This window comes from Gossypium arboreum, chromosome 13 (genome assembly GCF_025698485.1).
Source record: "Gossypium arboreum isolate Shixiya-1 chromosome 13, ASM2569848v2, whole genome shotgun sequence".
Lineage (NCBI taxonomy): Eukaryota > Viridiplantae > Streptophyta > Magnoliopsida > Malvales > Malvaceae > Gossypium > Gossypium arboreum.
The window spans coordinates 18,052,954-18,197,132 of record NC_069082.1 but is presented as its reverse complement, the minus strand read 5'-3'; the positions used below and the strand labels follow the sequence as shown (position 1 = coordinate 18,197,132).

Below are 144,179 nucleotides of genomic sequence, written 5' to 3'. Positions count from 1 at the left end.
GTTGTGCCACGAGATTCATGCATGTTCTTAGTTGCTAGCTTGAGTTCTAATTAGTCCATGGTTCAAAAATTTGCTATATCATGGGGATGATATTTGGCCAAGGTAGATTTTGTGTTAATGTCATTGCATGCTAAATATGAAGCTTGTTAATGATACATGTGATGGTGGATTGATGACTCTTGGATTTTCTTTTTAGCATTTTTGAGTAAGACATTAAGTTTTGGAATTGATGGAATGGAGAGTATGCTCAAGTTGTGTTATGAACAACTATGTGTTAAATCGAGGTTTGCTAAGCTAGCTATTAAGGTGAAGTGCAATGTTAGTGATTGATTAATAGTGTATATACATGTATGGATATTCGCCATCAAATTAAGAGCATAGGTGATGATGAGTCTATGCTTTGTACATTCGACCATATATATATATATGCATGTGTGATTGGATTATTGATAGTAGGGCTATAGCATATGGTTATGAGCCGAATAGCTAAGAGCATGAGGTAGCAAGATAAAATTTTTACCATGCCGCTTCAGTATGTCATAAAATCATTAAAGTGTGAATATCAATATGTGTAGCAAAGCGGTTGAATGAGTTAATTTATTTGTTTAAGCTCAAGATCCTAAAGGAGAGGCGTCCAACAAGGGAAATCAAGGTCATCGAGTAGCCGACTTGGAATTATTTTACACCACACAAGGTAGGTCACTAAGCATATATTTTGTATTGATTTAAATAGACATAATGTCTATGTAATTATGCCGAAAGGAATAATAAATTTATATACATGTATGTATGTGGTGATGAAAGTATTGAATGAAAAGAAAAGAGGTGAGATGTATTGAGTTGTTGATTTCGGCACTAAGTGTGCGGGTATAAACATTTGTGATCATGAGAATGACAAAAAGTGTGCGGGTTTAAAATTTGTACAGCACTAAGTGTGCGAGTTTGATCATATAGCACTAAGTGTGCGAGTTGATTATATAGCACTAAGTGTGCGGACTCACTATATGCTTTTGAATCACTATTGACACCGAGTGTGCGACATTATTGAGTCGATCACGGACAGCGGATCGGGTAAGTACCTTGAGTTCATGGCTAATAGGCGCTATGTTTATATTTGGAGTTGAGCTTGGTAAGTTTCAACCTATGTGACAATTTAAATTGAAGTCACGTACATAAGAATTATCGTGGAATAAGTGAAAAGCCATGAAGATGTATGAATGTAACGAAAACAAAATGGTGTATAAAATGCTTCAAATATCCTATTGATTAGTATATGGAATGTGAATGTGTAACTTGGCATGAGATTGAATCGAAGGTCTAAGGAACTATGGTATAGTTCGGTTTGAATGGAGTAATTAGCCTCGCTCCATTTTGTTTCCTCTTGCAATAATGTTATTAATGGTTGGTAGTGCATTGCTTATGACTTCTCGAGTTATATACTCATTCGGTGTTTGCTTGTCACCTATTTTAGGTTTCTTGGACTCGACTTTTTGCGTATTCGGGACCGTCATCAAGTCATCACACCGCTAACAACTTTTGGTATTTTCTTCGTAGTTGGTCTAGGAGTACATTTCGGCATGTATAGGCTGTTATGCTTTGTTGAAATTTGGTATGTAAACTTTTAGCCATGCGAAAATGGCGTAAATGTTCGGTTGGAATTGGTTTTGTGATGTTTGGACACAAATCATGGTTATAATTTGGGACATGCATGATGAATTATTAGTTAAATTAAAGGAAAGTCATGAAATAGGCATGGTTTGTTTTAGTAATAGATGCTGACAGCAGCAGTGGTGTGGATGTGAAAAATCACTAAAAATAGCAGGAGTGGAATTAAATAGTGAATAAATTATTTAAATGAGCCTTGATGAATCTACTTTCATATGGAAGAAACGAAACGGTCATATGAGTTGTATATTGAGAGATATTTAAGTATTCGTGAAACAGGGCCAGAACGGTTTCTGGATTCCCTGTTCCGACTTTGGAAATTCATTACAAATTAACCAGAGATAATTAGGAGTCATACCATATATGTATAGATTCCTCTTTGAGTCTAGTTTCTATAAAAATAAACGAAATCAGTATTGAAGCTCTTCACAGGGAGATATTTAAGTTGAAACGTACGAAGGTCAGTGTAGTCGACCCCTGTAACATGGGAGACTTTAACTAATAGAATGTACTAATTGGCTTGACCAAAAATTCTAGAAAAAAATATGTAGATGGAAATATGAGTCTAGTTTCAGGGAAAAATTACGAAACTGATTTTAGAGTTTTGAAACTCCAGATATGATTTTTAAGGCGACAGTGACGTAGTAACCAGCTTGTCTGGAAAATTTTTTTTATGGATTGTGAAAACAATTAAGTTAAGTCTGTGTGCACCTTGTATTCGACTCCCAGAACGGACTCGGCACGGGGTGTTACAATTTTATTGGTATCAGAGCTATGGTTTAGTCGGTTCTAGGACTACCATAGCACGTATGAGTCTAGCTATACATGCCTTAATGTTAATGTTTAAATGTGTGATGACTTCGACGGTTAAAATTTTTGTTTTGATTAGTAAATGGATCCCGTGTAGAGAACCTTGGCGGATGACGTTGAAAGTGTAGAGGCTGCTCTGCACAAGGGACGCCACTGTTGAACCTCACCATCTGCGAATAATCAAGGTGAGGGGCTAAACAAGCCTTCTTTACCATGATGAATGAGTGGGTCGCATAATATGCCCGAACCAATCCGGCTGTCCAACAATTCCAATTTGAATAATCCACCCCAAGAGCCGTAATGCCATCGCCATCGACCACGTGAGGCCGAGTAAGCCACCAGAGACTTGATTAGGAAGCGGGCTGAGGAGTTCAGGCCATAGTTACCGATGATGCCGAAAGGGCCAAGTTCGCTTGATAACACCATTCGGTGTTTGATGAACTATCATGCACACCGATGAATGTCTAAAGTGTGCTATATCCTTGTTATGGGACTCACCTACTATTGGTGGAGGACCTTGATTTCCATAGTCCCAAACGAACGAGTTACTTGGGATTTCTTTCAAACGAATTTCAAAGAAGTATATTAGTCAATGGTTCATCGATCAAAAACGTATTCTTGGAACTCAAGCAAGGCCGTATGACAAGATCTCAATATGAACATGAGTTCGTAAGACTCGGTCGGTATGCTCGGAGTGTGTGGTCGATGAGGTTGCTATGTGCAAAAGATTTGAAGAAGGATTGAATGAAGATTTAAAGCTACTAGTGGGTATTTTGGAGATAAAGGAGTTCGTAACACTAGTCGAACGAGCTCGCAAGGTCAAGAACTTGGAAAGGAGAAGAAGAAGGTGAATTTGAAGCTAAAGACTATCGTAAGATATCGACGGGTAAAGCTCCGTTCTCTACCGTAAAGAAGTTCGTGGAGGACACTAATAAATCGAGGATGATCAAGGAATTTCCATTAGAGCACGACCATCGATGGACTCGAGCTACTTCGGTAGCTAGTGTGGGCAATAACCGCCAAGAGAAACTGAATGCCCCCAATGTGGAAGAAGACACATAGGTGAATGTTGGGGTAAGTCTACTAACAGGGCTCATTACGGATGCGGTTCAAGGACCACTTCATTAGAGATTGCACGGAGCTTGAAGAGAAGAATAGGATGTAAGGTGCAAGACCTAGTGGAATGACAACTAGAGGTAGACCAACGAGAATTTCGGGAGGTAGGGTAGTAGTCGAGAGGGGCCACCGATCACTACTGTTCAATCTGAGACCCGTACTCGCTAGGGCATATGCCATCCGTGTACGAGAGGAAGCATCCTCCCCTGATGTTATCACTGGTACTTTCACTCTTTTTGATACTAATGTAATTGCATTAATCGACCCTTGCTCTACTCATTCTTATGTATGTGAGACTTTAGCATCCAAGAAGACTCGCCTATTGAGTCTCATCGAGTTCGAATTCGAGTGTCAAATCCTTGGGTCAATATGCGCTTGTTGACAAAGTGTGTAAGAGATGCCCTCCGATGATCCGAGAATCCTATTTTCCGGCCGATTTGATGCTTTTACCATTTGATGAATTCGATGTTATTCTTGGTATGGACTGGTTGACCGTATATGACGCAGTGGTGAGTTGCAAAAGAAAAACCATTGATTTGAGGTGCGCAAATAACGAGATAATCCGAGTTGAGTCTACGGACTTAAAGGGTTGCCACCGTAATATCGTCAATGTTGGCTCGAAAATATGTAAGAAAGGGTGCGAAGCATACCTTGCGTATGTACTTGGTGACAAAGAGTTAGAAAAGAAACCCGAATCTGCTTGGTGGTTAGCGAATACCAGACGCTTTTCCCAAGAATTACCGGTTTGCCACCTGCTCGGAGATAGAGTTTGGTATTGAGCTTGTACCGGGACTACGCCAATTTCGATAGCTCCGTGTCGTATGGCACCAACCGAGTTAAAGGAGTTGAAAGCTCGGTTGCAAGAATTGACGGATAGAGGTTTCGCCGACCAAGTTTCTCACCTTGGGGTGCACCAAGATTGTTTGTGAAAAAGAAGGACGGAACTATGAGATTGTGTATTGACTATCGTCAACTGAACAAAGTGACGATAAAGAATAAATATCCATTACCGCGTATTGATGATTTGTTTGATCAACTAAAGGGAGCCTCAAGTGTTTTCAAGATAGATTTGAGATCGGGTTATTATCGCTTCTGGATTCGAGATTCGGACGCACCCAAAACCGCTTTCGAACGAGGTACGGTCACTACGAGTTCTTAGTGATGCCGTTCGGGCTCACTAATGCCCTACGGTATTTATGGATTTGATGAATCGGATCTTCGACATATTTGGACCGGTTCAGTAGTTGTGTTCGTTGATGACATCTTGGTCTATTCAAGAAATGAGACCAACATGCTGAACACCGAGACTAGTGTTGCAAATTTTACGGGATAAGCGCTTATATGCTAAGTTCAGAAGTGTGAATTCGGTTAAGAGAGGTTAGCTTCTTGGGTCATGTGGTATCGGCATCGGTATTCGAGTCGACCGAGCAAAATTTCAGCCATACTTAACTGGAAGCCTCCGAGAAATATTACCGAGGTTCAAAGCTTTTTGGGACTTGCTTACACTACCGACGGTTTGTGAAAGGTTTCTCGATGATAGCCACACCCATGACGGCTTACTTCAAAAGATGTTAAGTTCAAATGGACGGAAAAATGTCGAAAAGTTTTGATCAACTGAAAACTTATTTGACTAAGCTCTAATTTTAGTGCACCCGAATCGTGCAAAGAGTTTGTCATCTATAGTGACGCCTCCCTACTTGGGTTGGGTTGCGTATTGATGCAAGAAGGTCGAGTTGTGGCCTATGCGTCCGAGACAATTAAAGCCACATGAGAAAAATTATCCGACCCATGATCTCGAATTAGTCGCCATCGTATTCGCCTTGAAAATATGGCGACATTACTTATTTGGTGAAAAGTGCCATGTGTATTCGGATCACAAAAGTCTCAAATATTTGATGACTCAAAGAGACTTAAATCTGCGACAAAGACGTCGGCTCGAGTTGTTAAAAGATTATGAGCTTGTCATTGATTATCACCCGGGAAAGGCTAATATGGTTGCGAACGCCTTAAGCCGAAATCACCGCTTTGCTTTTTGAGCGATGAATGTACACTTGTCTATTCTACCCGACAATGTGTTAGTAGCCGAATTAAAGGCCAAACCATCATTGATTCATCAGATTCGTGAAACTCAAAAGGTCGACGATGAGTTGGTTGCAAGACGGACTGAATGTGTACCGAATGTGGAATCAAAATTTCAAGTTGATGATGACGATTGTTTGAGGTTCAGAAATCATTTGTGCATTCCAAGAAATTCAGAACTTATTTCGATAATTCTGAACGAAGCTCATTGTAGCCGAATGTCACCCACCCGGGAGTACGAAAATGTACAACGACCTAAGACGTCAGTTTTGGTGGTATGGTATGAAACGAGACATTTCCGATTTTGTTCCGAAGTGTTTAATATGTCAGCAAGTGAAGGTGGAACATCAAGTGCCTACGGGTCTACTCCAACCGATCATGATACCTGAATGGAAATGGGATCGAGTAACGATGGATTTTGTATCGGGTTGCCAGTGTCGGCAAGTAAGAAAGATGCGATTTGGGTCGTTGTTGATAGATTGACTAAGTCGGCTCACTTTATCCCCGTGCGTACGGATTTTTCAATGGATAAATTAGCTGAATTGTATGTTTCTCAGATTGTGAGATTACACGGGGTACCTATTTCTATCGTGTCGGATAGAGATCCGAGATTCACCTCACGATTTTGAAAGAAATTGCAAGAAGCTTTGGGTACCAAGTTGCATTTCAACACCGCCTTTCACCCCCAAACCGATGGTCAATCCGAGCGGATAATTCAGATACTTGAGGATATGTTGAGATGTTGTATCCTCGAGTTTAGTGGTTCATGGGAATGGTATTTACCTTTGATTGAATTCGCTTACAACAATAGTTTTCAATCAAGTATTAAGATGGCGCCTTACGAGGCCTTGTACGGCGTAAATGTCGTACACCATTGTTTTGGACCGAGCTCGCGAAAGCAAAATTTTCGAGGTGGATTTGATTAAAGATGCTGAATGAAAGTAAAGGTAATCCGTGAAAATCAAGATAGCCTCCGATCGTCGAGAAGTCGACGCGGATCTGAAACGAAAAGACATTGAGTATCGTGGGAGACAAAGTGTTTCTTAAAGTTTCACCTTGGAAAAAGATACTCGATTTGGCCGTAAGGCAAATTGAGTCCGAGGTTCATCGGGCCATATGAGATATCCGAACGAGTCGGTCCAGCTTGTGATCGTTTGATTTTGCCCCGAACTTGAAAAGATTCACAACGTCTTCCATGTTTCGATGCTTCGACGTTATAGATCTGATCCGTCACACGTAATTAGTCCATCAGAGGTTGAAATTCAAGCCGATATGAGTTATGAAGAAGAACCGATTCGTATCCTAGTTCGTGAAGTGAAGGAGTTGCGAAACAAAAGGGTTCCGTTAGTAAAAGTGTTATGGCTCAAACACGGGATGGAAGAAGCTACTTGGGAACCCGAGAACTCTATGAAAGAGCGATACCCAAACCTATTTACCGGTAAGATTTTCGAGGACGAAAATTTCTTAAGTGGGGGAGAGTTGTGACAGCCCAAAATTGACCCTAGTCGGAAAGTGGTTTCGGGACCGCTAAACCGAGTCACCGAAATGTTTGAACGTAATATTTATTGTCTAGAATATGTATTTATGAATGTGTGAAAATTTCAAGCTTCGATTTAGTCGATTGCATGTGAATTCAGTTATTAGGACTTGTGTGACACTTTTGAAATGTGATAGGCTAATCTATAAGGACCTAATAGTGCATGTAAACAAAAGGGGGGACTTGCATGTCAAATTTCCCCTAATAGCTAGTGGCCGCCATGACAAGGATTATGGGTAAAAACATGTCATAAAACATGTTGGGACAATGGTGTATGTAAGAAAAAAATAAAATAATGAGCATAGGAATTTAATAATGAAAGGGAACAAAAAAAAGAGAATGGTGAGTGTCCCCCCTCTTTTGCCGTGAGTTGAAGAAAAGAGAAGAAAAAAATTTGTTGTTCATCTTTTTTTTCATTTCTTTGAGCTGAAATTCTAAGGAAGAAGGAAGGGGTTCTTGCTTCATGCTTGGTTTGGAAGAGGATTAGGAGGAGGTTTGGCCATACTTGTGTCTAGATTAAGGTATGTTTGAGGTTGTGCCATGAGATTCATGCATGTTCTTAGTTGCTAGCTTGAGTTCTAATTAGTCCATGGTTCAAAACTTTGCTATATCATGGGGATGATATTCGCCAAGGTAGATTTTGTGTTAATGTCATTGCATGCTAAATATGAAGCTTGTTAATGATACATGTGATGGTGGATTGATGACTCTCGGATTTTCTTTTTAGCATTTTTGAGTAAGACATTAAGTTTTGGAATTGATGGAATGGAGAGTATGCTCAAGTTGTGTTATGAACAACTATGTGTTAAATCGAGGTTTGCTAAGCTAGCTATTAAGGTGAAGTGCAATGTTAGTGATTGATTAATAGTGTATATACATGTATGGATATTCGGCCATCAAATTAAGAGCATAGGTGATGATGAGTCTATGCTTTGTACATTCAGCCATATATATATATATGCATGTGTGATTGGATTATTGATAGTAGGGCTATAGCATATGGTTATGAGCCGAATAGCTAAGAGCATGAGGTAGCAAGATAAAAATTTTTACCATGCCGTTCCGTATGTCATAAAATCATTAAAGTGTGAATATCAATATGTGTAGCAAAGCGGTTGAATGAGTTAATTTATTTGTTTAAGCTCAAGATCCTAAAGGAGAGGCGTCCAACAAGGGGAAATCGAAGGTCATCGAGTAGCCGACTTGGAATTATTTTACACCACACAAGGTAGGTCACTAAGCATATATTTTGTATTGATTTAAATAGACATAATGTCTATGTAATTATGCCGAAAGGAATGATAAATTTATATACATGTATGTATGTGGTGATGAAAGTATTGAATGAAAAGAAAAGAGGTGAGATGTATTGAGTTGTTGATTTCGGCACTAAGTGTGCGGGTATAAACATTTGTGATCATGAGAATGACAGTAAGTGTGCGGGTTTAAAATTTGTACAGCACTAAGTGTGCGAGTTTGATCATATAGCACTAAGTGTGCGAGTTGATTATATAGCTCTAAGTGTGCGGACTCACTATATGCTTTTGAATCACTATTGACACTGAGTGTGCGACATTATTGAGTCGATCACGGACAACGGATCGGGTAAGTACCTTGAGTTCATGGCTAATAGGCGCTATGTTTATATTTGGAGTTGAGCTTGGTAAGTTTCGAACCTATGTGACAATTGAAGTCACGTACATAAGAATTATCGTGGAATAAGTGAAAAGCCATGAAGATGTATGAATGTAACGAAAACAAAATGGTGTATAAAAATGCTTCAAATATCCTATTGATTAGTATATGGAATGCGAATGTGTAACTTGGTATGAGATTGAATCGAAAGGTCTAAGGAACTATGGTATAGTTCGGTTTGAATGGAGTAATTAGCCTCGTTCCATTTTGTTTCCTCTTGCGATAATGTTATTAATGGTTGGTAGTGCATTGCTTATGACTTACTGAGTTATATACTCATTCGGTGTTTGCTTGTCACCTATTTTAGGTTTCTTGGACTTGACTTTTTGCGTATTCGGGACCGTCATCAAGTCATCACACCGCTAACAACTTTTGGTATTTTCTTCGTAGTTGGTCTAGGAGTACATTTCGGCATGTATAGGCTGTTATGCTTTGTTGAAATTTGGTATGTAAACTTTTAGCCATGCGAAAATGGCGTAAATGTTCGGTTGGAATTGGTTTTGTGATGTTTGGACACAAATCATGGTTATAATTTGGGACATGCATGATGAATTATTAGTTAAATTAAGGGAAAGTCATGAAATAGGCATGGTTTGTTTTAGTAATAGATGCTGACAGCAGCAGTGGTGTGGATGTGAAAAATCACTAAAAATAGCAGGAGTGGAATTAAATAGTTAATAAATTATGTAAATGAGCCTTGATGAATCTACTTTCATATGGAAGAAACTAAACGGTCATATGAGTTGTATATTGAGAGATATTTAAGTATTCGTGAAACAGGGCCAGAACGGTTTCTGGATTCCCTATTCCGACTTTGGAAATTCATTATAAATTAACCAGAGATAATTAGGATTCATACCATATATGCATAGATTCCTCTTTAAGTCTAGTTTCTATAGAAATAAACGACATCAGTATTGAAGCCCTGCACAGGGAGATATTAAAGTTGTAACGCACGAAGGTCAGTGTAGTCGACCCCTGTAACATGGGAGACTTTAACTAATAGACTGTACTAATTGGCTTGACCAAAAATTCTAGAAACAAATATGTAGATGGATATATGAGTCTAGTTTCAGGGAAAAATTACGAAACTGATTTTTGAGTTTTGAAACTCCATATATGATTTTTAAGGCGACAGTGATGCAGTAACCAGCTTGTCTGGAATTTTTTTTTATGGACTGTGAAAACAATTAAGTTAAGTCTGTGTGCACCTTGTATTCGACTCCGGTAACGGACTCGGGTACGGGGTGTTACATTCGACATGCTCGGATTCATCACACAAATAAATCAATATGTCATTAATGAATACGACAACAAATCGATCTAAATATGGTCTGAAAATTTTGTTCATCAAATCCATAAAGATAGCAGGTGCATTCGTTAATCCGAAAGGCATAACTAAAACTTCATAGTGGCCATACCTCATTCTGAATGTAGTTTTCAAAATGTCTGAATCTTTTACTCGCAACTGATAATAGCCCGATCTCAGATCTATCTTTCAAAACACAGTAGCTCCTTTGAACTGATCAAACAAATCTTTAATTTGAGACAGAGGGTATTTGTTCTTGATAGTCACTTTATTCAACTGACGATAATCTATGCACATTCTCATTGTACCGTCTTTCTTTTTCACAAACAGAGCAGGAGCACTCCAAGGTGAGAAACTCGGTCTAGCAAACCCTCTATCGGTCAACTCTTGAAACTGAGACTTTAATTCTTTTAACTCGGTCGGAGCCATTCTATACGGAGCTATCGAAATCGGAGTAGTTCTCGGTACTAACTCAAAGGCCAAATTCAATTTCTCTGATCAGAGGTAATCCCGGAAGTTCTTCAGGAAACACATCAAGGAATTCACAGACAACAGGCACTGATTCAACTTTTTTTCTGACACTTTCGAATCGATCACATAGGCAAAGTAAGCTTCACAACCTTTTCTCACAATACTCAAAGCTTTCATCGAAGATATAACAGCAGGCAATCCATTCAAATCATTAGATTCAATTCAAACTATTTCATCATTCTTGCATCTCAAATCAATAGTTTTCCGTTTGCAATTCACAATAGCATCATGCAAAGTTAACTAATCCATACCCAGAATTATCTAAAACTCATCAAAGGTAATAACATCAGATCGGCCGGAAAACAAATGTCTCAAGATGTTAACGGGCATTTCTTGCAGACTTTATCAACCAAAACACATCTGTCTAGGAGGTTCGATAATCTAATCACAAATTCAGTAGACTCTACAGGCAAATTCCTACTATTCACTAAGTTCATGCATATATGAGAATGCATTGATCCTGGATCTATCAAAGCAATCATAGAAGTATCATAAAGTGTGAAAGTACCAATTATAACATCTAGAGGAAAAGCTTCTTCATGAGCTCGGATGGCATAGGCTCTGGAAGGTGCACGAGCCTCGAATCTAACAATAGTGTCTTTTGTTCCCCTCTGACTGCCACTCACATTACCCGTATTTCTGGGAGGTCTACCACAAGATGCGTTGCCACTTGGCTTCGAATTTTGTACAATTTCTTGCTCGACAGATTCAGGGCAATCACGAATGAAATGGTCTAATGATCCACATTTAAAACAAGCCCGATCATACAATCTACAGTTGCCAGGATGTCTTTTACTATAGTGTTTACACTCAGGTCGATCAGATCGAACATTTCCAACACTACAATAGATGTAGCTGGAGCTCTAAAGCTCGAATGTGATCTAACACGATCTCTACTCGAATGTCCCACATTAGCCTTTGAACGGCTATAATCATATCGAAATTTCTTTGACATAGTCTGAAATGGCTTGTTCGATGATCTCTTTCGCACTTCTCTATCTTCTGAATCAGCTTTTCTTTTCTCTTTTCTGAGTTCTTCTGCTTTACATGCTCGTTCAACAAGCACAACAAATTCTTTGATCTCAAGAATCCCAAATAACAAACGGATATTCTCATTCAATCCATCCTCGAATCTCTTGCACATTATAGCTTTAGTCGAAACACATTCTCAAGCATATTGACTCAGTCTTACAAATTCTCACTCATATTCTGTAACAGACATAGGACCTTGCTTCAATTCAAGATGTTTTTGATTTATGAATATCTGACTAATGTATTTCTTTCGGAATTTAGCTCGAAAGAAATCCTAGGTGACTCGCTCTCTTGGAACCCTTGATATCAAAGTCTTCCACCAGTGATATGCCGTATCTCTCAGAAGTGGAACGGCACATTTTATGCATTCATCCAGAGTTAGAGACAATTCATCAAACACTCTTATCGTATTCTATAACCAGAACTCAGCTTTTTTAGCATCATCATTAGTTATAGCACGAAATTCTTCTGCCTCATATTTTCTAATCTTATCAACCGGAGGCTTAATCAACTGATTTGGATTAGCTTTTGACATAACAGGGACTTGTGGAGGATTAGCCAGGGTTGGGGGTTGTTGAACAACCGGATTAGTTCTAATGTACTAACTAAACCAATCATTCATCATTTGATAGAAGACTTGTCTAGCCTCTCCATCATGGCTACTCATAGCCGGTCTAGAATCGGATGGCGCTCTCCCTTGCACGGGAGCAGGCGCATTGCTCTTGATATAGTCAGCTACGGCTCGTTTGGGATCCATTTGCTATATAAAAACACATTTTCATTCTCAGGATTCATCACACTATCACAGTTCATAAATATGGTATGTATAGCTAGACTCACATACACTACGTTAGTCCTAGAATCTACTAAACTGTAGCTCTGATACCAACCAATTTTAACACCCCTAACCCATATCCGTCCCCGAACTATCGTTAAAGGCGTTACCGGATAAATCAGAAAACTTAACATTCATTTCACAATAATCATAACATCATAGACATACATCAATACAGAGTCTCTTACATAGGTCAACGAGACCTTAAACATGCTTTAGAAAGGGGTCGAGACTAAACTAAGCTTCTACAAATTTTTTTGAAAATTAAACATTTTTTCAAATTTATACAGGTGACACTCCTATGTGAACAGGGCGTGTGCCTCACACAGCTTCAAACACGCCCGTGTGTCTAGGTCGTGTTAAAACAGGGCACACATACTGACTTGTCCACACGGCCAGTCACACGCCTGTGTGTCTAGCTCGTGGTCGAAACTGACTTGGCCACATGGCCTAGCACACGCCCGTATGCGTGACTGTGTGGTCTGCCTAGGCTCATTTTGAAATGGCAATTGAGCAACACGGCTGAGACACACGCACATATCCCTGCCCGTGTGGGCAAAAATAGGCCATTTACAAGGCCAAATTGCCACCCATTAAGGGTCCTCCCTACAATCAACAAATAGGCATCTAAAGCATCATATTTTCAAAAAAATTCAAATCCAATTCATACATCGTTCATACCATATAATAACCAATCTATTTCATACTCAAAATGTAAATCAAAACATGCCAAATCATAAGCTCTTATCATGCCAAACATATACTTCATAATCTCAATTCACTTTATTCATTCTCATGCCATGAAATTACCAATTTCTCACATAAGCACTTACCACAACTTACCGTTATGACCTATTCACTTGGCCATTCATGAACACATAATATTGATATATTGTATCACATATTTCATATCAAATACTTTTTCATATACACAACCTTAATCAAGCCAAATCAGATGGCTAGATATATACATTACCAAAGCATATGCAATTACTTCTATCCTATACATGCCATACTCCAATATATACATTTTCAAGAGGTACCAAAATATAGTTCGATAGTGTGGTGATGATCCTCGACGATCTCCAAGCTCCCGATAGCTATGATATCTATAAAACAATGCAAACACACACAAAGTAAGCTTACAAAAGCTTAGTATGCCATATACAAATAAACTTATCATCTAAATCATATATGTGTAATAACCCAAATTTACCCGGGCCTTAAAACCAAGAATAAAAAATAAATAAAAAAATGTTTATTTATGAGACAGTCCATTAATAAAGTCTTTTTACAAAAGCCCAAAGTTCGGGTATCTTTGAAGCCCTCAATCCCTACACCTGGTTACAACCCAGTAAGCCTACCACTACCCAGTATCCGTTACACCCAAGCCCAAATACACAAGTAGACCCAAAACTCATGAAGGCCCAAGAGGCCCAAAACTTAAAATTTCTAGCTAGGGTTTCCAACCCTAGCTCTTTCTCCTCGCATCGCAACAGATTCTGGAAAGTTCGGGGAGCGTCTGTCTAGTTCCCGAATTAAGGCCCCTTCAATGTTGTACCAGTGACGTTGCAACTCCCGAAATCGAGGCCACCATTCAATGCACTATCTCAGGGCCTTTCAATGCCCCATCAGTGCCTCACCATCTCAACGACTCTCCAGCCACCAATCGTGCCCCCATCAACGTCTCTCCAGTGACCTTTCAGCGCACCATCCCAACCACCGATCGTTCCACTGCCGACGCTGAGATCTTCGCATTCCCAGTGGAGATCGTACTGTGGTTAGGCCATAACCAGTGCACGAACAGGCATATAGGCATATTCGCATCAACAGTAATCTTCGCCAGATTTTTTGATACCTGCAAGCAAAAAAGGAAACCAGCAGAAAAAGGCAAGAAACAAACAGCAGAAAATAGAAACAAAAATGGAAAGAAATCTTTGATTTCTTTCCTAAATTTGTAAAATTCTGAGGCTATAAAGCCTCTCTTCAACTTGTAAACTGGGGGAACGCTTACTCATACTGAAAAAGAAAGAAAGATACACAAAGTACACTAAAAAGGCTTACATACAGAAACAGAGAGAAACAAAAAAAAAAAGAGATACATAGATTTACACACTCAGAAAGAAAAACACAAAAAGTTGTATTCATTTGAAATAGAGAAATAAAAGGCAGTTTCCTGTTTTTGAGGTAATCGAATCATTTTTTGCTTTATTTTTTACTCACCTATTCATCTTCTTGCATGTATATACAGATTTTTTTTTAAAAAAATAACTAAGGAAAACAAAAGGAGGAAGAGATTACCTGACGATTGGCGAAGGAAAGGAGGTTTTTTTTTAAACCCTAGCCATCGTGTACGGTGGCCCCGACGGTGGCGCGTGGAGGCGCGTACGAGCAAAGCACGGTGGAGCCTAGGGAAGAGCCAGGACTGCCCTATGGCCAGAGCTCTGAGGGCCAGAGGTTTTCTCAGAGAAATTTTTTGTTTGTTTTTGAAATGCAGGTTGCAAAATTGAATCGAGGGTGTGAAATTAGGCTTATATAGCCTAATCAATGTGACGTCGTTTTGGCTTAGTCTGATAAGCCTAAAACGACGACGTGTCAACCCTCTAAGGTCCACGTGTTGACCCGAAAACTCAAAAAAGATCCGCGAGTTTTTAAGTTTTGGGTTAATTGTTTAATTGGTCCTCTGCATTTTTAAAATTCATAAATTCATTTTATTTTTATTATAATTTGGCACTAATATTTTATTTCAGTTTTAATTTAATCCCAACAAAGGGCCACTTTAAGGCTGTATTGAAACAGTGCCGTTTTGGGGATAAGGAAAATTTCCCAATGAGTCCTTAGGATTTTAATGGGCATCTCGATTAGGCCCAAATTCCTTTTTAATTAACCTCGATTTTTATTTAAATTTAATTTTAGTCCTTTTATTTCTTCTTTTTTAATTTATTTATTTTAAAAATTAATATATATTACTTTTATTTTAATATAAATATTATTTTTATATACATATAAACCTTATTTATTATATTATTATTTTCCTATATTATTTCATATTTATATATATTATTATATTATTTTCAATTACTTATTATATAATTTTTAAAATTGGCAAATTATTATTAAATATTTTTAACTTGTATACTTTTATATTATATGCTATAAAAAAATTATCTTTTATTACATATACTATTTATATTGTATTATTATACATGACTTATTTTGAAATTTATTATTAAATATTGTTCTTTAATTTATATTTTAGGTATGTTTTATCAATAATTACTCACTTTATATTCCATTTTTAATATAGACTGATTCTTTTATATATGTTGAACATATCATTTATATATTAAATGTTTGTTTTATAATTATTATTAAAGGTCATATTTTAGAATTGACATGTATGTTGGTATTATTTTAGGCATGTTTATGTTAAATTGTATGCCATGCATCATTTTTTGTCTATTGATTTATTAAAATGTATGTTGAATTATACCTTATATGTTTATATGCTTACTTATTCATTTTTAATGTCGGTCGATATTTCTTGTATGTATGTTTTACATGTTTTAAATTTGCCATGTTTGTTGTTTAAAATTTGTTTAAATGCATGTTTTAGCTACTTATTATTGTAATATGCTATCTTACATGTTATAATGTATATATATGGTTCTTCATGCATTAATTAAAAATGAGATTCAAAGGTTTTCAAAAATAAAAAGGCAATGCTTGGTATTTGGAAACTTCGAGAAAGGTAGTGCCCTAACTTACTGGATTGCGACTTTTCTCGTTGATTTTGAATAGTCAAGCACCCTTCTAAGTTCTTAAGGTTTTCAAAATATTAGCAACTGTCTTGGAATTTCAAAGCGTTGTGTCCTAACTTACTGGATATGGCGTTTTGTCGTTTTGAGATAGGGATTTTCAAAAAGGGCTAGCTTAGCTTCGAATGTTTTAAAAATATTGCTTCCTAACTTATTGGATGTAATATTTTGATTCATTTGATACAAGTGAACCCTAATTTTCAAAATTAAAATATCCTAAAGAGGATTGCATCTTAAAAATTTTAAACTTCCGACATTAAAGACATTTGATAATCGATTAGGTACCAATATTTGGGCGTTACGAGGGTGCTAACCCTTCCTTGTACGTAACCGACTCTCGAATCCATTTTCTCGACTTTCGTAGACCAAAATTAATGTTTTAAAACAAAACATTTTATAAGGTGATCCAATCACACCTAAAAAGATTGGTGGCGACTCCTGTTTTGTTTTTCTTAAAGTAGATTCCCATTTTCCAAAACTCGATTTAAAAAAAGGGTCTCAACAGCTTGGTGACTCCGCTGGGGACTAATAAGGGAGTCAAGTCGTGTAATTGATTATTTCTTGTTTTAATGTCGAAAATTTGAAAAATTTTAAAATTCAATCCTCTTTGCATTACATGTGTTTGTATTATTACATATGTTGCTATATTCTGATATGCATTGCATTTGCACGACCATTGTGGTCACACCCTTAAGTGGGAGTGAGAAACTACACCTTCGTGAGGTTTTCGCCTCCGTGCAGGATAGTGGATCACTTTCGGGATACATCCGTACCTATTGTTTCGTGAGATTTTCATCTCCATGTAGCCATAGGGAAATGTATTCCCCTGAACTGAACTTGATTCAAATGAGCCTATAATGGGTGAGGATCGAGGAATCTACTGGTTCGGGTACCTTAAACTTTAGAACTAAAACCTCATATAAAAAAATCGTAAGAGCTCAATTTGGATAGTGGTACTCTAAGATTATTACCCTTATAAGTTATTTATCATATGACACTGACAATTTGTTTTTTGTTTCGTTGCATGTCATATTACATCTAAAAGGTATCGATTCACGGTCGGTTTCTAAGTTAGGAAATTTTATTATGGAAAACGGACTTCTTGATAGAGTGGAGGGCAACGCTAACGTCCATAGATGGTCGGAGCAAACTCAGCTAGGAAAAGGGGATAGCATAACTCTAGGATATATGTCAGAGCTATCAGACTACACTCGTATCAGTGTCACAGAATAATCTGCAGGAGCTTAAGGCGATTTGGGATCAGTGGGGCAATGAGACCAAGCAATCATTCTACGGTAATTATGGAGATTTGCCCTATTTGTTTGATATTCAGGTTGATGAGAACTTGTTTCGAGCTCTTGCTCATTTTGGAACCCAGCATATAGTTGTTTTACCTTTGGGGAGGTAGATTTAGTGCCTACTGTGGAGGAGTACACAACCTTACTTCGGTGTCCTAGATTTCAGTGTGATAGGATTTATTCTCGAGCGGCTTGTGTCCCAACCTTTGGTAAGAAGCTGATGACCATTACGGAGATGAGCGAGCAGTGGATCATGGCTAGAATTAAAGAAAAGGGTGAGAGTAAATGCATTCCATGGGGAGCTTTAAAGGATCTGATCCAGACACATCCAGATGAGGCGAAGAAGGTAGACATTTTTGCCTTAAGCTTGTATGGACTAATGGTTTTCCCTAGGGCCTTGGGATATGTAGACGAGGCAACCACGGATCTCTTCCATCGACTTAGTAAACGGGTCACTTTTGTTCCTGCGATTTTGGTGGAGACATTCAGGTCCTTAAATACATGTAAAAAGGCTAGTGCGGGTAGGTTTGTTGGTTGTGCTCAGTTACTTTTAGCTTGGTTTTACAGTCACTTACGATTGATAGATAGGGTTGTTTGTCGAGTCTTCTTTGAGGATTACTCCCCGTTAAAGGACATAGCAGCTTCAACTAGGAGAGTTGATGTTCCAGAAGAGAATTGGATAGCGCTACTTCAGAACCTTCAGTCGAAGGATGTTGAGTGGAGGGCTCCGTGGATGATTCCTAGTGAGATTCTTTATCGATGCGGCAGTTTTGGTTGGGTCCCTCTGTTGGGAATTTGGGGTGCCATCGGTTATGCCCCTTTGCTGGTGTTGAGGCAGCATAGATTAAGGCAGTTCGTACCAGCAACTCATGGACTGGCTCAAAATGAGTTCTTGTATAGAGGAGCTGATTACAAGAAGAAGGTTAGTGAGATCTCTAGTGCTTGGAACCAGACTTGTAGATTGAAAGGAGTAGCTATTAACCCTGCTACGACCCCTGAGTACATTGAGTGGAAGAGTAGAAGGATTAATGACAATATCCCTAGGCCAAGCATGGAAGGAGCACAACCGATGGAGGAATACTTGCAAGTGATGCCCTCGGAGTTAGAGATCTTGAAGCAAGTGTTCGAGAGAAAGAACTTAGAGCTCGAAAAGAAGATAGAAAGGCTTGAGGAAGAGAAGATCTACCTGAGCCTCGATGTCGATGTTCAAAAGATGGAGGTCGAGAAAGAGAGAAGGAGAAAAGGAAGATTGAAGAAGATCGAGATGATTTAAAGGAGCATTACAAAAGGGCACAAGTATCCTTGAAGAGAGCGAGAATAGGAGGATCTTCAGATCAGTTGCAGAAAGAGGTCCGAGAGGAAAAGTCCAAAGCCGAATATTGGGAGAGGAAGTTTCAAGAGATGCAATTACGGAATTTGACCTTAGAGAAAGAAAATCAAGGGTTAAAAACTAACGTGACTGAGCTTGGGCGATCCCTTCATCTGCAGCGAAGTCGTGATTCCACAGTAGAGGTAAGGAAGTTAAAAGGCAAAGTTGAGGAGTTGGAATCAGCATTTCAAGATAGTAAGTTTTTTATCGAGCAGTTTGAGGCACGAGAGGATTATTTAAAGGGAGAACTGTGCCAGTCTAAAGAACAAGTCAGAGATAAAGATTACCTTATTAGAGAAGCCATAATTCAGATCCGAGAGGTAGCTAAACACGTTCGAGACTTGGCAGTACGAGCTGATGTATTGAGTATGATGCATGAGTCATCGTCGGATGTAGGTCCAGAGTTAGTCCTTTTATTAGATAGAGTTAAAACTTTGGGCATTAGGGCGAAAGTGTATTTGTAATCCTCTTATATGTAAAGATATTCTTTTTCTAAATAAAGTTTTCTAAATGAGATTGAATCAAAATCGATGTCCTTTTTGCATTCATGCATTTGCATCTCATAGCATTTCATCGCATCGTTTGCATTCAAAGTTATAGAAAGACCCTAATTAGTTAAAATTACCAGAGAAGTAGAAAAGAAAATCTAAAAACCACGCATCAGTACGGAACTCATGCAAAATCTAGGAATATGAATCAAAGGTTTGAACAGCTACAAAAGGACATGCAGGACCAATTGTAAGAGCAATTAGCCAAGATACAAAACGACATGAGGGAGCAAATGCTAGAGGCTTAGAGGAATATGATGACTGAGATGGCTCAGTTGCTGAGGGCCACTGATAAGGGAAAAGCCCCTATGGCAATCACTGGTGAGAAGGAAGAGGATCATCCTCTAGGCTTTACTCCACCCCATGGGCCTACACAAATCGAGGCACTTCGTAGGAGGCCGTCTGTCACTATAAGGCCTCAACATGGACCGGTTGATGCTGGGATCCACATGATAACCTAACTGGTTCAGGATTCAATTTGGGTGACAACCCTACCAATCCTCTCATTCCTGACTTGGACGTGGCTAAAAAGGAAGATTTGAGACCGAAGCTGTAAAACATGTGGAGAAACATTGTAGATGGTTGGAGGAGAAATTTAAGGCTCTAGAGAGTGTTGATGGGCATTATGGAGTTGATGCCAAAGGCTTGAGTTTGGTCCCAGGTGCTTCCCCATAAATTCAAAATGCCGAAGTTTGAAAAGTACAACGGGACTACTTGCCCAGAGGCCCACATTACGATGTTCTGTAGGAGGATGACCGGATATGTGAACAATGATCAACTGTTGATTCATTGTTTCCAAGATAGCTTAGTGGGAGCAGCACCAAGGTGGTACAATCAGTTGAGCCGGGCCAGAATAAATTCATGGAGGGATCTTGCACAAGCCTTCATGTAATAGTACAATCATGTGACTGACATGACGCCGGATAGGATCACGCTGCAAAACATGGAGAAAAAGCCTAATGAGAATTTTAGGCAATATGTGTAACATCCCGAAATAAGGCCTAAACGAAACAGTGGTTGCAAAACCACAAATTCGAGGTAGAAAAATTTATTTTATTATTATTATGAGGTCTATGATATGTTTGCATGATTGTGTGAAAATTTCGTGAAGAAATTCTATGCATAAAGTGCTTAATTTGAAATTAGGGACTAAATTGAATAAATTGCAAAACTTGTGTTCTAGAAGTATTTTGCATAAAATTGAATTAGATTATTAATTAGAGGTACTTAAAGAGTAAGTTTACCAATTTCTAAGTCTATGGACAAAAATTGGACATGGATGGAATTTTTGGAAAGTTTAGTAGTAAGGGCATTTTGGTCATTTAGGGGTAAAATGAATTAAAATATAAAATTAAAAGCCAATTTTGCTCATCTTCAACCCCATGGCCGAATATAGCAAGGAGAAACCATGGCTAGGGTTTTTCAAGCTTCCAAGCTCGATTGTAAGTCTGTTCTAGCCTCGTTTTTAATGATTTTTACGTTTTTAGAGTCCCGGTACTCGATTAAGCTTATGCTAGCAATAATTCAACCTAGGGTTCATATTTGGAAAAATACCCATAGGTGAAATTTGTGTATTTTGGTGTTTTATGATAGAATATGAGGTTTTAAATTATGTTAGACAACTTGTACTACTCGGTTTTAAGCAAAAACGAGTAAAAGTACTTAATCGGTAAAAATACCTAATAGTCATAAGTGCATGTTAGAGTGTGAATTTGATGCTGCCATAAAAGAGAAAAATGATCAGCATGTCATAAAACATAAGAAAATAGGCTGAAGTTTAATTTACGAGCTTTGGGGAAAAAGTGTAAATATGCGAAAGTTTAGGGGCAAAACTGTAATTTTGAAAAAATATGATTTTGGGTCAATTTGAATAATGTGAGTCCTAATTAGACTATATTTTAAATGATAGAGCAAGGAAAACTGAAATTTGGGCTAAAATGAGGAAAATACCAAGTTGTGGACGAAATGGTAAAAGTAGCTATTTTTGCATACGAGGTAAGTTTACAGTAGATAAATGCAATATTCTTTTATTTTACATTATTATTGTCAATTTCCAGTATTTATATACTTATTTTTCTTGAGAATATTTAAAGTCGAATTAAAGGCGAAGTGATAGAGAAAAAGCATTAGGAAGCCCCGTTTGAACCTTAGGAATGTTAGAATATTGGGGTTGATAGGACAGGACAGGACAGAAATGAGCCATGTAAGTCCATATCAAATATATGGCTTTGGAGACAGGAATGAGCCATGTAAGCCCATAATATATATATATGGCATTGGAGACAGGAATAATTCATGTAAGTCCATGTCAAAGACATGGCATTGGCAGGATATTGATAGACAGGAACGACCCTAGTATCCTTAGTATTCTGAGTGGTTCAACGGGTCATTGTACACATTAAATTACAGTGAATCATCAGCAAAAGGGAAGGTAGATTATATTTATGAATAGTGAAATGTCAGGTAAGAAAGAAGGTAAATGAGTAAAGAAGAAGGTAGAAAATGAGAAGTAAAGAAAGTTTATGAGGCTAGGTGACATTATGTATAATTATTCATTATGTTGAATGTTGTAATTTATTTGCTTGTAAGCTTACTAAGCCTAGTGCTTACTCTCTTCATTTTCTTTTTCTTATAGTTCTTATCAAGCCACTCGGGGATCAAAGGAAACGTCGGAGACCGATCACACTATCGAAGAAATCACATTGGTATAGTTAGACGTTTCGTTTTGTGTATGACATGTATAGGAACTTGGTTTCTTTTGATATGATATGATCAATGAATGATGTGTAAATACTTGCTAGTGATTAACTAATAGAAGGGTTGATGATATACATGTTTAATAATATGTATGAATAAGTAGTAACTATCACATGAAAACTAAGAAAAATGTGAAAGTAACTTAAAAACAGATTCAAGTATCAGAAATAACGTGATTTTGAAAAATCACAAGGAATTGTAGAGACATGGGTTGATGGTGAATAATATATGAAATTAAAGCTCATTGTGTCTATTTTCATATGGATTAAGTAAAACAGGTAAAGGTTTTGTATTTTATAAGATATCTGAGTTTTAGTGAAATAGGGCCAGAACGATTTCTAGATCCCTTATTTCAACTTTAGAAATTCACCATAAATTGTACAAAAATAATTAGGTGGTGTACTTTATATGGCTAGAATCATATTTTGAATCTAGTTTTAATAGAAACAAACGGTATAGTCATATGATTTTTGTACAGAGATAAAAGTGGTTCGTAGTAAGTAGAGGCCAGTGCAGTCGAATTCTAAAATAGGGGTAACTTTAACTAATAAACTGTACTAATTGGCTAATTCAAAAATTCTAGAAAACAATTATTAGATAGATATATGAGTCTAGTTTCATGAAAAATTTACGGATCTTAATTTCGAGTTTTGAAACTCGAGAAATGAATTTTTAAGTAACCATGATGCAAAAAAATAGTTTATTCCGAAAATTAAAATAACTGGTTTAGAGTTGTTTAAAAGGTAAGATAAGTTTAGTAACACCTCGAGCTTGACTTCGGTGACGGTTTTGGCATAGGGGCGTTACATTTATTGGTATCAGAGCAGGTTTAGTCGATTCTCTGAACAGTTAGTGTGAGTAAAAGTCTAGCTATACATGCCATACCTGTATTTTGATAGTGTGACGGCTCCTGACGATTTTTAAATATTTTGTTTTATTGTAATGGATCCCGAGCGAGCTGGTGATGATGATGTAGAAAGTAAAGCGCTTGCTCCCGTGGAAGGGGTAGCGCCATCTGAGCATAGGCCAGTAACAGTTAATCAGTGAGGAGTGACTCGAGAAGCTCTCTTCCAAGCTTTGAATGATTTGTTTGCCGAGTTCTGATCGCATGCGAATCCGGCAGCTTAGACCTCCACCCCTCATGATTCTTAGGCTACCCATGTAGCTCAAGCTCCCCGATCCACAGTGCAGTGATAAGAGAAAAGCCACCATTGATAGAATCAGAAACAAGGCGAAGAGTTCCGAGCAACAAAAGATGATGATGCGAAAGAGAGCGAATTTTGGTTAGAAAATACTATCGAGTCTTTGATGAATTATCTTGTACACCCGAGGAATGTATGAAATGTGTAGTATCACTTCTTAGAGACTTAGCCTACTACTGGTGGAAGACACTTGTATCAGTTGTACCAAAGGAGAGGGTCACTTGGGATTTCTTTCAGAGGAATTTCGTAAAAAGTACATCATCGAGGTTTATTGACCGTAAGAGAAAGGAATTCTGGAATTGAAACAAGGTAATATGATGATCGATGAGATTGTGCATAAATTATCGGCAACTTAACAAGGTAACAGTAAAGAACAAGTATCCATTGCCTAGAATTGATGATCTGTTTGATCAATTGAAGGGAGCTACTGTGCTTTTTTTAAGATAGATTTGAGATCCGGATACTATCAGTTGCGAGTTAAAGAGTCAGATGTCTTGAAGACTGCTTTCTGGACTAGGTATGGTCATTATGAGTTCCTTGTGATGCCATTTGGCTTGACTAATGCTCCTGCCATTTTCATGGACTTAATGAACCAAATTTTCAGACCGTACTTGGATAAGTTTGTAGTTGTGTTCATTGATGATATCTTGATTTATTCTCATGATGGGACTGAGCATGTAGAGCATTTGAGAAAGTTTTACAGATTCTGAAAGATAATCAGTTGTATGCCAAGTTCAGCAAAAGTGAGTTCTGGTTACGAGAAGTTGGTTTTCTTGGACATATTGTTTCAGGTGAAGGTATTAAAGTTGATCCGAGAAGATTTCAGCCATTGTTGATTGGAAGCCTCCTAGAAATGTATCAGAAGTTAGAAGTTTTCTTGGTCTTGCTGGATATTATAGGCGATTTGTAGAGGGATTTTCCATGATAGCTACGCCGCTGACAAGATTGCTGCGAAAGGATGTCAAGTTTGAATGGACTGAGAAGTGTCAACAGAGTTTTGACAAGTTAAAAGCATTGTTGACTAAAGCTCCTGTTTTAGTGCAACTAGAACCAGGTAAGGAGTTTGTGATTTACAGTGATGCGTCCATGAATGGACTTGGTTATGTACTTATACAGGAAGGGAAGGTAATTACTTATGCTTCTAGACAACTAAAGCCACATGAGAAGAACTATCCGACACATGATTTAGAGCTAGCTGCCATTGTTTTTGCGCTGAAGATTTAGAGACATTATTTGTACAGTGAGAAGTGCCACATATTCACTGATCACAAAAGTTTGAAATATTTGATTACTCAAAAAGATTTGAATTTAAGGCAAAGAAGATGGTTAGAGTTGATTAAAGATTATGAGTTAGTGCTCGATTATCACCCAGGTAAGGCAAACGTTGTTGCTGATGCTTTGAGTAGGAAATCTTTATTTGCATTAAGAGCTTTGAACACTAGTCTAGCCTTATTAGATGATGGTTTTATCTTAGCTGAGTTGAGAGCTAAACCGATGTTTCTTGAAGAAATTTGTGAAGCTCAAAAAAATGACAGTGAGTTGTTAGCCAAAAGAGATCGGTGTAAGTCGGATATAGAGTCAGACTTTCAGATCAGTTCTGGCGGTTGTTTGATGTTCCGAGATAGGGTATGTGTACCGAAGAATGATGAGCTTATTCGAAAGATCTTACAGGAAGCACATAGTAGTTCTTTGTCTATTCATCCAGGTAGTACAAAGATGTATAATGATTTAAAGAAAATGTACTGGTGGAGTGGAATGAAAAGAGATATTTTCGAGTTTGTATCAAAGTGCTTAGTTTGTCAACAAGTGGAAGCTGAACACCAAGTACCTTCGGGATTACTCCAGCCTATCATGGTTCCTGAATGGAAATGGGATCGGATTACTATGGTTTTATATCAGGGTTGCCGTTAACTCCGGGGAAGAAAAATGCCATCTGGGTAATAGTTGACAGATTGACTAAATCGGCTCATTTTATTCCGGTACGTATGGATTATTCTCTTAATAAGTTGGCTGAATTGTATATCCGTGACATTGTTAGACTTCATGGAATACCTTTGTCAATCATTTCGGATAGAGATCTGAGATTTACTTCACGGTTTTGGCAAAAGTTACAAGAGGCATTAGGTACAAAGTTAAATTTTAGCACTGCCTTTCATCCACAAACTTATGGACAATCAGAGAGAGTAATTTAGATTCTTGAAGACGTGCTCAGATGTTGCATAGTGGAATTTCAAGGTAGTTGGGAAAGGTACTTATCGTTGGTAGAATTTGCTTATAATAATAGTTATCAGACGAGTTTGAAGATGGCACCTTATGAAGCATTGTATGGTCGTAAATGTCGGACGCCATTGTATTGGACTGAACTCAAGAAAAATTAGATTTATGGAGTTGATCTAATAAAAGAAACCGAAGAAAAGGTGAAAGTGATTCGAGATTGTTTAAAAGCTGCTTCAGATAGACAGAAATCTTATGCGAATTTGAAACGAAGGGAAATCGAGTTTCAAGTTGGTGATAAGGTATTTTTGAAAGTGTCTCCATGGAAGAAAGTCCTTAGATTTGGACGAAAGGGCAAGTTAAGTCCGCGTTTTATTGGACCATATGAAATAATTGGAAAAGTTGGACCGGTAGCATATCGGCTAGCATTACCACCTGAATTAGAGAAGATTCATGATGTGTTCCACGTATCTATGCTACGTCGGTATCTTTCGGATCCTTCACATATAATTTCACCGACAGAAATTGAACTACGACCGGATATGACTTACGGTGAAGAATCGGTAGAGATTCTAGCTCGAGAGGTAAAGCAATTAAGGAACAAAAGTATTGCACTTGTGAAAGTACTATGGAATAGACATGGGGTAGACGAGGCTATATGGGAACTCGAAGAGGCTATGCGAAAACAGTACCCAAATCTCTTCACAGGTAAGATTTTCGGGGGCGAAAATCCCTAAAGGGGGGAGAAATGTAACATCCCGAAATAAGGTCTAAACGGAACAGTGGTTGTGAAACCACAAATCCAAGGTAGAAAAATTTATTTTATTATTATTTTGAGGTCTATGATATGTTTGCATGATTTTGTGAAAATTTCGTGAAGAAATTCTATACATAAAGTGCTTAATTTGAAATTAGGGACTAAATTGAATAAATTGCAAAACTTGTGTTCTAGAAGTATTTTGCATAAAATTGAATTAGATTACTAATTAGAGGTCCTTAAAGAGTAAGTTTACCAATTTCTAAGTCTATGGACAAAAATTGGACATGGATGGAATTTTTGGAAAGTTTAGTAGTAAGGGCATTTTGGTCATTTAGGGGTAAAATGAATTAAAATATAAAATTAAAAGCCAATTTTGCTCATCTTCAACCCCATGGCCAAATATAGCAAGGAGAAACCATGGCTAGGGTTTTTCAAGCTTCCAAGCTCGATTGTAAGTCCGTTCTAGCCTCGTTTTTAATGATTTTTACGTTTTTAGAGTCCAGGTACTCGATTAAGCTTATGCTAGCAATAATTCAACCTAGGGTTCATATTTGGAAAAATACCCATAGGTGAAATTTGTGTATTTTGGTGTTTTATGATAGAATATGAGGTTTTAAATTATGTTAGACAACTTGTACTACTCGGTTTTAAGCAAAAACAAGTAAAAGGACTTAATCGGTAAAAATACCTAATAGTCATAAGTGCATGTTAGAGTGTGAATTTGATGCTGCCATAGAAGGTAAAAATGATCAGCATGTCATAAAACCTAAGAAAATAGGCTGAAGTTTAATTTACGAGCTTTGGGGCAAAAGTGTAAATATGCGAAAGTTTAGGGGCAAAATTGTAATTTTTCCAAAATATGATTTTGGGTCAATTTTAATAATGTGAGTCCTAATTAGACTATATTTTAAATGATAGAGCAAGGAAAACTGAAATTCGGGCTAAAATGGGAAAAAGACCAAGTTGTGGACGAAATGGTAAAAGTAACTATTTTTGCATACGACGTAAGTTTACAGTAAATAAATGCAATATTCTTTTATTTTACATTATTATTGTCAAGTTCCAGCATTTATATACTTATTTTTCTTAAGAATATTTAAAGTCGAATTAAAGGCGAAGTGATAGAGAAAAAGCATTAGGAAGCCCCGTTTGAACCTTAAGAATGTTAGGATATTGGGGTTGACAAGACAGGACAGGACAGAAATAAGCCATGTAAGTCCATATCAAATATATGGCTTTGGAGAAAGGAATGAGCCATGTAAGCCCATAATATATATATATATATATGGCATTGGAGACAAGAATAATTCATGTAAGTCCATGTCGAAGACATGGCATTGGCAGGATCTTGACAGACAGGAACGACCCTAGTATCCTTAGTATTCTGAGTGGTTCAACAGGTCATTGTACACGTTAAATTTCAGTGAATTATCAGCAAAAGGGAAGGTAGATTATATTTATGAATAGTGAAAGGTCAGGTAAGAAAGAAGGTAAATGAGTAAAGAAGAAGGTAGAAAATGAGAAGTAAAGAAAGTTTATGAGGCTAGGTGACATTATGTATAATTATTCATTATGTTGAATGTTGTAATTTATTTGCTTGTAAGTTTACTAAGCCTAGTGCTTACTCTCTTCATTTTCTTTTTCTTATAGTTCTTATCAAGCCACTCGGGGATCAAAGGAAACGTCGGAGACCGATCACACTATCGAAGAAATCACATTGGTATAGTTAGACGTTTCGTTTTGTGTATGGCATGTATAGGAACTTGGTTTCTTTTGATATGATATGATCAATGAATGATGTGTAAATACTTGCTAGTGATTAACTAATAGAAGGGCTGATGATATACATGTTTAATAGTATGTATGAATAAGTAGTAACTATCACATGAAAACTAAGAAAAATGTGAAAGTAACTTAAAAATAGATTCAAGTATCAGAAATAACGTGATTTTGAAAAATCACAAGGAATTGTAGAGACATGGGTTGATGGTGAATAATATATGAAATTAAAGCTCATTGTGTCTATTTTCATATGGATTAAGTAAAATAGGTAAAGGTTTTGTATTTTATAAGATATCTGAGTTTTAGTGAAATAGGGCCAGAGCGATTTCTGGATCCCCTGTTTCAACTTTAGAAATTCACCATAAATTTTACAAAAATAATTAGGTGGTGTACTTTATATGGTTAGAATCCTATTTTGAATCTAGTTTTAATAGAAACAAACGGTATAGTCATATGATTTTTGTACAGAGATAAAAGTGGTTCGTAGTAAGTAGAGGCCAGTGCAGTCGAATTCTAAAACAGGGGTAACTTTAACTAATAAACTGTACTAATTGGCTAATTTAAAAATTCTAGAAAAAAATTATTAGATAGATATATGAGTCTAGTTTCATGAAAAATTTACGGATCTTAATTTCGAATTTTGAAACTCGAGAAATGAATTTTTAAGTAACCATGATGCAAAAAAACAGTTTATTCCAAAAATTAAAATAAGTGGTTTAAAGTTGTTTAAAAGGTAAGATAAGTTTAGTAACACCTCGAGCTTGACTTCGGTGACGGTTTCGGGCGTGGGGGCGTTACAATAAGCTCAAAGATGGAGATAGGTTGCCATGCAAGTTCAACCACCATTGTTGGAGAAGGAGATCACCATGTTGTTCATCAACACTCTGAAGGCTCCATTCATTACTCACATGATTGGAAGTACTACCAAAAGTTTTGCGGACATAATCATGGCGGGAGAGATGATCGAGAATGCCATAAAAGGTGGCAAAATTTAGGGGGAAGCGGCCAAAAGATCAGCCCTAAGGAGAAAAGACAATGAGGTGAATAACACAAGTAGCTTCAACTCGAAGGCAGTCACAGTTTGTCAACCCAAAGTAGCTGCGGTTGGGCAACAGGGTTCTCAAAGGCAGGAATCGGGCACAAGGCACGAGAGGATGCAATTTACACCTATCCCTGTGACGTATCGTGAGCTTTATCAAAGATTATACGATGCACATGCTATTGCTCCTTTCCACTTGAAACCATTACAGCCTCCATATCCTAAATGGTATGATGCAAACGCCAGATGCGAGTACCACACTGGAATATCGGAGCACTCAATTGAAAATTGTACCGGATTCAAGAAGGCCGTGGAGAGGTTGATCAAGATGGGGGTTGTAAAATTTGATAGTACCCCAAATACTGAAAACCCTTTGCCAAATCACGACGATCAAGAAGTGAATGCCATCGGCGAAGCTAGTGAGAGAAGGATGAAGGAAAATGTTGCTGAGGTGAGGATGCCTATGAAGGTGATTTGGGAGGAGATGATGAAGAGAGGGATGATAACCTCTAGGAAAGAAATAGAAAAAAGGAGGAACTACTGTGTGTTCCATGGAGAAGAGGGTCATGAGACCCAAAATTGTGAAGAATTCAGAGCATTGGTGTAAGGCTTTATAGATAATGAAGAGCTACAAATTTTTGAATATAGCTCTTATAAAAGAGAAATAAGTGTGCTGAAAGATGAACAAAAAGGAACCAGCCAGCCAAGGATTATTATCTCCCTGCCAGGGAATAACGAAGTGGGGACACCAGCAGTGCCCAAGGTCATTATCCATAAGCCTACTCCTTTCCCTTACAAGGATAGCAAGAGAGTACCATGGGGTTATGACTGTAGTGTGACAGTGCCGGAGGAAGAAAATATAACTAGCGCATCTAAAGACGTGCAAGTTGAATGTTCCCACACGTGGAGTGGGAAGCATTATGATACGTGGGGCGTCAGAGAGAGGCCCACAAAAGCAAAAGGTGTTAGTACGAAGAAAGAGAAAGGGGCTGAAATGCCTGTTAAGGAGCCAGTAAAGGAAGAGGAGGCTAAGGAATTTCTAAAGTTTCTTAAGTATAGCGAGTATAGCATGGTCAAACAGTTGCGTAAGTAGCCGGCTCGCATATCAGTACTGGCTCTACTTTTAAGTTCTGAGGCGCATAGGGAGGCATTGATGAAGGTGCTTAATGAAACATATGTCACCCATGACATATCCGTTAATAAGCTGGACCTATTGGTGAACAATATTAGCGCGGATAATTTCATCTACTTTAATGATGATGAAATCCCACTGGGGGGCAGAGGGTCAACTAAGGCCTTGCACATTACCACTCGTCGCAAGGGGTACACACTCCCAAGCGTGCTCGTTGATAATGGATCGGCTTTGAATGTTTTACCGTTGTCTACATTAAACAGATTACCCGTTGACGATTCTCACATGAAGACATGTCAAAATGTGGTAAGAGCCTTCGACGGTACAGAAAGGAAGGTGATAGGAAGAATTGACATTCCCTTGGAAATTGGGCCGAACATGTATGAAGTAGACTTCTTGGTAATGGATATCAAGCCTTCCTACAATTTCTTATTAGGTAGGCCATGGATACACTTGGCGAGAGTGGTGTCCTCGTCGTTGCACCAGAAATTGAAATTAGTGACCGATGGACGGTTAATAACCATCAATACGGAGGAGGACATTATAGCCGCAGTCATTAGCAAGGCCCCTTATGTCGAGACGAATGAAGAGTATATTGAGTACTCCTTCCGCTCTTTAGAATTTGTGAATGCGACTTTCATTTCGGAAGGGAGCGAGCTACCGGTGCCAAGAATAGCAAGAGCTACGAGGATGGCTCTACATATGATGGTAGGAAAGGAAGCCTTACCAGGAAAAGGATTAGGGAAATACCTACAAGGAGGGACTCAAATCCCAGAACTTAAAGAGAAGAGAGATCGCTTTGGTCTAGGTTTTAAACTAGATTATAAGCAAAGGAGGAAGGAAATTGAGAAGTGCCAAGAAGGAAGAAGGGCACGCCTTAATAGAAGAAAAGTGGAGTGGGAACCCATGAAATTCCCTCCAATATCCCAAACCTTCCTATCGAGAAGGTTCCTCATAGAAGGAAGTCATCAAGTTAATGCTATACAAGATGAAGAATCAAAGCAAGGAAACCTTGAGGGCATTCGCCCTTACGAATCGAGAAGATCTCTGAACAATTGGACTGCGGAGGAACTTCCTATAGTCTTTAGGAATTTTTCAGGGTAATTCTCCAAACATTCTTGTTACTCTAGAACCTAGGAGTAATAGAATTATATTTGTGAAATAGGCTTATGATCATTTATTATCTTTTTAATAAAACATAACTTTTATCAATTCAACGAGTATTGTTTCATTTTTATCAACCAATATTTCGTTAAAATTTTGACAATTCTTATTCTTTCATTCATAGTACATAAATAATCGTTCTTAAATTCATTCATTCTTTGTATATTCTTTTATACCTCACAGGTCCCTAGATATCAATAACATGAGCATTGATATTACAAATCCTGATTTCTCTCGCAAGCAAGACATGTGTTTAGAGGAACCTCAGGATTTTGAATATTTCCAGGATAGTGATGTGTCTCCAGATCTATTGAGAATGGTAAAACAGGAGGAGAAACAAATTATGCCCCATGAGAAAGAGGCAATAGAGAATGTAGCCCTTGAGGAAGGGAAAGAGGTGAAAATTGGGGCACTTATTGCCAAGGACACAAGGCAAGGACTGATTGAGTTGTTACGTGAACTCAAGGATATCTTCACATGGTCCTATTAAGATATGCCAGGGTTGAGTACAAATATTGTAGTGCATCGTCTTCCAATAAGACAGGATTGCAAGCCAGTCCACAAAAGTTGCAAAGAATGAGGCCAGATATTGTACTGAAAATAAAGGTCGAGGTTAAGAAGCAGTTCAATGCAGGATTCTTACAACAGGTCAAGTATTCTGAATGGGTAGCTAATATTGTACCAGTCCCTAAGAAGGATGGGAAGGTACGAATGTGCGTTGATTACAAAGATCTGAACAAAGCTAACCTGAAGGATAATTTTCCTTTGCCACACATCGACACCTTGGTGGACAACATCGCAGGATATTCGTTGTTCTCTTTCATGGATGGTTACTCAGGGTACAACCAGATAAAGATGCATCCTGAGGACATGGATAAAACTACTTTCATAACTTTGTGGGGCACCTTCTGCTACAAAGTAATGCCGTTTGGATTGAAGAATGCAGGGGCAACATACCAACAGGCCATGGTGAACTTATTCCACGATATGATGCACAAGGAAATTGAGGTGTATGTTGATGATATGATTGCCAAATCTTGATCAGAGGAGGAACATATTGAAGTTTTAAGGAAACTATTCTTGAGATTAAGGAAGTTTCAGTTAAAACTTAATCCGGTAAAGTGTACTTTCAGAACTAGGTCAGGGAAATTACTAGGCTTTGTGGTCAGTGAAAAGGGAATAGAAGTTGACTCAGACAAAGTTAGAGCCATACGAGATTTGCCTTCGCCATGCACTCAGAAAGAAGTTCGAGGTTTTCTTGGAAGGTTAAATTATATTGCTCGGTTTATTTCACAATTAACTGAGAAATGTTACCCTATATTTCGCCTCCTTAGAAAACACAACCAAGGTACTTGGAATGAGGAGTGCCAGAATGCCTTCGATAAAGTCAAGCAATACTTGTTAAACGCTCTAGTACTATCTCGACCTAGTCCAGATAAACCATTAATTCTGTACTTGTCGGTGTTTAGTAATGCCATGGGATGTGTGCTTGGACAACATGACGAATCGAGAAGAAAGGAGAAGGCGATATACTACCTCAGTAAGAAATTTATAGAGTGTGAGATGAGATATTCGCCAATTGAGAAATTTTGTTGTGCTTTAATCTGGACGACTCGAAGGTTAAGACAGTACATGCTATATCATACTACTTGGCTTATTTCAAAACTTGACCCTTTGAAGTATATGATGGAGTCAACAGCGTTGAATAGGAGAATGGCGAGATGGCAAATTTTGCTTTCAGAGTTTGGCATAGTCTATATGAGCCAGAAGGATATAAAAGGAAGCGCGATAGCAGAATTTCTACCTAGTAGAGCTCTAGAGGACTATGAGCCGTTGAATTTTGATTTCCCAAATTAGGAGTTGATGTTTGTAGCAGCTACAGAGGATCATCCTTGGAAGTTGAGCTTTGATGGGGCATCCAATGCAGTGGGAAATAGAATTAGGGCAGTCCTCATATCCCCAAATGGCAATTATTATCCATTCACATGCAAGTTGGATTTTGATTGCACAAACAATATGGCTGAGTATGAAGCATGCATCATGGGACTCCGAGCGGCTATAGAGCGAGGAATAAGAACCTTAGAAGTATATGGAGACTCTGCATTGGTAATTTACCAGCTTAGAGGAGAATGGGAGACAAGGGATCCTAAATTGATTAATTATCGAAAGGTAGTTTTGGAGTTACTTGAGGAGTTCGATGACATCACTTTCAACTATATCCCACGAGATGAAAACCAAATGGCAGATGCTCTAGCAACCTTGGCTTCAATGATTAAAGTGAATAAAGAGGAAGAGATGAGACCTATTTAGATGAGTATCTTTGAGGCTCCAGCTCACTGTTGTAACATTGAGGAAAAAGAAAATGATGATAACCCTTGGTATCAAGATATATTGCGATATGTGAGAGATCGTAAATACCCAGAACAAGCAACTAAAAATGATAAACGAACTTTAAGGAGATTAGCTTGCGATTATGTTTTGGACGGGGACATCTTGTGTAAAAGAAGAAAGGCCCAAGTACTGTTGAGATGTGTTGACGCCATAGAAGCTAAATTAATCTTGGAAGAAGTTCACGAGGGTGTTTGTGGGACGCACACCAACGGTTTCACAATGGCTAGACAAATCATGAGGTTTGGATATTATTGGTCTACTGTGAAAGGGGATTGTATCAATTATGCCAAGAAATGCCATAAATGTCAGATTTATGGAGACAAGATTCATGTACCACCTTCACCTCTACATGTTATGACTTCTCCATGGCCTTTTTCTATGTGGGGCATGGATGTCATTGGGCCAATGTCACCAAAAACTTCAAATGTACATCGCTTTATTTTTGTGGTCATTGATTACTTCACAAAGTGGGTAGAGGCTGCTTCTTATGCAAATGTTACTTAGTCAGCTGTAAGTCAATTTTTGAAGAAAGAGATCATTTGTCGGTATGGGATGCCTGAAAGGATCATATCAGACAATGCATTGAACTTAAACAACAAAAAGATAGTAGAAGTTTGTAGTTAGTTCAAGATTAAGCATCATAATTCCTCTCCATATCGCCCAAAGATGAATGGGGCAGTAGAAGCTGCTAAAAAAAACATCAAGAAGATAGTGGGGAAAATGACTGAAACCTACAGAGATTGGCATGAGAAGTTACCATTTGTACTATTAGCTTATCGAACTTCCATCAGAACTTCTACTGGGGCAACCCCTTTCTCGTTGGTATATGGAATGGAGGCAGTGTTACCCATCGAAGTTGAAATACCTTCTCTTCGAATTTTATCGGAGATAAAGTTGGATGAAGCAGAGTGGATTCAATCGCGATATGACCAGTTGAACTTGATTGAGGAAAAGAGGCCAAGGGCCATTCGTCATGGTCAGATGTATCAGAAGCGAATGATGCGGACTTACGACAAGAAAGTATGACCAAGAGAATTCCATGAGGGGGATCTTGTGTTGAAAAAGATCTTTCCCATTCAGAATGACTTTAGAGGAAAATGGATGCCGAATTGGGAAAAGTCGTATGTCATGAAAAAGGCCTTCTCTGGGGGTGCATTGATCTTGACAGAAATGGATGGGAAGAGTTTACCCAACCCAGTGAATTCAGACTCAATCAAAAAGTACTTTGTCTAAAGGAAAGGAGAATCCAAGGTGAAAACCCGCAAAGGGCGCCTTGAATTTTCAAAAAAAAAAAGGAGAGGCCAAAGTGAAAACCCGCAAAGGGCGTCTTGTGACTAAAAGGGTTTTTGAGTTGAAAACCCGAAAGGGCAGCTCAAATTTTGAAGAGCACACTGTAATCTTGCTATATCTGATTCAATAAAAAGTGAAGCGCATTGCATATCGGGGCATCGACAAAGTACTTTGGGTCTTTTAAACACATGTTGAACTCAAGAAAGTCTTCATGGAGCTGGCATATAAACGCTCAAGTAGTGATATCTAGGGCATCTAACTTTTGTCCTGTTTGCTATCTTTAGATTCTTATTCTTCTCAAATATAGGCTTTCAGATCAATTTCCTTTGTGTTTTTGACAAATTTATTCAAATCTAATTATTCTCAAGATTAAATTCATCTTCCATTATTCTTAAAGTGTGTTGCATTAAATATTGATAGATGAACTAAATAATTTTCACAAATGAAGTTTGCGCATTACTCTGGAAATTTCTAGATGATACAAGAAACTAAAACAGGACAATTGTTCGAGAAATTCACGTAAGTGAGGGTTGAAAGAACTTGAGGAATTTCTTTCTTCCGGTCCGAAATGATGATTGGACAAATCAAACGATTTGATTCTAAGAAAAGATCATCTTACAGATATTCTTAGTGAAGAATGATACGAGCCTACAGGCTAAGCAGGAATAATACTTTGAGAGAAGTAAGATAAACGAAGGAATGAGTGGTGATGTCTGGAATAGGAGTCATATTCATAACATTTTGCATCATAACATGTCTAATTAGGAGCATTTGACTCACTTCGATTATAGCATCCTAATCATTAGGCATGAGCACATATGTATTCTACAGGTTATGTAGATCAAAGATGATGCGCCTTAACTCCCTAAGCAGTAGGGTAACAGACCAAAGCATAGCAGATCTGGCCTTCACGTGTTTACACTGAAGCAGATCCAAGATAACAAGATTTGGCTTCACTATCTTCGACGGAGAGCAAATCGAAGACATAACAGATCTGACTTTTAGATGTTTTCACATTAAAGCAGATCCAAGATAACAGATCTGGCGTCTCCATATTCGACGGAGAGCAGACACATAGTAGATCTAACCTTCAGGTGTTTATACTGAAGCAGATCCAAGATGATTTGGCATTCTTTTGTTTACAAGAAGCAAATCAAAGACATAGCAGGTCTGTTCTTCAGATGTTTATACTAAAACAGATCCAAGATGATTTGGCATCCTTGTGTTTACAAGGAGCAAATCAAAGATTTGGCTTTCACGTGTTTACACTGAAGCAAATCTAAGATGATTTGGCATATCTATATTGTCAGGGAACAAATCAAAGAAGCAGGTTTGGCGTCTCTGTGTTCGATGAAGAGCAGATCAAAGATATCAACATGACAGTCATGAGTTTGCAAGGAGCAGATTGAGGAATCCTGATCTGATAAAGCCGGGCAAATTTGGCCTTTTATAGTCTTTACTCGATTCCTATTATATAAAAATGAGCAAAGAGGGGCAGCTGTAATAACCCAAATTTACCCAGGCCTTAAAACCAAGAATAAAAAATAAATAAATAAATGTTTATTTATGAAACAGTTTATTAATAAAGTCCGTTTACAAAAGCCCAAAGTTCGGGTATCTTTGAAGCCCTCAATCCCTACACCTGGTTACAACCCAGTAACCCTACCACTACCTAGTATCTGTTACACCCAAGCCCAAATACACAAGTAGACCCAAAACTCATGAAGGCCCGAGAGGCCCAAAACTTAAAATTTCTAGCTAGGGTTTCCAACCCTAGCTCTTTCTCCTCGGGTCGCAACAAATTCTGGAAAGTTCGGGGAGCGTTTGTCCAGCTGCCAAATTAAGGCCCCTTCAATGTTGTACCAGTGACGTTGCAACTCCCGAAATCGAGGCCACCATTCAATGTACTATCTCAGGGCCTTTCAATGCCCCATTAGTGCCTCACCGTCTCAACGACTCCTCAGCCGCTGATCGTGGCCCCATCAACTCTTCTCCAACGACCTTTCAGCTCACCATCCCAGCCACCAATCGTTCCGCTGCCGACGCTGAGATCTTCGCATTCACAGTGGAGACCGTACTGTGGTTAGGCCATAACCAGTGCACGAACAGGCATACAGGCAGATTCGCATCAACAGTAATCTATGCCAGATTTTTTGATACCTGCAAGCAAAAAAGGAAACCAACAGAAAAAGGCAAGAAACAAACAACAGAAAATAGAAACAAAAATGGAAAGAAATCTTCGATTTCTTTCCTAAAATTGTAAAAGTCTGAGGCTATAAAGCCTCTCTTCAACTTGTAAACTGGAGGGACGCTTATTCATGCTGAAAAAGAGAGAAAGATACACAAAGTACACTAAAAAGGCTTACATACAGAAACAGAGAGAAACAAAAAAAAAAGAGATACATAGATTTACACACTCAAAAAGAAAAACACAAAAAGTTGTATTTATTTGAAACAGAGAAATAAAAGGCAGTTTCCTGTTTTTGAGTTAATCGAATCGTTTTTTTGCTTTATTTTTTACTCACCTATTCATCTTCTTGTATGTATATACAGATTTTAAAAAAAAAAACTAAGGAAAACAAAAGGAGGAAGAGATTACCTGACGATTGGCGAAGGAAAGGAGGTTTTTTTTTAAACCCTAGCCACCGTGTACAGTGGCCCCGACGGTGGCGCGTGGAGGTGTGTACGAGCAAAACACGGTGGAGCCTAGGGAAGAGCCAGGACTGCCCTATGGCCAGAGCTCCGAGGGCCAGAGGTTTTCTCAGAGAAATTTTTTGTTTGTTTTTGAAATGCATGTTGCAAAAATGAATCGGGGGTGTGAAATTAGGCTTATATAGCCTAATCAATGTGACGTCATTTTGGCTTAGTCTGATAAGCCTAAAACGACGACGTGTCAACCCTCTAAGGTCCACGTGTTGACCCGAAAACTCGAAAAAAGATCCGCGAGTTTTTAAGTTTTGAGTTAATTGTTTAATTGGTCCCTCTGTATTTTTAAAATTCGTAAATTCATTTTATTTTTATTATAATTTGGCACTAATATTTTATTTCAGTTTTAATTTAATCCCAACAGTGGCCACTTTAAGGCCTGTATTGAAACGGTGACGTTTTGGGGATAAGGGAAAATTTCCCAATGAGTCCCTAGGATTTTAATGGACATCTCGATTAGGCCCAAATTCCTTTTTTAATTAACCTCTGATTTTTATTTAAATTTAATTTTAGTCCTTTTATTTCTTTTTTTTAATTTATTTATTTTAAAAAATTAATATATATTACTTTTATTTTAATATAAATATTATTTTTATATACATATAAACCTTATTTATTATATTATTATTTTCCTATATTATTTCATATTTATATATATTATTATATTATTTTCAATTACTTATTATATAATTTTTAAAAATTGGCAAATTATTATTAAATATTTTTAACTTGTATACTTTTATATTATATGCTATAAAAAAATTATCTTTTATTACATATACTATTTATATTGTATTATTATACATGACTTATTTTGAAATTTATTATTAAATATTGTTCTTTAATTTATATTTTAGGTATGTTTTATCAATAATTACTCACTTTATATTCCATTTTTAATATACACTGATTCTTTTATATATGTTGAACATATCATTTATATATTAAATGTTGTTTTATAATTATTATTAAAGGTCGTATTTTAGAATTGACATGTATGTTGGTATTATTTTAGGCATGTTTATGTTAAATTGTATGCCATGCATCATTTTTGTCTATCGATTTATTAAAATGTATGTTGAATTATACCTTATATGTTTATATGCTTACTTATTCATTTTTAATGTCATCATATATTTCTTGTATGTATGTTTTACATGTTTTAAATTTGCCATGTTTGTTGTTTAAAATTTGTTTAAATGCATGTTTTAGCTACTTATTATTGTAATATGCTATCTTACATGTTATAATGTATATATATGGTTCTTCATGCATTAATTAAAAACGAGATTCAAAAGTTTTCAAAAATAAAAAGCCAATGCTTGGTATTTGGAAACTTCAAGAAAGGTAGTGCCCTAACTTACTGGGTTGCGACTTTTCTCGTTTAGTTTGAATAGTCAAGCACCCTTCTAAGTTCTTAAGGTTTTCAAAATACGAGCAACTGTCTTGGAATTTCAAAGCATTGTGTCCTAACTTACTGGATATGGCGTTTTGTCGTTTTGAGATAGGGATTTTCAAAAAGGGCTAGCTTAGCTTCGAATGTCTTAAAAATATTGCTTCCTAACTTATTGGATGTAATATTTTGATTCATTTGATACAAGTGAACCCTAATTTTCAAAATTAAAATATCCTAAAGAGGATTGCATCTTAAAAATTTTAAACTTCCGACACTAAAGACGTTTAATAATCAATTAGGTACCAATTTTTGGGCGTTACGAGGGTGCTAAACCGACTCCCAAATCCGTTTTCTCGACTTTCGTAGACCAAAATTAATGTTTTAAAACAAAACATTTTATAAGGTGATCCAATCACACCTAAAAAGATTAGTGGCGACTCCCGTTTTCGTTTTTCTTAAAGTCGATTCTCATTTTCCAAAACTCGATTTAAAAAAAGGGTCTCGACAATAAGCATCATCAATTTACATATAATCCATAACTAAATACTAATCGTCAACCATATGATTCATATATATATCACATATTTCCTATTCATTTGCACATATTGCATATTTTCTCATACATTTTCCAAATATCATCACTTGTTCACTAAGGTACATATTCTTACCTTTCAACATCAAATATGATATACATATCAAACATACCTGAATTAAATACATGTTCACATAACATTTCATTTTCTCAGAATGCCTGTTGAACCGTTCAGAATCATAAGGTACACGGATAGCTCGGAAAGCTTGTACAATGCCAACGTCCCATATGTGGTCTTACATGTAATCAAATATCAATGTCACAGTCCCAGATAGCGTCTTACACGAAATCAAATATGATGCCAATGTCCCATACGTTGTCTTACACGTAAATCATAAGTCCATGCCAACATCCCAGACGTGGTCTTACACGATAACACATATCGGATCCTATCTCATGACATATGTATCCTCTCTATTCCTAAGGTTCATACGGGGCTTTTCAAACGTCGAAACTTTGTCAATACTTTATCGGATATCATATTTAGCTCTCATATTAGCACTCATCACAATACAATGACATATATACATGAATAAATCAATTCAAACACATTTATTTGTATATCAACTTACCTCGTACGGATTCAGATAGACAGAATTGGCTACTTGACAACTTTCGACTTTCCCCGATCTAATTCTGTTTTCTTTAATTCTTGAGCTATATAAATTAAAATTTAACTCTTTTATTCACTAGATCATTCAAATCAATCCAAAAACACATATCCAGGGTATTTTTCAAATTAACCTTCGTATTTTCATATTTTGACAATTTAGTCCCTACACATAATTTGCATATACTTATGCATAGCCGAATGTTCATAGCACTCATATAAGACCATATATTTCATTGATTTCACATTTTAGTCTCTCAAAATTTTATTTTTACAATTTATCCCAAATTACTCAAATTCATCAAAAATTCAAAGACAAAATATACTAACCCAATACGTATCTTTCATTTTTCATCCTTTAACATCACAAAACTCATAGTTTCATCAATGGCTCAACTCAAAATCATTAACAAAATCAGAAATTAGGGCATAGGCTTGATAGAATACAGTGCAACGATTACAAAAATGTAGGAATTATTAGAAACAGAACAAAATTCATACCTCAATTGAGCTTTAGCATAGCCAAACCCTAGATGGTTCTTTTTCTTTTATTTTCTTTGTATTTTTGGTGCATGAACACTAAAAATGAGCTAATTTTAGCGTTTGGTTTTATTAAATTATACTTATTAATCCAATTAGCAAACTTACTAAAAACATTATAACATCATATATATCAAGTCCATAACCATCCACTAACCTTAATAGTAGCCAAAGTTCATGTTCAGGACTTTACAATTAATCAATCATAGCAAATAAGCGCTTTTAACATATGGCAAGCAACTTTTACATTTTACGTGATTAAGTCCTTTTTCAAAATTAAGCACATAATCGATCAATTTTCATACAAAACTTTTACACATACTAATTCACATATAATAAGCATAGAAAATATTATTAAAATAATTTTTTGACTCGGATTTGTGGTCCCAAAACCACTATTTCGACTAGGGTCTAAACCGAACTGTTACAGGCTCTGAAAAATTAAAAGAATTGAAAGCTCAGTTGCAAGAATTAATCGACAGAGGGTTTGCAAGATCGCATTTCTTGCCTTGGGGCACTCCCGTGTTGTTTGTGAAAAAGAAAGATGGTACGATGAGAATGTGTATTGACTTCAAACAGTTGAATAAAGTGAATATAAAGAATAAATATCATTTTCCTAGAATAGATGAGTTGTTTGATCAGTTAAAAGGAGCTACAGTATTTTCAAAGATAGATTTGAGATTGGGTTATTACTAGTTGTGAGTTAGAGACTCTGATGTGCCAAAGACAGCTTTCCGAACAAGGTACGGACATTATGAATTTTTAGTTATGCCTTTCGGACTAAAGAATGCTCCTGCAATTTTTATGGATTTAATGAACCAAATTTTCAGACCGTACCTAGATCGATATGTTGTTGTGTTCATTGATGACATTGATATATTCACGAAACGAATCCGAGCATGCTGAGCATTTGAGAATTGTATTGCAGACTCTGCATGATAAATAATTATATGCAAAGTTCAGTAAATGTGAATTATGGTTGCATGAAGTTGGTTTTCTGGGACATATTGGTATCTGAGTAGATCCGAGTAAGATTTCTGTAAAAATAGATTGGAACCTCTGAGAAGTGTATCCGAAGTTCACAGTTTTCTAGGACTCTGCAGTTATTATAGACGATTTGTGAAAGGATTTTCAATGATTGCGACTCTATTGATGAGATTGCTATTGAAAGATGTAAAGTTTGAATAGTCCGAGAAATGTTAGAAAGGTTTTGACCAGTTGAAAGCTCTTTTGACTGAAGCTCCAGTGTTAATATAGCCAGAATCGGGTAAAGAATTTGTGATCTATAGTGATGCATCGTTAAATGGTCTAGGCTGTATTTTGATGTAGGAAGGCAAATTCATAGCTTATACCTTGAGACAGTTGAAGCTGCATGAAAAGAATTACCCGACGCACGATTTAGAATTAGCAGCCATTGTGTTTGTGTTAAAGATTTGGCGCATTTATCTATTTGGTGAGAAATGCCATGTTTATTTAGATCATAAGAGTTTGAAATATCCGATAACTTAGAAAGATTTGAATTTACGACAGCAGAGCTGACTAGAATTGCTAAAAGATTACGAGCTAGTGATTGATTATCATCTGGGAAAGGTTAAGGTCATTATTGATGCTTTGAGCCGAAAATCCCTATTTGCTCTACGTGCGATGAACACTCAAATAGCTTTATGTAATGATGGTTCAATTGTAACTGAGATGAAACCAAGACTGTTGTTTTTACAGCAGATTTGTGAGACTCAAAAGTTTGATAATGAAATGTTAGCAAAATGAGTTCAATGTGATTCAAACCCTGATTCAGAGTTTCAAGTTAATTTCGATGATTGTTTGAGATTCAGAGACCGAATATGTGTTCCGAAAAATTCAGAGTTGATCCAAATGATTTTGAAAGAAGCACATAGTAGTTGTTTATCTATTCATCTGGAAAGCACGAATTGGTGGCATGGCATGAAACGTGATATTTCAAAATTTGTCTCTAAATGTTTGATTTATCAACAAGTTAAAGCTGAGCATCAAGTATCGTCTGGTTTATTACAGCCGATTGTGATTCCCAAGTGGAAATGAGAGAAAGTGACTATGGATTTTGTGTCAGGATTACCCCTATCTTCAAGAAAGAAAGATATGATTGAGGTTATAGTTGACAGATTGACAAAATCAGCTCATTTCATTCCAGTACAAGTGGACTATTCACTTGAAAAGTTAGATGAATTGTATTTCTCCAAGGTTGTGAGATTACAAGAAGTACCTGTTTCTATTGTTTCAGATAGAGATCCGAGATTCACATCAAGGGTTTGGAAGAAACTGCAAGATGCACTGGGTACAAAACTATATTTTAGTACTGTATTTCACCCACAAACGGATGGTCAATCCTAGCAAGTTATTCAGATACTTGAAGATATGTTGAGATGTTGTATTCTTGAGTTCGAAAGTACATGGTAAAAGTATTTTCCGTTGATTGAATTCGCGTATAACAACAATTTTCAATCGAGTATTAAAATGGCACCGTATGAAGCTCTATACGGTCGTAAATGCCGAACACTGTTGTACTAGACTAAGCTAAGTGAGAATAAGATTCACGGGGTCGATTTGATTAAAGAGACAAAACAGAGAGTGAAAGTAATTCGTGATAGTTTGAAAGCAACATCATATTGTTAGAAATCATATGTAGACTTTAAACGGAAAGATATTGAGTTTCAGATCAAGGATAGAGTGTTTCTAAAAGTGTCACCATGGAAAAAGATATTATAATTTGGAAGAAAAGGAAAGTTAAGTCCGAGATTCATCGAGTCATATGAGATCATTGAAAGAATAGGTCCAGTGGCATATCGGTTAGCATTACCATCTGAGTTAGAAAAGATTCACAATGTATTTCATGTATCGATGCTACGAAGATATAGATCTAATCCCTAGCATGTTATTTCCCCGACCGAAGTTGAGATTCAGTCAGATTTATCGTACAGTGAAGAATCGATTCAAATTCTAGATCGTGAGATCAAAGAGTGGAGATATAAGAAAATTACATTAGTGAAAGTATTATGGCATCGAAATGGGGTTGAAGAAGCTACATGAGAACCAGATGATGCTATGAAAAAGCAATACCCTAACCTATTCACTAGTAAGATTTTCAAGGATGAAAATCCCTAAAATAGGAGAGTTGTAACAGCTCGGTTTTAACTAAAATGGAATAGTGGTTTTGAAACCACAAATTTGAGGTCAAAAAATTATTTTAATATTGTTTTTGGTGTTTACAGCATGTAAATATATATATGTGTGTGAAAATTTCGTGAGTTAATTTTATCGTTTAATAGCTTAATTTGAGAAAAAGAACTTAATAGTGTAAAATGCAAAAGTTGCATTCTACTTGTTTAAAATGTTTAATTGCCATGGTTTATTAAATGAAATAATGTAATTAGACCATTGATAGTAGAATTTGACATAAATGGGCATTAAATGGATGATATTAAATGTTTTATAATAAGGTTATAATAAATACAACTAAGTTAAAATAAGCTTCAATTATCATCACCTTCACCGAAATTAGAAGCAAAAGAAACCATGGGAGAGCTTTTAGGGTTCAGAAAGTATTGGGTTTGGTTAAGGTATGATTCTAGCTTGATTTTTGATAATTTCTATGCTTTTGTGATCGTTGTATCGAGTACAAGCTAGCCAGGGGCTAATTTCCAAAACTACTTAATGTTTTGAAAGTTTTCATTGAAGAATTCATGTGTTTTTGAGTGTTTGATGATGGATTGTGAAAGCTTAGTGATAGATATCTATGTTTTGTAAAGTAATTTTGAGTAAAAATGTATATTAGGGATTAAATTGAGAAATTTGTAAATTGAGGGGTTGAAATGTGAATTAAATGAAAAATATAGGCTGCTAGGGATCTATATGAATTTTGGCTAGGCTTGGGTTTAAAGAAATTTCATGAATTTTGTGTATTTGTGAAATAAAGACTAAATTGTAAAAATGTGGAACTTTAGAGGCTAAAGTGTAAAAAATGCCCAAATAGGTATTTTTGAATGAAATTGAATGAATAGGTGATTAAATGAATTAATTTTGAATTTATATAGATTGGGGAAAATCGGATTTAGATCGGGGAAAATCGAAGGTTATTGAGTAATCGATCCGATTCGTCAATTTCGAGTATGAGGTAAGTTCGTATGTGGTAATTTCATTATAAATGCATGTTAAATGCTTTAATATCCCATAAACTATGAATATGAGATTACGGATAATGTTGAATAATGAAGACGACTCTACGAATGCAATCAATGATAGAAATTAGAGGTGTGAAAGCTCAGTTGAACCATGGGAATAGAATTGGATATTTGTGAGGAATAGAATTGGATATTTGTGAAATGTTATAAGTTGATATACCAATTTGACTTCGGGCCATGCATATCAGATGAGTTAGCTTCGGGCCACGATATCGGCACTTCGGGTGCAAATAATACCTTGATTTGTCTACGGGCCATGGTATAGGTACTTATCGATTGAGATCTTGAGCATCCAACTTCTATTCCAAATGGTTCAATGTGTAAAGAATGACGTAGTTGAGAAAGAGGTTATTACGAGGTGGTACAGCTACGTATGAAACCTATTCAAGTATTACATTAAGAAAGTTCGATGAGATGGTATTTGATCATGTTTTGAGACATAATAAAGGTTTTTGGTTAATGTGATTTTGATTGGTAATGTGAAAATGGTTAAATTACATTTATTTGATGAATTGAGATATTCACTTACGAACTTACTAAGCTATGAAGCTTACTGTGTGTTATTTTTCTATGTTTTATAGATAATCAAAGCTAGCTCAGACTCGGGGATCGTTAGGAATCGTCATTACACTATCAATCCTTTTGTTGGTACTTTTGAAGCCTTATATATATGGTATATGGCATGTATAGGCTAGCGTCATTATGGTACATTTTGTGCTATGAAATTATAGCCATGTGATTTGGCTTGTATTTGGTAAAGTTGTGGGATGTGAATTTAACTTATTGAATGTGTATATATATGCTATGTAATGTGAATGGTATGCCTTGTGAATTTGGCTTGGTATGGTATAAGAATAAGGTATTGAATTGTTGTTATTTTGAGATTTGAATTAGATGATAAGATGATGAATAAATGCATTTGGAACTTATGTAAGTTTTGATGATTTTGGCATAATGATTTGGTATGTTTTGAATATGAAATTTAGTAGTTGAAATGGCTAATGATAGTTGGCATGAATTGTATCTGAATTGACATGTTTTGGCTGCCTATAAATGTATTGAAATAGTACCATTTTGGTTGCTAGGTGTTCAGAAGAAAAGGGTGGCAAATTAGCTTAGCAAATGACCTATTTTTGTCCACACCGGCAGAGACACAGGGCGTGTGTCTCAGCCGTGTGCTACACACGGTCATGTTACATGGCCATGTGTCCTCTGGGGTACCCTTTCAGATTAAGCCAGTTTACCCTACAGTTTGACATGGCCTAGACACACAGGCGTGTCTACTGACTATGTGTGACACATGGGCTAGCACATGGGCGTGTGGCCGGCCGTGTGACCCAAGTCAATAACCCCTCCAGTTTTCCCACGGCCATGGCACACGAGCATGTCCTCGGCTGTGTGGTATAAGTCAATATGTATGCCCTGTTTTCACACAGCCTGTGACATAGACCCTTTAATGTTGAAAAATTTTCTAAGTTTCTCAAAGTTTGCAAATGTTATTGGTTTAGTCCCAAACCACTTCTAAGCATATTTTAAGGTCTCATAGAGCTTTATAAGGGACAATGTGAATGATTTGAATGGGTTTTATATATGAATGCATAAATGTATATGTTATGTATGTGAACGATGTGTATTGATCGGTAATGCTTCATAACCTTATTCCGACGACGGATACCGGTTAGGGGTGTTACATGAACTATCAAGATTAAGTTGCATGTGCAAAAAGAATCTCTATACCTTTAATATTTGACAATCATGTCTTTAGTAGTAATAAAATCCAAGGGATGTCTTCTTATTACATGCTATGTGCTTAGAATTAGTTTGCTTGAGGACAAGCGAAAAGTTAAGTGTAAAGGAGTTTAGGTGTGAGGTTCTCCATCTTCACTAACTCTAGCTTGTCTAAAGAAAGAAACCAAGTCAATTTTTTTATTCTTCTTTTTTGTTTATTTTTATTTTAGTTTAGTTTATTATTTTTGGTTATTTTTATTTGCAATGTAACACCCCAAACCCGGCCTGGACGTTATGACCGGATCTGATGCGCCACATTGATGCGTTCAAAACATTCCGTATTACTTAGTTTGGAAAAGCTGAGTTGGTGTTGTAAAAGACACTTTTAAAGGTAGGTTAAAGTGAATAGAAGCTGTGCACCAGGTAGGAAACCAGAAAAAAGAGGAGGTGAGTCCGTCGGACTGCTTAAGTACCAAGCTCTTCCCGGATCCAATCCTAGACATGCACACCACCATTGCCACACTCTAACATCTCGTATAATTTTGAGAAAATCGTTTGATTATGTCCGTCTTAAGAAAATGTTTAAGTTGAAAACGTTTGTTTAAAATATTTATTTCCTTGGAAAAACATTTACTTTGCGGAAACTTTGCGCGTCATCGTGATCTTTTAAAAATCAAGTAGTTTTTATAAAACGAACCCTAGTGCTAACCAGTTTAATAATCCTCAAAATAAAAATAATTAAAAAGAGCGGCCTTATTACAACTTTAAACATAATAAAATAAAATAATCCAAATTAAATGCTAAACTTATTTAAGATTGGCAATCCATCTTCATGGCCACTCTGAATCCCGCCTCCTCAAGTCCACCAACTAGGGCTCACCCGCAAGGAGGGAAGAGGAAGGGGTGAGTTTGGAAAACTCGGTGTATCTGAAACCCATCCAAAGCCCAATTCAGCTCGAGCCCATTGGGCCTAAGCCCTATTCAGATAACAAGACACAGAGGTAGGAGCCCTTTTCGAATCTGATAGCAAGGCCTTAGCCCTTTTACATAACAAAGGTGGCCCATAGGCCCGATTCGATAGCATGAGTAACAACAAGTAATAATGAATGCAAGCCCATCTAGGAGACTACTCAACCCACCAACCTGCTACATTGCCTGTACCAACCCTACACACCATGTGGGAATATCTCAACCCACCCACCCTACACACCACAGTTAAACAGCACGCCACTCAAATTCAGTCGGTTGAGGCAAAGCCTCCAAGACGTGGATGAACCACTTTCATTACTTCCTCCATTAATACCCCAATCCCATGCAATGATATTAATAAATGCATATCATGCAAAATACAGAGTAATCAATCAAGCGTTCACCAATTTAAAACCCTAGAGGTATATCGGTAATTTTGCTCTTTAGGGGTAATTTGGTAATTTTGCTCTTTAGGGTAATTTCGTGATCTACGCTCTTGCACAAGCTAATTCAGTAATTTTTATCGGTTTTATGCAATTTGATTCCACCATCTACCTAACGAGCTAATTTGCCCATCTCTTACCCATATTGGTCCAGTAAGCCCATTGGGCCCGCTTTTGGCCCATCGAGCCCTTTTTTCAAATACGCTAAAACGTCACGCGAATGTGCTTACCACCTTGCGGTGCCAGATCTAACAATTACTCTATGACTTGAGAGCATTCGCATACCCACATGACCATGAAATGCCGGATTTGGTATTTGACTTTTCTTGAATTGAACTAAAGAAGGGTGTTAGGTACACACTGCTTCGTGACGATCGCTCATGAGATCCCTTACGATGTCCTACAATTATTCATCACCATTTTAGCATACAAGTTATGCTTAACAAACTCAAAATCCACCCTACCTTATTCTACCAAAGAACCCTTATTGACCATAAGTTGCTTACCTTCACAGGGTCCAATAATACGATTCAAGCTTATCCAAGTCGATACTCCAAGCCTCATTGCTCCTCCAAAGTTGTCTATATCACAGTCCAAGTCAGTCACTTGCCCACAAGGGCAAAATAGTCATTAACACCCTAGGGCAAAATGGTAATTTTACCCATGAGGGTATTCGATAATTTTACCCTACTGGGGTATTTTAGTAATTTTTCAAACCATGGGTATTTTGGTAATTTTATAAACAAAGGGTATTTTAGTAATTTTACAAACCGGGGTATTTTGGTGATTTTATAAACCAAGGGTATTTTGGTAATTACGTAAATTGAGGGTAAAAGCAGTAATTACAGAAATCGGAGTACTTTGGTAATTTTACAAGTCGAGGGCATTTCAAGAATTGGTAAACTAAAGTATTCTAAACATGGATAACAATACGAATGGGCCTAAAGCCTATTCTCGGCCCAAATGGGCCCACACGCTCGTGTGGCCCTTTTAGCCCAAACCTAGCCACAGATATTCGATTCACCTAGCCTAGTCCAATATTTACTACACAATCAAACAACTTATCCAATTGGGCTCAGAAGCCCATTGGGCCCACATATGGCCCTTTCGCCCATCGCACCAAGTAGCAATCCAACAACAAGAGTAGTGATAAATACACACCGATAGGAGATCGGAGTTAATCCGCGCTCCAAGCACTTCTAGCCGATGCCCAACCCAAACGAGCTCGCCATAATGCGAAAGGGATCACCAAGAAAGGTACCTTTGCTCTCCTCATAGTTCTCTCTATTTAAAGCCGACCGCATCCACTCCTATGTTAGCTTACCGATGTGGGATCCCTCCATCATCGAGTTTAAATTCAACACCAACTCTTGCCATCCCAACATAGCAAAATAATCAACCTTTGCATGCCAAGGATTCAACCAAAGTCCTCCTATATGCCAACTCACGCCATCACCACTAGGCCACCAACTCATTTGTGTCATAAATCCAACACATTAAACTTTAAAGCGCACCTACTTGCTTCTAGATTTATTGAAAAGAAAACCAAAATATATTGCAAGAGCCAAGACTTGAACCTTGGACCCTTGCTTCCTCTATGGCGTCACTTCCTTGTCCCTAAGTGGCGTCACCTTGCCACTACACCACACTCCTTTTTGTGTCACAATTTCTCCAACAATATTCTTAAGGCCTACCTACTACACCTGTGGTTTGATCTACCTTAAATTTTTACTAGAGTCCGTGTTTGAACCCAAGACTTCTCCAACACTTCTCAAGACACTTAACCACTAAAATAAGCCTTCATTAACAAAATTTACATGCACAACAAAATATTAAAAGCTGCCTTCAACCGCTCCCATGCTCAAGGCCCAAAACTTCTAGGCCCAAATTCAGGGTGTTACATGCAACTAATTTTTTCTTTTTGTCTTCATGTTTACTTTCCTATTTTATCCCTTTTTGTTTACTTTTAATTTATATGTTTACATTGCTCGAGGACAAGCAATGACTTAAGTGTAGGGGAGTTTGATCTGGCACAGTTTGTTGTAGCAAATTAGGCCCAATTCTATACTTAACAAACTGGTCTTATAACTAATTAATATAGTTTTTATTAAGTTTCCCTTCTTAGGACTTAGTGAATAAAAGGAGCATTTTTATGTGCTCTATGACCTTCTAGGCTGATTTGGGCCTAAGGGAATACTAACATGTTGATTAAGTGTGTAGGATATCATTCGAGAGCAAAAAGACAATAGATTTCTCCCGATGTTGCAACACGGAGTTGGGATGTCATAACACAGCAAGCACAATACCCAAGGAGCAGTCTCCTAAATATGTTGTGACACAACCTTGAAGACACCAAGAATAAAGCAAAATGCCTTCGTTGTCGTGACACACCTGCGACAAGGCCAATTTAATGAGCAATGGTGTTTTCATCTACAACACCTAAATTAACATGCTTAATTGTCTTTACTTGACCTAATTAGATTATAATACATGTAATCTATAAATACTTGCTCAGAACAACACATTAGGGGAGGAGGATTCTTAGGTTTTTATTCTCATTCTTAGTTTTACCTAGTTTACATTATGTTCTTGTAAGCATAAGATCCTATTTCAAAGTGGGACATTCATGAGCGAAAATTATTCTAAAGCCATGCTTTCATCGAAAAATCCACGAGCATCTCTTTCCTTTATTCTATTATTTATATTTCTTCCTTTAACATTGTTAATTGAATGTTTGTGTAAAGATTAGAATCAATTTATCTGTTATCCATATTTCGCATGTTTCAATTGTACTAATCTAATTAATTGATTGACAGGTAGAGTTGGATTGGTTAGATCTGGTTGAGTGCAATTAAAACCTAGGATTGGCGACCTTAGGAAGTCATTTAGGTAATGAACCCGAAATCAGTATTGCCTACCAAGCATCACTCAGCAGATCAGTGGTTAGGGATGGAAAAACTTAAAACCTAGGCTTAACAACCCTAGGAAGTCATATAGGTGGGAATTAACCCAAAATCAGTATTTCCTATTCGTGAAAACCTTACCCTGCCCCAATCTGAATTGTGTCATCGAGAGGTCAGTAGACCTTGTTGACTAGTAGCTTAGTTGAAGGCTAAGAAGCCCTACTAGGTTCATTAGTAATCAACTATTTAGAACCCTAAATCAATAATTAATCAAGTAAAATAATTGGCTTAATAGCAGTTTTTCCCAAATTGCAATCCCTAGGGTACGATCCTCGCAATACTCACCAAGTGTTTCATTGTAAACAAACTACATTACAACTTGACCCGTATACTTGTAGACACCTCTTTATTTTTATATTTAGTTGCAGTATTCTCACTTCTGACATTGGTACATTGACAGGCGATCATTTAAGCTTGCAAAAATACAAGATATTGGTTAGGAGCATGTTAATAGGATTTTTTGAATAAATGTAAATTTTGCTTGATAATAATTGATTTTGAACTATCTAATTTTAGACTAATTAGTTCAATTTATTGCACTGTGAATAATTTTAAGATGTTAATTATACCAAATGATAAATGGATATATACATGGCATGCATATTTACTTGAATTATAGGTTGTAGAAATTGATAGATTTGGCTGAATTAATCCATGTATGAAATTACCTAGGGACGACCTAAGGTATTGTTTGGTAGACATTTCTGAGCCAAAAAGCTATCCTGCTAATATTTTCCCTAGTACCTAGTTTGAAGTCGTAATCCATTTTCTTGATGAACCAATAGTGAAAACATGAGCCTAATAAATAATTTATTTGATCCTTTTTTCTTGGTCCTTGCACGAATTTAGACATCCGACCATTGATACTGAAAGATTAGGTAGATACATCACGATTGTTTCAAAAGAAAAAAAATGAGTGAAGCTAAGAAATTGTATGGTATAATAAGTATAAGATTTTTGAGCTTGTATAAAAAAAAAGTAAAATGTCAATCGAGAAAATCTCGAACAAAAAAAAAGCAAAATGAGTTGGAAAAAAAGTACGCTCACATTTGTTTGAAAAAATAAAATAAAATCAAACTTGGATGATTATACTCATGAATACTATACTAGGCTTTGGTGATGGAAAAATAAGGAATATGAGAGAAGTGGATATAAGGTTGTGAGAATATTCGAAATTGGGGGAATATTGGGGATAATATAATGCGCCAAACTACTTTCATGCTTAGCTATTTTGTTCGAGTTTGTTCTTGATATCCAAACCAACCTAAGTTGCGGAACATTACAAGCCAAAAAGTCCTATCTGACCTAGGTAGTACTTTATATGGATGACATTGCACCAAATTTTGATATTTTTACCAGTTATATTCATTTGAACATAATTGTATATTTATATATTTATTTTGATGGATACTTATATTTAATATTCTTTTATTTGTTTGTTTTGTAATTTAATGAACTAACTCGTCTAATTTTAGAAATTGTGAGTCAATTGTGTATCATGCTAGACTTATATGTTTATTTACATTATCTTGTTAATATATTTCTGTCCAATTTCTTGTATCAAGCTAGCTCAAGTACATTTTCTTTTCTTTTATGTTTATTTCCTTTTTTGTTTTGTTTTATTTTTTTAGTTTGCTTGAGGGCAAGCTAAAACTTAAGTATGGGGGTATTCTATCTTCCGTCAAATGTAGTAGTCATTTTGGTATATTCCTACACTTAAGTTGCTTGTTTTCTAGCTATTTTAGTATTTAATATTACATTTTTTTTGTATTTAGTAGTTAGTATTAAATATAAGTAATATAAGTGTTTTTAACACATTTGTGAGTGTTAGTAACCTATTAGGCCGACACAAGCCTTAGGTAGTTTTAATTTATGTAATTGAGTGTGCAAGATGCTAAATTTAGGGCCCAATGGAATGGACGTAGGATCAAGGGTGAGTGTGGCATAAGCTTCCCGAGCCACTAAATTACAACACAGACCCAATAACCCATGCATGTCGTGTTGCACCATAACTTGTGTATGGCGTGACATAGGACCGATGTGGAGCCCAAGCATTTTGAGGCTATTTTTCATCCATACAATTAAGCTTATACGAAGACCTAGGACATGTTGAAGACCTAATTCGAGCTGCTAAAACTTCTATAAATAAAACCTTAGGGGTTTTATGTAACTAAGTCATCTTAGACGTATCCAAAAACCCTCATAATTTAAGAGTAGGATTTAGATTAAGTTTTCTTTTATTTTTCTTAAAACATTTTGTTCTTTTCAATTACAATCCAAGATTTCTTTTAAACAAAATCAAATTTATTCAGTTTATTTTCTTTTTCAATCAACAAGATTTAGTTTTCCAATCCAGAGATTCACAATTTCGCTCTTAATCGATACAAATCAGGATTGTTCTATATCTCTTTTTTCTTTTGGTTTATTCATGTTATCTATATGTTTATATCAATTGAGTTTGAGATTATGAATGCCATGAGTAGCTAATTCCCTTAGGGGGGATTAACGAGTGGATAGGGAAGTGATTAACAAAGGATTAAAGGTTTGGCAATAGGATTACTTCGTATAAATCACGCATTCTTAAACCCTAGGCTTGACAATCCTAGGAAGTAAGCAAAGGTTAAATGAGGTCGAGAGATAAGTTTGTTGGAAAAATCATAATTCATCTTGGTTGAAAAAGTGAGGTCGAAAGATAAACAGGTATCAACCAATTAATTAATCAGTTAGAGGCCGAGAGGTAATAATTGGTTAGTTAATAACTAATCCACCCTAAAACCTGATAACTCTTGAAAAGAGTTATATACCTCTAGATGGAATTAATTATTTGAAATTAAGTGAATACATCTACATTTTTAGGATATTTTTAGAACATTGCATAACGAAGCTTCTTGCTTTCATCACTTGGGGAGGAAAGGTGTGGTTTTGTGTGAATAGGAAGAGCAAGCAGATGAAGAGGAAAATAAAGGAAATGAAACATTACCGTGGCAATTGGCAAGATTGATTGCCAACAGAATTTCCATCGCAATTCTATGAAAATGACTCAACACTCTATCCACATCGCTCTCAGCCAGTTGGACGTGTACCAAAAAAACCAATCTGAAAAGAGGAATGAAAATTGTGTGCTGAGGTGGGATGGATCTACCCAATAAAAGAAGGAGATAGAAGAAGAAAAATAGAGGAGAATTTGTGTGAGAAAGAGACTGGTGATAGCAATCCTCTCTATGCACAAAGAAAAAAACTCCATTGGAGAATTTTAGAGAAAGAAATGGTAGCAGCTAAAAAGAGCAGAATATAGACGTGAAGAAGGGGAAGAGACAACTGTCCTGGATTCATTAACAAACAAAAAATAAAAGAGAAGCTAGAGTGTGGTGAGAAATCCTGCAGTTCTGCCTTTAGATTTCTTGATTTTTGTGATTCAAACTTCTTTAAATGTTGATGAATGATTTGAATTCGGTGTTTACTTTTCCACCCATGAACTAAATCTTTTCTGGGTTAAAATCATTTGGATGGATGTTTATCATCTTTAATGTTCATGTTTTGAAATTTCCTATATCACTGTTTCATTGGATTTATGTCTATTTTAAATACATGCATGCAAGCTCTAGACATTGTTGATTGAATGTTGTGTTCATAGATGTAATTTTTAATTCTAAAAAGGTTAAATATACTGGATCTAGAATCGTGTGGTGCATGTGAATATTCAATAGAATACTTGTAGCACTCTAGACATAGATGTTACGAATTGTGTAGAGAAGATCGTTCATTACAGTTATTAATCCAGAGTTCTGTAGACATACAGTAACTTAGATTTCTAGCTTAAATCTAGCAATCAAAAGAGGGAGGTTACAGTAGTAATTCTCTGAGCAGTTGATTAGAGAATATTTTCTTATGACATTATTTTGATATGAGCATTTCATTTAAATAATTCCAGCCCTGTTCATTCAACAACAGAATTACTCTTGCTTTTCTCTGTAGTTTGTCACTATATTTATTTTACCATATCAATTTTTTTTAACATTAAATTACATTAATTCATTATACCAACTTCTTATTCAGTTTAAAAGTATTTTCTGCTATTTAGCATAGTTAATAGGATTATAATAACTTAATTAATTTCTAACCAATTTTCGATCCTTGTGGAGACGATACTTACTTATCACTTTATTACTTGAATGATGTGTACACTTTCACAATTGCATTAGTTATTTACATGCAACAAAACTCGAATCTAAAGTTAATTACAACCCCTAAAATTAATCTTCCTGACTGGTTTAATCGGTTTAGCTGTTTATTTTATTGTTTATTTATTTTAGTTATTTAATTTTTTATATTCATCTTTTTTTTATAATTTATCATAATATATAATTTAATTATTACTATTTATGCTTATTATTGTAAAGAGGTTTTCAATAGATTTAATTCATCCTCCCTTGGGTAAGATCCTCGGAATATTTTTGTGTTCCATTGTAACACATTACTATATTACAATTTGACCCGTATACTTATAGACACCACTGCTTTATTTCGTATCTTTTTGGTGTTGTAACACCCCTAACCCCTATCCATCACCGAAACAGGGTTACGGAGCATTGCCAGAGTTTACAAATCAATTACAAAAAGTTTCATATTGTTTACTATTCATATCCAAAATCAATCATATCGTCCCTTAATTGGGTCCTCCAGGCCCAAAGTACACATTAGAATCAAATCGGGACTAAACCAGAAACTTAAATTTTTTTTTTGCAAAATTTCAAAATTTTTCATAGATGCAGGGGACACACGCCCGTGAACCCCAATCTTAGGCCGTGTGTTCATTCGATGTGAGGCACACGGGCGTATCCCAGCCCGTGTTCAAATTAAGGTAGCTACTAACTTGTGTCACACGGCCAGCTACACACTCGTGTGCTAGGCCATGTAGACAATTTAATTTTCGAAAATTAGGTGCAGGATTCACACGGCCAAGACACAAGCCTATGTGTTGGGCCTTGTGTTTCACACGGCTAAGACACACGCTCGTGTCTCTGCCCGTGTGACCGATTATGAGCATTATATTTTCTCAACTTTTAAGATACAGGGAACACTCGACCAAACCACACGCCCATACGTTTGGCCGTGTGTTACACACGGCTGAGCCACACGCCCGTGTGTCTACCCGTGTGGACAAAATAAGGTCATTTTCAAGCCTTATTTCTCACCCAAATTTTTCCTTGTACCTACATTAAAACTTGTATACATATATCAACCAATTCAAGACATTAAAACTAAGCTAATATTAACATTATATAAGATATATCATCATATGTATTCAAACTTACCTATTGTGAGACATATATGCATTCCATAATTCAACCTAACCATAACAAGCACTCATATATTAACCATATTATAACCTCATATATATATTCACTAAACATACCATCATTAGTTATTCCAATAACTAGATTACAAATAACCATTTATATGCCAACATTGGCCAAGCTAGCTTATACATTCTATTATACCAAAATAAGTTTTCTATTTATACCAAAACAAGCTGAAGGATAGTGTGATGGTTGATAAACCATAATTTATACATATTTTTATCCCATGCTTAGCACATTTATGGATGATTTCTCCTTAGATGTGGTGAATTCGATGCTCCTAATCCTTAAATTTCATGTTTTATAATTAGGTGAGCATAAGAGAGTAAAAAAAGAGAGAAACGGGCCAAAAACGGAGAAAACGGGCCAACATAGGAAATCAACACGGCCTGGACTTCCTCACACGGGTAGGCTACATGGCTATGTCCATTTGGTAGAATCGAAGCATGACTCACACGGGTAGACCACACGCCCGTGCCTATTTAACAGCCTTAACCACGGTCTGAAGCAATCGCACATGGGCGTGTCACATGGGCGTGTCCCTGTCGAGCCTAAGTATAGTCCTATTTGGAAAAGGCCACTTTTAAGGGCTCTTAGGCATTCTAAAGCCTATTTAAACACCTAAGGAGGCACTTAGAGGGCGACAGGGAGTAGGAGGCAGAAATTACTCAAGGAAAGCCGATTGATCCATCTTAGAAGCCGGATTCATCGTCAAAACTGAAGATCTCCCTTTAATTTCCTTTAGCAGTTTTGGGTTTTCTTTATGTTTTGTTATCTTTATTCTTTTGAGATGTTTTCTTTTATAATTATGAACTAAACCCCCTAAATACCTAGGGGGAATGAAACCTAAGATGGATCTTGTTATTATTATCTGAGTTGTATGATAAATATTTGACTTGTTCTTAATTATGTGTTCTTAATTCTTGTTTTAATATTCCAGGATATTGATTCAAGTTAATGCGCTTATTCAGAGAAGCAAAAGCCCTTGTCTAAGAGTAAATTTGTCGTAATTAAGCGGAGTTGATTGCACGCCTAGAGATAGGGTGACAAAATTTTTCCAGATTAGGGTGAAACCTAATAAAGGAGTCCATAAATCAAGTTAATGCAACACTAGGGTGTTAATTAGAAAGAGATTTCAATTAATCAACCTAGGGTTAGACATTATTAGTCTCGAGAGAGATAATAATATAACTTAAGGATTTCTACGGATCAAGTCAAATGAATAAATCGTCTGATTAGGAGTCAAATAACAAGTGAAGTCTAGGTGGATTTTTCCTTGGGTATTATCTTAATCAATCGATTTTTCCCAAAAGCTTTTCCCAATTTTTTCTCTGTGCACCCTTAGTTTAGTTAATTAGTTTAGATAAACAAATCCCTTAATTTTTAGGCTAGATAATAAAAAGAAAGTAATTACTAGTATTCTTGGTTCCTTTGGGTTCGACAATCCGGTCTTGCTAAAGCTATACAACTGTTCGATAGGTATACTTGCCTTCATTGTGATAATAGTTAGTTTCAAGAACGATTAATTATAAATTTTTAAAACCTATCATGAATATCACGTATCAAGTTTTTGGCACTGTTTTTGGGGAACTTAAGATATTAGGAACACTCAATTTTTATTACTTTAGCCATTTTACTTTATTTGTAATTTAAATTTTTATTTTCTTTTCTAATTTTTTCTTTTATTCGCTTCTAATAGGTTTTTCTAGTTTGCGACCAGAAGAAACCCGTCAGGACCATTACTTTTTGATAGTGAGATCGATCGCACAGCTCGCAGAAACTGAAGAGAAATAAGGCAAAGCTTAAGATACACAGAGGAAGAACAAGAGGATGATATTCAAACCACAACCGAGGAGATGGCTGAAAATCAGGAAAATCCGTTATCTCCTGCGATTATCGTTGATCCAGTAAATCAGAATCATGCTCCACGCACTATGTATGATTATGCTAAACCGAAATCAACAGGAACTAAGTCAAGTATAGTTAGGCCTGCTATTGCTGCAAATAATTTTGGACTGAAACCTAACACGATTCAAATGATACAGCAATTTGTTCAATTAGATGGTTTGCAGGATGAGGATCCAAATAATCACTTGGCGAATTTTCTGGAGTTTTACGACACATTTAAAATCAATGGCATTTCTAACGACACTATACGCCTTCAGTTATTTCCATTTTCATTAAGGAATAAGGCTAAACAGTGGTTAAACTCGTTACCACGAAGGTCAATCACTATTTGGGAACAAATGACCGAAAAGTTTTTACTAACAGATTTTTCACCTACTAAAATGGCTAAATTAAGGAATGATATCTCTTCTTTTGTACAGATAGATCCAGAAACACTGTACGATGCATGGGAGAGATACAAGGATCTGTTGAGAAGGTGCCCTCACCATGGGTTACCACTCTAGCTATAGGTTCAAACTTTTCACAATAGCCTGAATCCTTCAACTAGACAGATGGTTGACGCAGCCGCTGGTAGGGCTATCAATAATAAGACACCTGAGGATGCTTATAGAAGAGATGTCACTAAATAATTATCAGTGGCAAGTCATGAGGACAAAGCCAACGAAAGCAGCTGGTGTTTTTAACGTCGATTCGGTTACCATGCTCTCTAATCTGGTAGAACTTTTGAATAGAAAAATTGATGGTTTTCTTGGTTCTTTACAGGTTCACCCAGTAATGCAATGCAATGCAAGTGGAGAAGGAACGAGCAATTCAGAATACCCACCTTATGACCACATCATGGAAAACGAGCAATTAAATTATATGGGTAATAATCTTTGACTTCAAAATAATTCTTATAGTAACACTTACAATGTAGGATGGAGGAACCACCCAAAGTTCTCATGGGGAGGCCAAGAGAATCAGAGACCACCACCACCTCCAGGCTTCCAACAACCACTTTACCAAAAGGAAAAAAAGCCGAACCTTGAGGAGATGCTAACAAGGTTTATCTCGGTTTCAGAAACTCACTTTCAAAATACTGAAATAGCACCTAAGAATCAATAGGCGTCGATCCAAGAGCTCGAAACTCAGATAGGCCAACTCGCTAAATTGATTTCTGAACGACCACAAGGTAGCCTGCCAAGTAACACTGAATCTAACCCAAGGGAACAACTCAATGCAATTACCATCCAAGACGAGGAAGGGTTAGTTGAACCTGAACCAGAACCGAGGCAAGGAATTATGGTAAGTGAAGGTAAAGGCGAGGTAGACCACAGTGAGTAGAAACCGGTAAGCAAAGAGTACAAACCACGAGTGCCGTACCTCAATGCGACAAGGAAAGACCGCACAGATGAACAATTTGGTAAATTCCTAAACTATTAAAGAAATTACACATTAACTTACTGTTTATTAAAGCTCTTTCGTAGATGCCAAACGCAGTCAAATTCTTAAAGGAGCTTTTAGCAAATAAACGGAAGTTGGATGAAGCGTCACATGTGGAGTTAAATGCGGTTTGCTTAGCCATTCTACAGAACAAGCTAGCCAACAAATTGAAAGATCCAGGGAGTTTTACAATTCCTTATTTAATTGGTGGCTTAAATGTTAAAAATGCTTTGGCTGATTTAGGGGCTAGTGTTAATGTCATGCCCTACAAAATGTTTAAACAATTAAGTCTTGGGAAACCCAAACAAACTAGGATGAGTATTCAGTTAGCTGATAAAACTATCAGATTTCCTAGAGGTATCATTGAAAATGTACTTGTAAAAATTAATAAATTTATATTCCCTATCGATTTTGTTGTTCTAGACATAGAAGAGGGTAGTGACGCACCTCTAATTCTAGGAAGGCCCTTTTTAGCAACTGCTAGAACCGTTATTGATGTTGGCACAGGTGAACTCACACTGCGTGTAGGTGATGACTCAGTTACTCTTCAAGCTCGTAATCCTATTAATACTGACCATGTGTGCAACCTTCTTTACAGGAAACATGTTCGGAGAGCACACATGAGCCTTGTTCAAGTAACAACAAAGAACCTATCAATGAAAAACGAAGGCTACAAATCAAGGAACTAGATGAATTGAAAACACATAAACCAAGGACACACGATAAACCAAAATCATGCCATGATGAGCTCAATATTTGACCAAATCAACTTAAGGTTGGAGACAAAGTACTACTAGATGCAGCAGACCCTCATATTGCCACTCCTGAACCTAACGGTGCAATCCCTCCTACGGTACTCAACATTTTTCCATATGGTACAGTTGAGGTAATTCATCCCAAATTCATCTCAAAACCTTATTTTGATGAAATTGGTAGCAGGAACGAGAAGTGTAAACTCCTTGCACCATCATGACCATGCAAAAGGGAGGTATGTCAAGCTTAGACTCTAAATAAGCACTTCTCGAGAGGCAACCCGAGCACTAACAGTATTGATTTCTTTAAAATTTTAGTTTTTAACGTCTAATTACTAATTGAGTCCTTGAAACACAGGTTTTCTAATCCACACGGCCAAGCACATGGGCATGCCTTCAGCCGTGCTCACACCACGGGCGTAGACACGACCGTGTGAAAATAGGGAAAAATTTTTCCCCAACACGAGATGCGATAAGTTGCCATGGCTGTGCGACATGGCCATGGGTAATCCTACCAAATTAACACGGGCGTGCGACATGCCTGTGCCCACCGACCGTGGTCGAGCCTGTCAAAACAACACGGGTGTGCGCCTGCATACACAGGCGTGGGAGAATCGAATGAAGAATGACACGACCGTGCAACATGGCCGTGTGCACCAATGTGCCCAATTCCGAAAACCACAAAACGCACGAGCTGAAATGAGGGCATACAGGCGTGCCACACGGCCGTGTGCCCTAATTTCCTTATAAACACCTATTATTTATTTTTACTTTTTTTTATCTTATTTATATTTTTAAATTACTTTTTATTTCCCTTTAATACTATTTTTATTTTATCTTAAGATTTTATAATTTTTATTCGGCTATTTCTTTACTAGTAATTGTGCTTCTTTATATTTTCTAAAAGAAGTTCCTAATTCTATCACAATTATAAAGAGCTCCAAAGCTCACTATTACTTAGGAACTTGCAACTCCATTGGAAAAGGTCCTCCACGGTTGTCATGTCCTGCCCAACCACCATGATAACTTCTTCGCTAGACACTATGGTTGTAGAACCAACCTCTACCACCACCGAAGCATCCTCCTCCAATCTCATCATTGCCTTGGCCGATTATTCCCCATAACTCCAATTCAAGGAGTCCATTCATTATTCAGGAAGTTTCACTTCTCTCCCTATCTTCTGATCTTATATCTATATTTTTCATTAAATCTAACTTTGTACATTGAGTACAATGTACATCTTAAGTGTAAGGGGGTTATTTATTTCATTATCAAAAAAATCTCTGAATTTTGTCTTATTTTCATGTAATCTTCTTATATCATTATTAAAATAAATTTTGATTAATGATTTTTATTAATATGTCTTGAATTAAAACATAAGCATTCATGCATTGATTGTTTAAACTTTAAGGAATTAGAGAATCAAACATGATGAAGTTGATTTTTGAGAATTAAAAATGTTTAGATTGTTTCCCCAAGTTTAGGTATTATCTTAAGTTGAAGTTCACAGGTTTAAACATCACAAAGCCATAATTTTTGTGAGATCTTGAGCCTTTAGAGCATCTATTATTTCTTTCATGCTCACTTTTATTGTTGCTTTGAGTACGTCAATATTGATCTGTTATTCTAGAACTTGCTTGATTATACATGTCAAGATTACACCTTTGATTTGATATGTCAAGATGATAAAGGCACTTAGGTTTAACCCACTCACTCCATAAAAGCCTACCTTCATAATTAACCCTTAGTGAATCCCTTTGAGCCTAACAAGCCATTCATTGATTTACCTTCAATATTAACCCATAACCCATTATTGTTGAAATCCCCTAATTTGATCCATATTTTTGTCGAGATTTGATTTGAATTAATTGCTTAGCTGTGTTTTATTTTTCGTTACAATAATTAGCAAAGTTCTATATTATTTGACTTGTTCTTAAAAAAAACATACATACATATTAGTAGTAATTCTTTGTTTTTTTGAGCTTAAGTATTTAAATTTCTTATCCCATGAAGAAAAGCTCAATTCTAGGATTTTCTAATTAGAAATGTAATTTATCAAGTTGTAGTATTTTTCTAGTTAGGTAATTTTTAAATTCAATCTCGATTCTAACCTTCTTTTTCAGCTTGTAACCACACCCCCTAACCAAAGCCACGTTACAACCCTCTAAAGACCTTTTGATTGATGAATCATCTCAATTTGTAGTGGTGGAGATTTGATTTTCACGCAAGCCTAAGGTAATAACTTTTCATATTGACTGTTGAGTGCTAAATTTCTTGTCCTTAAACACCTCTAGTGATTTAAGTGAATCTTTAGTGAAAAGGTTAAACTTTGAGATATTTTGAATCAAAGGTAATCACTTAGATGAGGGGAGACACCTATGTTTTCATGATAAAATGCTCAACTTGGAATGTTTGAAACTTTGATGTTCTTCTAGTTGAATTCTTAATGTATGATTACTTATGGTTTATTTTGAGATATTATCTATAGGGATTATAAGTTGAGAAGAATTTATTTTGATTGTGAGTTGAGGATTTTGCTTGAGGACAACCAAATGCTTAAGTGTGGGGGTATTTGATAAACCGTAATTTATACATATTTTTATCCCATGCTTAGCACATTTATGGATGATTTCTCCTTAGATTTGGTGAATTCAATGCTCCTAATCCTTAAATTTCATGTTTTATACTTAGGTGAGCATAGGAGAGTAAAAAGAGCAAGAAACGGGCCAAAAATGGAGAAAACGGGCCAAGATAGGAAATCAACACGGCCTGGACTTCCTCACATGGGTAAGCCACACAACCGTGTCCATTTGGCAAAATCGAAGCACGACTCACACGGGTAGACCATGTAACACCCCAAACCCAGCCCAGACGTTATGGCCGAATCTGACGTACCACATTGGAGTTGAAAACCCACATTCCGTTTTAGTGTTTTAAAAACCATATATTTTGTTGAGTTAACAAGGTGTATGGAAGCTGGGCACCAGGTAGGTATCCGAGATAGAGGAGGTGAGCCATGAAGGCTGCTTAAGTACCAAGCTCTTTGATTGGATCCAATCCTAGACATGCCCACAACCATAGCCACACTTTGTTATATCGAGTTTAGATTTGTTTAAGTGAACGACTTTGATAAATCGATTAATCGTGGTGTTGAACTCTTTTGAAAACAAGTATCGTTTTGAAAACACTTCCTAAGTCTAGCCCATTTGAATAATTATCAACCGGTTTGAAGTTATTAAAATTAAAATAATCCGAAAAGAAATAAAAGGAAGGTTAAAATGGCCTTATTACAACCCAAAATAAATAATAATTAAAGGAAACTAATGAAAACCAACGCTTATTTAATAGTCCAAAGACAATCACCGTGGCTACTCAAATCCCTCCGCCCAAGTCCCCACATCAAGGCTCACCGCAAGGTTAAGGAAAGGGGTGAGTTTGGAAACTCGGTGTGCAATAAGCCCTTTCAGAGCCCAAAACAATAACAGCCTGTTAGGTCTAAGCCCAAAACCAATCTCAAACATGTACTGGGCCTTAGCCCTTTTCATATTTCATAATTCATAACACTGGGCCGAAGCCTTTTCATATTTCATATTCTTGGGCGAAGCCTTTCTTCAGAATCCCAGACGCCCAAAGGCCCATTTTATGTCACATGTAATGTCAATGAAAGAATGCAACCTATTTGGGGAGGCTAATCAACCCACCATCCGCTACTCTCCACCGTACCAACCAACACACCATGTGGGATTAACTCGACCCACCCCGCCATAACTCTCTCTTGGCAAAGATAGTGCTTTATCATATAACTGGAGGCCTAGCCTCTTTTAATAACTGGGGCAAAGCCCTTTTTAAATAACTGGGGCATAAGCCCTTTTAATAACTGGGGCATAAGCCCTTTTGCACTTCCTCCATCTATATAAAAACCCAACCCAATGCATTTATGAACATCTCATGTGCATATCATACATATCATGTGCATATCATACATGTCATGTGCATATCATACATATCATGTTTATCAAAATCCCATGCATTAAGTTCATATATAAACCCTAGGGGTATAATGGTCATTTTACCTAGGGCAAAACGGTCATTTTCATATTATAAGGGTAATCTTGTAATTTTACCAAAGATTAGGGTTTCCATGTTCATTAACTTTACAAACAATTCATGGGTGCAAACAAGTGATTCGACCCATTTTAGCTAAAACGAGTTATTGGGCCAAAAACCCTAATGGGCCCTACTTAGCCGATTCATCATCTAGGCCCATTTAGCCTATATCCATAACAAAGATAATAGCTTTTAACATGCAATTTAACAGATTTCCATTTCCTACCAAATTTACCCAAATGGGCCCGAAATCCTATTGGGCCCTAATTCAGCCCCTCGAGGCCCAACTTACCGTGAACGCCAAAAACACGTCCTTACCGTTTCCATTATTCCCGATCATCATCTCATCGATTCTAACTAACTAGTGAGCGTTCGCTTGCTCACAAGTCCTCGAAATGCCGAATTTGGCATTTTACTTTTCGGCATTTATCGCTTTAAGCTATGAAAAGGGTTCGTTACACACCTGTTTGGCGATATTCCTCGACGAGATCTCCTACACGATTTCTCCTATAATCCATCGTTAATAATCAGCTTCCCATAATTGAACCAAACCTCAAATCATCTAATACTAATACTTACACATTCGGCCACCATCCATAATGGCCTTAGGAATCTTACCTTTGTCGCGATTGATGACTAGGTCTAGCCACTCCGGTGATCCAAGCTACTCCAAGTCGACACTACACCTTGCTGCTCCTTCAATAAATAAACCAAAAATATTAAAATAAGACCTCATAAGGCGTACACCCACATTCGGCCACCTCCCTAAACTAGAGGGGTTTCGGCTTTTGGCCATAGTTACACTAGGAATTGTTTAGTGTTTGAACACTTACCACAGTCTTCCTCCTCTTGAATCCGGATGCCTAAAAGGTAAAGGAATTGAACGCCAACTATTGAAAAGGAAAGAAAAGGTTGCTGGTCACAAAGAATCGGCACCCACCTATCTTCACTGATTTCGGCTTTTTGCGGTATTTCGGCAGAAGTAGAGATTAAAGAAAGAAATAATAAATGAGTAGAGGAAAGTAATAGGCTGGATTTTGAAAAAGAAAATGGAGAAAAGATGAGAGGAAGGATGGTAGATTCGGCTAGGGAAGAAAAGAAGAGAAAAACTAAAACAAAGGAGAAAATGGCACATTAAGACCCTAATGCCGAAATTACTAACCTAATACCCTTCTCCAATTCCTCTCTAACCCCTTCCAAATGGCTAAGCTCTATCCTTCTCTCAAATCCTAAAATCTCTCCCTTATCCCTCCTTAATCCATGCGTTTGACTTGATCTAACTCTCCTCTTACAGAATCCACTTAGGTTCCAACACTTACCCTTCCTGCACATAAAAATAAATACCCTTATTTGCCAACACAGGAATCGATCCTGTGTCTTCCTTATGCTCCACACGCCACCTTTTTAGGAGCTTAGTGGCGTCACCCTTGCCACTCTACCAAAGCTCTTTTTTTTGATACACTTTACCCACAACTTAATATAAGGCACCTAGCCAGAACCCCTAACTCCTAAGTCCAAAATTTAAAAATTCAACCGGGTTTTGGCTAACTCATAAGCCTTCCATAAGCCCATTTACACACCCAAATTATGAATTCCATAATCACATACCAAATTTTAGAAAATTACTTAAAATATTAGGAATCGCGAAAAACCCGAAAATCAGGATGTTACAGACCACATGCCCTTGCCTATTTAACTGCCTTGACCACGGTCTGAAGCAATAGCACACGGGCGTGTCACACGGGTGTGTCCCTGTCGAGCCCAAGTATAGTCCTATTCAGAAAAGGTCACTTTCGAGGGCTCTTAGGCATTCTAAACCCTATTTAAACACCTAAGGAGGCACTTAGAGGACGACAGGGAGTAAGAGGTAGGAATTACTCAAGGAAAGCCGATTGATCCATCTTAGAAGCCGGATTCATTATCAAGACTGAAGATCTCCCTTTAATTTCCTTCATGAGTTTTGGGTTTTCTTTATGTTTTGTTATCTTTATTCTTTTGAGATGTTTTCTTTCATAATTATGAACTAAACCCCCTAAATACCTAAGGGGAATGAAACCTAAGACGGATCTTGTTATTATTATCTGAATTGTATGATAAATATTTGACTTGTTCTTAATTATGTGTTCTTAATTCTTGTTTTAATATTCCTGGATATTGATTCAAGTTAATGCGCTTATTCAGAGGAGCAAAAGTTCCTGTCTAAGAGTAAATTTGTCGTAATTAAGCGGAGTTGATTGCATGCCTAGAGATAGGGTGACAAGATTTTGCCAGATTAGGGTGAAACCTAATAAGGGAGCCCATAGATTGAGTTAATGCAACACTAGGATGTTAATTAGAAAGAGATTTCAATTAATCAACCTAGGGTTAGACGTTATTAGTCTCGAGAGAGATAATAATATAACTTAGGGATTTCTACGGATCAAGTCAAATGAATAAATCGTCTGATTCAAAGTCAAATAACAAGTGAAGTCTAGGTGGATTTTTCCTTGGGTATTGTCTTAAACAATCGAGTTTTCCTAAAAGCTTTTCCCAATTTTTTCTCTGTGCACCCTTAGTTTAGTTAATTAGTTTAGATAAACAAATCCCTTAATTTTTAGGCTAGATAATAAAAAGACAGTAATTACTAGAATTCTTGATTCCTTTGGGTTTGACAATCCAGTCTTACTAAAGCTATACTACTATTCAATAGGTACACTTTCCTTCATCATGATAATAGTTAGTTTCAAGAACGATTAATTATAAATTTTTAAAACCTGTCGCAAATATCACGTATCAATGGTGCTCCAACCAATTCCAACCTTTACGAGCTTCTGAGCACTATAAAACAAAGAAAAGAAAACTGAGTAAGCATTTAAAATGCTTAGTAAGTTCGTATAGCAGGAAATTAACTTACCAATCATATTCATTTAAAGTAAGCATATAAACATGCATCGAAAACATTGTGGCTAATTACCTAGACACATGCTCTCATCAAACAACGTAGTCATGATATTTATATAAATTTCAAGAATCAAAGATGAGCTTATCATATAGTAACTTTCATATTACATCTACGTTTCCATGATAGATCATTTTAAGTTCAATTTAGCCATGTCAAAACTTTACCCGTTGAATTTATTTGAAATATCGATGGATACACTCGTGTAGTACACTTAAAGTGTACAAAACTAAAAATCCGTCAATTCATGTAATGACCCGAATTTTACAATTATCGAAAAAGTGTATTTTTGGATCTCTGTTTCTAAAAAATAGATTCGTAAATATCTATTAAAAATATTTACGAAGTTAATTGAGTGGTTAATTAGAGTTTAATTAAGTGAATTAGCTTAAATTAAGGATAATTGGATAAAAGGATTAAATTGAATAAAGTGTGAAAGTTTAATTATAGAATAAAAAATTGAAGGGACTAAATAAGTAAATAAGGCAAAGTGAATGCCAAGTGTGTGATAAAAATAAAATACATGTGTAATAAATATTATGCATACATTTGTAATACATGTATGTATTTACTTATTATTTAAGTAAATATTATTATAATAATATTATTTTATATTGATTAAATAAATAAATAAATAAAAGACAAGTGTATGCTGATGGTGATGACATGTGTTAAAATTAAATTCATAAATTAAATTATTATTTACTTATTATTTAAGTAAGTATAATAAATTAATATATTATTATATTATATATAAAGCAAATAGAAGAAAGAAAAAAAATGAAAAGAAACAGAATATGGAACGAAATCGGGAGAAAGAAAGGAGAAAGAAAAGAAAAGGGTAAATTTAAGGTTTGAAGGTTTGGAAATTTAATTGGTAAGTCAATCAAGCCCTTTTTACTTAATTTTGATGTTTTAAAAGCTTTAGAACATAGTTTTGTTCAAACTAAGTTGAAGTTTTGAAATTTACTAGATTTCTAGATATTTTCCATGTTGAATAAAATGATGAATTAAGGTTTAAATTGATAGAATTTCAAGTTAGAAGTGAAGTAAGGATTGAATTGTAAAGAAAATTATAAGTTTCGAATAGTAAGGACTAAATTGAAAGAATTTCAAAATTATGGTTTTATGGTGAAATTAGAGAGTTGAAGTTAGTTTAAAGTGGCAATTGAATGAAAGTATTGAGTTAATTGTGAAGAATAAAAGTTAGTTTCGGTTTAGTGACTAAATTGGAATTTAGACAAAAGTTGAATAAAAATTGAAATATTCAATGTGAAATTAAATGGTAGTGCATTGATAATTTTTAATTGATTTTCATAGCTGACATTGTGCCGGAAACCTCAGCTAAACAAGGAAAAAGGTAAAGTCAACGGGGGTTAGCTCAGAAATTACGGTTTGTATTTCTATAATCCGAATTTAATTATTAATTATTATATTTTAATTTAAATGTTTATGGTATGAAAATTAAGGTAAGTGTAGTATATTTGATATTGAATTGAGTATTTGTGAAATCATAAGTTATATGATATTTGAGCATTGGTATTGAATTTAAATTGAGTTGGTAATTAATCAATTTTAATTATTAACTGTTATATTCGATTTATATGTTATTGTAAATATTAGTAATTGTTATTGAATTGAATTTATATGGATATATGTGGTTGATATGAAAATTGAATATTGGATGTATGTTATATTTGAAAAATGTATTGATTGGGAATGTGATGAAATTAATTTTGAATATGTGATTATTGTGAAATTTAAATATTTGTTATTGAAAAGTAAAGTGAATTGTATTGATTTGAGAATATATGTGATTAATTGAAATGTGTATTGGTTGAAAAAAAATTGAAAGTGAAATTGAAAACCCTATTAACAGTATTCGGGCTAAGTCGGATATAGTTGGCATGCCATAGGATTGGAAGTGTTCAGGGATACTTCGAACTTGAGTCGATGAGGCACTATAAGTGTCGTACTATTACTTCGACTTTAAGTCGATGAGGCACCTTGTGTGTTCTACTGTTACTATTACTTCGAATTATTCCGATGAGGTACTCTGTATCGTACTATTACTGTTACTATTTACTTCAGCTTGGTCGATGAGGCACTATGTGCCGTATTGTACTGGTGTGATGGTTGGATCCGTGTATCCGTCAGTGTCTGAATTATGTTAATAGGGGTAAATAAAGGTACTGAATAATTGATTATTACTGAATAATTGACTGCTACTGAATAAACGACTGTTATTGAACAAATGATTATTACTGAATAACTGATTAATACTGATGACTAACTGATACTGAACAATAAAGATGCAAATTTGGGAATAATTATAAATAGGTTTGGTTAGTAAATTATCGCTTGGTTTTGTTGATAAAAATTGTGGTACCAATGAAGGTACATTGTCTAGACACTTAAGATGGTATCGATTTAATATGTTTTAGATGTGTTTGATCGTAATTTGGGTAAGTTAAAATATTAGAAATTATGTTGTTTGTTGTTTGTGGTTTATGGTTTGCAAGGTTGGTAAATTTGAATTGTAAGACTCATTTTGAGTCCACATGGCCTAGCACACGGGCATGTGCCTTGGCTTTGTGAAACTAATTTGTCCATAAGTAATAAGTTAGAGAGTTATATAGGTAAAGGACACGGGCGTGTCCCCTAGACCACACAGGCGTATGGGTACTGTTCGATAAGAAAATTTTGAAAATTTGAGAAAAATTCGTGGTGATTTTAAATTAGTCCCTAGTTGATTTTACTATTCATATTAGACTTCGAGGGCCCATTAAAGGGACGATACATTAAATTTAGGATAAGTGTAAACAATTATATTAAATAATGTCTGTAATTGAACTGTATTGACTGGTAATGCTCCGTAATCCTGTTCTGAGGACGAATAAGGGTTAGGGGGTGTTACATTTAGTGTTATCAGAGCTATTCAGATTTACCCAATTCTCATACTAAATCGAGCTCGAAATTGAGTCCAGAGGTACATGCCATAGTTGAGTCAAAATTGAGTCGGGATCGGATGCTGATATATTTGTTTATTTCTATTTTATAGTTGAAAATGTTAGATAAACATATCGATGATATTGGTTACGAAATGTATACTAAAGACAAATAGTCTCATGAATTAGATGGAAACTGAATAGGCAATATTGAGTATTAACTCAATGAGTAATTAATTATTGAATGTTGACTGATGAAATAATAGAGAAAAAGGATAAAATATAATTATTTAGAGCTCTGACTGATGCTCTTCAATGAGTAGAAGAAACTATATTTGTTACGACATCTAATCCTCCTGTTTCGCAATCGGTTCTTGAAGTGTTTCAAGGTACAGAGCATGTCTGAACGGGTAAGTTATCTATTGCTAATACTCCGTAAATATACTGTGGAAGTATTGAGAATTACAGCTGAAAATGATTTTGAAAGAACTAAAATTTGGTTAAAGAATATTATCAGGGTTGTAAATGAATTATTTTGTTCACTGAATAAATGTTAAAAATGTATGATATTTCTGTTAAAAGATTCAGCTTATTAGTGGTGGAAAATATTGATTTATGTTGTGATTAAGAGAGGGTTATTTGGGAAATTTTCCAAAATGGGTTCTAAAAGAAATATATATCAGTCAGAGATTTCTTGATCAGGGATATAAAGAATTCCTGAGGCTTAAACAGAGTTATATGGCTGTAACTGTGTATGAAGAAATTTGTTTGATTGAATAATTATACCAGAGGGTGTATTCTGACTGAAACCGTAATGTACAAGTGGTTTGATGGTTTAAATGAAGACATAAAGTCGAAGAGTTTAATAAAGAGAAAAGACAAATTGAAATGGAAGCTAAAACTTCAAGTAAAAAGATTAGGATACCTGATGTTTCAGTCCAAGATCTTGAGCTACATATGTTGGATATGATTCATTTGATCGTTATCTTAGTGATTGTTTGAAGAAAGTTGAGAAAGATATTATTCAAACTTCAAGACTGAATAACACAGTTATCAGAGATAGATCACCTTGTAACCCCGAAAATATGAGTGAAAGTTGAGGTGTGACAAAGGACTTCACTGTAAAATCTGGAAAATGAACATCAGCCAGGGCATATGTTAATCGTATATAAAAAGGATTTTTCTCTACCGGATGTCATTATTGGTACTTACTTCTTTATTGACACTGATATGATTATTTTAGATTGATCTTGGGTTGACTTATTCATATGATTGCATGAATTCAATATCTACTAAAGATTTTTCTATTGAGTTTGCTGAATTTTTGGTTGAATTATCAAATTTTCCGCATCAGTTTTTATTGATTGATAAAATCTGCAGGAACTGTCTGATAATGATACTAAGGTACTATTTTTTGACTCATTTAATGTTATTATTGTTTGATGTGATTCTGAGAATGGAATGGTTAATTCTGCACGATGTTGTGGTAAATTACAAGCAAAAGTATATGTTATATTGCAAACTCGGGATGATAAAATGTTTTGTTTTGAATCAGAGAAGATTGAATGATTTGTCTATTGTGATATTGTTCATGTTAACTTAGAAATGTGCCGGAAAAGAGTATGCTACTTACTTTGCTTACGTATTGGATATAAAAGTATCTAAGTCAAGGTTTAAATCAGTGGCAATTCTGATATGTTTCAAAAAGAGTTACCCGAATTACTGTTGGTTAGAGAAGCTGAATTTGCCATAGATCTTGTGCTGAAATGATAGTGAAAAATATATCTGAAATCAGAGGTTTTCTGAGACTAGTTGGCTATTACTAGAAATTTGAAAAAGGATTTTTGGATGATATGGTTACTACAGAAAGATATGGAATTGGAATGGTATGATAAATGTCAGCAATGTTTTGATTAGTTGAAAGCTCAGTTAACTAAAGCACTAGTTCTGGTTTAGTTTGAAATTCGGTAAAGAAACTTGTGATTTACAGGGATGGCAATGTTTTGATGCAAGAAAGTAAACTAATGGTTTATGTTATAGGAAGTTAGAATCACATGGAGAGAATTATCTGATATATAATTCAAAAGTGGTAGCTATTGTCCTTACATTAAAAGATCAAGATATGATAATTGATTATCATCTGGAAAAGACAAATGAAGTTATGTATACTCAAAATTGAAAGTTTTGTTTTGTATTATGAGTTATGAACACTCGATTGTTATCACCTAAAGATGGATCAATTTTAGTTGAGATAAAAGTTAAACTGACTTCTCTACAGCAGGTCTACAAAGCTCAGAAATGTTTATATGTTAACAAGATAAAACTGAACATCAGATACTGATACCTTCAGAACTGTTATAGCCAGTGATGATACCAAAATGGAAATAGGATAGAATTTCTATGGGTTTGAATTGGAATTATCTCTATCTGCGAAAAAGAAAGATGATATTTGAATAATTATTGAAGGTATGGCGAAGTCTGCATATTTTATTCCGGTATGAATAAATTTCTTATTTAATAATTGTCTAAAATATAGGCTTCTGAGATGTCAGATTACATGGTATGCCAGTTTTTTATTATTTCTAATTGAGATACATGGTTTACATTCTGACTCTAGAATAAGTACAAGAAGTTTTGGGTATGCGATAACAGTCTGCAGATAAGTACTAAATAACACTGTATGAAACTCTGTATGATTGTGAACGTAAAACTGTACAGTATTTGATTGAATATGGTGAGAAAAAGAATATACAGGGTTGTTTGATTTGTGAAAATGAAGAAAGTGGAAGTGATTTGAGATAGTTTAAAGACGGTATTTGATTGTCAGAAATTCTATATGGGTATTGAGTGAAAGAAAAATGATTAGGCTAGAATTGATTCAGGAAACAGGGAATACTGTCAAGAAGATTCAAAATAGACTGAAAGCAGCTTTTGACAGACGAAAATCATATATGGACTTAGAATGTCGGGATATCGAGTATTCTGCTAATGATAAGGTATTTCTTAAAGTTTCACATTGAAAGAAAACTTTGAGGTCTGGATGAAAAAAATGAAATTGAACTCTCGTTCTGTTAGACTATGTGAAATTGTATAAAAGTAGGACTGGTAACGTATTGATTGGTTTTGCCTCTAAAGTTACAGAAAATTTAGGATGTTTTCATGTTTTGATACTCAGAACATGTAGATTAGATCTTTCACATGTTATTTCGACAGAAAATATCGAAATTCAATCTGATTTATTGTATAAAGAAGAAGAACCGATTGAAATACTAGCTTGAAAGGTGAAGTCATAATACTAAGAAAGCAACATGGAAACCGAAAGAAACAGTTCGATCTCTGTAACCCCGCTTCTTTTCAGGTAAATTTCGAGGTCGAAATTTATTAAGGGGGGAGAAATGTAATGACCCAAATTTTACGGTTAGCGGAAAATGTATTTTCGGGTCTCCGTTTCTAAAAAATGGATTCGTAAATATTTATTAAAAATATTTACGAAGTTAATTGAGTGGTTAATTAGAGTTTAATTAAGTGAATTAGCTTAAATTAAGGATAATTTGATAAAAGGATTAAATTGAATATAGTGTGAAAGTTTAATTATAGAATAAAGAAAATTGAAGGGACTAAATAAGTAAATAAGCCAAAGTGAATGCCAAGTGTGTGATAAAATAAAATACATGTATAATAAATATTATACATACATTTGTAATACATGTATGTATTTACTTATTATTTAAGTAAATATTATTATATTAATATTATTTTATATTGATTAAATAAATAAATAAATAAAAGACAAGTGTATAGTGATGGTGATGACATGTGTTAAAATTAAATTCATAAATTAAATTATTATTTACTTATTATTTAAGTAAGTATAATAAATTAATATATTATTATATTATATATATAAAGCAAATAGAAGAAAGAAAAAAGAATGGAAAGAAATAATGTGGAACAAAATGGGGAGAAAGAAAGGAGAAAGAAAAAAAAAAGGGAAATTTAAGGTTTGAAGGTTTGGAAATTTAATTGGTAAGTTAATCAAACTCTTTTTAGTTAATTTTGATGTTTTAAAAGCTTTAGAACAGAGTTTTGTTCAAGCTAAGTTGAAGTTTTGAAAGTTATTAGATTTCTAGATATTGTCCATGTTGAATAAAATGATGAATTAAGGGTTAAATTGATAGAATTTCAAGTTAGAAGTGAAGTAAGGATTGAATTGTAAAGAAAATTACAAGTTTTGAATAGTAGGGACTAAATTGAAATAATTTCAAAATTATGGTTTTATGGTGAAATTAGAGAGTTGAAGTTAGTTTAAAGTGGGAATTGAATGAAAGTATTGAGCTAATTGTGAAGAATAAAAATTAGTTTCGGTTTAGTGACTAAATTGGAATTTAGACAAAAATTGAATAAAAATTGAAATATTCAATGTGAAATTAAATGGTAGTGTATTGATAATTTTTAATTGATTTCCGTAGCTAACATTGTGCTGGAAACCTCAGCTAAACAAGGAAAAAGGCAAAGTCGACGGGGGTTAGCTCGGAAATTACGGTTTGTATTTCTAGAATCCGAATTTAATTATTAATTGTTCTATTTTAATTTAAATGTTTATGGTAAGAAAATTAAGGTAACTTTAGTATTTTTTATATTGAATTGAGTATTTGTGAAATTATAACTTATACGATATTTGAGCATTGGTATTGAATTTAAATTGAGTTGGTAATTAATCAATTTTAATTATTAAGCTGTTATATTCTAGTTTATATGTTATTGTAAGAAATTAAGGTAAGTATTAGTAATTGTTATTGAATTGAATTTATATGGATATATGTGGTTGATATGAAAATTGAATATTGGATGTATGTTATATTTGAAAAATGTATTGATTGGGAATGTGATGAAATTAATTATGAATATGTGATTATTGTGAAATTTAAATATTTGTTATTGAAAAGTAAAGTGAATTGTATTGATTTGAGAATATATGTGATTAATTGAAATGTGTATTGGTTGAAAAAAAAATTGAAAGTGAAATTGAAAACCCTATTAACAGTATTCGGGCTAAGTCGGATATAGTTGGCATGCCATAGGATTGGAATTGTTCAGGGATACCTTGACCTTGAGTCGATGAGGCACTATAAGTGTCGTACTGTTACTTCGACTTTAAGTCGATGAGGCACCTTGTTTGTCGCATTGTTACTGTTACTTCGGATTATTCCGATAAGGTACTCTATACCGTACTGTTACTGTTACTGTTTACTTTGGCTTAACTGATGAGGCACTATGTGCCGTACTGTACTGGTGTGATGGTTGGATCCGTGTATCCGTCAGTATCCGAATTATGTTAATAGGGGTAAATAAAGGTACTAAATAACTAATTATTACTGAATAATTGACTAATACTGAATAAACGACTGTTACTGAACAAATGATTATTACTGAATAACTGATTAATATTGATGACTGACTGATACTGAACAATAAAGATGCAAATTTGGGAATAATTATAAATAGGTTTGATTAGTAAATTATCGCTAGGTTTTGTTGATAAAAATTGTTGTACCAATGAAGGTACATTGGCTAGACACTTAAGATGGTCGATTTAATATGTTTTAGATGTGTTTGATCGTAATTTGGGTAAGTTAAAAGATTAGAAATTATGTTGTTTGTGGTTTATGATTTGCAAGGTTGGTAAAGTTGAATTGTAAGACTCATTTTGAGTCCACACGGCCTGGCACACGGGCATGTGTCTTGGCCTTGTAAAACTAATTTGTTCATAAGTATGGGTAAAGGACACGGGCGTGTCCCCTAGGCCACACGGGCGTGTAGGTACTGTTCGATAAGAAAATTTTAAAAATTTGAGAAAAATTCGTAGTGATTTTAAATTAGTCCCGAATTGATTTTACTATTCATATTGGACTTCGAGGGCCCATTAAAGGGATGATACATTAAATTTAGGATAAGTGTAAACAATTATATTAAATAATGTCCGTAGTAGAACTGTATTGACTGGTAATGCCCCGTAAACCTATTCCGAGGACGGATAAGAGTTAAGGGGTGTTACAATTCATATCCAGGGGTACCCAATTAGGGCACATAATTAGGAAGCACTCTCTCGAGCCACATAACAGGATTCTCATGTGAGACATGTAACAGGAAGCTTATCTGGGCTATAACAGGAAACTCATAAGAGTTTAAAACATGAAGCTCATTGAGCTTAACAGGTAACTCCGAAGAGTCATTATCAGGGAGCTCCGGATAGCCATATAACAGGAAGTTCAAGCAAGCCATATCAAGAAGCTCAAAAAGAGCCTATATCAAGATGCTTATAAAGAGTTGCATTTGTGTCTGCAATATATGCAGGATCATATCGTATAACAGGACGCTCACAAAGAGTTGCGGTAGTCTACAACACATGCAGGATTACTAACGATCAGGATGCTTGCAGGAACCATGTAACAGGAAAATTGAGAGGGCTTATAACAGGATGCTCTTTCAAGTTATGGTGTGTCTGCAACATATGCAAGATCATAACCAATCGGGAAATCCTGTATCCATTGAATTTCATCTATTCAAACGGGACTTATACTTATCGTGCAATATCAAGCATGTAATTAATTTTATATATTAAACATTTATAAAATTCACACATATTCAACATTCAATTCCAAACATATTAATATACATAATCTAGTTACACGAACTTACCTCGATAAACGTTCATATACAAGGATCTACCAATCCGATACTGTTTGTTTTCCTTGATCCAACTCCATACTAGGTCTATCTGGATCTATATAAATGAATTTAACATCAATTTAATCCATTTCATTATCAATTTAATTCAATTCACATCCTAGGCAGAATTTCCATTTTGCCCCTATACTTTCCATAAATAACGATTTCGTCCCTAGGCTCGAAAAATGAAATTCGTGCAATTTATTTCTTATTCCAAGCCTAGCCAATTTTTACATATAACATTTACAGCACATATATTTCATAAAAATCAAAAAATTTCCATGAATTTTACATCTTTACAATTTAGTCCCTAAATCACAATTTCATGAAAATTCACTTTACAAAAGTTGTTTATCTATCAATAACCTTTCAATTTCTACCATAAATTTCAAATTTTCAGCATATTCGTCCATGGGAAAATTTTAATACTTTGATAACTTTACAAATTGATCCCCAAAATAGATAGATTAAGTTATTACGATCTCGAAAATATAAAAATTATCTAATTAGGCTTGCTTGATTTTCTTTCTCTTTCTTAGGGTTTCCATAGAATTTGGGGAAGAAGATGATATAAAATTATTATATTTTCTATTTAATTAAGATATTATCTTTTATTTTTTCTTTTTCCAATTTAGCCCTTTTCTTTTCTAATTTTCCATGGATGAATCATCATAAATATCTACTAATTTTTCTTAATGGATTAATTACTATATAAGGACCTCAAATTTTGAATTCCATAGCTATTTACTACCTATAGCTACTAGAACTTAACTTTTACATTTTATACAATTTGGTCCTTTCTATAATTAAACATGAAATCGGTAAAATTTTCTTATCAAAATTTTCATACGTCTTTCCTATCATAATGTAGACCATGCAATAATATTAAAATAAATTTTATTTTTGATTCGGATTTGTGGTCCCGAAACCACTATTCCAATTTCACAAAAAATGGGTTGTTACAGATGTAGTATTTTTCAGTCAAATGTTTGCCCGTTTGGTAGTGGTCACTAAACATCCCATTGTCCCCCTCTTTGTCTCCCATCAAACCAAGAAACTCAAGAAAGTTGGTGTTCCTAAGCTCATATATAAAGTAACTATTGCTGCCAAGAAGCAAGCAGAAATAATTTTGGAGACTAAGAAGAGAGAACTCTAGGATGTTGCATATTCCAAAAGATATATTGTCTTGATCCTAAAGTATTTTATCGACAAGTAGAATATTGAGGAGAATAGTTTTGTTGATCATGGAATTAATGTGTTCCTACAAAATCTAGGTCTTTTGGGTTTGTAAATTATGTCACGACATATGTTAAGAATGCCATATTTGTATTTTATGTTAATTTGAATAGAAACATAGTTGATATGGAGATCAACTTTTACCACAACATTTTTATTCGTAGTGAATGGTACAACTTTGGTCCTATTGAAATAAAAAAAAAGTTTTAAATTTTTTCACTTTTAACATGGTGGATCTTGATGAATCTCTTGACCAAACAACAACCTTGACAAACAATATTCATCAAACCTACCCTAAAAAAGGTACTCTAGACCCCTCTTTACTCTCTACTGTATATACAGCTTTGTTTGCCATAAGCATTAGAAATTGGCTCCCTAACAGCCAAAGGGACTTTATCAGTAAGAGAATAGTTGTGTTACTAAGAAAAGTAGTAAGATGATTGAATTTAATCTTGGTCAGGTCATCTTTAATTAAATAGTAAAGTTTGCTGAAAAGATTTATCACAATTTTCTTCCACCTTACCCCTCACTTATGTTCCAAATTCCCTACTCTCAAAATCCTTGAATTGTTCAAGCTACAAAGTAATTTAAGAAGCTTGTACTTGAATTAAAGTTTTCCCATAAATGGCTAGATAGAAATCACATTGTGAATGATCCAATAAAAGAAGCTTTAGGTTTCGATTTAGACAATGCATAAAAGAAGATTCCCCATCTCAAGAAATGCCAATAGCTGTAGGCACCAAATCTATCCCCTCAGGCATAGGACAAAGGATAATTGCTGAGCTCAACGCATATATTGAATTCCATTAAACATTGTGTGACAAACTGCAAGTAAAAGCCAAAGTTGTGAAAAAGTTTATCAACAAGGAAAAGGCTCTGAAGGCTAATCTTTTTTCCCTCTCTATTGACGAGTAATTTTGTTAAATTTTTTTATCAAAAAGGGGGATAAATGATGGTGCAGCTGAGAACCAACCATTAAGAGGGAGGTGAGTTGTTAAGCGGGAGTTCTTTTGATGCTTTTGATTGAACTTGATTTTGAACTGTTATTTTAGAATTTATTTTGGGATGATTGCAATCCTAGTTGCTACCCTTGATTTTGCTATTTTTTTTATACTTCTTTTGATGATTATGGTGAATGAATTGTTATTATTGTTTTTGCTTTATTTTCCTTGTTTCATTAGCTTACATAGTTATAATTATGGTTGGTTGATTATTGATGCACAATTCAAATTTAGCATTACTGGTTAAATTCACTTAATTATTATCTAAGTTAAGCTTTTTGGAATTAAGGGGAATAAGCTAAGGGGGAACTAAGGTTAATTGTTGATATAGCTTCTTGAGTTGTATAAGTATTGTTTAACAATTTTCCAAAAGAGAGATTGTTGAAAATTACGAAAGATTGAAGGAGTATGCTGATATGGTGGAATGTATTTAGCCCATCAATAAAGAACATAACAGTTGAGGAAACATATATGAAGGATTGGATTGGGTCATTCTTGTCTAATCCCTTGGATTGAGAAAGTTGGATTGGATCATTAAAGACTAGCTGCCAAATTTCCTTGTTTACATTATTTTTTATTGTTATACTATATTCAACTTATTTAATAGTTGTTTAATAAGGATTGTGATAGATCTTTTTGGTATTAGCAAGTCTCAAAATATTATATATTACAAATAAATATAACACTTAATGTGTTCAAATGAGTAATTTTATTTTATGAGTGCATTGTGATAGTAAAACATGTTTGTGGTTTTTCTTGCTAAATTCAAAAGGGTGAATTTAGTGGTGAGAGTATCAATCTCTAGGATACAAAAGTGAGGAAATTGCCTTAGTTGTGTGATAGATATAGGTTCACTTTGTGTAAGTGATAAAAATATTGGATATTTCCCATTGAGCTAAACTCTGTAGACGTAGAGAAACCGAACTACGTGAACAATCTTTATCCTATATTTTATTCTACTTATCGCAATGCTTGAAGAAGTGTCCAATCTCTTAGCAACTTTTGCCAAGCACTTTTATTATGTTATTTTCATCAATTTTATAAAGATGAAAAGTATAGATGTGCAGCATGTCCATCTTTTAAACATTGTACACACATACATATTTAATATTGTACAAAAATAATAAAAATATAAATGTGTATATTCACGTGCAATGCATGTAATACCAAAGGCTAATTTATATGAGTGTTGCAATAATCAAAATATTAAAGATTGAAGAATATAACATACGGTACTATAATATGTCCATCTTTGAAACATTGTACAAAGGTACTTTTTATAATACTATACTATTGGCACAAAAATTATGATTCCAACCTTTTCTATTCATAAATTATTATTTATTTTAAATATTATTTACATTAAATATTGTGAAAAATAAAATAGAATAAAATAAATAAAAATAAAGAACACATAAATTTTACGTGAAACCCTTTCGGAAAAAAACCACGAGAGAGAGAAGAAAATTCACTATGTCGAAAAATTTTTACTCAAATACAAGAGGAATAGACTATGTCTATTTATAGGCTTGCAAAGCCATATTCTAGTAGGATTGAAACACCTTATCCTAATCAATATAAAATAGATGGAGTTTAATAAAGTTTAAAACCTTATTCTAAAATAAAATAAAAGAAGTCTAGTTCTATATGGATTTTACTTTTATTTTATTTTCCATCGTATTTTATTTAAATAAGAATTTGGGTCACTTAATTCTAACAATCTCCACCTTGACACAAATTCTCAATGAACAAGTTCTTCATCGCGAACTTTCAATAAACAAGTTCTTCACCTCTTCCAAAAAACCCTTAAGGGTTTAACTTCAACAATGAACACCAACCAAGTCTAAGCAATGCTCAAACTTGGTTATAGGAAGTGACTTAGTCATCATATCTGCAGGATTTTCATGAGTGCTAATTTTGCTCACAACAATATCACCACGAGCAATAATATCACGAACAAAATGATACCGAATATCAATGTGTTTTGTTCTCTCATGAAACATTTGATCTTTTGTAAGAAAGATGGCTCTCTGACACACAAAATCTTGTGCTGATTTGAAGGTCTTCATTGAGTTCACTAAATAGTCCCTTCAACCAAATAGCTTCTTTACAAGCCTCGATAATCGCCATGTACTCAACTTCGTTGGTAGACAAAGCGATGTAGTTTGCAAAGTGGCTTTCCAACTAATTGCACAACCTCCGATTGTAAAGACTTAACTGTGAGAGATCTTCTTCTATCAAGGTCTCCAGCAAAATCAGCATCAACATACCCTATAACTCCATCTTTAGTTCTTCCAAACTGTAAGCAAACATTAGTAGTGCCTCGTAAGTATCTTAAAATCCATCGAATCGCTTTCCGGTGTTCTTTACCAGATTCGCCATGTATCTCGCTAATCTGCCTTGACGCATATGATAAATCGGGCGTGAACAAACCATAGCATACATGAGAGATCCTCTTGCACTAGAGTATGGAACATGTGACATGTACTCAATCTCATTATCGATTGAGGAGATAAGGCCGATGAAAGTCTGAAATGGGTGCTAAAGGAGTACTAACAGCTTAGCACTCTGCATATTGAACCCGCAAAGAACTTTCTCAATATACCCTTCCGACTTAGGTACAATTTACTTGCTTTTCTATCTCGAGAATCTCCATACCAAGTATCTTCTTTGTGGTCCTAAATCTTTCATCTCAAATTCTTCACTTAGTTGGGCTTTAACCTTTCTTATCTCTCTTTATCTTTTGCTACTATCAACATGTCATCAACATAAAGAAGTAGATACACAAAAGAACCATCACTGCTTTTTCTTAAAGTAGACACAACTGTCAAAACTACTTCTTTTGAAATCATGAGAAGTCATAAAGGAATCAAACCTCTTGTACCAATTGTCTTGGTGATGTTTCAAACCGTAAAGGGACTTTTTCAGCAAGCAAATATAGTCCTCTTTTTCGAGACTATAAAACCCTCTGGTTGTTGCATGTAAATATCTTCCTCAAGTTCTCCATGCAAAATGCGCTTTTACATCTAACCGCTCAAGCTCCAAATCATGCATGGCAACAATACCAAGCAAAGCTCGAATCGAACTATGCTTAACAACCGGAGAGAACACATCTGTGAAGTCCACTCGAATTTGATCAGTAACCCTTTGCAACAAGCCTTGCTTTATATCCGGTTCTTCAACTCCTGAGTCCCTTCTTTCTTTTAAACACCCATGTACAACGAATGCCTTTTTACCTTTAGGAAGTTTTACAAGATCCCATGTTCTGTTTTTGTGGAGTGATTCCATCTCCTCTTGCATAGCAAACATCCACTTTTACGAGTCTTCACATTAATCGCCTCGAATAATTAAATGGCTCTTGATTCGCATCTATATCTTCAGCCACATTTAAAGCATAAGCAACTAGATCAACCTCGGCATACTTCTTTGGAGGTTTAATTTCTCTTCTTGTCCTGTTTTTGGCGATAGAGTATTGCGGTGAAGAAGCAACTCTATTCTCAATTTTTGTCTTGGCTTGAGGAGTTGATTCAGATTAATCGATGCTCCACCGCTTTTGGTTTTCTTTATTGGAAGAGTCTTTAAGAGATAAGTTAGGTAGCATAGCGGTTTCATCAAAAACAACATCTCTGCTAATCACAACTTTTCTATTTTCAGACACCATAACTTATAGCCTTTTACACCAACTTTATAACCAAGAAAACGCATTTAATGGATCTCGGTTCCAATTTTCCATTATCAACATGAGCATACGCAGGACACCCAAAAATCTTTAAATCGGAATAATTAGCGGGATTACGGACCATACCTCTTGTGGAGTCTTTTTCTCAATGGCAACGGATGGAGATCGGTTGATCAAAAACATGCAAGAGAGGTCGCTACGCCCAAAATGACTTCGGTAAGTTGGCATTTGACAACATACATCGAACCTTCTCCATGATCGCTCGTTCATTCGCTCGCAACGCCATTTTGTCAGGAGTATGACGAATCGTCAAGTGTCTCATGATCCCTTCGACTTGCACAATCTATTAAACTCATCGAGCGTAACTCTAAGCCATTGTCTGCACGGAGGTATTTTATCTGCTTTCCGTCTGTTTTTCAATCATAATTTTCCAAGACTTAAATGTGGAAAATACATCACTTTTCCTTGGGAAGAACGCCCAAACTTTTCGGAAAAATCATCAATAAAGGTTAGCATATAATTAGCTCCACCTCTCGAAGGCACTCGGACGGCCCCACGATCGAATGGATATACTCCAACGTTTCCTTCGTGTTATGGATTCCTCTAGTGAATCGAACTCTCTTTGCTTCCCAAAACACAAGGCTCACGAAATTCGGTTTGCAAATTCCTTGCCCATTAAGAAGTCCTCTTTGCTTAATTCGCCATGCCATTCTCACTCATATGCCCTAGGCGCATATGCCAAAGTTTAGTAATATCATCATCCGACAAGGAAGAGGAAGCGAATTGCATCACCAAGATAAAGATAGAACCACAGAAACATATAACTTGGCAATCTTTCTTTGCCCTTTCATCACAACAAGGGACCCTTTGAAATCTTTAAAACCCCACTTTCACCGTGTATCATGCCCTTTTGAATCAAGAGTACTCAACGAAATTAAATTTATTTTCAATTCGGAACATGCCGCACGTCACTAAGTGTTCGACAACTCCATCAAACATCTTAACTTTAATTGTTCCAACACTGCGATTTTACATGAAGCATTATTTCCCATCAAAACAACACCTTCAGACATCTTGTTTCATAAGTTGTAAACCAATCCCGATTGGGACTCATGTGGAAGGTGCAACTGAATCAAGTATCCACTCCTCGCCACTTTAGAATCATTGATAGAAGCAACTAGAAGTTCACCATCGCGTAGTCTTCTACAACATCGCCTTCACCGAATTTTCGGTTGTTTTCCTTTTGATTCGCAGCCTCCTTTTAATCTTATTTTGTAGCTTATAGCACTTTCAGATTTAATGTGCCCTTTCTTCTTGCAGAAGTTGCAAGTTTTACCTCTGTTTGAAGATTTCGATCTACCCTTAGATTTACCACGAGGATTCCGTTCCTGTGTTCTACCACGATCATCATCAACATTCCGGTCTTGTCTCCCACGAACAATGAGACCCTCTCCCTGAGAGTTGGGTTTAACCACAAGATGCTTCATCTTATCATACGAGGTTAAAGAATCATAAACCTCATCAACTGTGAGAGACTCGCGGCTATATAAAATCGTGTCTCTAAAGGTTGAATAAGACGGGGGCAACGAACAAAGTAGAATCAACCCTAGATCTTCCTTATCATACTTGAACCTCCATGGCCTCCAAGTTTGAGAGAATTTCTTTAAACATCATTAAGTGTTCGTGCACGTGACGCACCTTCCTCCAAACGATGAGCATAAAGACGCCGCTTCATATGCAACTTGCTTGTTAGAGTTTTCGACATACATATTTGTTCTAGCCTCTTCCATAATGCAATGCGCTTTTCTCTTTCATCACATCCTGCAAAATTTCGTTGGACAAATGCGATGTAATTGTGTGAATGCCTTTCGATCCTTACGCTTCTTCTCTTCATCTGTTAATGTCGAAGGCATCTTATCTATCCTAGCAGGGGCATCCTCTAGATCCATCTGTGCAAGAACTGCTTGCATCTTAATTTGCCACAACGCAAATCGGTGTTGCGATCCAACAATGAATTTCATACTTCAAAGACGCCATTACCGTGATCGAGATGAATAACCCAAAGCTCGATACCAATTTGTGAAAAATAAAATAGAATAAAATAAATAAAAATAAAGAACACATAAATTTTACGTGAAACCCTTTCGGAAAAAAACCACGAGAGGAGAAGAAAATTCACTATGTCGAAAATTTTTACTCAAATACAAGAGGAATAGACTATGTCTATTTATAGGCTTGCAAAGCCATATTCTAGTAGGATTGAAACACCTTATCCTAATCAATATAAAATAGATGGAGTTTAATAAAGTTTAAAACCTTATTCTAAAATAAAATAAAAGAAGTCTAGTTCTATATGGATTTTACTTTTATTTTATTTTCCATCGTATTTTATTTAAATAAGAAATTGGGTCACTTAATTCTAACAAATATGATATATATTTTATTCTTTATTTAAAAATATGAGCTAATTGCATAAACATCCCTAAATTATGATTTTAATTTTAAATTGGTTTCTCAAACTTCAAAATGTTTTAATTACATCTTGAACTATCAATGTGATATTAATTAGGTCCTTTCTTTAGTTAAAGGAACATCAAATCTTATGCGTAATTTTAATATGAAAAAATTAAAGAAATATAACATTGTCGCATAAATTTAAAAAGAAAAACTAAAAATAAAGTAAACAATAAAGCTTTTATAAAATTTTAAAACCTTTAAATTAAGATTTTTAAAACATATATTTTACCATATTCATTTTTTCCTAAATTTTTCATTTTAAATTAGATTACATAAGATCCAAGTATCGTTTATAAATTAAATCTAATTGATGATCATTAATAGTTTAAGAATGTAATTAAAATTATTTGAAGTTTAAGGATGAATTTATTATATCAATTAACTCAAAATCAAATGAATGTAAGAAGAAAAGCAATTTGTTTAAATAAGCCAATTAATTATTATTACAAAAGAGAACTTATGGAAAGTACTTTTCATGTATTTCTATGTCTTTTTTGGTATTCGTTGCTGAAACTGTTTAATACATTGCTTTGTCCGTAGAAAATGTGGATTGCACAATCCCCATCCTTTTCATTAGTTGCTATTCACTCAAAAACAGCATCACCATCCATCATGAATTTCCAAACAAATCAATAAATATATCTTATAATTCAATATACCATTCTACTCTTGATGGAAATTAATATAAAACATCCTTTTAATTATTTCATGATTTTCACTCTTAATAACTTTCGACAATATTATCTCTAAATAATATTTTTAAACTTAGATTAACAGTCAAATCAATTAAATCATTAATTCTTAAATCAATTGATTAGTTCGATTTTAATTAAATAAATTATTAAAATTCATAAAAATTAAAAAAACATATTAAATTTTATAAAATCCAATTCAACCGTTAGCTCAATCAATTTTTTATCCTTATTCAAAATGATTTGTACATATTCGTGATTCAACCAATCTAATTCGATTTCAACAACTTTATCTTTAAGATTCAAACCTAAATTATCTGCTAATAATACAATATATTTTACCACTACACCATCTTGCACTCTTTAATAATAAATAAATATATTTCATTATTAACTCCTTTGCCTCAAAGATCTTGTAATAATAACCATTATCAAACTTGATATCATTCAAGGTTTGACAATCTTTTACTAATAATTAATTAATGACCCTTTTTTTCCCTTGATTTCTAAGAAAACTTTCATTGGGAAAGGGTGTTTCCCCCTCCCTCTCCAATCTCCCTTGTATCTTGTCCAATAAATTAGAATTCAAAGACCAAATCCACAGTTTTTCAACCTTCATTTCCTCCAGCTTCCACTTCCCATTCCCATTCACTATATTTTGGCTGATACATATACAATTAAAATCTCTTCCTTGGGGTTTTCCTTACTTTTTGCTCCATGCATGCTTCCCCTTCAGTCCCTTGTGCTACCTCAAAATTCTCCATGCATGGCTTGGAAAGTATCCCACATGCTCATCTTCACCATTCTTTGGCTCTCTCTTCTCTTGTTATGGCTTCATGAATTCCAAAACATTCTCAACTTCAATTTCAATACCAATACCAGTGGCAAACAACCCAACCCCACAACCTTTTCCTTGCTTTCTTCTCATCGTAATCCTTTCATCACTAGAAAAGCTGTTGCTGCTGCCAAATTTGACTTCACTCCGTTTCAGAAGCATCAAGATCAAGCACCAGATCATGCCAAGAAACAATCCAAGCCGGCCGATAACGAGGTTGATCCGCGCTACGGCATTGAAAAGCGCCTCGTACCAACCGGTCCGAACCCATTGCATCATTGATGAATGAATGATGATCATATATACTATTTCAGATCAAAGAAAGAAATAAAAACAGGTTACTATATGGACTTTATTTTATTATTCTTTTCTTTCTTCTGATTATATTTGGTAATCCTTAATTGCTAGCTTTTAGATCATATATATTGTTGATATATGTGTGAGATTGTGCTTGTAATTAAATGTATATTAGTAAATTAGGGACAATAGTATTATAATAATCCCAAGACAATAACTGATATCAACATTAGGGTTTTAGATATGTATTTTTTCATGATTATATATGTATGTATATTTCAAGGGAACATATGAGTAGCTGTAACGGCACGGCACAGCACAGCACAACATAGAAAGCAAATTTCAGCTAATAATGTTGGTTAGTGTAGAAGGATTAATTGCTTTGTGTTGAAGAACAAATCATGTGGTAATTTGGTTCTTCCAATGCACTCATTGATGGATGATGCCATAGATATGTAGAATTACACTTCACCTTACCCAAATTGTAGCTTAGCTTTGGGGTGGAAATTGGGCCAAACGATGAGGATTTTAGGTGTTGGGCAGTAATTTAGTTTTGGTATGCATATGCAATGCATGTTTCTATGGCTCACTCCTCTTGGTTAAGTTAAAAGGGACTGCTAGTCCTCCCTGAAATGTGCAGAACAGCAAGTCCAAGGGCAACAGTAAGTAAAATTTTCCAATCCATGCGTCTATTTATTCATAAATGGAAACAATTAGATGAACAAATAAAATAGAAAGAAACCAGCAAGAGAAGAGCACAATATTAAGTGGTGAAGCATAACAAACAGCAATCAACAACAATCAAAATGTAAGGGTTTGTGGAATACTTGGATTCAAGTGTAAGTACCGAGTATGTATCCCCACAAAATATGTTCATTTCTTTGTTTAGGTTTTATCATGTATTGAAATGATCTTTGAAGGGTTATATCGGAAACAGATACTTCTAAGAAAAATGAAGACTCGAAACATTTCCAACGGCTGGGAAAATGAGTTTCTGAAGCAAAGGTAACGAGGACATTTGCTTCATTACAGGAGGAGCAGAGTGAGAATTAGCATAAGTAGCTGATTCTGCCCATATAAAATAACAACTTAGCATCTCAGCATTCATGAAATTTACGAGGGGTTTTTAATTTTACTTTTTTTTGTCTGGTATCCAATAGTCATATTGTGTTTCGACTAAATTCAGAGTCAAGCCAAGTCAGACCACTAAATAGAGAGTAAAGCGCTCTCAGTATTATTTTCTTCGTCGACCATATTTGAATCCGAAATCTTGCTTAAAAATATCAAACTCCTTACAATTCCACCTAGCGGTACACCTTTCCCTTCAGAAAGAAGATCTACTTTTTCTTAATTAAAGGGAAGCTACTAGTTTGCATTTGTTAAATACATTAAAACTCCACTACCTTGCATATATCTTAAAATCCAGATAACAAGAACAAAAAATCCATGCAAATTTCACTCTTGAAATCACTTAGCTACATAATATAAACCATAAAAGTTCACCATCTAAGATTCATATTACAAACAACATTGGTCACTGAATACATCATGATGAAATTAAAATAACCCATGGATCAATTATACGCAAGCAATATGTAAGAATAGAAAACGTATTCATTCAGCGGCTGTCAAGTGGAGGGAAAGGGGTTGAAGCCACTTCGTACCATTTCGTCAAGCGTCGAAAACAAAGGTTGGGGCAGATTATCCCAGTCATACCAATCCCAGCCGTCGCATTTGTCTGGCTCCGGGTTTTGTGGAACTTGATTAGGGTCAGCCAGCACTGCACGGAGAAAGATGATGACGTAATGGCAGGGTTTGGATTTGTCCAGGAAGACTTTACTGGTCACTGTTAAGAAGTCTGCTTTCCCCATTACCAAGCCCGTCTCCTCCATCAGCTCTCTGGCTCCGCACTCTTCGAAGCTCTCACCTGCCAACAATTATTTTGCCCTTTTTTTTTTAATTAATGAAAGCGAAACAAGTAGAGATGTGAGTTGAGTGAGAGAGAGAGACGGACCAAACTCGAGGTGGCCGCCGGGGAGAGCAAAGGTGGATTCACCGATTGAGGCGCGGCGGCGACCCAGGAGGACCGATTTCCCCTTCAACACGAACAGCACAACACCTACTCGTGGCACGGGCTGTGTTTCCTCCATCTCGAATGACAGTTCAGTTGGTGGGTTCTCTGGACTAGTAATAAAGAGAAGGGAGACTGGGGGACAACGCAATTAGGCAGTCAAAGGTGGCGTATAATATATTATATTATCAAAATGTAAGGGAAAGTGCGCGGCCCAGTCATCTTTCTTTGTTGGTGGGCTGGTTTTAACTTGCTATTTTGACTTCTGTTTTTTGTCTTTGTCTATCTCTGTCGTCACTGATAACATTCTTCGTAGTTAGGATGCTATTGTGGAAGTTGCACCGGTTTAACTAAATAAATTATTAAAAATTTTAATAGATTCAGATTGATATCTCAATCGATCTAAATATGAAAACAATAATATGCAACTCTTTTTTTAGAAGAGAGATACGTTTATAATAACATACATACGGTGAGATTAAAATATGTAAAGAGATGAAATTTTTAAAAGTGTATTAAATTCATTTAAAATATTTTAATTGTATCTTCAAATATTAATATTGTATTAATTAACTATCTATTTAAGTATTAAATATTAGCTTGACTTATATATATATATATATATATATATATATATATATATATAATTTGACTGTTTTTAAACATGTTATTGTATTTTAAGGATTTAATTAAAATGTTTTTAAGTTTGATGAGCATTTTAGAATCTAGACCACGGTGTGGGGACATTGGTGTAATTAACCCTAATTTATATTAACAAACACAGCTCTATGTAAGTAAGAAACAATCCAATCCATTACTGAACTTAAATTTAATTTTCTTGTCTTGTTCCGAAACCCATGTTAAAAGATATCAAATAGGATTAAATGAAGGGGGATAAAAGGCCTGGTAAAGATCATCTACAAACTTACTTCCATTGTTGTTATATTAATGTTATAGTCATGGCTACAATTCATTTTCATAGCATCTGAGAGTAAATGATGAATGGCTAGAAAGGGCTGACATCATGAGCCAATTTCAACATGAACTCAGGTACAAGGCGTCTTCTTGGAGGCGCCACGGCATCTTTTGCAAGGGCTGCTTCATCTTCACCATGTATGATGGCAACAACATCTTCAAACATCTCATCTCTGCCGCCTCTCATGGGATCCTGATTATTTATTTTACATGTATGTTGGCAGAATATTTATACAACATTCACCCAAAATAAAACAAAACACAAAGCATGGTTACTTCTTCCATTACCTGAAGAAACAAATCTGTGTGAGTCTTTCCATCATACAATATGGATTCTGCTTTCCCTCCAACTCTTCGAAGCGTATCAGCAAAATTTTGACTGCAAGGAGAAGGAAAACTTGTTATAAGAAATCTGCATTTGAATCAGCTGTGACCTAGTCATTCAACAATCACTACATAGCAACATCATAACAATCTAGATGCAGAAGAAGAAAATGAAAAGTAGTATTGCTGTAATCTATGATGATTATCAAGGGCCTTATCCATGTATGCACATATAATTATTAACAACAAAGGAACAAACATTTAGAATTATGAATTGAGAGGACGAGATTTAAACCTGGCATCCGCAGGAATAGAATAATCTGCAGTGCCATGAAAAAGAATGACAGGAGGAAGGAGAGAAACAGCAGGCTTAACGTTTGAGTCCTGCACCAGAACTTCAGGAGAGAACTGATGCAAAGAATCTTCCCCTTCCATTATGCTGTATGAAAATGCAGGGACGATTTGAGGGAAACAAACACAGAATGGATCTAAACAAGATTTTCCTGAAACCAACTTACCTTAAAAAGATCGAACGGTATAAACCTCGAGTATGAAAGTGCTCTATGAGGTTAAAAAGATTGTACCTGTTGGGGAACATTAATGATAATTGAGTATCAATGAATATACACAAAAAGGAAATTGATTTATTACATCAAAATTTACTTGCATGTTTTGTATATAATAACATTACAAATGTTCATTCCAAATAGCTAATGGCACTAAATGAAGGGGCAATGAGAAGGTAAAAAACTTAATGCATTTAGCAAGGAACCAAAAGACAGACATGAGCCATAATAAGAGCTATTAAAGATCATCCACCCTGATATAAAACACTATAATGCTTTGATTATAACCTTTCAGAAGAAAATAGTGCCACATGAATTGAGGAAAATACATCAATACGATTTATCTTTGAGTCAAATTTGAAATCAGAACTGATTCCATAATTACTGTGAAGTTTTATTCAATATGAAGTTAAAAGTTTCAAGACCAGATTCATGGTAACAAAGAAAATAACAGTATTTTTTGAGTTCCATGCTGGTTCAGTTCCATGGTTATAAAATTTTTAATAATTACCCTCCAGATAAACCAAGGTAAGCTTTTATCTGGGACACACTCCAAGAAACACTGTCGCCTTCGCCAGTCTCTTTGATTGCCTGGTTTACAAGTGTGCAAGCAGCAATATGTGCACCAGCTGATTGCCCCATAAGATAAATCCTGGCAAGACAAACCATGAATAGAATATTAATTAGTATGATACAAATTAAAAAAAGGGAATATTACTAATCCTCTACCTGTTGGGATCACCTCCATATTCAGAAATATTATTGCAAATAAATGAGATGCCCTGAGAAGCGTCCTCCACCATGTCACTTATTGTACCCTGTGGAAAATTTCTGCAAGCAGATTCCAACTATTAGAAAAAGAACACTACAAGCATAAATTTAAGACGGTAACCAACAGGATCTCTTAATATTAATGGACTGACTAATAATTTCAAGATTTAAACCACATGAAGTGGTTGTGTTGCAACTAATCAAACAATATGAATTTACATATTACCCCTAGAAATATTCATTGAGAAGTGCTAAATTTTGCATTCAGAACCATTTATCAAAATATAGCTTACCAGTTTTGTAGAAAAAATGGAGATTATAGTCATTTTAGATGGAAAACAAAATATCATGAAAAAAAATGCAGCCTTTTAGATATGCAAAAGTGCATCAAAGACATTTCAAATGACAAAACCATTAGTGAAAGTCACCACATAGATATCTCCAATGAGATAAAAACAAACAGGTTAAACATTTTGAAGAAGTTTTAGGTCAGACCAAGTGAAGGTAAGATAATGAAATTGTATTAAAAGATCATTCATGCCTTAAATAGGCAAAAAATTTCCCCAATATGAGCTTCAAAACTAAACAAGCCAAGAAAAAAAAAATGTAAATAACGTAATCTAAACCTGAGCCCAGCTGATGATAAAAGATAAGAAAAGGTTAAATTTTGCAGTAATCAGATCATGAAGGCTTCTATACGCAAATCTTAAGATGCTCAAAGGGCCAGCTTCTAACGACAGTTATACTGTAAAAAATATATGGCAAGGAGGTCTATCAGAGAAACTTAATCAAGAACAATGGTTATCCAGTAAAATAGTGTCATCTCTACAACAAAATGTCATTGCCTTGAAGTGACATATTTTACCTGTAGTCTATGCATGCCACTATAATGTCTCTTTCTGATAACTGTTGACCTAAAAGAGAACCCCATGCTTTATAACTGCATTAAGAGAAAAGAGCTCTATGAAGCAAATCAACAATAAATCAGCAAGCATAAACCAAATAAGAAGCCAAACAGGTATAATGACAGAAAGAGTAGCCATAGGCCTTTGAGAATCATCAGAACTTGATTTGGCAACGGTAAAAGAAAAAAGTAATTTCTATATTAGAGGTTATACTTCCCCTTCTGATTATATGAGTTACTTTTCATTCTAAGAATCTTCAGTATCTTTCAGTATGATCACACAACAAATTTGAAGCTTTTGATTTCCAATAAAACTCAAAGGAGAGCAGTCTGCCACTACAATTGAGAATTTCTACTATGGTCCATATATATGACAAATAGCTCACCCAATAATCCAAGCCCCACCGGTTATAAAAGCTACCACGGGTTTTCTCCCTTGGCTGGTTTTAGGCAAATAAAGATCAAGCCTGCAAACAAAATTTGAGTTATCGATGCCTGAAATTCCAATACAATTGCAAGGGCATACATACTAACCGCTTGGAAATGCAAAAGAAATAGACAATCAACTTTACCTATTTCTAGGCTTTTCACCGTATATTATGCTCCTACGGACCTGTCTGGAGAAGAAGTAGTAAAAAGCAACTGCAAAAAGGAAAAGTAAGCTCATTATGCTATTTTAGATCCATCAAGTCAAATGTAAACTGAACAAAGAAACGCAGTGTCTCAAATTATGGTTTTGTTTGGTTCTGACTTTTGCTCTTTGCCTTTTGCTTCCAAGAAGATTGCTATAAAGCAAAATCATAATTGATTAAAAATGACTAAAATCTAACATGATTGTTCCATATAAATCTTAACATGTAAACTTTTTATTCAAAGAAGTTACATTTTAGTTTACATTAATCAAGAAGGTAGTTTGTTTTCGTAGCCAAATGCATCTTTTTCCTTTTTTCTCCTAAAGCAAACAGCAAGTAGTAAAAGCAACAATTAAAAAAACACAGTAATAAATAAATATGAATATAAGTATAACCTTGAATAAAACCTGGCATGAGCAACATAGCATAACAACCAAGGGCAAGGAACCTTGTGATCCATCTATAGCCTACCCTGAAAAATAGTCAACGATTAGGACACATCTCTTAGAAAAGTTGAACATAAAAGTCATATTAGCAGCTGACAATAAAACAATAATAATAAACTCCAAGTCCTTGAGCGACATAAAAATGATGACGGCATACCGATCTTGAAGTTTGAAGCCTCATGTATGAACGTACTTATATATCTCCTTCAACTAACTCCAAAGATTGAGTTTGTTAAATAATTATATCTCCTTAAATAACTCATGTATATTCTACTCACATTCATCAAGATTTTTCTTGAACTACAACGCATGAAACACTGTTCCTACATCTTCACTAGTCAACTAACTAATTCATTTTCTGATATTGCCAAAAAGAATACCCTCAATTTCAGCTTAACCATCTCTACTCACTTTTTTTCCTAGCTATAAGACAAAGATTCTTTTTTCCCTAAAGTTAAAGTGCAACATTTCTTCATTGAAAACTTTGAATGGGTGTTAATTAACAGCAGGAATACAGCTTCATCAATAATCATCATTGGATTTTCCAATGTAATACACTATGTTACTTGGAATTGACAATGAGTGTTTTCCTAAGCTTGTCCATATATTTGGAGTATCATATCCCTATCCCCATACTCATGTGTTTGAAAAGATACAAGTACTTAAAGAAATGCAGAGTCAGAGTACATGGACTTTTACATAAATGGTCATCAATCACTAACTTTTAACACCCCTTACAACTCCAGGTATCAAATGAACACATTTCAAGCCCAGGTATTAAATTCATGCATGCCTCTCAATCTATGAGAAAGATTCCAAGCCCAAGATGTATAATCATAACAATACAGAGGAAAAGTATCGCACCCGAGATAACTAAGGAGCTTGAAACATAATCCAGAAAGGTAAAACGTCTCGGCAGCAACATGGCCTACTTCCCGGCTTATAGACTGGCGGGGAGTCTCATCGGCTAGCAAAGCGAGCGAGCTATCACTGGAATTCCGGAGAAATCTCTGCTGATGGTTGTTGGCAACAGAAACAATATTGTTGTTAACGTTGCTTGTGGAATTGTAACTCGAAGCTCTGGGTAGGACAGGCGTAATAGGAATAGCCTTTTCAGGATCGAATTTTGACGAAATGAGGATGGTGGCCGATGGGTCAGCATCGATCTTAGCTTTGACCACCGTTTTGGCTGCCGATGCGGAGGAGGAAGGGTGGCTGGATATGGGCAAGATTGGAGATGGCATACCTCTTTGTTGGTTGTTTTCAAAGCTTGAGGATGAATCCTTGAATTGGATTTTGTTAGCAAATACTAGTTTAGTTGTTCATGATGGTTTGTTTGTGGGAAAAAATGGGCCTCGAAAATTACTGTGTTAAATTCGAGGAAATCTCAGCCTGGGTTTAGGGTGGAGCCGAAGAAAAGCATGGATGCGACGGAGAAATGAAAAAAAAAGGAGATGGTTGAAGGGAATTGGAGGGTCAGTAATGGCTGGTGGCGATTGGCTGAATAGCCCAATTTCTGCGTTGCCACATGGAGGTCTCTGTTTGGTAGTAGAAACTAGGCAAGTCTGTTTTCTTGGAATTTGATGATTTGGTAGAAAGTTGGAAACTTGGACGAGTAATCCTATTCTATGGTATTAACCAATGGTCAAATTTCGCTTTCAGTCCCTGTGCTTCAGTGAGGCTTGATATTTAATCCTTATACTTAAAAGAGGGTTGAAAATAGAATCATCATTTGTTTCAATTTAAAGATCATTAATGTTGTCACAACTCACAACTAAATTCGATAAATTGGTTAAATTGAAAATGGGTGGTTCAAGTTGTCCAATTGGTGATATATAATTAAAAATTAGATTAAATAGTTATAAATCAATAAAATTGAAACAAAAAATAATGGTCGATTATGTTTTTGTTATATTTTTATGAAATTTTATTTTATTTAGTTATTATTGAACTGATGGCTTAATCGTTTAAATTGAAAATGAATTGTTTGACTAATTGAACCACTAATTTAATTTGATTTTTACAACATTATCTATTGATGAAAATATTACAAATACATTAAAATTATCATCAATACGCCTACGTAATCATACCAACTTTAGAAGCAAATCATTATGGATCCAATACACATGCCTTATACTAAGGAAATTTTGACAAAATTACTAATAATATCGATGAGTAGAATAAAATTTTGTAAAAAAAAAAGTAATAGAATTTAATTATTAACTTTTAAGGAAAAATATTAAATCTTAATTTTTATAAAAAATATAATCACTAAGGATATATTTTAACATAAACTAATTTAATATCCTTATAATTCTAAATATTTTGCTTAACTAAGTTGTTATCTTTGAATATTGTGCTTAAAGATTATAATAGAGAAGGGAAGTGATGTTGTTAAGTCCGAAATGTATATTTGTAAAGATTTTTGTCAAAATTTGTCTATATTTATAAAAGATAGACGATTTAGTCTATTTTAGGTTTATTTATATTATTTTAAAATAATTTTGTCAAAATTCATCTATATTTGCAAAAGACTAATTAAGTCCATTTTAGGTTCATCTATATTATTTTAAAATTTTTAAAATGTATATTTATATCATTTCAATTTAATATTTAATAACTTTATATTTTTTATTTATTGAAAATTTTTATATAGTCATCTTAACATTATTTTAATATTTACATTAGACTAGAATTATATATTTAGTATAAGTTTATTTTTAAATATGTTATAAATTACATAATATATAAAAATAACATAATATAAAAATTATAAACTTAAAAATAGCTAGATCGGGCTTGAGTCTTGAATGTTTTGCCCAAACCTCCCAAATTTTGGGTAGGCTTTCGGGCCTAGGCAGGTAGCCCGACTCATGAATAAGTCTAACCACATCTACCTCCACTTTAAAATTGGCATGCTTCGTCTTATGATAACCACCGGTCTCAGACTATCATGCAGGCCTATCCAAATTGTTTTTAGGTGGCAAGATTGAATAATATTTTTTTGAGAAATCAAAACATAATTTTCTAATATATTAATTTATGATTTTATCATTTTTGGAGGGATTAAACATAATTTTCTTCTTCGGGAAGTCAAAATATAAATTTACGACTAAATTACCAAATAAAGCCTTTTTTTTAAAAAAATACAAAAATAAGCCGATTTTTTGAAAAAATACAGGAATGGGTCATTTTTTATAAAAAAAACACTTTCAACTGGAGTCTTTTTTAAGGAAAACTCGTTTTTCCCGTATTTTATTAGGGTTTTTTTACAAAATTTAAGGTTTTAGGGTTTATTAATAGGGTTTTAGGGTTTTGTTATTATGGTTTTAGGTTGTTTAGATTTCTTAAGGTTTTAGGGTTAGGTTTTAAGGTTTTAATTTGATAAAATGTTAACCTAATAATTGCAATAATTGAATTCGATATTTAAAATATTAATATTTATACTAAACATATATTATTTTTTATTAAAAATTGAAACTCGGAGTACTAAAAAAATATTTTTGACGAGATGGGTTCTGAAAAAATGCCCCAGATAGTAGAGGTTGAAATTTGTAGAGAAAAAAACACTCTAAGCAAGATGCACTGTTAGCAAAAGTACCGAAAAGAGTGTCTAGCTGGAAGCGTGTAAAACATATGGTGAATATTGAAGCAGAAAAATGTCCAACATATAGTGCTTGTGTGAAGATGATAGGGTTAGAATGCGCACCAACTAGAAACGTGTAAAACATCAAGGATGGATGTCCAACAGTTCAGGTTAGCATAAGACTAGAAGCAGAAAAATGTGGTGCAACATATGGTGCTTGTGTGAAGATGATAGGGTTAGAATATGCACCAGAATTAGACAGTAAATACTGAATGGGGGTGATGTAGGCATCAATGTTAGACCCGTCTCGTCAGCCTTTGGATTTAAAGGGGGCTTTCGTGACCTACTTATACGAGGATGCTGACGCCTCCTTTCTTCCCAATACAAATATGGCTTGCCATTGATCCTAAACCATGACATATACTCCAGATCGCATGCTAACTCCAGAACAGTAATAGGTTTGAGAGTAGGTAAAAAATTATACCGATTATTCCACATATTGATATGTTGGGAGTGGAATACCATCCAATTCTCATCCAGCAGCCGCAAGTCGATAAGATGCAGATCATTAAGGTTTTGAGGTGCCATAGGAATTAACTGTCGAAGTCAGAACTACCACAATACTCTATCAGTCTTATGTATCTCCATAGTAGTATACGCTACCAATGGGACCTTCACGTACTAAGCGTTGGGATTCTCAGGGATTACTTTTCGAATTGTCGAATCCTTGTATTGTGTCCATTCAAATTATATTAACATGATAAAAACATTAATAATATATATACTATTAAAAACGAAATCAAATATATTATTTGTATATAGTTCAAAATTAAATAAATGCATACCTCTACTTTTGATCATTGGTTTAATAGAAGCTGTATATCTTGAAGCTCAGTAGGTAATCCCACGTGACTCGACGAATGGTTCCACCTATTTAAATAACTTATTAGCATAATATTTTAATTTAAATCAAATTAATCATGGTAATATCTATTGAATTTTACATTGTTACTGTAACACCTCAAACTTGGCCTAGACGTTATGACCGAATCTATAGATGTCACAAAGAAGGGTTTTGAAAACAGTGTCGTTACAATAAATCATTCCAGTTTTTAAATCCATATTCGTTTATATCTATTATCGAAAATGTTATTCAATTAATTTGTTTGCCAAAACATAATTTACAGCGGAAGTTATAGTAATCGTTATTTTCTTAAAATCCTATTCGTAAGTTTGGAAAACCTTTATTTTATTAAAAACCATATCAAAAAAAGTATAAAACGAAAAATCCAAATCACAAAAATTAAACCAAACAATCCGGAGAGTCCAATTAATACAAAACTCCCAAAAATAATTCTTAAATAAATAAAACCTTTATTTAAAGTCAGTTTATAGACTAGTGGTCACTGCGAGACTCTGCTGTATCGATCCACCTAAGTCTGTAGATTACCTGAACAGTACAAATAAATAGAAATTAGTTTACGTAAACTCAATGTATAGCCCATCAAAAATAGACATGTTGTACATACAGAAATCACATACACAATCAGATGCATATTCAGATTCAGATTCAGATTCGAATTCGGACTTAAGTCCTTTACAGATTCAGATAATAGAAACAGATATACAGAATCCTACTCCCATCCTCTACACACCAACTCCGACCATCCTATCACATCATATGGGGTTAAAAACACCCACCCATCCCTATACACCATATTGTACCATTACGACACATATCAGATAATGTGTAGCCAAGCTGCCAGAATATAGACGATGATTGCCATACAGAACACTTCCTCCACATATACAAATCCCACCCTAATTAGATATATATATTAAGAATTATCATGCTTACATGCTTATATACAGATATAAAATAAATATATATCAGAATAATCAGATATGCATAACAATGTCATATTCAGATCAAAATATCAGACTATCAGATCACATAGTGTTAGGGTTTGTTTAGCCCTTACCGACCTTACAGTAGGCCCACAGTCGATCGAAATGACCTGTGCGACCCTAAAGAAAATTTTAAAATTTTCGGCCCACATGCCCTTATTGGCCCACACACCTAGATTGGCCTTACCCGTGTGGCTCACACAGCTAGGCCTAAAACCCACACGCCCGCGTGGGCCCACACGCCCAACTTGGCCTAGCTCATGTAGCCCACACAGCCATACTCATACCACCACACGGTCATGTCTTACACACGTCCATACCTTCGTCAACCACACGGCCATGTCTCGCACATGGCCAACCACACGCCCAAGCACACGCCTATTTAGCGTCGACTGCGTGGTTTTTCAGCTTTCGTCGAAGCTCAATTTCCTGTGTAAGAGAAACACACCTGGTACGGTTCCGATACGGAAACACTCTTGAACCACACAGCGCCTAAGATTGTCCAACAAAACACTGAATTAAACTTTTAAAACCAAACTAAAATCAAACCCAAGTCGGTCCGTCCATCCATTAAGCAATCAACCCTTACCTTTGATCGAACAATAGTAATTCCCACGCAACTAAGTCACCAATGGACGATATTAAGCCTCTTGATCTTATCCTAAACGACATTAATGACACCCATTAATAAAGAATTACCAAACGAAAGCAAAACTACTATACCCAAACTTACCGAATTAAATCGCAATCGAAATTGGACAAAAAGAAGCCACAATTACACTACAACGTCGCTCAGTAAAAAAATCTCACAGTTCAATTGAAACAAAGTTCGAAGGATAGAGAGAAAGATGAAAGAAAAAAAACGTAGAGAATGAGAAGCAACAGAAATAAACACCAACTGAGGAAATTTTTAGGAAAATAAAAATAAATTAAAAACCAACTAGGTATTTCCAACTTCCCATTAACACCTCAATCTCAACCACTTCAGAATTTTAGCTCAACCAAAACTCTATCAGTCAACTGTACAAAAATAAACACCCTCGCTCACACAGGGATTCAAACTTAAGACCTCCAATACACAAACCTTCTTACCACTCGAACTAGCAAGCTCATTCTGATATAGATTAACAGACAATTCTATATAAGCTTACTCAATAAGGGTAAGGTTTGGATCTAAAAATAACAAAAAATTGCTAAATGTGGGACTTGAACCCCAAGCTTCACACACACACCCAAAACACTTAACCATTGAAGCAAATACATACTTGTGTCAGATATTTACAGAAATAAAAATAAATTATTCAGGGCATTACAACTCTACTCCCTTAAAATAAATTTCGACCTTGAAATTTACTTGATCAAAATAGACGAGGATACTACTGACGTATTGTAACACCCCTCGTCCGTATCCGACACCGGGATAGGGTTCGTGTAATACCCCGAATTTTTTTACAGTAAAATATTATCCTTAATATAGTAAAATAAGAAAATAAAGGGACAAAAAGGGAAATTTTGAGTATGTCAATATTGGGAAGTATATTATGATATATTAATTCAAGAAAGGACTAAATTGTAAAAGAGAGAAAAGTTTTGTTGCACAAGAGTAAATACTCAAAATTTGAGGGGTTAAAGTGTAAATATAAAAAATTTGAAGGACCAATAGCGTAAATATTTTAAGGGTGGAATGATCTAGAAACTAAGGAAAATGGATGAATTAGGACCAAATTGAATAGGTGAAGAACTATGAGGGACTAAATTGTAATTTTACAAATTAAATGATGACTCAATGATGGAATTTTAAAAGATAATAAAGGACAAAATGGTCAATTGGAAGAGAGAGAAATCTAGAAAGTAATAATGATGCTAGAGATATTTTGATTTTTTATAATTATTTAATTAGATAAATATTATTTTATTAATATTTTAATAAGATATTTTATTATTTGATTATTATTTTATTAGTATATAAAGAAAGAAAGATGAGGAATTCTCATCCATTTTTCCCATGCAAAACCAACGTGAGAAGAAGAAGAAGAAAAGAAGTTTTCATTTCTTTACAATTTGGTCCTTTTACCAAAAATTTACCATTTTCACCCAAAAATCAAAAGAATTTCCATAGCTACTAAGAGAGAAAAATGTTAAGGAGACTATGGGAAGTTAGAATATCAAGTTGGATTCAAGAAATGGAAGCTGAAGGAGAGAGAAAATCAAGATGAAGATTGAAATCAATAGAACAAGGTAAGAACATCATAATTTCAATATATTTTAAAGCTTGATATTATTGAAAAAACATGGGATTAATGTTAATGTAGAGTTTCCTTACATATGGTCCTATGTTCTTGATATGTTAGTGAAGAGAAAATATTAGAAAGTGATGAGAAATAGTGTAGAAAAAGAAAATAAGGGTGTTATAAACATGGTAATTAATATTTTGCACTAAAATAGTTTTGGATAGCAGCAGTAGTCTAACTTTGAAAAATCACCAAAAATTGTAGAAATTGAATTATAGGATGAATAAAATATTAAATTAAAAATATTGAGTCTAGTTTCTTATAGAATAAATTATGTAAGAAATGGAATTTTAAATCATGAGATATAATAAATTTTTAAGACAAGGTCAGAATGATTTTGGGTTCCCTATTTAGACTTTGGAAAATCATAAAAATTGAATAAAAATAATTATGGGCTTAAATTTATATGTTTAGAATCTTGAATGAGTCTATTTTCAATAGAAATAAACAGGAACATCATTCTAACTCTGTATGAGGAGATAATTAATTTTTAGTGAAAAGGGTCAGAACTATTAGATAGCAGAATAGGGGTAACTTTAAAGAATAAACTGTACTTATTGGCTAAACCAAAAATTCTGAAAATTTTATTTTAAGAAGATATATGATTCTAGTTTCAGGTAAAATTATCATATCTTAATTTGGAGTTCTATAGCTCTAGATATAAATAATTTAGTGACTATGACACAGATGGACAGCTTAAATATTCATAAAAGTAAATAATAAAAATTATAGATAATGTTATTTACAAGTGTGTTATATACATTAAGGATGTGGAATGGAGAGGAGGACGAGGAAAATATATATGAATATTCAGCTAGCATAGTTAATTTGCATGTTTTAAGCTTAGGGACTAAATTGAGTAAAAGTAAAACTTTAGGGTGTAATTTTGCAAAAATGTCAAAAATGACCAAATTGAAGGGAATGAATTGTTTTATTATTTAAATTAATAAATTGAATGAAATTATCAATTTAAGATAGGGTGAGAATTGGGAAAATGGTAAATTATCAAAATGCCCATGAATCTTGATATTTCTACAATTTTGCCAGGTAAGTTCATGTAACTTGAATTATATTCTTAAATGCTTGAAATGTATGTTATTGATGTGAATATGATTTGAATGTTCATTGTATGACAATTGATGAAACATTGATATATTTGATAAAAAGGGAAAGAAATCCCGATTGAATGAAAGGAAAATTCGATGGATCTTTGAAAAGGAATTGACGGTAAAAAAAGATTTAGCCCGGATGGGTGATCCTATCCTGCTATAGCCCTCCCGAAGAATATGTGTAAAATAGATTTAGCTCAGATGGGTAATCCAAATTAGGGTCTGAATTTAGCCTGGACTGGTAATTCAGGTTGAAGCTCATTAGAGTAATTGTCGTTGCAGGGGATTTAGCCTGGACTGGTAATCCCAATAATACTCTATGAGTTTATATTACAGGGGATTTAGCCTGGACTGGTAATCCCACTGTAAGGATGAGGTTCGCGGGAGTGTGCTCTCTGAAATGAAATGTGTAAGACCATGGTTGAAAGATACCATGACAACATGACATGAAATGTGTAAGACCATGGTTGAAAGATACCATGGCAACATGATATGAAATGTGTAAGACCATGGTTGAAAGATACCATGGCAACGTGACATGAAAAGAATAAGACCATGGTTGAGAGATACCATGACAACATGACGGGAAATGAATAAGACCATGGTTGAAAGATACCATGGCAACGTGACATGAAAAGAATAAGACCATGGTTGAAAGATACCATGGCAACATGACAGAAAATGAGTAAGACCATAGTTGAAAGACACTATGGCATCATGTCAAAGATAAATAAGACTGTGGATGGGAGACGATATGACATCTATTGAACAATTGATATTCAAGTAATATGTATCAGATGACGAATGGTTATATGAAATGGTTGTGTGAAATATTTACAAGAATTGGTCATATGGAAATATATGTACAAAATAGTTGTATGAAATAATTATGAAATAGATAAACGAAATAAGTATAAGTACATGAAATATAATTTATGTTAAGTTTGATATAAACTATTACCTAATAAATATACATAAAATATATGGAAATGATGGAGCATGAAATATTGATGTAATGAAATGAATGATATATACTTATGAAGAAACAAGAAGAGAATGATATGTTTCATGACATGTACATATATGATTATCTTTGATATGTTGATACAAGAAAATTATGTAGGTAAAGACAATTATTAAACTCAAGTGCGACATGTCGAGAAAATAAGTATATCAATGTTGAATTTATATGAAATATGTACTAGTATACTAACAATGTCGTTGTTTGATGCTTATACAAGTGCCAAGCTGTTGATTGAATGGTAATATATTTATTTATATGATACATTGAATCGGTAAGTATTTAATTGAATTTTTTTCTTAGGTGATCTGCAAATTCTAATAATGCCCTGAAACCCTATTTCAACGTCGGATACGAGTTAAGGGTGTTACAATTCGAGGTGCTACCAAACTTAACTCAAGCATAAGCATATAAAATCGGGCCATAAAATTTATTTTAACTTAAAACTTCTCATCCACATGCATTATGTCCCTTAAACAGGCTCACAGGGCCCAAAACATACATTAGAGACAGTTTAGGACTAAACCGAGAACTTGAGAAAAACTTAAAAAATTCAGGCTTTAAAGTTCCACACGCCCGTGTGGGTATAGACTGTGTGGTCACACACGCCCATGTGGCTTGGGACACACCCGTGCCCTTAGCCCGTGTGCAACACTGACTTTAAAACACAGCCATGGCACACGCTCATGTGGCCTGCCCGTGTACAACACTAACTTTCAAACCCGACCATGACACACGCCCGTGTGGCTTACCCGTGTACTAAACTGACTTAAAATTTTAAGTGCAGGGGACACATGACCATAACATACACCCCTAGGAGTGAGCCGTGTGTCACACACGGTCTAGACACACACCCGTATACCTTGCTCTTGTGGACAAAAGGAGGCCATTCTTCCAAGCCATTTTGTCACCCATTTTACACAACCTATACAAGATCATTTCAATATACTAATTTCACCACAATAGACACCAATTCATCCATAGAAAGAACATTATATGCATTTGCCAAAATGAATAATAGCCATTATTCTAGGCTTGATACAAAATGAAGGGCCTTTGACTTAAGCCAAAGTACATAACCAATTTCTCATTAAAACAAACATCCTAGTCTAGCCCTATACATGCCATACTCAAAAGAATATTTATACTATACCAAGTGCTTCGATTGATAGTGTGATCGATATCTCCTACTTCAAGGGATCCTTGAGCTAATTAAGCAGCACTAAAAGAAAAAGGAAAGGAAAAAGAGTAAGCGTAAAGCTTAGTAAGTTGCATATAAATAAATACACAACAATAATTTCACCATTAGTCATCATACTCATAGCTCAAAGGTAAGCATAAACTTGACTTACTCATTACCGTATACTCAAGTCACATTTTCTAATTTGAGCTCTTTAATCATGCATACCAAATAGGTACTTGTACCACTCACAACATTATTATACTTTCCTTATTAAATCACTTTCAAAATCTTAAAGTCGAACCTTTTGGAATACTACTGGATATTCTATAAGCCCCAAACATGGGACAAGTTACCGATTCCATGTCCCAGACATGGTCTCACACAAGTTATCATCATCGAGGCCGATGCCATGTCCCAAACATGGTCTTATACTAGCTCTCGTATATGCTGATGCATGTCCTGGACATGTCTTACACTAGCATGACTCTTAGCCGATGCATGTCCCAGACACGTCTTACACTGGCTATCTTCATCGAGGTCGATGCATGTCCTAAACATGTCTTACACTGGCACTCATCTCTACACCGATGCCATGTCCCAGACATGGTCTTACACTGGCACTCATAATGTGGCCGATGCATGTCCCAGACATGTCTTACATTGGCACACAAGAAATCCGAATGTTATGGCATGAATATCTGGTTTGTTTCCTAGGGTCCCAACTAGATCTTTCTACTATCTCAATTATTAATATGCATTCTCAGTTCCCAATCTAGCAATTCATACTATATCCATTCAAAGACAATTCGAATACATACATTAACAATGTAGTTGTATTATTTACATACAACTTACCTCAGGTTACAAAATATACTCGGCTAGTTGGTTTAGTCGATTTGCTTAGCTTTCCCCTGGTCTAGGTTCGAATTTGGAAATTCTTGATCTATGATAAAAAATGCGCTCATTTAGTCACTAAACACAATTAGGCAATCTAAAATTCACATCTTAGGTAAAATGACTATTTTGCCCCTAGACCTTAGCAAAATGACCATTTTGCCCTTATGCTCAAAATTCAATTTTTATTGAATTTATTCGTATCTTAGGCCAAGATGACCCCTTTTTACTCTTATAGCATCACCAAATTCTCACTATTTCAAACCTTTATCACCTAATTTCACAAACTTTGCAAAATGGTCCTATAAGGGTTTTCATGAGAAGTTCTTTAACAAAAGTAAGACTATTACAACTAAGACTCATTTTCTTCCATAAAAAATCAGCAAACATCACAAATATTTTCATGGTGAAACCCTAAACTTTCAACCATTTTGCAAAATAGACTTCTCATTAGAAAGCCTATGCTTCAAAGAGTCCAAAAATGTAAAAAAATCATTAAGAGAAACTTTCAAAATCACTTACTTGAGAGGCTTAATGTTGCTAAAATTTTTGAAGCTTTCAAAACCCCATTCTTTACTAAAAATTTTGGTGGAGGAAGAAGACGGAAAGGGATGATATCATCCTCCTTTCATCTATCTCTATTTTAGTCAAGATAAGTCACCTAACCTATCTAATTTTAAAATTTTTGTCTCCTCTTGTCCCTATGGCCGACTATGCTCTTTTAAAAAGGGTTTAATTGCTCTTTAAAATCCCCAAATTTTAGTTCTCTAGCTAATTGACACATTTGGGTACTAAAATGCAACTTTTTCCTTTTATGCGATTTAGTCATTTCTCGCAATTGGGCTCAAAAACATTAAAATTAGCTCCCCATATTTCTCATGCACTACTATAATCATACTATAACCGCAGAATAATAATAAAAATAATTTTCCAAACTTTGGATTTGTGGTTCCGAGACCACTGTTCTGACTAGGCCCTAAATCGTGCTGTTACGTTTTTCTCCCCTTAGGGATTTTCGTCCCCGAAAATCTTACCGGAGAATAGATTGGTGTACTAGTCTCACAGAGACTCCTCGAGTTCCCATGTGGCTTCCTCAACTCCATGTCTATGCCACAAAACCTTCACAAGTGGTATATTCTTATTTCTTAACTGTTTGACTTCACGAGCTAGAATCTTGATCGGCTCCTCACTATAAGTTATATCCGGAAGGATCTCAATTTTAGTTGGCCCAATTACATGCGAAGGGTCTGATCTGTACTGGCGTAACATGGAAACATGAAACACATCGTGAGTCTTTTCTAATTCTAGTAGCAAATCCAAATGGTAGGCAACAGGCCCTACTTCTTCGATAACCTCATAGGGTCCTATGAAACGAGGACTCAACTTGCCCCTTTTTCCAAACCTGTGGACTTTCCTCCACGGAGAAACTTTTAAAAATACTTTATCATCGGCTTCAAACTTAATTTCCTTTCACCTCAAATCCGCGTAGGATTTTTGTCTATCTGATGCGTCTTTCAGATAGTCACGAATCATTTTAACTTTCTCCTCAGCCTCTTTGACTAAATCAACCCCATGAATTTGATTCTCTTTCAACTCAGTCCAGTATAAGGGAGTTCAAAACTTTCGCCCGTACAAGGCCTCATAAGGCTCCATTTTCAGACTCGACTGATAATTGTTGTTGTAGGAAAATTCAACCAATGGCAAGTATTTTTCCCAGCTACCTTGAAACTTGAGAACACAACATCTCAACATGTTTTCTAAGATCTGTATTATTCTTTCCAACTGTCCTTCAGTTTGTGGATGAAAAGCCGTGCTGAAACTCAACTTGGTTCCTAAAGCCTCTTGCAACTTCTTCCAAAACCTCAAGGTGAATCTCGAGTCTCGATCTGAAACAATCGACAATGGCACACCATGAAGCCTCACAATCTCAGAAACATACAAGTCGGCCAATTTTTCAAGGGATTAGTCGGTACACACTGGTATGAAGTGTGCTGACTTAGTTAGTTTGTCGACAATAACCCATACTGCATCTTTCTTTGTCGGGGTTAGTGGTAAACTGGTCACGAAGTCCATAGTGATACGATCCCATTTCCACTCACGAATCATAATAGGCTGAAGTAAACCTGAAGGTACTTGATGTTCAGCCTTTACTTGTTGACATACTAGACACTTGGAAACAAACTCTGGGAAGTCTCTTTTCATACCCGAACACCAATACATTTTCTTAAGGTCGTTGAACATTTTTACACTACCCGGGTTGATGGACAAATAACCACCATGAGCCTCTCTCAGAATCTTCTGAATTAGCTCATCGTTCTTGGGTGCACAAATTCTGTCTTTGAACATTATACAACCATCGGTACTAATACGAAAATCTGATTCAATCTCTGACTCACACTGAGTTCTCTTGGCTTGCAATTTCTCGTCACCTTTCTGAGCTTCACAGATTTCATGAAGAAACGTCAGTCTGGCCCTCAACTCTGCTAGGATCAAACCATTATTAGATATAGTCAACTGAGTGTTCAAGGCTCTCAAAGCAAACAACGACTTCCTGCTCAAGGCATCGGCGACTACATTCGCCTTTCCTGGATGGTAGTCGATAGTCAATTCATAATCCTTTAACAGCTCTAACCATCAGCGTTGCCTCAAATTCAACTCTTTTTGAGTCATCAAGCACTTTAAGCTCTTATGGTCGGTGAATACCCGACATTTCTCTCCATTCAAATGGTGTCTCCAAATCTTCAGCACGAACACTACAGCCGATAGCTCCAAATCATGGGTTGGGTAATTTCTCTCGTGTGGTTTTAGCTGTCTCGAGGCATGGGCTATAACCTTGCCTTCTTGTATGAGCACACACCCTAAACCATTTAAGGAGGCGTCGCTATAAATTTTAAACTCCTTGCCCGATTCTAGTTGCACTAACACCGGGGCTTCTGTTAACAAAGCCTTTAATCTCTCAAAACTTTGCTGACTGTTTTCTTTCCATTCAAACTTGACATCTTTTTGTAGTAGTCTAATAATTTGAGTAGCTATCATAGAAAATCCATTTATAAGCCGTCTGTAGTATCGGGCTAAACCCAAAAAGCTTTGAACCTCTGTTACATTCCTCAACGGTTTCCATTCCACAATAGCGGAGATCTGATTTGGATCAACTCAGATTCCATCACCCGACACAATATGTCCTAGAAACCTGACCTCTTTGAGCCAAAACGCGTTCTTACTAAACTTGGCATAAAGTTGCTTATCCCTCAATGTCAGTAACACAATTCTCAAATGCTCCACGTACTCACTCTCATCGCACGAATAAATCAATATGCCATCGATAAAAACGACGACGAACTTGTCCAAGTACGGTCAAAAGATGCAGTTCATCAAATCCATAAATACCACCAGGGCATTTGTTAATCCAAAAGGCATAACAAGAAACTTGTAATGCCCATATCTTGTTCGAAAAGCAGTCTTCGGTACATCTTGTTCCTTGACTCTTAACTGGTAGTAACCCGACCTCAAATCTATTTTAGAAAATACTGTGGCTCCTCTCAACTGATCGAAGAGATCATCGATCCTCAGCAAGGGATACTTGTTTTTCAGTGTTACTTTGTTAAGCTGTCTATAGCCGATACATAACCTCATCCACCCATCTTTCTTTTTCACAAAAAGTACTGGAGCACCTCATAGTGAAAAACTTGGTCTAGCAAAATCCTTATCTGTTAATTCTTGTAACTGTACTTTCAACTCTTTCAACTCAGTAGGGGCTATTCTATACAGTGCAATCGAGATTGGCGTCATGCCAGGAACTAACTCGATACCAAACTCAACTTCTCTCTCTAGAAGTAGTCTGGGAAACTCTTCCGAAAAAACATCTATAAACTCACAAACTACTGGTACTGATTCAATCTTCGACTCAGACGCTTGAGTATTCAGCACAAAAGCTAGATAAGCCTCATACCCTTTTCTCAAATATTTTTGAACGGTCAAAGACGATATTACCACAGGCAATTTATCTAAGTCATTTGGTCCAACCCGAAGAATAATCTCATCTTCACACTTTAACTCAATAATTTTCTTCCCACCGTCCACTACAACACTATGAGAAGTCAACCAATCCATCCTGAGGATTACATCAAACTCATTGAATGATAATAACATTAAATTAGCCGGAAAACAATGACCTCTAATTGTCAAAGTACAATTCCTACATACTTGGTCAACTAGCACATGTCTGCCTAAAGGGTTGGATACTTTTATCACAAACTCAATGGACTCTACTATCATATTTATGCTGGGTATCAAATCCATACAAATATAAGAGTGGGTAGACCCCGGATCAATCAAAGCAACAACAGATATACCGTGAATAGAATAGGTACCCGTGATCACGTCGGGAGACTCTACCTCTTCACGGGCACGAATAGCATAAGTCCTCACAGGCGCTCTGCCCTCAGACCTCGCCACAAAATCTCTAGTCACACCTTTATTGCTAGCTCTACTGCCCGGATTCTTTTGTGGTCTGCCTCTCAAAGGTGCACTACTCACCCTAACATCTTGCTTTTTCTCCTTGCTATTAATTTTGGGGCAATCTCGGATAAAGTGGTCTAATGATCCACACCTGAAACAACCTCTTTCATTCACTCGGCACTCACCGAAATGGCGTCTACCTTACTGTGGACACTCTGGTCTATTTGTCTGGACGCTGCCTGTAATATCCCGAATTAGGGCCTAATCAGAATAGTGGTTTCGTGACCATAAATGTGACATCCCTAATTTGACCCTAGTTGGAAAGTGGTTTCGGGACCACAAAACCGAGTCATAAAAATAATTAACCGTCATATTCTATGTTTATTTTATGTGAATATGAATGTGTGAAAGTTTCATGCATTAATTTTGTCATTAGTATGTGAAATTTTGAAGAAGGGACTTAGGTGAGACTTTTGTGAAATAGGATAGGTAATTATAAAAGGATCTAATTGTGCATGAGGTTAAAAAAATGTACTCGCATGTCAATTAGTCAAAATTTTTGTTAGTGGCCGGCCATGTTATGGATTTATGTATAAAATAATTATTTTTGCTAATAATTAATATTACAAAAATGAAATAATGAATAAAGATTAATAAAATATTGGGTGAGTGGGAGAAGAAACCAAAGTTGGTTCATCCTCACTCCACCATTGCCGTAACTTGAGGTGAGGAAGAGGAAAATTTTCTTTGTTTGATTTCGACTTGGAGAACATTTAGAAAGAGGTAAGTACTTTGAAATTCTTGAAAATTTATGTATAATTTAGGTGATTTGTTCAAATTCTATTCATTCCATGAGTTAAATTTTTGGTTTTTGGAGGTTTGATATTCGGCCAAGTAGTTTGAAACTCTTGGTAAATATTTCTTTTCTTTCTTTCTTTATGCCATTAAAAGGGATGGTATATTAGGATATGAAGAGTGATAAATTGTTGTTAACTTGAAGGTTGAGATTAGTGTATGTTTAGAGGGAGGTGCCGAATTTTTTTTTAAAAAAAAAATGTGTAATTAAGGTTATAACATTCGGTTAAGTAATATGGGTGCTAGCAAATTTAGTATATTGTATAGTTATTAATTGTCTTGTATTAGATGCTTTTTGAAGGCTAGTCAATGGCTAATAAGATGTTGTTAGGAAATTTTAGTTAGCTATGTTGAAGCATTCGGTATTTCCTATAATAATAGGTATAAGATTAGAAATTATAGTAAGTAAGTTGTAATCCTATAGGAGCAAGATAGAACCGGTTATTGAAGTAATGGAGTGAATCGGTCATTGTGTGGCTTAGATAAAACCAATATGAAATGGTTACATTGATCATGGAATGAAAATCTTTATATAGAAGTTAAATTTGTTTGATTAGGGCCGAATGGGGTTTATAAGTTAATGACATGTTAAATATTTATTTATGTGAATCCGAGGTTGTGCATAAGACTAGTAATCATTCAATTGTGATAGTCACACATAGGCATAGATATACGAATGCCTTGTGTATGTACCTTGAGTCGTAGAGGCGTTTGGATACATATAGTTAAACTTGTGTATATAAAGCAGGGTAAGTTATATAAATTTTTGTTGTGTATGCGAAATGGATGTCGGTGTAATAGGCATAAAATAATAACAACAATCGTAGCCTATTCTATAAAACATATTATGTTTCGAAGTTATATAATTGTTTAATGTGACTTATCAAGTACACAAATTTGAAAACGAATGATAATAGACTTAAGTGGTCAATTGATTCAAATGAATTGGTTTTAAAATGTATATGGATGCCGTATGACTATGTTTGATTGGGAAGTAAATTTGTTTGATTTAGCCCAAGAGCTTAGAGGATCAAAGTTGGATAGGAGAAAGGAAAAAGTAATCGAATAGCCGTTGAAATCGTTCGACAACATCCGAGGTAAGTTTCTATCATATAAGTTTAGTTATAACGAAGAATGATATGGAATACGGGTAAAGATGGGACTATAAATTGGTGTAATTACCTATAGTATAATGATAAGGAATAAGTCACTTCTATGAGCCTTAGCCGATTGGTTATTATAAAAGTGATATTTAAATTATGATTTGTATGTGATAATAAGAAGTACTTATATATGATAATATGTTTTTAAACTCAATGGTAAGTTCTTAAGTAATTGAGTTTGATTCCTTTGTAAGTTTTAAGTTTTAAAACGGGATGAATATGAATTATGTATATACGTTAAGGTCAATGACTTTTCTAAATGACGGCATACATGATATTATGTTTTAAATATGTGAATGAGAACTTTACAGAGTAAATTGTATAAATCTGCTAGGGACAGCAGCAGTAGCGTGTTTTGGAAAAATTACCATAAATTGTAGGAGTTGAGTTAAAGGCTGAATAAATTATGTAATTAAATCTTGATGCGTCTAGTTTCGTATAAAAGAAATCGCGTAAGTAAAGGGGTTGTCGATAATGAGATTTTCAAAGTTGTGTGAGACAGAGTCAGAATGGCTCCAAAATCCCCTGTTTAGTATTTGGAAAATTATCATAAATCGTACAAAAATGATTATAAGATAAAATTATATGCTTAGACTCCTTAATGAGTCTAGTTTCAAACAAAATAAACGAAAACATATTTTGAATTTGGTACAATGAGAAATTAAATTCTTAGTGAAGAGTAGTCAGAGTAGTCAAGCAGTAAAATAGGGGAAACTTTAAGAAAAAGCTGGTATTGATTGGCCAAACCAAAAATTCTGAAAATTTTGTGGATAGAGGATATACGAGTCTATTTTCATGGAAAATTAACAGCATGTAATTTGGAATTTCGTAGCCCCAGTTACAAATAATTTAACAGTTGTTGCTCAGGAAAACAGCTTGTAGAGAATTTGTGGTTATGTTGTAAACATGGATAAAACTTGTTTTAGTTGCTCATAAGCTATTGATTAAACCCATATGTGAATTCTAAATTGTGATATTGTAAAATGATATATGAGTGTTAGATGGATCTTTGATATTAAAATTTGTGAAATTGTAAGTTATAAGTATTCGAATATGAAATGATAGTATGGCATGAAATTGAATTATTCATTGGAAAATGATAGATGTAGATTCAGCCAAGACAAAGCGTATACATGAAAGTATATGTGGTATGCAAAGTATATTTGGATAATTGTGATGAAAATACATGAAAATTTATATTTTGATTTAGGATTTTAATGTGATGAATGTGAGCATGCATATATGTGATAAGGCCGAATGGCCAATGTGATGAATGTGAACATGCATATGTGTGATAAGGCCGAATATGTGTGATAAGGCCGAATGGCCAATGTGATGAATGTGAACATGCATATGTGTGATAAGGCCGAATATGTGTGATAAGGCCGAATATGTGTGATAAGGCCGAATGGCCAATGTGATGAATGTGAGCATGCATATGTGTGATAAGGCCGAATGGCCAATGTGATGAATGTGAACATGCATATATGTGATAAGGTAGAATGGCCAATGTGATGAACGTGGAAGTGTATATATGTGGCGAACCCGAATGGCTAATGCGAAATGTGTATGAGATGGATATGAGGTAAAGCTGAGTGGCTAATGCAAAATGTGTATGAGATGGATACGTGGTAAAGCCAAATGGCTAATGTGAGATATGTATGAGATGTGTATATATATATATATTGTAGCCAAATGACAGACGGCGGAAGGTGTGTTTTATTAGATATTTGATGAGGTAAATGAATTACAAATATGATAGTCGATGTGAATGTTGTAACATGTAAATAAATATGCATGAAACTCTATGATGTAAACACGGGATTAAAGACCGGATGACCATACGTGGTGACTATGTGCAGGTTAAGACCACGACTTCGTGTGGAGATTTCATCGAGCTAAAGGTCTCGCCGATAATCCGAGTAGAGTTTAAAGCTATAAGACTTCGCAATAAGAATTGCTGATAAATATATTCAATGCGAAAGGTTAAACAGGTATGTACTCCAAGTTTATATGTGAGCTTGATTTGAACTAAATCATAAGGTAGTTATGTGATGCATACGTGAGCAATCTATGAGAATATTCCTATAATTATGTGACATCGGATCAGTGTGAGGGGTTATGTGAAATTATACAATATATCTATGTCACATGAGCTCACTTTTATGTGAAAGTTTATCTGCCTATTATATATGATGAGATGTGCATATTCGGTAAAGGGATGGTATGCCCGAAGGAAGAGTGAAATAAAAAAAAAATACGAACAACTATGTTATAATTTGATTGTTATCTGCTGACACTGCTTAAAACTTACTAAGCATTGTAATGCTTACTCCGTTTACTTTGTTCCTCTGTTTTATAGATCTCATTTGGAAGCTACAGGCTCGGGGATCGTCAGCAACTAGTCACACTATCACTATCCACTGCTTGTTATTGTTATGTTTTGAATTATTTTATGGCATGTAAAGAATAGACCAGTGGCCGAAGAATATTTTGGTTAATGTATATAAGCCATGCGAAAATAGCATCTTTTGAATGTGTACTTATAGAATTTTAAATTGTATCCCTGACTGTCTTTAGTATTTATCTAAAGGAATGTTCAAAAAAAAAATTCAAAATTTTTACTGTTCTGATATGAGTTTCAAGTCTGGTAATGCCCCTTTACCTATTCCGGCGACGGATACGGGATAGGGGTGTTACAATAAATCCGAGATAGAAATAATTATTTTATAATTATTTTGATGTTTATGATATGATTGCATGATTGTGTGAAAATTTCGTGATGAAATCCTATGCCTAAAGTGCTTAAATTGAAACTAGGGACTAAATCGAATAATTTGCAAAACTTGCATTCTAGGAGTTTTTAGTATGAAATTGTTTTGGAATATTAATGAGGAGGTCTTAAATAGCAATTTGACCAATTTCTAAGTCTATAGACAAAAATTGGACATGGATGGAATTTTTGAAAAGTTTAGCAGTAAGGGCATTTTGGTCATTTAGTTCTTAAAATGAATTAAAAACAAAATTAAAAGCCAATTTTTGTTCATCTTCTTCATTAGGCCAAAATTTCAAGGGTTCTCCATAGTTAGGGTTTGTTTCAAGCTTCCAAGCTCCATAGTAAGTGATTCCAAGCCCCGTTTTTAATGTTCTTTACGTTTTTTTAATCCCGGTAGCTCGATTAAGCTTATGCTAGCAATAATTCAACCTAGGGTTCATATTTGGAAAAATAACCATAGGTTAAATTTGTGTATTTTGGTGTTTTATGATAAAATATGAGGTTTTAAATTATGTTAGACAACTTGTACTACTCGGTTTTAAGCAAAAACAAGTAAAAGAGCATAATCGGTAAAAATACCTAATAGTCATAAGTACATGTTAGAGTGTGAATTTGATGTTGCCATAGAAGGGAAAAATGATCGTCATAAAACATAAGAATAAAGGATGAAGTTTAATTCCCGAGCCTAGGGGCAAAAGTGTAATTATGCAAAAGTTTAGGGGCAAAAATGTAATTTTGTCGAAGTTTGTATTAAATGCTATTTTGATTAATGTATGTATTAAATAAGATTAATTTGGCATTATAGATCAAGAGAAACGAGATTCAAGTCGCAATCGAGGGAAAAACAAAGTTTACGAAGAATAGGCTCGATTGCTAATAATTTTGTACCGAGGTAAGTTCATGTGTAAATGTAGTAACATAATTGTCATTTTGAGCAATTTAATGTTGTTTATATGATATGATGCTTATTATTATCATGAATTGTTGCGTTTTGTGGTTATTGTTGAATAATATGTAATTATGTGAATTACTAGATAAGTATGAACTATCACCGAAGTGTCGATTTCGATATTCCGTGGATGACGGCAAAGATGTGTAATCGAGGAAAAATCCCGTTTGAACCTTGGGAATAGATTAGAATACAAGTGACATGTCACTAGGATATTTGAGTTCCGAACTCGTTGAGTTGAGTCCGAGTTCGTGAGATGTAACTAGGCATCCGAGCTCGTTGAGTTGAGTCTGAGTTCACTTATGGATGCAAACGCCCGAGCTCGTTGAGTTGAGTCCGAGTTCACTTATGGGCGGGTTACATGGTAGCTTGGCTACATAAGTTCCGCAGGCTATTGAGTTTGTCTAGCTGCGGTATGGCTCTTATGTTCATGAGATCCGCGTATTTGAATTATATTTCGATGTGTTCAACGGGTGAATCTTACGTGAATAAGAAGAAGGCCTAAAACGAAGGTGACATGTTGGTAAGTGTGGTAAATGAGAAAATTTGACAGGTATGTGCTTAAACCCTCGGGTTGAAAACTGGGTATGATGAAATCGTAGAAATATATTAAATGTAAATGAAACATGAATGTCTTGGTGTTGTTTATGCAAATGATGTTTTATGTGAGATTGTGTGATTATGTTACTTGCTATTTGCATGTGAACTTACTAAGCATTTGTGCTTACTCTCTCATTTTCTTTCATTGTAGTTTTGACAAGCCGGCTTGAGAATCGGGATAGGTCGAAGACTCGTTCACACTATCCGAAGGCTTAAATTGGTAAAATGGCTTATGTATTTTGAATGTGGCATGTATGGCAAAACACTCACTTTGTGTAATTGATCTTATGATATGGCTATGGTTTGGTAAGAAAAGGGTTTGTAAATGATTAGCCATTGGAATGGCCAATCTAAGTCATATTTGATGTTATGTATGTTTAAAATGCTATTTAGTCCATGAAAATCCTTAGTAAAGTGAAATTTGCCATAAAACAGAGTCTGACAACAGCAGTGATGTAAATTTGAAAAATCACTAAAAATAGTAGAAATGGAATTAAATTATGAATAAGTTATGAAATTTAAGGTTAATCAGTATATTTTCATATGGATTGAACAAAATAGGTATATAAATTATATTTTATGAGATATTTGAATTTTTGTGAAACAGGGCCAGAGTGATTTCTAGATCCCTTGTTCTGACTTTAAAAATTCATCATAAATTGTACAACAATAATTAGAAGTCATGCTTTATATGTAAAGATTCCTTATTGAGTATACTTTTAAGAGAAACAAACTTCATAGTCATTTAAATTCTTTACAGAGAGATATCTGATTCGTAATAGACAGAGGTCAGAGCAGTCGAACCTTGAAATAGGGGAGACTTTAACTAATAAACTGTACTAATTGGCTTGACCAAAATTCTAGAAAAAAATTAGTAAATATATATATGAGTCTAGTTTTAGAGAAAATTTACAGAATTTGATTTCGAGTTTTGGAACTCGAGATATGAATTTTTAAGCGACTGTGACGCAGATTGCTAGCTTGACTGGAAATTTTAAAAATAAATTGTTTGAGCTGTTTAAGTAATGAATTAAGTCTGTTAACACCTCGTGTTCGACTCCGGCGACGGTCTCGGGTATGGGGCATTACATTTCATGGTATCAGAGCAAGTTTAGTCGGTTCTCGGACTAATGTGTTGTATGTACGGGTTTTGCTATACATGTTGTGATAGTGTGACAACTTCTGACCTTTTAAATGATTTTTTTATAGTAAATGGATCCCGATCCGATTCGGGTGATGATGTAGAGAGTAATGCACCGATCCGGTGAAGGGTAGTGCTAACTGAAAATCCACCTCCTCTGTTGGTCAAGGAGGAGGAGAAGGGCTCGGAAGCCTTTCTCCGGATGATAGGTGCACAGTATCTTGAGTTCGTTCGTACAAACCGAATGCACAACCTCCCCACCTCCCGATTCCTCAACTGTACCCGATGCCTCAAGGTGTAGATCGATGAAATTTCACGAACTCCAGTTGATGAATCCGTAAACAAGGGGTCAAGAATTGGGCAAATATTGATGATGATGCTTAGAAAGCGAGTTTTGGCTCGAGAATTCTATTCGAGTATTTGATGAATTGTCTTGTACACGAGGAATACTTGAAATGTGCTATATCATTGTTGAGGATTCACTTATCATTGGTGGAAGACATTTATTTCAGTAGTATCGAAAGAGAAAGTAACTTGGAAGTTCTTTCAAGAAGAATTTCGGAAGAAATATATCAGTGAAAGATTTATTGATCAGAAGCGTAAAGAGTTTCTTGAACTAAAGCAGAGGAACATGACAGTTACTGAATACGAAAGGGAGTTTGTCAGGTTGAGTAAGTTTGCTAGAGAATATATTCCTACAGAAGCTAAAATGTACAGACGATTTGAAGACAGACTCAATGAAGACATCAAAGTATTTGTTGGGATTCTTGAATTAAAAGAAATGGTAGTACTGGTTGATCGAGCTTGCAAGGCTGAAGAACTACTTAAAGAGAAGAAAAAGGTAGAGGTTGAGACTAGAAATTGGAAGAAAAGACCGATGAGCAGTTCATTCTCACAGCAATCCAGAAAATCTAGAACTATGAATCCTCGTTTACAGGTTTCGGCTGGACAATCATATAGAAATTCTAAGAAGTAAAATGTGGGTCCTAAATCTCAGACTACTTCTGCAGCTAGTGTGGGAAATACGAGATTTTAAGCTCGAGTGCGGTGTGTGGCGAAAATCATTTTGGCCCATGTAGAGCGAATGAATGTTTTCGGTGTGGTTCTCTGGATCATTTTATTAGAGACTGCCTAGAGAGAGCTGAGAAAGAAAATTTTCAAAATGTAAAAGCTAGTGGTGCGGACTCGAGGGAAGATATTCGAGAAAAGTGGAAATGAAGCAAGCGAAAAAATGTAGCCGAGATTCAAGACTAAATCAAGCAAGGGCTCCAATAGAACTTATGCTATAAAGGCACGTGAAGATGCTTCATCACCCGATGTGATTCTGGTATATTTTCTCTTTATGATGTTAATGTTATTGCTTTGATTGATCCCAGTTCTACTCATTCATATGTATGCATGAAACTGGTGTCTAGTATGAATATACGTGTTGAGAACACAGAATTTATGATTAGAGTGTCGAATCTGTTAGGCAAATGTGTGATAGTTGATAAAGTATGCAAGAAATGCCCTTTAATGATTCGGGGTCATTACTTTCTGGCCAACTTGATGTTGTTGCCGTTTGATGAATTTGATGTTATTTTGGGAATTGATTGGTTGACATTGCATGATGCTATAATAAATTGCAAAGAAAGGTTATAGAATTAAAGTGTGAAAGTGGTGAAATTCTGCGGGTTGAACCAGACAAATCAGAGGCATTATCTAGTATGATTTCTTCGATGTCGGCTTAGAGATATTTGAGAAAGGGTTATGAAGCTTATTTGGCTTATGTAATTAATACAAAAGAAGTTGAAAAGAAAGTTGAATCAGTGCCGGTTGTGTGTGAATTTGCGGACATATTTCCAGAAGAATTGCCGGGTTTGCCTCCAGTCAGGGAAGTAGAATTTGGTATTGATTTGATATCGAGAATAGCTCCGATCTCGATTGCTCCATATAGAATGGCACTAGCAGAGTTGAAAGAAATTATCCGACTCATGATTTGGAATTGGCTGCTATAGTGTTTGCTTTGAAGATTTGGCGACATTATTTGTATGGTGAAAAGTGCCGAGTATATACTGACCACAAAAGTTTTAACTACTTGATGTCACAAAAAGACTTGAATTTGAGACAACGAAGATGGTTGGAGTTATTGAAAGATTATGAGCTTGTTATTGATTACCATCTGGGAAAAGCGAATGTGGTTGCTGATGCTTTAAGTAGAAAATTGCTATTTGCTTTGAGAACTATGAACACTCGGTTAAAGATATCAAATGATGGTTTGATTTTAGCAGAGTTAAGAGCATGACCGATGTTTTTACAAGAGATTTCTGAAGCTCAGAAAAATGATCAAGATTTGCAAGCCAAGAGAAAGCAATGTGAAGTCGATCACGGATCGATTTGAAATCGATTCGATGGTTGCTTGATGTTTAAAAATCAGATTTGTGTATCAAAAAATGATGAGTTGATTCAAAAGATTTTGCATGAAGCACATAATGGTTGTTTGGCAGTTCATCCGGGCAGTACGAAAATGTATAATGACTTGAAGAAAATGTACTGGTGGAGTGGAATGAAAAGAGATATTTCCGAGTTTGTATCAAAGTGCTTAGTTTGTCAACAAGTGAAAGCTGAACACCAAGTACCTTCGGGATTACTCCAGCCTATCATGGTTCCTGAATGGAAATGTGATCGGATTACTATGGATTTTATATCAGGGTTGCCGTTAACTCTGGGAAAGAAAAATGCCATCTGGGTAATAGTTGACAGACTAACTAAATCAGCTCATTTTATCCCGGTATGTACGGATTATTCTCTTAATAAGTTAGCTGAATTGTATATCTGTGAGATTGTTAGACTTTATGGAATACCTTTGTCAATCATTTCGGATAGAGATCCGAGATTTACTTCACATATTTGGCAAAAGTTGCAAGAGGCATTAGCTACAAAGTTAAATTTCAGCACTGCCTTTCATCCACAAACTGATGGACAATCAGAGAGAGTAATTCAGATTCTTGAAGACATGCTCAGATGTTGCATCTTGAATTTCAAGGTACTTGGGAAAGGTACTCACCGTTGGTAGAATTTGCTTATAATAATAGTTATCAGACGAGTTTGAAGATGGCACCTTATGAAGCATTGTATGGTCGTAAATGTCAGACGCCATTGTATTGGACTGAACTCAAGGAAAATCAGATTTATGGAGTTTATCTAATAAAAGAAACCGAAGAAAAGGTGAAAGTGATTCGAGATTGTTTGAAAGCTGCTTCAGATAGACAAAAATCTTATGCGGATTTGAAACGAAGGGAAATCGAGTTTCATGTTGGTGATAAGGTATTTTTGAAAGTGTCTCCATGGAAGAAAGTCCTTAGATTTGGACGGAAGGGCAAGTTAAGTCCGCGTTTTATTGGACCATATGAAATAATTGAAAAAGTTGGACCGGTAGCATATCGGCTAGCATTACCACCTGAATTAGAGAAGATTCATGATGTGTTCCACGTATCTATGTTACGTCGGTATCGTTCAGATCCTTCACATATAATTTCACCGACAGAAATTGAACTACGACCGGATATGACTTACGAAGAAGAAATGATTAAGATTTTAACTCGAGAAGTCAAACAATTAAGAAATAAAAGTGTCGCTCTCGTGAAAGTATTGTGGCAAAAGCACAGGGTAGAAGAGACTACATGGGAACTTGAAGAAATTATGAGAAACCAATACCCACACCTGTTTACCGGTAAGATTTTCGAGGATGAAAATTATTAAAGGGGGGAGAGTTGTAATATCCTAAATTATGGCCTAATCAGAATAGTGTGAAAATTTCGTGATGAAATCCTATGCCTAAAGTGCTTAAATTGAAATTAGGGACTAAATCGAATAATTTACAAAACTTGCATTCTAGGAGTTTTTAGTATGAAATTGTTTTGGAATATTAATGAGGAGGTCTTAAATAGCAATTTGACCAATTTCTAAGTCTATGGACAAAAATTGGACATGGATGGAATTTTTGGAAAGTTTAGTAGTAAGGGCATTTTGGTCACTTAGTTATTAAAATGAATTAAAAACAAAATTCAAAGCCAATTTTTGTCCATCTTCTTCATTAGGCCAAAATTTCAAGGGTTCTCCATAGTTAGGGTTTGTTTCAAGCTTCCAAGCTCCATAGTAAGTGATTCCAAGCCCCGTTTTTAATGTTCTTTACGTTTTTTTAATCCCGGTAGCTCGATTAAGCTTATGCTAGCAATAATTCAACCTAGGGTTCATATTTGGAAAAATAACCATAGGTTAAATTTGTGTATTTTGGTGTTTTATGATAAAATATGAGGTTTTAAATTATGTTAGACAACTTGTACTACTCGGTTTTAAGCAAAAACAAGTAAAAGAGCATAATCGGTAAAAATACCTAATAGTCATAAGTACATGTTAGAGTGTGAATTTGATGTTGCCATAGAAGGGAAAAATGATCGTCATAAAACATAAGAATAAAGGATGAAGTTTAATTCCCGAGCCTAGGGGCAAAAGTGTAATTATGCAAAAGTTTAGGGGCAAAAATGTAATTTTGCCAAAGTTTGTATTAAATGCTGTTTTGATGAATGTATGTATTAAATAAGATTAATTTGGCATTATAGATCAAGAGAAACGAGATTCAAGTCGCGATCGAGGGAAAAACAAAGTTTACGAAGAATAGGCTCGATTGCTAATAATTTTGTACCGAGGTAAGTTCATGTGTAAATGTAGTAACATAATTTTCATTTTGAGCAATTTAATGTTGTTTATATGATATGATGCTTATTATTATAATGAATTGTTGTGTTTTGTGGTTATTGTTGAATAATATGTAATTTTGTGAATTACTTGATAAGTATGAACTATCACCAAAGTGTCGATTTCGATATTCCGTGGAAGACGGCAAAGATGTGTAATCGAGGAAAAAGCCCGTTTGAACATTGGGAATAGATTAGAATACAAGTGACATGTCACTAGGATATTTGAGTTCCGAACTTGTTGAGTTGAGTCCGAGTTCGTGAGATGTAACTAGGCATCCGAGCTCGTTGAGTTGAGTCTGAGTTCACTTATGGGCGGGTTACATGGTAGCTTGGCTACATAAGTTCCGCAGGCTATTGAGTTTGTCTAGCTACGGGTATGGCTCTTATGTTCATGAGATCCGCTTATTCGAATTATATTCCGATGTGTTCAACGGGTGAATCTTACGTGAATAAGAAGAAGGCCTAAAACGAAGGTGACATGTTGGTAAGTGTAGTAAATGAGAAAATTTGATAGGTATGTGCTTAAACCCTCAAGTTGAAAACTGGGTATGATGAAATCGTAGAAAGATATTAAATGTAAATGAAACATGAATGTCTTGGTGTTGTTTATGCAAATGATGTTTTATGTGAGATTGTGTGATTATGTTACTTGCTATTTGCATGTGAACTTACTAAGCATTTGTGCTTACTCCCTCCTTTTCTTTCATTGTAGTTTTGACAAGCCGGCTTGAGAATCGGGATAGGTCGAAGACTCGTTCACACTATTCGAAGGCTTAAATTGGTAAAATGGCTTGTGTATTTTGAATGTGGCATGTATGGCAAAACACTCACTTTGTGTAATTGATCTTATGATATGGCTATGGTTTGGTAAGAATAGGGTTTGTAAATGATTAGCCATTGGAATGGCCAATCTAAGTCATAGTTGATGTTATGTATGTTTAAAATGCTATTTAGTCCATGAAAATCCTTAGTAAAGTGAAATTTTCCATAAAACAGAATCTGACAGCAACAGTGATGTAAATTTGAAAAATCACTAAAATTGTAGAAATGGAATTAAATGATGAGTAAGTTACGAAATTGAATCTTAATAAGTATATTTTCATATGGATTGAACAAATTAGGTATATAAATTATATTTTATGAGATATTTGAATTTTTGTGAAACAGGGCTAGAGTGATTTCTAGATCCCCTATTCTGACTTTAAAAATTCATCATAAATTTTACAACAATAATTAGAAGTCATTATTTATATGTACAGATTCCTTATTGAGTCTAGTTTTAAGAGAAAGAAACTTCATAGTCATTGAAATTCGGTACAGAGAGATATCTGATTCGTAATAGACAGAGGTCAGAGTAGTCAAACCCTGAAACAGGGGAGAATTTAACTAATAAACTGTACTAATTGGCTTGACCAAAAATTCTATAAAAAAATTATTAAATGTATATATGAGTATAGTTTCAGGGAAAATTTACATAATTTGATTTCTAGTTTTGGAACTCAAGATATAAATTTTTAATCAACTGTGATGCAGATTGCTAGCTTGACTGGAAATTTTAAAAATAAATTGTTTGAGCTGTTTAAGTAATCAATTAAGTCTGTTAACACCTCGTGTTCGACTCCGGCGACGGTCTCGGGTACGGGGCGTTACACTGCCGGCACTCACGATAGAAGTGGTCTGAGCTCTCGATACCGTGTTCTTCTTATTCTTGTTTCTACTTGGAAATCCCACTGAAGCATTCGATTAGGTAGTAAATTCTTTGGATCTCTTAGATAAGGACTGATGTGCTTTCCCCATCTGTCTTTTCCTTAAACTCCGCTACTCAATAGCTGCTTTCCTCCTCTCTTTCACCAGCTCCTCCGCCTTGCACGCTCTCTCGACGAGTACCACAAATTCTCTTATTTCTAAAATGCCCATAAATACTTGGAGATCTTCATTGAGGCCATCCTCTAACCTCTTACACATGGTACCTTCAGTGGATACGCATTCCCGTGCATACTTGCTGAGTTTCACAAACTCATGCTCATATTCCGTCACAGTCTTATTACCCTGCTTCAACTTTAAAAATTCATTCCTTTTCTGGTCCATAGACCTCTGGCTAATATACTTCTTTCTGAACTCTTCTTGGAAAAATTCCCAAGTTACTCTTTCTCTCGGTACCACAGACACGAGAGTATTCCACCACTGATAAGCCGAGTCTCGTAGAAGTGACACGGCACACTTCACGAACTCTTTAGGAGTGCATGACAGTTCATCCAATACCCCGATGGTATTTTCTAGCCAAAACTCCGCTCTCTCCGGGTCATCATCTCTACTAGCCCGAAATTTCTCGACCCTTTATTTTTGGATCTTGTCTACCGGAGGCTTCTCTCTTCTGAACATGTCCGCACCTTGCGGAGCCACCGGGGCATACTGATAGACCGTAATTTATACATATTTTTATCCCATACTTAGCCCATTTATGAATGGTTTCTCCGTAGATTCGGTGAATTCGATGCTCCTAATCCTTTAATTTCATGTTTTATACTCAAGAGAGCATAGGAGAGTAAAAAGAGCAAGAAATAGGCCAAAAATAGAGAAAATGGACCCACGTGGGAAATCAACATGGCCTGGACTTTCTCACATGGGAGTGTCACACGGTCGTGTCCATTTGGCAGGATTGAAGCATGACTTACACGGGTAGACTACACGCCCGTGCCTATTCAACAGCTTTGACCACAGACTAGAGCAATCGCACACGTGCATGTCCCTGCTGAGCCCAAGTATAGTCCTATTCGAAAAAAGCCAATTTTTAGGGCTCTTAGGCATCCAAAAGCCCATTTAAACACTTGATGAGGCACTTAAAAAGGGTATGGAGAGTAGGAAGCGAGGAATTACTCAAGGAAAGCCGATTGATCCATCTCAGAAGCGGGATTCATCATGAAGACTGAAAATCACCCTTCAAGTTCCTTCAAGAGTTTTGGGTTTTCTTATGTTTTGTTATCTTTATGCTTTTGAGATGTTTTCTTTCATAAATATGAACTAAACCCCCTAAATACCTAAGGGGAATGAAACCTACGACGGATCTTGTTATTATTATCTAATTGTATGATAAATACTTGACTTGTTCTTAATTCTTGTTTTAATATTCCAGGATATTGATTCAAGTTAAGCTCTTATTCAGAGGAGGAATAGACCCTGTCTAAGAGTAAATTTGTCATAATTAAACAGAGTTGATTGCACGCCTAGAGATAGGGTGATAAGATTTTGCCAGATTAGGGTGAAACCTAATAAGGGAATCCATAAATCGAGTTAATGCAATTCTAGGGTGTTAATTAGAAAGATATTTCAATTATTCAACCTAGGGTTAGACGTTATTAGTCTCGAGAGAGATAATAACATAACTTAGGGATTTTTATGAGGCAAGTCAAATGAATAAATCGTCTGATTCAGAGTCAAATAACAAGTGAAGTCTAGGTGGATTTTTCCTTAGGTATTGTCTTAATCAATCGAATTTTCCCAAAAGTATTTTTCCAAATCTTCTTTCTGTGTATTCTTAGTTAGTAATTAGTTTAGATAACCAAACCTCTTAATTTTTAGGCTAGATAATAAAAAGAAAGTAAATACTAGTACTCGTAGGTCCTTTGGGTTCGACAATCCAATCTTGCTGAACTATACTACAGTTCGATAGGTACACTTGCCTTAATCGTGATAATAAGTTAAGTCTCAAGAATGATTCATTTATAAATTTTTAAAACCTGTTACAAATATCACGCATCAAGTTTTTGGCGCCGTTGCCGGGGAACTAGGATATTAGGAACACTCGATTTTTATTACTTTAGCCATTTTACTTTTATTGCAATTTAAATTTTTATTTTCTTTTCTAATTCTTCATTTATTTTCTTTGGACAGGTTTTTCTAGTTTATGACCAGAAGAAACCCGTCAGGACCATTACTGTTTGATAGTGAGCTCGATCGCACAGTTCGCAGAAATCGAATAGAAATAAGGCGAAGCTTACGATACATAGAAGAGAAAGAGGACAATACTTCAACCACAACCGAGGAGATGACTGAAAACCAAGAAAATCCGCTACCTCCTGTGATTGCTGTTAATCAGAATCCTACTCTGCGCACTATGTATGATTATGCGAAACCTTCTTTAACAAGAACTGAATTGAGCATAGTTAGATTGCTATAGCTGCAAATACTTTTGAAGTGAAACCTAACACAATTCAAATGATACAACAATTTGTTTAGTTTGATGGTTTGCTGGACAAATATCCCAAATCTCACTTGGCAAACTTTTTGGAACTATGTGATATATTAAAAATTAATGGTATTTCTGATGATGCCATTCGCCTTCGTTTATTCCCTTTTTCATTGAGAAACAAAGTTAAACAGTGGTTGAATTTGTTACCACAGGGGCCAATCACTACTTGGGAACAAATGACCAAAAAGTTTTTATTAAAATATCTTCTGCTGGCTAAAACGGCTAAATTACATAATGATATCTCTTCTTTTGTGCAGATGGATTTAGAAACACTCAACGATACATGGGAGAGATACAAGGACCTTTTGCGAAGATGCCCTCACCATGGGTTACCACTCTGGCTACAGGTCCAAACGTTTCACAATGGCTTGAACCCTTCGACTCGGTAGATGGTTGACGCAGCTGCTGGCGGAACCATCAATAATAAGACACCTGAAGATACCTATGAATTTATAGAGGAGATGTCACTGAATAATTATCAGTGGCAAGTCATAAGGACAAAGCCAACAAAAATAGCCGGCGTTTATAACGTCGATTCGGTCACCATGCTCTCTAATCAGGTAGAACTCTTAAATAAGAAAATTGATGGTTTTTTTAGTTCTTCACAGGTTCACCCAGTAATGCAGTGTGAAGCAAGTAGAGGTGGATCAAGCAGTTTAGAACACCCACCTTACGGCCACAACATGTAGAGCGAGCAGTTAAATTACATGGGTAATAATCCTCGATCTCAAAATAATCTTTATAGTAATACTTACAATGCAGGTTGGAGGAACCACCCAAATTTCTCATGGGGAGGCCAAGGGAATCAAAAACCACCACCCCTTCCAGGCTTTCAGCAACCACCGTACCAGTAGGAGAAAAAGCCAAACCTTGAGGAGATGCTAATAAAATTCATCTCGGTGTCAAAAACTCATTTTCAGAATACCGAGACGGCACTCAAAAATCAACAAGCATCAATCCAAGGGCTCGAAACTCAGATTGGATAGCTCGCCAAGTCCGAATGACCACAAGGTAGCCTACCAAGCAACACTGAATCTAACCCAAGGGAGCAACTCAACTTGATTTTCATTCAAGATGAGGAAGGGTTAGTTGCAAAACCAAGGCCAGAAACGGTGGTAAGCAAAGGTAAGAATGAGGTAGGACAAAATAACCCAAAGCCGGTGAATACAGAATATAAACAACCAATCTCATACCCAGAAAAGTTGAAGAAAGACCGCATGGATGCATAATTCGGTAAATTTCTTGAATTTTTTAAACAACTGCATATTAACTTACCTTTTGTTGAAGCTATATCACAGATGCCTACATATACAAAATTCTTAAAGGAGCTTCTAACAAATAAAAGGAAGTTTGAAGACTTATCTACAGTGGAGCTTAATGAAGAGTGCTCAGCCATACTCCAAAACAAACTGCCAACCAAACTAAAGGACCCAGGAAGTTTTACTATTCCCAGTTTAATTGGTAGTTTGAATGTTGATAAAGCACTAGCTGAATTAGTCGCCAGCATTAATTTGATGCCATATAAAATGTTTAAACAGCATAGTCTTGAAGGACCTAAACCCACTAGGATGAGTATTCAATTAGCTGATAGATTTGTCAAATATCCTAGGGGAATTATAGAGGACGTACTTGTAAAAGTAGATAATTTATATTCCCTGTTGATTTCGTTGTGCTTGACATGGATGAAGACGTTGAGGTGCCTTTAATTTTAGGTCAGCCATTTTTAGCCACTGCTAGAGCTGTAATTGATGTGGATGATGAAATAATTGGTACTTAGAGTAGGTGACGAAGAGATTATTTTTAAAATTTATGATGTCATGAGATTTTTTAGAGAACAGGATGACTCATGTTATTTTATTGACTCTATTGATCATGCTACTCAAGATTCTTTTCAAGAAACAAAGACACGATGGAACTGTGTCTCGCCCAAGGAGAGGGGATGGATGATGATTCTGAAATAGGAACCGAACTAAACTCCAATGAGACCTTTCCAAAACTAGCAGAATATGAGGGAATTAAGGTAAAAGATGAACTTAAGCAAAAACCCTCTATTGACAAACCTCCTAAACTGGAACTTAAACAATTGCCGAATCACTTGGAATATGCATTCCTTGGAAATAATTCCACATTACCGGTAATTATTACATCCAACTTGCAACCCAAGGAGAAAGAGAAATTACTCCAAGTATTAAGAGAGCATAAAGGGGCCATAGCATGGAAATTTTCTGACATTAAAGGGATTAGCCCTTCTTTTTGCACCCATAAAATTTTAATGGAAGATGAATATAAACCATGCATGCAAGCCCAAAGATAACTAAACCCCAATATGAAAGAAGTTGTTAAAGCTGAGGTAATGAAACTCCTAGATGTTGGAATTATTTATCCTATTTTTGACAGTTCTTGGGTGAGTCCAGTGCAGGTTGTTCCTAAGAAAGGAGGTATGATTATTGTAGCCAATGAGAAGAATGAATTAATCCCAACAAGGACAGTCACAGGTTGGAGAGTGTGCATTGATTATATGAAGTTAAATGATGCCACGAGAAAAGGCCACTTTCCTCTTCCATTCATTGACCAAATGTTGGAAAGATTGTTAGGACACATGTACTACTGCTTTATAGATGGACTCTCTGCCTATTTCCAAATCCTAATAGCTTTTGAAGATCAAGAAAAGACGACATTTACATGTCCATACGGTACGTTTGCTTATCGTAGAATGCCTTTTGGATTATATAATGCTCCTGCTACTTTTCAGTGCTGCATGATGGCCATTTTTGACGAACTCGTAGAAGACGTCATGGAGATATTTATGGATGATTTTTCGATTTTCGGTAACTTTTCCATCTTTCCCTAAAAAATTTAAAATGATTGTTAATAAGATGTGAGGAAACAAACCTTGTACTTAATTGGGAAAAATGTCACTTTATGGTTCAAGAAGGTATTGTGTTAGGACATAAAATTTCTAGTAGAGGGATTGAGGTTGATAAAACTAAAGTTGAAACCACTGAAAAACTACCCCCTAATTCGGTTAAGGCTATTAGAAGCTTCTTAAGACATGCTGGGTTTTATAGAAGATTTATTAAAGACTTTTCTAAAATAGCTAAGCCTTTGACTAAATTATTAGAAAAATATGTGCTTTTTAATTTCTATCAGGAGTGTTTAGAAGCATTTAATACTTTAAAGGATAAACTGACTAAAGCTCCAATTATAATTGCACCTGATTGGAATTCACCTTTTGAACTAATGTGCGATGCGAGTGATTTTACAGTAGGTGCAGTTTTGGAATAGTAAAGAGATAAACATTTTCAACCTATCTATTATGCTAGCAGGACTTTGACAGCCGCACAAGAAAATTACACCACCATGGAGAAAGAGCTGCTAGCTGTGGTTTTTGCATTTGATAAATTTAGGCCATATTTAATGTTGTCTAAAGTTGTTGTTTATACTGACCATTCCGCTCTTCACCACCTTTTGACTAAAACTGATGCAAAACCTTGACTCATTCGATGAATCTTATGATTGCAGGAATTTGACTTGGAGATTAAGGATAAGAAAGGAGCTGAAAATCTTGCGGCTGACCATCTCTCCAGATGACATTGAAATAAATGATTCATTCCCTGAAGAATAATTTTTTGTTATATCTGATTTGAGGTACCTTGGTTTGCAGATATTGCAAATTTTTTAGCCACTAACATTATCCTAAAATGGTTGACACATCAGCAAAAGAAGCGATTCTTCACTGATGTGAAAAACTACTTCTGGGAAGACACTTTTCTTTTTTGTAAATATGCAGATAAAATCATTAGGAGATGCATTACAAGAACAGAAGCATTGAAAATCTTGGAACATTACCACTTAAGACCAGCTGGAGGACATTACGGTGGAAATAAGACTGCACATAAAGTCCTCGAATCAGGTTTTTATTGGCCCACTCTATTCAAAGACGCCAACAGGTATATTACTTCTTGCGACAAATGTCAAAGGACAGCTAATATATCCAAACTTGATGAAATGCCTCAGTCATATATGCTGTGACAGCCTTAAAATGACCCTAGTCGGAATGTGGTTTCGGGACCACAAAACCGAGGCATAAAAATAATTTAATGTTCATTTTGATGCCTATGATATGTGTTAATTCGTGTGTGACATTTTTGATGATTTGATTTAGGATTATAAATGTGAATTTCACTAAAAAGGACCTAGTAGTAAACTTTGAAAGTAGGATAGGGAAATGTGTGATGACTAATTAAAGCATGCATGCAAAACAATGGTCTTGCATGTCAATACCCCTCTTTTTATAAGTGGTGGCCGGCCATGACAAGGGAGGATGGGCAAAACATGTCATAGACATGTTTTGTTGGTGCTTTATGGAGAAACATTAAACTAAGGTGTATGGGTAATAAAAAAATGAAAAAAAAATGTGTGTGAAGGCTTCTCCTCCTCCCCTTTGCCGTGAGTTGAAGAAAAGAAAAGAAAAAAAAAATTTGTTCATCCTTTCATTCTCTCTTGACCAAAAATTCTAAGGAAGAAGAGGGAATTTTTGCTTCATGCTTGGTTTGGAAGAGGATTAGGAGGAGGTTTGGCCATACTTGTATCTAGATTAAGGTATGTTTGAGGTTGTGCCATGAGATTCATGCATGTTTTTAGTTGATAGCTTGATGCTTTTATTAGCCCATGGTTCAAATCTTTGTTATATCATGGGGATGGTATTTGGCCAAGGTGGATTTTGTGTTAATGCCATTGCATGTTAAATATGAAGCTTACTAATGATACATGTGATGGTGGATTGATGGCTCTTGGACTTTCTTTTTAGTATTTTTGAGTAAGACATTAAGTTCTTTGTTTAATCATGACCAAAAATTATGGTGTTGTGATGTATTCGGCCATGGTACATCCATGAGTATGATTTATGCTCATTGCATGGAAAGTAAGATTTGTGTTTTGGATTTATGTTCATGTTTAGTTACAATCAACTTGAGATTCGGCTCTAGCATATATATATGTATATATGTTTGCACATGATGTATTGGCATGACATATATACCATCTCAAGGTATATATTTGCATATGATGATGTTTCGGTTATGAAATAAATGATTGATGCGTATTGAGTTACAATATGGAATCGTTAGTTAGTAAAATGTATGCTGTTTTTGTGTGGTATTAAGTGTATAATTGGCCTCAACATGGACATGCATATTCGGCCACATGAGGGAATTGGTGTGCATGCATTCGGTTAGAGGCAAGCATATTGATGCCTATTCTTGGCTTAGAAAATTGACTAAGGAGAGTACTAACTAATGTGTTGAGTTGATTCATGATTTCCATACATATGTGACTTTAATGTCTAATGAAAATATGTGGGCTAGGTACCTTGAATTCCTCTTCGATGCTCAAATGATTAAATCAATTTATTTGTTAAATTAAGCTCAAGAGCAAAGGGAGCTAAATCCGATAAAGGGAAGGAAAAAGTAGTCGAATAGCCGTCGAAATCGTTCGACCACGTCCGAGGTAAGTCTTGAGTAATGACCCTACTTGAATTATATTGAAATGATTTGTCCTATTATGGCGGACAGTAGAATGTGCGTAGGGACTAAGTTATAAAGTCAATTGAAATCATGCTCTTTGTGTGTGGCTATTGAGCCGAAATTGGAAAGGTTTGATAAATGTTTTGTGTTTGAGCCTTAGTAATAAGAATGAAATATGGATGTGTCGTGATTATTGATATATGTGTACATGAGCATTTGAATGATACCCGGGCTAAGTCCCAAGGCATTTATGCTAGTGATTATATCCGGCTAAGTCCCAAGGCATTTATGCTAGTGATTATATCCGGCTAAGACCAAAGCATTCGTCGAAGTTGTTATATCCGGCTAAGACCAAGGCATTTGTGCAAGTTACCAAATCCGGGTTAAGACCAAGGCAATTGTGCTTGTGGTTATATCCGGATAAATTCAAGAAGCTCGGTTGAAGGTGAGCGTTTGGTGCTGTAATAAATTCAATTAATACGCTCGAAAAACCCGTACGATAAGGTATGTTTACATGTGCATCGAAAAAGTCGATTCATTTGAAATAGTGTTAGCTTCGATCGACTAACGAACTTTTGGCTCTTAGATAGGTTGATACCTTGTGTGTGTATATGTTGATGAAGTGTGAAGTAAGTATGATTATGAGAATGTGTATTACTAAAGTGATTCATTTAGCTATGTGAATGTAATACTTTAGTCAAAGCTGATTTCATTACTTGAGACTTACTAAGCATTAAAATGCTTACCCCGTTGCTTTGGCTCTCTGTTTTATAGATTTTGCTCGTTAGCTATCGGATTCGGGATCATCGAAGTCAAATTCATCCACACTATCAAAGCCCTTTTGGTACTCTTTAGTTGAACTCTGGATATGGCATGTATAGGACTACCCTTTTGTTGTTTTTCAAGTACTTTTGTGATGTATGTGTGTACGGCCATGCGAAAATGGCTCGTAGAAGTGGAGTATGGCATTAGACCATTTGTGTTTATGTATGTATATATGGTTTCATGATGTGACTATGGACTGGAATGGAAGTGTTGGGCAATGATCAGCCCTTGGAATGGTTAAACATGATCATAGGTAGACCTATGTATGACAAAACTCTAGTTGGTCCATGGAAACCACGAAATAGGTAAAGTTACCTTGAAAACAGATCTTGACAAAGAAGAAGTGGTGTGGATTTGAAAAATCACTAAAATTTGTAGGAATGGAATTAAATAGAGAATAAATTATGTAAATGAACCTTGATGAATCTACTTTCATATGGAAGAAACGAAACGGTCATATGAGTTGTATGTTAAGAGATATTTAGGTTTTCGTGAAATAGGGCCGAACGGTTTCGGATTCCTGTTCCGACTTTGGAAATTCATTGTAAATTAACCGAGATTAGGAGTCAGGCCATATATGTATAGATTCCTCTTTGAGTCTAGTTTCTATATAAACAAACAAAGATCGATATTGAAGCCTGCATGCAGGAGATATTCAAGTTGTAACGTGCAAAGGTTAGTGTAGTCGACCCACGTAACATGGGAGACTTTAACTAATAAACCGTACTAATTGGGCCAACCAAAATTCTAGAAAAATTATAGTAGATGGAAATATGAGTCTAATTTCAGGGAAAAATTACGAAACTAATTTTCGAGCTTTGGAAATCAAGATATGATTTTTAAGGTGACAGTGATGCAAGAACCAAATTTCGTCTCGAAAATTTTAAAAGGACTGTGAAATGATTAAGTAAAGTCGATTAGCACCTTGTGTTCGACTCGTGAATGAGACTCAGTGCACGGGTGTTACAATTTTATTGGTATCGAGCTACGGTTTAGTTGATTCTAGGACTACCGTAATGCGTTTGGGTCTAGCTATACATGCCATTTTATGTGATTATTTGATAGTGTGGTGATTTTTGACGTTTGAAATTGTGTTTATTTATAGTAATGGATCCGATCCCAACCGAAGCGATAGTGATGATGTGGAGAGTGTGGCGCTGCTCACGACAAGGGATGAGCCGGACTCTCAACTTTGTTAGTAATCCGAATGATGAGGCTAGGCAAGCCTTTTATAGCGTGATGAATGATTGGTTCAACCAATACATTCGAACTAACACTACTGTTCCACAACCTCCATTCCCGACTAACACAACCCCGCACCTACAATGCCCCGATGGCCCGACCAAATAAGGTCAAGTAAGCCCCTAGTTGATGAATCCGAAAACATGGGGCTATGAATTTAAAGCTACGGATAGTGACGATGCCGAGCAAGCTGAATTTTGGTTGGACAACACTATCCGGCACTCGATGAGCTATCTTGTACACCGATGAATGCCTAAAGTGTACTATCTCCTTGCTACGTGATTACGCCTACTATTGGTGGAGTACTCGACTTACAGTGTGCCCGAGAGCAAGTAACTTGGGAGTTTTTCCAAACCGAGTTTGGAAAAAGTATATCGATCGAGATTTATTGATCAAAAGCGGAAGGAATTTCTTGAGCTTAAGCAAGGTTCTATGTCGATTCTCGATTATGAGCGAAAATTTGTTAGACTTAGTAGATACGCTCGGAATGTATTTCGTCCGAGGCTATCATGTGTAAACGCTCGAGGATGGGCTGAATGAAGATATAAAATGTTTGTTGGCATTCTTGAAATACGAGAGTTCGTAGTACTTGTCGAGCGAGCTTGTAAGCGTAAGAGCTTAGAAAAGAAAAACAAAAGTTGATGTGGGAACCGGGAGTTTCGTAAAAGATCCTCGGAAAGTCTCTTCAACAGCATCGAAGAAATTTTGAGATGATGTGGGCGGTCTAGAGGCACTTGGGCCTTTTAGACGAGATCGTGATCGACCCCAATGGGTACACGAGGCACTTGATCGCCAAGGTTGGGAATGAATGTCGAGACGAAGCAGTGCCAACATTGTGGCAAATGGCATTCTCGAAGTTGTAGATTCCGTGACCGCTCTCATTACAAGTGCGGATCAGTTGACCACTTCATTAAAGATTGCCCAAAGTTGTGCGAAGAATGTAGATCGAGTGGGAAGCCGGTGCTACCAACGTCAAGTAGACCATCTAGAAATACGGGCAATGCTAGTGGTGGTCGAGAGGATCTAGAGATGCTACGACCGGATCCGAGGCTCGCGCTCTGCTAGGGCTTATGCCATACGCGCGCGTGAGGATGCTTCCTCGCCGGATGTTATTACCGTACTTTCACTCTCTTTGATACTAATGTGATTGCTTTGATTGACCTGGTTCTACTCATTCTTATATATGCGAAACCTTAGCATCCAAAGTAAGACTTTACCTATTGAGTCTACTAAGTTCGTAATTCGGGTGTCAAATCCCTTGGGTCGTTACGTGCTGGTCGACAAAGTGTGTAAGAAATGTCCCCTAGTAATTCGAGGTTCCTATTTTCCGGCGGACTTGATGCTGTTGCCGTTTGACGAATTTGATGTTATCCTCGGTTTAGATTGGTTGACTGTGCATGATGCGGTTGTGAATTGCAAAAGCAAGACTATGGATTTGAGGTGCGCAAATAACGAGATGATCCGAGTTGAGTCTACGGACTTAAAGGGGTTGCCAGCTGTAATATCATCAATGTTGGCCCAAAAATATGTAAGAAAGGGGTGCGAAGCATACCTTGCGTATGTACTTGATGATAAGGAGTTAGAAATAAAACCGAATCTGCTGGGTGGTTTGTGAATACCGGATGTTTTTCCCAAGAATTACCGGTTTACCACTGCTCGGAAGTAGAGTTTGGTATTGAGCTTGTACAGGACTACGCCAATTTCGATAGCTCCGTGTCGTATGGCACCAACCGAGTTGAAGGAGTTGAAAGCTCGATTGCAAGAGTTGACGGATAGAGGTTTCGCTCGACCAAGTTTTTCACCTTGGGGTGCACTGTGTTGTTTGTGAAAAGAAAGACGGAACCATGAGGTTGTGCATCGACTATCGTCGACTTAATAAAGTGACAATAAAGAACAAATATCCGCTATCACGTATCAATGATTTGTTCGATCAACTGAAGGAGCCTCGGTGTTCTCAAAAATAGATTTGAGATCGGGCTATTATCGATTCATGAATTCGAGATTCGGACATACACAAAGCGCCTTGAGCGAGATATGGTCACTACGAGTTCTTAGTGATACCGCTTTGGGCTCACTAATGCCCTGCGGTATTTATGGATTTGATGAATCGAATCTTCGACCATATTTGGATCGGTTCGTAGTTGTGTTCATTGACGACATCTTGGTCTATTCAAGAGATGAGACCGAACATGTGGAGCACACGAGATTAGTGTTGCAAATTTTACGGATAAGCGGTTATATGCTAAGTTCAAGAAGTGTGAGTTCGGTTAAGAGAGGTTAGCTTCTTGGGTCATGTGGTATCTACATCGGGTATTCGAGTCGACCGAGCAAAATTTCAGCCATACTTAACTGGAAGCCTCAGAAATATTAATGAGGTTCGGAGCTTTTTGGGACTTGGTTACTTACCGACGGTTTGTAAAAGGATTCTCGATGATAGCCACACCCATGACAAAACCGCTTGTAAGATGTCAAGTTTGAATGGACGGAAAAGTGTCGAAAAGTTTCGATCAATTTAAAACTCATTTGACGGAAGCTCCAGTATTAGTGCGGCCGAATCGCAAAGAGTTTGTCATCTATAGTGACGCCTCCTACTTGGGGTAGGTTGCGTATTGATGCAAGAAGGTCGAGTTGTGGCCTATGCATCGAGACAATTAAAGCCACATGAGAAAAATTATCGACCCATGATCTCGAATTGGTCGCCATCGTATTCGCTTTAAAGATATGGCTACATTACTTATTTGGTGAGAAGTTCCATGTGTTCGGATCACAAAAGTCTCAAATATTTGATGACTCAAAGAGACTTAAATCTGCGACAAAGACGTTGGCTCGAGTTGTTAAAAGATTATGAGCTTGTCATTGATTATCACCCGGAAAGGCTAATGTGGTTGCGGACGCCTTAAGCCGTGAAATCACCGCTTCACTTTATGAAGCGATGAATGTACACTTGTCTCGTTTCTACCCGACAATGTGTTAGTAGTGAATTAAAAGCCAAACCATTATTGATTCATCAAATTCGTGAAGCTCAAAAAGTCGATGATAAATTGGTTGCAAAACGGTGAGTGTGTTCGAACAAGGAATCGGAGTTTCAAATTGATGATGATGATTGTTTGAGGTTCGAAGTCGTTTGTGTGTTCCAAGGATTCGAACTCATTTCGATGATTCTGAACGAAGCCCATTGTAGCCGAATGTCAATTCACCCGGGAGTACGAAGATGTACAACGATTTGAAACGTCGATTTTGGTGGCATGGTATGAAACGAGACATCTCCGACTTTGTTTTGAGATGTTTAATATGTCAACAAGTGAAAGCGGAACATCAAGTGCCTTCGGATTACTTCACCGATCAAGATACCTGAGTGGAAATGGGATCGAGTCACAATGGACTTTGTGTCCGGACTGCCATTGTCCGCAAGTAAGAAGCATGCGATTTGGGTTGTTGTTGAAAGACTGACTAAGTCGGCTCACTTTATCCCGTCGCGTCGGATTTTTATTGGATAAACTAGCTGAATTGTACGTTTCTCAGTTGTGAGATTACACGGGTACCGATTTACATTGTGTCGGATAGAGATCCGAGATTCACCTCGCGATTTTGGAAGAAATTGCAAGAAGCTTTGGGTACCAAGTTGCATTTCAAAGACCGCCTTTCACCCCAAATCGATGGTCAATCCGAGCGAATAATTCGAGATACTTGAGGATATGTTGAGATGTTGCATCCTCGAGTTCGATGGTTCATGGGAATGATTTACCTTTGATTGAATTCACTTACAACAATAGCTTTCAATCAAGTATTAAGATGGTGCCTTACAAGGCCTTATACGAGCGTAAATGCCGTACACCATTGTTTTGGACCGAGCTCGGTGAAAGTAAAATTTTCGAGTGGATTTGATTAAAGATGCTGAACAGAAAGTAAAAGTAATCCGTCAAAATCAAGATAGCCTCCGATCGTCGAAAGTCGACGCGGATCTCAAACGAAAAGACATTGAGTATTAGGTGGAGATAAAGTGTTTCTTAAAGTTTCGCCTTGGAAAAGATACTCGATTTGGTCAGTAAAGGCAAATTGAGTCCGAGGTTCATCGGACCATATGAGATATCCGAACGAGTTGGTCCATTGCATATCGTTTGATTTTGCCCCCTGAACTCGAAAAGATTCACGACGTCTTTCATGTTTCGATGCTTCGACGCTATAGATCTGATCCATCGCACGTAATTAGTCCATCAGAGGTTGAAATTCAAGCCGATATGAGTTATGAAGAAGAACCGATTCGTATCCTAGCTCGTGAAGTAAAGGAGTTGCGAAACAAAAGGGTTCCGCTAGTGAAAGTGTTATAGCTCAAACACGGGATAGAAGAAGCTACTTGGGAACCCGAGAACTCTATGAAAGAGCGATACCCAAATCTATTTACCGGTAAGATTTTCGGGGACAAAAATTTCTTAAGTGGGGGAGAGTTGTGACAGCCTTAAAACGACCCTAGTCGGAATGTGGTTTCGGGACCACAAAACTGAGGCATAAAAATAATTTAATGTTCATTTTGATGCCTATGATATGTGTTAATTCGTGTGTGACATTTTTGATGATTTGATTTAGGATTATAAATGTGAATTTCACTAAAAAGGACCTAGTAGTAAACTTTGAAAGCAGGATAGGGAAATGTGTGATGACTAATTAAAGCATGCATGCAAAACAAGGGAGGATGGGCAAAACATGTCATAGACATGTTTTGTTGGTGCTTTATGGAGAAACATTAAACTAAGGTGTATGGGTAATAAAAAAATGAAAAAAAAATGTGTGTGAAGGCTTCTCCCCCTCCCCTTTGCCGTGAGTTGAAGAAAAGAAAAGAAAAAAAAAATTGTTCATCCTTTCATTCTCTCTTGACCGAAAATTCTAAGGAAGAAGAGGGAATTTTTGCTTCATGCTTGGTTTGGAAGAGGATTAGGAGGAGGTTTGGCCATACTTGTATCTAGATTAAGGTATGTTTGAGGTTGTGCCATGAGATTCATGCATGTTTTTAGTTGATAGCTTGATGCTTTTATTAGCCCATGGTTCAAATCTTTGTTATATCATGGGGATGGTATTTGGCCAAGGTGGATTTTGTGTTAATGCCATTGCATGTTAAATATGAAGCTTGCTAATGATACATGTGATGGTGGATTGATGGCTCTTGGACTTTCTTTTTAGTATTTTTGAGTAAGACATTAAGTTCTTTGTTTAATCATGACCAAAAATTATGGTGTTGTGATGTATTCAGCCATGGTACATCCATAACTATGATTTATGCTCATTGCATGGAAAGTAAGATTTGTGTTTTGGATTTATGTTCATGTTTAGTTACAATCAACTTGAGATTCGGCTCTAGCATATATATATGTATATATGTTTGCACATGATGTATTGGTATGACATATATACCATCTCAAGGTATATATTTGCATATGATGATGTTTCGGTTATGAAATAAATGATTGATGCGTATTGAGTTACAATATGGAATGCGTTAGTTAGTAAAATGTATGCTGTTTTTGTGTGGTATTAAGTGTATAATTGGCCTCAACATGGACATGCATATTCGCCACATGAGGGAATTGGTGTGCATGCATTCGGTTAGAGGCAAGCATATTGATGCCTATTCTTGGCTTAGAAAATTGACTAAGGAGAGTACTAACTAATGTGTTGAGTTGATTCATGATTTCGTACATATGTGACTTTAATGTCTAATGAAAATATGTGGGCTAGGTACCTTGAATTCCTCTTTCGATGCTCAAATGATTAAATCAATTTATTTGTTAAATTAAGCTCAAGAGCAAAAGGGAGCTAAATCCGATAAAGGGAAAGAAAAAGTAGTCGAATAGCCGTCGAAATCGTTCGACCACGTCCGAGGTAAGTCTTCGAGTAATGACCCTACTTGAATTATATTGAAATGATTTGTCCTATTATGGCGGACAGCCGAATGTGCGTAGGGACTAAGTTATAAAGTCAATTGAAATCATGCTCTTTGTGTGTGGCTATTGAGCCAAAATTGGAAAGGTTTGATAAATGTTTTGTGTTTGAGCCTTAGTAACAAGAATGAAATATGGATGTGTCGTGATTATTGATATATGTGTACATGAGCATTTGAATGATACCGGCTAAGTCCCAAGGCATTTATGCTAGTGATTATATCCGGCTAAGTCCGAAGGCATTTATGCTAGTGATTATATCCGAGCTAAGACCCAAAGCATTCGTATGCGAAGTTGTTATATCCGGCTAAGACCAAGGCATTTGTGCAAGTTACCAAATCCGGGTTAAGACCCGAAGGCAATTGTGCTTGTGGTTATATCCGGATAAATTCCGAAGAAGCTCGGTTGAAGGTGAGCGTTTTGGTGCTGTAATAAATTCAATTAATACGCTCGAAAAACCCGTACGATAAGGTATGTTTACATGTGCATCGAAAAAGTCGATTCATTTGAAATAGTGTTCGTTCGATCGACTAACGAACTTTTGGCTCTTAGATAGGTTGATACCTTGTGTGTGTATATGTTGATGAAGTGTGAAGTAAGTATGATTATGAGAATGTGTATTACTAAAGTGATTCATTTAGCTATGTGAATGTAATACTTTAGTCAAAGCTGATTTCATTACTTGAGACTTACTAAGCATTAAAATGCTTACCCGTTGCTTTGGCTCTCTGCTTTATAGATTTTGCTCGTTAGCTATCGGATTCGGGATCATCAAGTCAAGTCATCCACACTATCACAGCCCTTTTGGTACTCTTTAGTTGAACTCTAGATATGGCATGTATAGGACTACCCTTTTGTTGTTTTTCAAGTACTTTTGTGATGTATGTGTATGCGGCCATGCGAAAATGGCTCGTAGAAGTGGAGTATGGCATTAGACCATTTGTGTTTATGTATGTATATATGGTTTCATGATGTGACTATGGACTGGAATGGAAGTGTTGGGCAATGATCAGCCCTTGGAATGGTTAAACATGATCATAGGTAGACCTATGTATGACAAAACTCTAGTTGGTCCATGGAAACCACGAAATAGGTAAAGTTACCTTGAAAACAGATGCTGACAGCAGCAGTGGTGTGGATTTGAAAAATCACTAAAATTCGTAGGAATGGAATTAAATGGAGAATAAATTATGTAAATGAACCTTGATGAATCTACTTTCATATGGAAGAAACGAAACGGTCATATGAGTTGTATGTTAAGAGATATTTAGGTTTTCGTGAAACAGGGCCAGAACGGTTTCTGGATTCCCTGTTCCTACTTTGGAAATTCATTGTAAATTAACCAGAGATAATTAGGAGTCAGACCATATATGTATAGATTCCTCTTTGAGTCTAGTTTCTATATAAATAAACTACATCAGTATTGAAGCCCTGTACAGGGAGATATTCAAGTTGTAACGTGCAAAGGTCAGTGTAGTCGACCCCTATAACATGGGAGACTTTAACTAATAAACTGTACTAATTGGGCCGACCAAAAATTCTAGAAAAATTATAGTAGATGGACATATGAGTATAATTTCAGGGAAAAATTACGAACTGATTTTCGAGCTTTGGAACTCAAGATATGATTTTTTAAGGTGACAGTGACGCAGTAACCAGCTCGTCTGGAAAATTTTAAAAGGACTGTGAAATGATTAAGTTAAGTCAGTGTGCACCTTGTGTTCGACTCCGGTAACGGACTCGGGTACGGGGTGTTACATATGCTCTCATGTGAAATATTTGATGTTTGGGGTATTGACTTCATGGGTCCATTCCCTAGTTCATTCAGGAATAAATACATCTTAGTAGCTGTTGATTATATGTCCAAATGGGTTGAAGCCCAAGCTGTACCTACTAATGATGCTAGAGTAGTAGTATGATTCCTTAAGAAACTTTTCTCTCAATTTGGTACACCTAGAGAAATTATCAGTGATAGGGTACTCATTTTTGTAACGCCCAATTTGACAAGACCCTCAAGAAATATGGAGTTTATCATAGAACAGCTACCCCTTATCACCCTTAAACTAGTGGCCAAGTCGAAGTAGCGAACCGAGAGCTTAAACATATCCTAGAAAAAACAGTAGAATTAAACAGGAAAGATTGGGTGATGAAAGTAGATGATGCTTTAGGGGCTTATAGAACTACTTTTAAGACTCCCATAGGAACATCACCTTACAAACTTGTTTATGGGAAAAGTTATCACCTACCGTTTGAGTTGGAACACAAGGCATTCTGGGCTATAAAATTTCTAAACCTTGACCCCAAACTTGCAGGTGAAAACAGGTTGATGTAGTTGAACGAGATAGATGAGCGGCGAGTCAATGCATATGAAAATTCACGCCTATATAAAGAAGCGACAAAGCGTCGCCACGACGCCCGTTTGAAGTAATGAAGGCAATTTGAAGATGAATATCTTGTCCTGTTATATAACTCGAGGCTCAAATTATTTCCTGGAAAGCTTAAATCACGATGGTCAGGTCCTTTCGTAGTTCAAACTATATTTCCATATGGTACAGTAGAGGTAAGTCATCCATCACAAGGTACTTTTAAGGTAAATTGACATCGTCTCAAAATGTATAACGGTGAGAATTTCAAAGATGATAAAGAGGAGCTACGGCTCCATGAAGTTACCTAAATACACCTACAATGTAGAGTCGAGCTTAGACTATAAACAAGCGCTTCTCAGGAGGCACCCCGATCACTAATGTTGCTAACTTCTTTAAATTTTAGTCTTTAACATTTAATTCACTAACTGAGTCGCTGAATATAGGATTTTTAAACCACACGGGCGTGCCACAGGTCGTGCACATACCACGGGATGCAACACGGGCATGCGCTACGACCATGTGAAAACAGTGCAAAATTTTTTTTCCCAACACGGGATGCGATAAGTTGCCACGGCCGTGCGACATGGCCGTGGGTGAAACTGCCAAAATAACATGGGCATGCGAGATGCCCGTGTTTTGAAACTGTGGGTAAACCTATCAATTTAGCACGGGCGTTCGACACGCCCGTGCCCAGCCCCCGTAGTCGACACTGTCACAAT

General features: G+C 35.7%; 3 protein-coding genes, 1 long non-coding RNA gene and 2 other non-coding genes across 9 annotated transcripts; 1 reads left to right on the top strand and 5 right to left on the bottom strand.

The window, feature by feature from the left end:
- The first annotated feature begins 19,908 nt into the window (after positions 1–19,908).
- On the top strand, positions 19,909–32,558 carry LOC128286791 (uncharacterized). Its single transcript, XM_053024505.1, has 6 exons — positions 19,909–20,073; positions 29,608–29,999; positions 30,045–30,458; positions 30,627–31,475; positions 32,214–32,345; positions 32,531–32,558. Exons 1-6 carry the CDS (start codon positions 19,909–19,911, stop codon positions 32,556–32,558), a joined length of 1,980 nt encoding a protein of 659 aa, XP_052880465.1.
- A 26,630-nt stretch (positions 32,559–59,188) lies between these two features.
- LOC128287456 (small nucleolar RNA R71) lies at positions 59,189–59,295 on the bottom strand. The gene has a single exon (XR_008278156.1). It is a non-coding gene; the product is annotated as a small nucleolar RNA R71 (small nucleolar RNA).
- A 27,890-nt stretch (positions 59,296–87,185) lies between these two features.
- On the bottom strand, positions 87,186–88,640 carry LOC128286879 (uncharacterized). Its single transcript, XR_008277546.1, has 2 exons — positions 88,433–88,640; positions 87,186–87,963 (listed from the first exon to the last, which is right to left on the bottom strand). It is a non-coding gene; the product is annotated as an uncharacterized LOC128286879 (long non-coding RNA).
- Positions 88,641–89,408: 768 nt separating this feature from the next.
- LOC108451864 (nudix hydrolase 1) lies at positions 89,409–90,222 on the bottom strand. Its single transcript, XM_017749557.2, has 2 exons — positions 89,970–90,222; positions 89,409–89,882 (listed from the first exon to the last, which is right to left on the bottom strand). Exons 1-2 carry the CDS (start codon positions 90,103–90,105, stop codon positions 89,584–89,586), a joined length of 435 nt encoding a protein of 144 aa, XP_017605046.1. The 5' UTR covers positions 90,106–90,222; the 3' UTR covers positions 89,409–89,583.
- A 595-nt stretch (positions 90,223–90,817) lies between these two features.
- LOC108489906 (probable isoprenylcysteine alpha-carbonyl methylesterase ICMEL1) lies at positions 90,818–96,316 on the bottom strand. 4 transcript variants are annotated; one of them, XM_017794634.2, is made up of 11 exons: positions 95,509–96,278; positions 94,594–94,670; positions 94,139–94,208; positions 93,953–94,033; positions 93,528–93,602; positions 92,621–92,722; positions 92,403–92,543; positions 91,844–91,909; positions 91,621–91,764; positions 91,290–91,380; positions 90,818–91,194 (listed from the first exon to the last, which is right to left on the bottom strand). In XM_017794634.2, the coding sequence occupies exons 1-11, from the start codon at positions 95,886–95,888 to the stop codon at positions 91,033–91,035; spliced, it is 1,389 nt and encodes a 462-aa protein (XP_017650123.1). In that variant the 5' UTR covers positions 95,889–96,278; the 3' UTR covers positions 90,818–91,032. The 4 variants fall into 4 exon arrangements, with proteins under 4 accessions (XP_017650123.1, XP_017650125.1, XP_017650124.1 ...); XM_017794636.2 differs by having other exon boundaries at positions 94,594–94,665; positions 95,509–95,714; XM_017794635.2 differs by lacking the exon at positions 91,621–91,764.
- A 31,478-nt stretch (positions 96,317–127,794) lies between these two features.
- LOC128287729 (small nucleolar RNA R71) lies at positions 127,795–127,900 on the bottom strand. Its single transcript, XR_008278429.1, has one exon. It is a non-coding gene; the product is annotated as a small nucleolar RNA R71 (small nucleolar RNA).
- Positions 127,901–144,179: the final 16,279 nt, after the last annotated feature.

What these genes read in the sequence shown, in the direction of transcription:
- LOC128286791 (XM_053024505.1), top strand. Translation starts at nt 19,909, where the DNA reads ATGGCTCAGTTGCTGAGGGCCACTGATAAGGGAAAAGCCCCTATGGCA. An exon ending in TAAGGCCTCAACATGGACCG is followed by an intron (nt 20,074 to 29,607) that starts GTTGATGCTGGG and finishes AAACCATTACAG; the next exon opens with CCTCCATATCCTAAATGGTA. An exon ending in GAAGAATTCAGAGCATTGGT is followed by an intron (nt 30,000 to 30,044) that starts GTAAGGCTTTAT and finishes TTTTGAATATAG; the next exon opens with CTCTTATAAAAGAGAAATAA.
- LOC108451864 (XM_017749557.2), bottom strand. Translation starts at nt 90,105, where the DNA reads ATGGAGGAAACACAGCCCGTGCCACGAGTAGGTGTTGTGCTGTTCGTG. An exon ending in CGGCGGCCACCTCGAGTTTG is followed by an intron (nt 89,883 to 89,969) that starts GTCCGTCTCTCT and finishes AATTGTTGGCAG; the next exon opens with GTGAGAGCTTCGAAGAGTGC.
- LOC108489906 (XM_017794634.2), bottom strand. Translation starts at nt 95,888, where the DNA reads ATGCCATCTCCAATCTTGCCCATATCCAGCCACCCTTCCTCCTCCGCA. An exon ending in AAGCTCCTTAGTTATCTCGG is followed by an intron (nt 94,671 to 95,508) that starts GTGCGATACTTT and finishes ACTATTTTTCAG; the next exon opens with GGTAGGCTATAGATGGATCA. An exon ending in GTGGCATGCATAGACTACAG is followed by an intron (nt 92,723 to 93,527) that starts GTAAAATATGTC and finishes ATCTGCTTGCAG; the next exon opens with AAATTTTCCACAGGGTACAA.